Source organism: Uloborus diversus, chromosome 3, assembly GCF_026930045.1.
Source record: "Uloborus diversus isolate 005 chromosome 3, Udiv.v.3.1, whole genome shotgun sequence".
Classification (NCBI taxonomy): Eukaryota; Metazoa; Arthropoda; class Arachnida; order Araneae; family Uloboridae; genus Uloborus; species Uloborus diversus.
The window spans coordinates 119,576,378-119,720,556 of NC_072733.1; the positions used below are offsets into that span (position 1 = coordinate 119,576,378).

Genomic DNA, 144,179 nt, shown 5'->3' on the forward strand with positions numbered 1-144,179 from the left:
GTATGTGCATATGTATCTCGCATGACTCAAAAACGATATGTCCTAGAAAGTTGAAATTTGGTACGTAGACTTCTAGTGGGATCTACTTGTGCACCTCTCCTTTTGGTTGCATTTGGATGTTCCTAAGGGGGTCTTTTACACCTTTTTGGATGGACATCGTTGTTAATGTCAATGCAAACTCAACTGGTGCTATAATTTGGCAAACGCTTGGACATGTTACCAAGCTTTTGGTCGCCAATTTTTTTTGCCAGCTTGGCAACCCAAAATTTTTTTCTAAATTTGTTCTCATTTTGGCCACTATTGGCAATATTTAGAGAGTTAACCATTGAGTCACATTTTAAATGTCCAATATTGAGAAAATAACTTGTATAAATAGTTTTTTTTCTTCAGTTCGCAACAAACTTGGGGCACAAATATTTAAAGTTTCTTTGCTTACTCCAAGGGATCTATAACTAGTTTTAAATAATTGGTGTAAAAGGAAGGCATGTAATGCTCATCAGCTCGTTTTCTTTTCTTTTTTGCTCGTCAGATTTTGACTAACTACAGGCATTTTTATATTTTAGTTTTGTACGTAAAACTTTGTGGTTCAAGATGTCTTTTTATTATGTTGCGATGCTGACTAGAAATTTTTACATTTACTTGGCATATTTTGGTATGACCTAATCCAGATATTTTTTGCTACTATCATTTTGTAATACATTTCACTTTTGGCTTTTATTTGTTTTTAGCTATTCAGTTATTTATTTTTTATTTCTTTTTAGAATACTTATATAAAGGGAAAAGATGCCTAAATGTCATTTTCAAGAGCAGTGGAGCCAAAAATTTCCATGGATACAGCGAGTGCCAGGTCAAACGGATAAAGCCTACTGTAAGCTGTGTTTTATCAGTTTCAGTCTAAGCAACATGGGTCATACTGCTGTAAAAAGCCATATGAATGGGAAAAAGCACATTCAAAAGGAATCAAGTTTATCCATCTCATCAGAATTGGGAAATTTTTTGACATCTGCAAAATCTAATGCAGTTACACCTGATCCTGTACCCAATGCACCTGATCCTGCCCAAGATATTACGTTGGTGTCTGCTACAGCTTCTGTGGTGCAAGGGACTAAAACTCAACCAAGTACCACATTAGATAAGTTTGTGCTGAAGGATAATGTTACCACTTCTGAAATCATGTGGTGCATCCAAACTATTCTCACTCATACATCATTGCGAATTGCTGAAAAAGATGTAAAGTTGTTCTCCAATATGTTTCCTGACAGTGCTATTGCTAAAAGTATGCAACTGTCCAGAGTAAAGATGGCATATATTATAGTACATGGACTTTCTCCTCTATTTGAGAGGAGCCTACTGGATAATGTAACAGTTTTGGATCATGTTGTGATTGGTTTTGACGAGTGTTTGAACAAAATCACCCAAAAGCAGCAAATGGACATAAACGTGAGATTTTGGGACCCTAAGCAAAATCTAGTGAAAACCTCTTATTTAACCTCAGTTTTTTTGGGAAGGAGTTGTGCTTCAGATTTGCTAGAAGCCTTTCTTTCGGCAGTTAAGCCTTTTCATTTGAAAAGTATTGTGCAAATTTCCATGGATGGCCCAAACACAAATTTAAAATTTTTCAAAGAGCTTCAGAGACACATTCTTGAACAAAATCCGGATGATCCTGAGATGCTGTCAATTGGATCATGTGGATTACATGTTTTAAACAATGCCTTTAAAGCAGGTTCAAAGGCCAGTGGTTGGTCTATATTTGAATTTCTGAGATCACTGTACTATGTATTCAAAGACTCTCCTGCAAGGAGGGCGCGGTATTTTGCTTTAACGGAATCTAGTTTATTCCCAAAGAAATTCTGCAATGTCAGGTGGCTAGAGAACTCTCCCGTTGCAGCACGGGCATTAGAAATGCTGCCGCTATTGTGTTATAAAAGAGAGCTTAAAGGACGAGCTATTATCTGCGAAGATATGTTTCTTCAAGATTATTGCAGATGAAGTGGAAGGTTTCCTAAGAGAATATCAGTCGGATAGTCCATTAATTCCGTTCTTGTTTTCGGACTTAACGGCATTGGTCAAAAGTCTAATGGAACGATTCATTTTAAAGAGCACACTTAAAAAAACTGGAGATGTTATGAGCGTTGACATTAACAATCAAGAAAATTACATTGCTGCAAAAAGCATTGACTTAGGCATCTCTACTTTAGCAATAACTAAAAAAGCTAAAGTTTCGGAAACAGAAATTAATAAATTCAGAGGTCAATGTAGAAAATTTCTGATTGCTTGTATTTCTAAAGTGCTTGAACGTTCTCCCTTGAAGTACCCCCTTACAAAAGCTGCTTCTTGTTTCGACCCTTCTGTAGCTTCAAATGAAAGCATATTTTCATCAAGATTGGGAAAGCTTCTTCTCATTCTACTTGAAAAAAAGTGGATCACTCCATTTGAAGCAGAAACTGCAAAAAAGCCGTTGAAAGATATTTGCAGTAGATCAAGTGTAATCAAAGTTTGTAAAAATTACAGACGTTATGGTCCTGAGAAAGAGCGAATAGACACATTTTGGTTCAATGTTTTAAGCGTTGAAGGCTGTCCCAAAGAGTCATTAAAAGTATTAAAATTGGTGATGATATTTTCACATGGAAATGCCAACATTGAAAGAGGTTTCTCTGTGAACAGTGACTGCCTGTGGGAAAATATGAAAGAGGATTCTGTGATTGCAAGAAGGAGAGTATATGACTATGTTACTATGAAAGGTGGATTGTCCGAGATGCAGGTTACCCGTGAAATGTTGCATGCTGCCCGCAATGCAAGAGCCAGATACTCGGAAGCTCAAGAAGCTCAGCGCAAAGAAGAAACAAATCTACAGGCATTGTTAAAAAGGAAGAGAGAGGCCACCAATCTAATAAAAGAACTGGAATCAAAAAAAGCAAAACTGTTGATGCAGGCGGAAAAAGAAAGACTTCAAATCGAAGAAGAAATTTCTGCACTAAAAATTGTTCAAAAGAAATAGCTGTTTTTTTTTTTCTTTTTGTATTATTTCTCATATCCATTAAAAGATTATTTTTTCCATTTTGAAACTGATCAACTATCATATAAAGTCTTGTTATTTTGGTATGTTAAAATCTTGTTTATTTTAAAATTTTGCAAAGTGATATTTGATGAAAATATAAGTAGGTTACTTTAGTGCTGAAAATCTTCTGAATGTGATATTAAAATTTAGAGCACACAATTTACAAAACTTAAAATGAACCTTTTTTCTATCTTTTTAAAAAATAGTTCTGACAGTTCAACTATTAGCTTCAGTCCACTGTTTTTTGTTCACTAACTCAGTTTTCTCATCTAGAGGGGTTGTTTGAAACATTTAGAAGTTCTTTGCAAATGTTATGCATGTTAATGTTGTTTTAACCTTGAAATATGTGTAATAGTCGCGATTGTAAAATCAGGGAAATTTTTGGAGCTCAATCAGGGAATATCAGGGAATTATCAGGGAACTTTTTTTCTAGGTTTTTGTTACCACCATGATATAGTATGTAGCAAGAATAAAATGCAGTACTACAATAGTACTGTACAGTAGACACAGTAATTATATTCTTTGCACTTTTTAGTTGTTCAAGCATATCGACATTTTTTAAATTTCTTTAGTTGTCGGAAACTTCTTATTTTTACTTCCATTTTAAAAATTTAGATAAACAGCCGCTTATGTGGAATTATGTTTCATCAACTTCATATTTAAAATGAAAAAGATGCGGAGTGACGATTTGTAAATTAACAAAGCGATGTTTTGACTAGTACAGTGCGGGGTACTTTTGCTTTCAGTGATGGTCAAGGGAAAGTCCATTTACGAAACTGATATTTAGTACCCAATAAAGAAGGTGATACCTAAGCCTTGCGATTCCCTTCCGAAAACTTTCGTGTTGCGGGATGAGGAATTCGCGTGAGCTCCGAAATTCGTTACTCGAGAAAAGTTCATTATTTATCCATTTCGCGTAAGTCGAATCACATTAGAGCGAGAGTCCACTGCAGTTTAAAATTACACATTGAAGTAAAATAAGCATTCTTAGTTATGTTTCATATTTCGTATATTTATTAATATTTGATTATAAACACTGGTACCATTCGGGATATTTTTCCTATTTCTTTATTTTCTTTTTTACTGATGGAGTGTTGATATATCAGCTAGATAAAAGTGAATTATCAAAAAATATTGTCAGCTTTTGAGGTCATTCGGTAAAATTGAAAACTGCTCTTACTTCATTTCATCAGCAGCATAAGAAAGGAGATGGTGTCCAGGTCCGGATCCCTAGCTTGAAGTTCAAAATCAATTAACTAGTTCCTGCAAAATATAAGCTCCTATAAAATTAACTCCTATAATGAAAATTAATGTTTTTCTCTTTTAAAAGATGTTTTTCATCATCTAAATCAATTTTATGTAAATATAGTATGTATGCCTACATAACATTTTTTAATCAAATTATGACTGCATTTATTTACATTTTCTTTGCACTTCTTGAATGAAATATTCACTGTCAGGAAAGGATTAAAAACTTGAAGGTTGAATTCCTTCAACTTTTTCAATCCTATCTTGCAGCGAATATTTGTAAAAATCGTAGAAAATGTTTGGAATGACAAAGTGGCTCAGTATTGGCTCAATAAAGGAATGAAAGAATAAATAATTCTTTGTTATATTCCATGTTCAAATGAGCCACTTTATTAATCTAAACCACTTTTTGAATTTTTTTGTTCAATCCTCAAACAGTGTATATGTGTATGCTTTTATTTATTTATTTTTTTAAAAGTAGCGAAATAGCGACTACTTTTCAAAAGTAGTTTGTAGCTGCTACATTTTGAAAAAAGTAGTTGTAGTTGAAGTTAACTACATTTGTAATAAAGTAGTTGTAGTTCTCTCTACGAAAAAAAAGTAGTTTTTCCAACCACTGTTCAAACCATGAGTCTACAAACAGGCACACACTTACTATAAGCAAAGCTCTAAATAGAATACAGCTAAGCCTAAGGGAACCTTTAAATGCATTACTAAAGTCAAAATAATGAAGGTTATGCAAATATTTTGCAGTCTAAATTATCTGCTATTATCTGCGTTTATCTGTTTGTGATATTTAAAATATGGAAACATAAAGTAATCATAGTAACATCAAGTACATCGAAATATTACAAACATTTGGATTGCAGCTTTAAATTCTGTGCTGCGCCGCGGAAAGTAAATAAAGATGACGGCCGGTGAGTAACTTCACTTCGTTAGTTGAACTGAAATACGGTGAGATCCGTAATTTCGAGCGGTTGCACCATGATTTCGAGCCATCATCGCTTCTGAAAAATTTTAGTTGAACCTCTTTTTCGCGATATTTGTACAAGTGCACCATAAATTGGTTTAAAATAGTACGGATATTTTTTACAGTGTATTATTACTAAAGGTAGAGATAGTTTTTTGGGGGGGGGGGGGGAGCAATTGCATCTTTAAAACTAATAGAATGAATGAACTAGTAGCCTTAGAACTCGGTATCTAAAAGGCAAATTAAGTAAATGCATGTAAATTTTTATTACAATATCATATCTACATTTATTTTAAATGTAAATTATTATCCAACAAATAGTTGATGAAAATATAAAGAGTGGTGATGCAAAAGAAAATGCATTCAAAAGACACTTGCAGAAAAAAAAATGGATTTTTCTTTTTTTAAAATCGAATCTGCAAAATTTTCCCCAGATGGTTCAAATTTCCCCCGATCCTAGATCGCCGGATCGGACATATTCTGCACCCGTGATGACGTCATTGATATATGAGACGCCTAAGGCACCTCAGGCGGAGAATCTAGCCACCCTAGACCGCTCGTATAATGCTTAAATATTAAAAAGTTACTACTAAAAATAATGCATTGATATTATGAGTGATCAGTGTAAGTACAGTAAACTCCCAATTATCTGCGGAATAGGGTGACATAGTTCAGGGATGAAATTTTTACGCCTTTTTCTGTTGTTTTTTAAAACCTTTCCTCCTTTTCCTCCTTTATTTGCCTCTTTCAAGCCTTATTTTTCTCAGAAATCGGAAAAAAAATACAATTTTTTGAAATTTTTGGTCCCTGATTTCTTATTTGTTCTATTTTTTTCCCTTTGAATCTTCATCCTCCTCGATATCTGCCAAAGACGTACGTTTTGGAATCATGCCAACGACTTCAAACACGTGCTGCGCCGAAAGTTGCATGCCTCGTTTGAGATTTCAATCTTTTTGCATCCTGAAAGTGTTTCAATTATTTTTAATGTTGGGCGGTTTTTTACTATGTACTACCTTATATTTTCTTATTTTATTCATCATTTCAATAATATTTTTATTTCTTTAATTTATTTTAGAAAAAATGCCAAACTCAATCAAAAAATGTGGCTTAGCACCCACAGTCTCGAATTTTTTGTAACTTGGCATGGTTACTTTTTTTGTGTATTTAAGAAAGGGTAAAAAATATTTATGGTGAATCTCAAATGGTTTAGGCTTTACAACCTGTTAAAAGTTTTGAAATTTCATGATTAAATGAGGCAGCTGCAAGTTTTTTTTTATTCCAAAATTGTATTAGAAAGTTTAGAATATTAAGAAATTTTAGATTTTTCTCTCTGTTCCAAATTTTTACTTTACAAACAGATCTAATTTTAAAATTTATGTTCTCTAAACACTCTAAACTCAAATGTTTTTAATGAACAAACGTATTTTTCTCTAAAAAAAAATGAAAAGTTGACACTATTGTGTGATGCAGCCAAGATTGACCTCTGGCTCCCCCAACCCTTTGTTCAAGGTCTCGGGGGTTAGAAATTGTTACCTCTTTTTAAAAATTTAGATTCATTTAGGAATAAACACCCTTGCAAAGAAATGGTACAATGCAGCAAATTGTATAAATTATTACTCATACTTAATTAAATACGTATTACCTTTAAAACTGGAAAATTAGCCATTTTTGGGTTTTTTTTGGAATATCATGGCTTTCAGGGTCTATTTTGGGCTTTCAGGTTTTGGATATCATCCCTTTCACGAATTTTTTTTTTTTAAGATATCATCCCTTTTACGAAATTTTTTTGGATTTCCTCCTTTTTGCTCTCTGACCACTCTCATCCCTGCATAGTAACCACGTATAAGTGAATTTTGCGGATAGTCCGCAAAATAAATTAGAAGCAACAGCTAAAAAAATCAACACTCGCACGTACTTTTAAACTCTGCCAACAATGACCTATTAAATTTTAAAAAGTCACCAAATTTGGAGAAATTTAACAATTTCTCGCCAAATTTGATGCCAAAATAAGTTGCCAAAAGTGATGCCAACTTAGCAATATCTCTTTTATTTCTTGCCAAGTTCATAGCAGCCACTCCATGCAGATGTGATGTCACATCATGTAAGTCGCTGCAGGACCCAAACGTTACTGTCGACCCGAATCTAGTCAGCAGAGCTGCCAGAATAATGCCTAAATATTATAACATTACTGTTAAGTAACCCTTACATGAACAATGTTTAATAGTTTATGTAGGGTGTTCAAAAGTAACTTTCCCTATATATGGAGTCCTAGCGGCGTATTCGCTGAACCAACCAATCCAAAATTTTAGATACGGTTATTTGAAAGAATGCGTTTGAGGCTGATGATTTTAAACAATGCAGTGATCTCATGGCTGCGGTTACAGTGATAGAATCTCAAAACTTTCAAATGACGACTTACTCATTTTCCTCATGTAAATTGATCAGTGTATTGATGAGCCAGAAATGGCATTGGATCAAACGACGTGTGACGAAAATTGTTTGTTCAAAAATTTAAGCACCGACTGAAGAAACACTCTTTCCACTCTGCATTTTAAAGATTTTTTCCTTAAGCTTTGCACATGATGTTTAGTGGTTGGTGCTTCTGCTACTGTCTTACCCTGTGAGTTATGCAAAATGCTTCTCTTTTATATTGTCACTAGGATAAATAACTTTCACCTTTGCAGTTTTTGGCACACGCCACTCGTTACAACGCAATTTGAGGTTTTTCAATACGCGGATCAATTTGCGCAAGCAAAATGTGGGTGTTGCAATTCGAAATTTCCGAAATTAGTTTACTATAACAGAATCTGTTAATACTACGTTGTTTAAAATTTTTGCAATTAGGAGAACATCTGTTCAAATAACAGTATCACAAATTTTGGTTCTATTGGTCAGTGGACAGGCGACTAGTCAGTTACTTGCGAAAATCCTTTTTTCTAAACAAAAGTAGCATTATGTATTATCTTAAGCTAAAAAATGTTTGTAATTACTTTGGTTTTGAGAGAAAAGCTTTAGAACCAACATAAGTTCATAACTTTTTGCCATTAACTAACTTTTGCCATAACTTTTTAAGCCGTTCTGGTCACCTATTGGCATTAATTGCATTTTAGATAGGGCAGTTCTCAAAAGGTGGGAGCAAACAGACCTCAACTTTGAAGCTGTAGCATCAAATAACTTTCATTTTAATTAACTCAAAAATTTTTGAGGTAAATTATAATACTGTATGGAGACAAGAATTGACATAAATTACGGAAAAAATTCTCTTTAAATACCCTTAAAAAAATAATTTCTCAGCTAAAAGGCCCATTTTTGGAAATTAAAAACTTAAACTGAGCAAATGAACCATTAAAAAAAATTTTTTTTTAATTATTTCCATACGTTTAAAAAAAAAGTAAGGATATGAATCTCAAACTGAATAATTTTTTGATAACATTTTCCACAAAAATACGAAAGTAAAGACATATTATTTACTTTGTAAACGATTTTAGAAAAAAAGGAAGTTGGAAGTTTGATGCATGTCCAAAAGTTACGATCTGGACAATGCTATTATTTGAGAACTAAATATATGATTTATATTTTTTAAAGGTATTTTCCAATCCTGAAAATCAATTTTTAATTATCTTAAAGTGTTTTCATATGTTTTTTATGCAGTATCATTGAAGCAAAATCATTTTTCTTAAACATATATGCGAGATGTCCAAATTGCGTTACGATCTAGATGCCGATAATTCTGTCCATTTATTCAATAACATAAATGATCTTCTGTCTTGTAACCTTAATAAAAAAGGCTATTATAATGTTAATTTCTTTAATCCATTGGTATTTTGCACAATTAATACATTATGCATTGAACATTACATAAATAACAGTAGAAACACACGTTTTGATCGTAATGAGCATTTACGTAAACAAAAAGGCGGCAAAAATTGCCAAGAAAACCCCGATTGGCGACAACTCACAGCATACAATAAGCAAAGGGTTACCAGTGAGGAATTACGATTTTCGCCAACAGTGTCGGTTTTGCTGACTTTATCACGTGTGCTGGCAAAATCGATGGTTTTTTATTTTCGGATTCTAATAAACCATAACAAAATTTTATTATTTAAAGACCAGTATACAAGGTGTCCACCCTTAAAGTGGACCAATAGCTAATTCCTAAACCGTTAAAGATAAGCGTATAGTTCCATTTTGAAAAAATCTTTAAATTGCGCAAGGGCTCGAAATTCATGAAATTTTTGTCGAAAATTCAAATTTTGAAAAAGTTACAAAATTTAATTTTTTATACAGTCCCCCAGTCCTAGCAATGATATTGAGTAAAACATTCCGGACACACTAACATTTACAACAAAAAAAATTAATCTTCTACGACCAAAATTGGAGGAGTTATGAAGTTTTGAAAAATCACTATTTTCGATGTCAGCGAGTGAGCTCTTAAGGGCACGTATGCGAATTGACAAAGTGTGTTAATAGGTTTAAATTTATTTTGGTTCTTGACATCATGGGGCAATTTTAACGGTTGAAAAGATAAAGCAAGCGATATTTTTAGCTCAAAGTCTTTATTTTTAAAAGGCACGCCGGGGGAGGGGGGTATCGAAGTGGTTTGTCGGTTTGTTTTAAGAACCTCTAATTTCCGTCCTCCGAACATCATTAAATAAAGAGACTTTCTTTTTTTTTTTTTTTGAGATTCAAAAATCAAATATTTTTAAAAACATTATATTCTTTTCTTTTTGTTTAAAAAAATAGTTTTGTTTAATGTCTGATTTTTTTGGCAATCACGAGTTGCTTATTATACTCATTGAACCAAATTTGATGTTGCTCTGATTTTTCAGATTGCCATGATGACGGTTGTTTTTAATATTTATTTAGGAAGAAAAATTGTTGTCGTCATAGTTACAAATCGTCTGTGGTTTTATTTTATTCTTATTTTTTTCAGGGCATAACTCAAGCAGACTTTATTTTTTAAAAAAAAGAAAGACTTCTGTATGTAAAATTACGTTTTTCAGAAAAAAAAACACCTAACCTAAACTTCATCTTCATACAAAATTTCACGATTACTAGTTCTCATCGTTTAAGATACATGACATCATTCACAAATAAAAATACATGACAGTATACGTTATAAATAATCTTTATGATAAGTGTACTGGTGGATATCGGCCATAAAATCTATCTTTATTACCGCATCCTAATCACAACTTCTTTTTTATGGTGTCACTTCATATTACCTATTCTAGAAAATTAAGTCAATTTTATGACGGATGCAAATTTCTTAGTCATTTCTATTCCATTCCATTTGGGGAGACAAGAAACCCAACAAATAGATTTTCGCAATTCGTGATTGCAAAAAACATAATTTAAATTGAATTTTTTTAATCATCTTGAATGCAAATTATGTTCATTGCAACCATAAATTGCGATAGTACCCTACTTGTTCAGTTTCTTGTTTCTACAAATAGAATGGAAATGAGAAAAAAAAATTGTGCCCGCCAATTAATTTATGAAACACGACAAGCAATCAAATCAGTTTTTCAAAACGAATAATGAAAATAAGACTAGCGAGAATATTTAAGTTTTAAGAGCACCTAAACATTCAGAAAAAGAATTTATGTTGTAACGAAAGATTCAAGCCACCGCTTATATCATGTGCACAACTTTTTTTCTTTCTAGGCCGGAAATGTCTTTTACAACCATTAAATAAAATGCGTAAGAAGAACAAAAAATTTTTTTGCATTACAAAATTATCGACTGCCCTCTGAAATACCATAGCAGAAGTTCTAAATAATTCAAACTTTTACGGTTTTCCCTTTCTTTTAAAAAAAACGCTTTTTTTCCTTCATCAAAAAAAAAAAAAAAACAGTAACTTTAAATGCATCGATAACCTTTTGCACAAATTTGAGATTCAACAACTTTTTTAAAATCAAATTCTCATATAGAAATTAGATATTATTGAAACAAAATGATAAACAAAGATTTAAAAAAAACTTTTAATCATAAATATATCTTTGAACTTATAAACAGTCCTTGAAAAGTCTTTTCAATCATTTATAACGCCTACTAATAAAAAAAATAATTCCTAATGACAAGAATCAAAATAAATTTAAACCAATTAACACACTTTGTCAATTCGCATATGTGCCTTTAAGAGCTCTCTCAATGATGTCATATCTTCAAAAATAGTGATTTTTCAAAACTTCATTACTCGGCCAATTTTGGTCGTAGAAAAGTGATTTTTTTTAGTTGTAAATGTTAGTGTGTCCGGAATGTTTTACTAAATATTATTGCTAGGACTGGGGGACTGTATAAAAAGTTAAATTTTGAAACTTTTTCAAAATTTGAGTTTTTGACAAAAATTTCATGAATTTAGAGTCCTTGTGCAATTTAAAGATTTTTTAAAAATGTAACTATACACTTATCTTTAACGGTTTAGGAATTGGCTATTGGTCAACTAAAGCGTGGACACCCTGTATAAAGTCATTCATATACTTCATAAATCCTCTATTTTTCACTGCAGAATTTAAAAATAGATAAAATTTTCATTGGAAAAGTTCAAAAACTGAAACTTTCATTATGATGATGTCCAAAATCTGTTACCTACTGGACAACTGTATGTCCAAAATCTGTTACCTACAGACCGATCATTAAATTTGCTATTTATTAATTTTTATAAATACCTGCTGTCTTTTTATGTTTGTATATGATGTTCTAGGTGTACATACTTTGCAAAAAAGCAAAACTGATGTCAAATTTCAAAATTTTAAAAATGGCTCAGAGTTAACTTTTTGTTCCCACCTTTTGCGAACTACCCACTAGTAGGTGACCACCTCTCAATCCCAGCATAAATGATTAGTAAATTGATGCATTTTTTTATTTACTTAGTGTAAGCATGGATGATCTGCATATATCAGTAAATGAACCTGAAGAATAAACTTTAACGTCGAGGAATACAATTAATAATTTTATCTCATGATAATTCTCACTAGTAAGAAAAGTGATTTTCTTGAAATTTTTTATCCGTTTTTGTAATTGTACTGTCCTAACCTCCATTCAAAACTTTAGTTGCATCAATAAATTATACACTTCATGGGATGCTATAAATTAGTTCCAGCAGTCAGATTAAAAATACACTTATTTATTCTTGTTTTGTACATATTAGTGCTCAAATGGTCAACACTGGCAAATCATCCTAGTACATAGTGCTGGTTTATGCTTTCAGGTGCAAGTCTGCATGGGTTGCACAGGGTGGCGACAAATCAGGGAGATCAGGGAAAAGTCAGGGAACTCTATTAATCAGGGAAAAGTCAGGGAAATATCAGGGAATTTTGAAAAAATAACAAAAAATCAGGGAAAATTGATTTTTTGAAGATTTTTTTTTTTTTTTGCTTTGCAAAATTAAGTACTCTTAATTCCCTACGCATTTTCCGCCAATTATCTGTTCAAAAAAAAAGTAAAATTAATGAGGTGCGATTATATGCCGCATATTTGTGCATCATTTTTCCTCAACCAGGGTTGCCAGGCGACAGGGTAACCTGAAAAAACCGGGAAAACACAGGGATTTTATTAAAAAAAGTAGCATCTTTTTAAAACATATCTTTAATTCAGCAACTTTACATAACTTAAAACGTTTAAAATACTGCATTTTATACAAACATACAATGGATTTCAAGTAAAGCAAAGAAAGAAAACCATTATCATTGGTAACGTAAACCAGGGAAATTTGGTAAACTTAATCAGGGAAAAGTCAGGGAAATATCAGGGAATTTTGAAAAAATAACAAAAAATCAGGGAAAATTGATTTTTTTTTTTTTTGCTTTACAAAATTAAGTACTCTTAATTCCCTACGCATTTTCCGCCAATTATCTGTTAAAAAAAAAAAGTAAAATTAATGAGGTGCGATTATAATGCCGCATATTTGTGCATCATTTTTCCTCAACCAGGGTTGCCACGCCACAGGGAAACCTGAAGAAACCGGGAAAACACAGGGATTTTATTTAAAAAAGTAGCATCTTTTTAAAACATATCTTTAATTCAACAACTTTACATAACTTAAAACGTTTAAAATACTGCATTTTATACAAACATACAATAGATTTCAAGTAAAGCAAAGAAAGAAAACCATTATCATTGGTAACGTAAACCAGGGAAATTTGGTAAACTTAATCAGGGAAAAATCAGGGAACTTTTTTTCACAGTTCCTGTCGCCACCCTGTTGCAGTTGTTCAAATGATATAAAACTTTTTTTACAATTGTTTTGAGAGGGTGTGCAACTTGAAAAATAGACTAAAGTTTTTTTGGGGGGGACACCCTAACAAGCATGTACGGCAAATGATATAAGTTTAGTGTTATGGTCTCTTTTTAGGGAACCTATGCTCGCTGGAACATGTAATGGATTATTAATCATTCAGGAATTATAATACTAGACTTTACTATTCTAATTGTTACATTTACTATATACATAATACTATATACAAGACAGAGTGTGTCGCCAATACGCACATCTCCGGAGTTCGTTCCGATCTCTTCTGTTCCTGAGAGGATGTTTTTCCTCAGTGACGTCAGTGGCTTCTGACGTCACTGCGATTACGATATAAAAATTTATCAACCCCATAAATGATTTAACTTCATGAACATTTTTTGGTTCCACGGCATTTTTAATTGCTTTAACTTTTTCAGATGTTTGGGATAGTCCTTGAGAGTTTATCTTGTACCCTAAAAATTCTATTTCTTTTTGAAAGAATTTACTTTTTTCTTTGTTAATTTTTAATCCATGAGTGCGGCATCTTTCAAAAAATTCTTTCAATCTTACTAAATGAGTTTCAGCGTCTGGAGCTGCAATTCTAGCATCGTCAAAAAATATTTCAACTCCCTTTAAATCCTGAAAAACACTTTCAATATATTTCTGCCAGATTGCCGGAGCGGCATTTACCCCATACATTAATCTTTTACACAGATAGAGTCCCTTATGTGTATTTATTGTCAACAATTTTTGACTTTCAGGGTGCATTTTCATTTGCAAATATGCCTGAGAGAAATCAACCTTGGAAAACACCTTGCCATCACTCAGTGATGCAAAAATATCTTCCATTCTAGGAAGTGGGTGTTGTTGCACTTTTAAATTCTTATTTAATGTTACAGAGTAATCTGCACACAACCTAACTTTACCATTTGATTTAATCACCGGTACGATCGGTGTTGCCCAATCCGAAATATGTACCTTTTCGATAATATTTTCGCGTTCTAAGCGATCTATTTCCTCGCCAACCCTATTTTTCAGTGCAAAGGGCATGGGTCTAGGTCTGCAGAATACCGGACTAGCGTCAGGTTTTAGCTCTAATTTGCACTCGTAATTTTTAATTTCTCCCAAGTCATCACTAAATAACTCTTTGTATTCGCCTAACAATTTAGAAAGACTAACATTTGTTTCAACTTTGCAATTTTTTATTGAATTCCAATCTAGTTTAATTTTATACAACCATTCGCGACCAAAAATTGTATCTAAATTTTCCTTAACGATATACAAGTTTAATGCGTACGTAACCTCATTATAGGTAACATTTACCGTTACATAACCCATTGGAACAATTCTATCCCCTTTGTAGGTTTTAAAAATTAATTTTGTAGGCTGAATTTTCTTATTTGAAATTTTTCGGAAATTCTTCAGCGACATTATTGAAACGGCTCCACCTGTATCGGCTTCAAAGTTTACCCAATGGCCTTCGATTTGAACTTTTACCATTTTAGGTTTCCTTGGTTCTTGTTCAGGCAGTGTACACTCTTCAGACTGAATTGTGTAAATAGGCACGGAATCAGCACCTTCATCTTCAGGAAAAGCTTCTACATCCACCTGTTTTTGCTTAACAGGTTTATTAACTTTATTTGCTTTGGCAGAAAAACATGCTTTTCCTAAATGACCAATTTTGCCGCATAATTTGCATTTGTAAGTCTTGAACCTACATTCATCTGTAGAATGATTTTTTTCCATTACATCGAGAGCATTTTCTATTATTTTTTTCTTCAGAGCACTTTTTCTTCCGATATTGGCTCTGTTTCATTTCAGCATTATATTTATGAATTCCAGATTGCCTTCCAATTAATTCTGCCGTGGATTTATGAGATTTTTCCATCTCTAAAGCAATCTGTAAGGTTTGATTTAATTCAAGGTCATTTTCCTCAAACAATCTATCTAGTATTGCTCGATCTCTTAATCCGCTAACAAAAACATCTCGAAGCATCATATTTAAGTCATCTGGTTTATACATACAGGGAATTGCTAATGAGCGAAGTTCTGTTCTGCGAACTAGGCGTTAATCTGTTCGTTAATCTGCTCTCGTTAATCTGCTCGTTCTGCTTGCGGTTTAAAAATATTTGACCGCTAGGAATAATTAATGGCTTTGGGTTGAGATGATCTCTTAGTATGTCCTTGAGCGTTTCGAAATCTTTTTCCCCAGGGTTGTCGGGTGACAAAAGATTCTTCAGTAAATTGTATAATTTTGCTGACAAACTTGATATAAGCGTTTTCGCCCTTTTTTCTTTCGGGACATTTTGAATATCTAAGAATGCCTCGAAACGTTCTATAAAAGAATCAAAATTTTCGGACATTTCATCATATTTTTCAAAATTGACCCCTGTCACTTTTGACTCATTTGGGGTATCCACTTTAAGCTTGAGAGCTTGTACAAGGGCTTCATTTTGTTTTATGAGTTCCTGAACCAGGGCCTCCATTATTTTTCAACCCAAAATACAAAAATATATAAACTTCCTACCTTGAGCTGTCTTCGGGTAATTACCCTATCCTTTTTGAAATTCGTAACACACACTCGTCGCCACTGTTATGGTTCCTTTTTAGGGAACCTATGCTCGCTGGAACATGTAATGGATTATTAATCATTCAGGAATTATAATACTAGACTTTACTATTCTAATTGCTACATTTACTATATACATAATACTATATACAAGACAGAGTGTGTCGCCAATGCGCACATCTCCGGAGTTCGTTCCGATCTCTTCTGTTCCTGAGAGGATGTTTTTCCTCAGTGACGTCAGTGGCTTCTGACGTCACTGCGATTACAATAGCGGAGTTCAATTAGTTCGATACACCACATTTAGCTACACTAAAAAATGTAACTTCTTTTCATCATTGTAAAAAATGAAAACAAATGCTATTTAATATTGACCTTGGCTTAGTTCAGAAAAAGAACTTTTCAATTACAGATACCTGTAATGTTTGGATCAATGTAACAAAAGAGGAGAATCTTATGAGTGTTTATAAAAAGGAAACAGCATACAGATTTAAACAGGCAGTTACTGATTATTATGTGCTCAAGAAGGAAGTGCTGGTATTTTACTTGTCAACATTAATTCAGATTTTATACCTAATATCATAGCTTTTTAAAACACTTTGACAGTGTTTCCTGAAATATGTTTTTCCAGTCAAGTTTTATAACCAGCCCAGGCTACTACACAATGTACCAGTTTAACAAAATAAGCAATCAATGCAAGTTTCACAAATCTTGCTTGTTCCTTAAACATATAGCCTATTAGTTCTGCTGGTCCTGAGAGACTTCTCGATTTTTAATGGTGATAATAATGTAAATAAATTGTACTTTGGTTAATACCTTATATTTTGCTTCTAACAGGACTTGAGGTGTAGATGTTAAGATGAGGCATGGGTAGGCATTTGATTGTTTGCCCTGTGCATTATGTATTTTGTGTTGCTAATTACTTTTTACGTTATTTTCTCAGTTTTTGTCGGTCCATTCCCATCCAGAGACTGCAGTTTTGTCCTTGTTTGGACTCATCAGTCTGGAATAGGTAATAACAAAGCTGGAAGAAATTCAGAGTGGCAACAAACTGGTCAACCATGTTTCCTTCACCATGTCTGCGGACTCTTGCTAATGAGATAAATTTACTTTGCCACCAGTTTGTTGGCACTCCCAGCTTCAATGAGATGACATCTGCCTCCAGCTCAGTTATTACCTATTCCATGCTGATGAGTCCAAACAAGGACAAAATGGCAGTCTCTGGATGGGATAACGAGGCTGTGGTTGTATTGCATATAGTTTTGCCTTGGCTTTGGGGCATTGCATTACTGCTTGATGTGAAATTTGTTCATGTTATAAAAGCATTGTTATTCTATTTTAAGACTCTAAATTTAACTTTTTAAAACCTTTCAATGGACTAGCCTTTGTCCCTTTGTGATTTCTTGGGCATCAACATAATGCCATATCAAATTTAGCAAAGATCAAACATAAACTGGATTTGCATAATACACATACAAGTGGACAAACACAGAGCTATGTATATCCATTTTTATATTTTTGGATATATGTGTGATGTTTTGATAAGTATGCATTAATTTCTGAATGAATAAAAGTGTAAAAATTCAAATTTACTTTTCATAGTTGAGTTTTGCCTGAAAGGAGCTGGATTTGGTCAAGTGTCAGAATGGTTAATTGTACTCAGCCAACTAATGAAGTTTCTGCATTGCTTGTTCTTCCCAGTTTCTGGACAAAAATGACTAACTTTAATGTAACATGTACAAATGGATGCTCTGGTCACGGTGACTGTTATGATGGTGTGTGTTTTTGTGAGGTAAGAACTGTATTTCAACTGATTATTGTATTTTGCATTCGGGGCTGTCCATAAATGTCATACTTTTTTTTCAGCAAATTTAGCCCCTCTTTCCCGTTTATCATGGCTTTTGAGCATTATGAATGATATCAGCTGTGTACCAATATCATTATTATCCATGAAAATTAAGAATGATTTCTAAAATTTAAGCACCATTTACATTTTTCAGCAATTCTCTCTTAAAAGTGTTATTCCAACTGTTAAATCTGCTGTTAAGGGCACATTAGTTACTATTGTTGCATATTAAGGCATGGGAGGTTTGGACACATAACAGGCTTCTCTCTCTCTATCTTCAAAATCAGTCTGTGCTCTTAAGTGTCCTTCAAAGAGTCCATAAATGCCCAACCATGTAGCCGATTTATATTTCCTTGGCTATTTTTCTGGACTACACAAGTAAAAAGAAAATCTTATGTACATTTTTATTTTTTACTTAATGAAAGTGAATTCTGGCTGTTATTAGTAGTGTTTCTTATAATACTAAACTGTATGCAATGAAATAAATTTAATGAAAGCTCAACCTAAAAAACTGATACTTTTAAAATTCCAAAACCTCTGTGAATGAGAAATATTTTTAACAATAAATAAATATCCTTGTCATAGTCATGAATTTTTGTATAACTCAGAGATGCTAAATTTTATAGGGTTCTCCATAGTTTCTACAGAAAAGTTTTATCAAAAGTTAAGTCAGCGTAAGAGGCTCAATTTTCTACAAGAAATAAAATAAAGTTTGCAAATTCAACTTTAAACATTTGGCGTGATTACCCTTTGAAAAAAATTTTGCCGAGCTCCAAAACGAGTGATTGCAGATGATCACGGTAGGGTGCAACATCAGTCAGTAGGAGATAAAGTGTCAGGGGAAAGCTTAAATACCTGGTTTTAACCAGAATTTGCAGCAACCCTGTGTTGGTATGAGAGGGAGGTGTTTTTGCATTTGTTTTTGTTGATGTATGTGCAGCGTTTTTTCAAGTTTTTCTCATATTTATATTAAAATTCAACTCAGTTGTAGTCATTAAAAGGTGGCCTATTTGCTGCTTTGCTTGTTGCAGTAAAAAATCCAATACTGAATCATACTGTGCTGCATTTTGGCTGATTCAAATTGGGGTGCTTTTATTAATGAAAAATCTTTTCTCTTTGGGGGACGGGGGATTTTTTATTTTGTTTTAAATACCTATAGTCTTTTTTTTTTTACCAAAAGGGGACTTAAACTTTGTTTTAATTGTAATGTATACTTTAATTAAACTATTTTCTTTCTTCCTTTGCGGAGAAAGGGTGAGTAGGATTTTGTTTTGTTCTACATGTATAATGAGGGTATCATATAAATCATTTTTTCTGTTGGGTGAGATTTTTTTCTTTGGATCTTGTTTTTTCGTATGTTGAATAGATGTTGCCGTTGCATTTTTCAGGTGGCCAGAACAACTGATATGCTTTGAAAACTACTAAAAATTAATAAGATTGAGACTCAAAAATTTTGTATGAGAATGGCATCTCTGATAACTTCAAAGTAGAAAAATTTAGTTATTTCAGAAATCTTTTTCATATAATTCTTCATCTCAAAATTACAGTCCTGCCCGCTTAATGGAATAGCCATTTGCAATAAAACCTGTCAACAACGATACTGTTGGGACCTAAAAAAATGTTATAGACAGGTTTATTGTTATAGGCAGTAGTGTTATACACTGGTTTCACTGTATAATATATATATATATATATATATATATATATATATATATAGTTACGAGTCCAATGCAGCTTCAAACTTTCAATGAGAACACAGTTCTTGAGAAAACACAGGAGATTTATGTACAGGAAATGTAGTTACAGCTGCTAAATCAGTCATCAGCAAATAAGGAAACTAAAAATTGGTACCACCATAAACTCAATGGTCACACAGGTATTTACTTCAAAATATGCAAAAATATAGAGAGGCTAATACATGCAGAGCCAAATACATGCTCTCAGCGCCACGGCTCAGACCAGTCTGACTTTTTATCACACGCGGAGGCTATTTACAAATCCTAGAGAAGTTTCGACAAAATTTGAAATGCTTCTGGATGTTTTCTTTTTATTCCATTCACAAATCTTAGCGTGCAGAAATGGAGGAACCATATACTTCATTCAAATGTAAGGGGGTTGTATATTCATTACAAAAAACTATTTACAGGTTACGTCACTAAGACAATTTTAGATAAAAGATAATTAATGGAATAAATGGCAAATTTAGTTGGATTACAACAAATTAATCACAAAAATAATTACTATTTACAGAATTTGTAACAATATATATATATATATATATATATATATATATATATATATATATATATATATATATATGTATGTATATATATATATATATATGTATGTATATATATATATATTCTAATAAGCAGAAAATTCCATTATCCAGGATCAAAACAACTAATTACTACCTATGGCTTGGTACTTTGAAAATGTAACGGCGGGATATTTCAACCCATATTCTACTAAGCAGGCTCGACTGTATAAGATATAAACTGATGTACCGAACTTTCCTTAAAAGGAAAATAAAAACAGTATCATATTTCTTAATATTTGAATGTAGCTACAAAAGCTTGGTTGCATTTTTCTTTCTCTCTGAAAAGTGCTTGCATTGATTTATTTTTTTTTTCTTCTTCGTCCTTCCATTTCCTTTTATATAGATTTATTTATTTGTCATAATGTTACAGGTTCAATACAGTGGAGGAAGCTGCCGTGATCCAAATTTGAATTACTATATTGCTTTTTCCAGTATATTCTACATTATTTGTGCTGTATCTGTTATCCAATTAGTGAGTATTCTTTTTGTCAGTTTAATTATTTTTATTTTCTTTTTCTAGTAATCTATTCATAATTCTATTTAATTCATTACTAGCAATAATGTAGACTCGTAAATCCAGATCTATATTCAGGAACAGATTTTTGTTAAAAATAAAAATTGGTGAAACCCACGTTATTATTCCACATTGCATAAAGGACATGTACAGTAGTCTGGTTAATGATAACATTTTGTATCCCAATGTATGATTTTGCTAACAAGTGACTGATAACAACAAAAGAATCATTAAATTAGATAAACCAATTGATAACAGCAAAAGAATCATTAAATTAGATAAACCTATTATTGACCACCTATTTAAGCCACACATACTCTGTTTCAAAATAAAATGATAAAACTCGTATTTCTGTACTGTATGTGGGTGAATATCAGGAGTAGTGCTAATTTAAGTCCCAGATGAATTTCTCAAGCACTTCCGATTAAAAACAAAAAAAAATCATCATACAGTAAACTTTGTCGCACATGCCATGACAAGATGTTGAGGTTTTACTTTAAAATTCGAACAGTTTGTGACTTCTTTGGCCTTTGAAAACCCTCTACGTTCCTTTTCAGGTGTTCAAGTACCTCCTATCACGTGTGGTGGAGATCCAATGTAAACTGTATAGGGAACATATTGTCGCTAAAAAGACGAATTTGCGTATCTCAAAAAAATCGAAAAATTAGTTATGATGACCAATAAATAGTAAAGTTACAGAGCCTCACACTGGTGGCGGTTCTCAAGCGATACAGTAAACTAGAAATCTTTAAATCGTTTTTCTGCAAAATGCTTAAAAGTGAGATATGCCCATTCATCTTTTAAGCAACGATATAAACATACATACTTACACACATACATATATATTCTCTGTTTTATATTCTAGATATTTTTTTTATCATTTAAAAATTCTTAGTCCTCATTCACACCTTAATTTTTTCACAAACATTTTAATTGCCTTTATTACATTCTCAAGTGTGAGAGAAAATGTTATTTCATCCATTGTGAACATTTTTCCACATTAATGTGATACATTATGTATGAAGCTAGTTATGGTAATTTTTCCATTATCCCATATCCATTTTGTTAAAATTCTTTGAAAGAAAGAAAATTTTAAGTTAACTTACATATTATTGTGTTACACAGTAAAATGTTGTGGAACATTCAGCTCCGTTATGTAAATTTCTGTCTGTGGAGATATATGCAATTCTGTCCCAATTGGACAAGATACATTGCCGTTTCATTAATTGATCTGAATAAAAAAGGGTAAAAATTTTGCAACAGGCAACTATTTAAGAAGATTGATTGATTTTTCTGCTTTCGGACCATTTTCATTTCTCCAAAATCATAAAAATAATGAAAAGTGCCGTTTCTTCCCCAGTTTTCATAAATTTAAAACAAAATTTTAGCAATTATTAAGGCATGGCAGTGACGTCAATACAATTATAATTCTAGAAAGAACTTGTTAAGAAACTATTGGTTGTTTACAATTTGATTATCCGGCATTTTAACCTTTAAAGCAATGCTGCATTTTTAAAAAAAGTAAGCTTTTGTTACTTTCAAAATTTATGCAAATAAAATGATAAAGGCTTGTTTGTGATGAACGAAAGTTTTCCATGATAGTAAGATACCTTCTTGGAAGTGACCTCTTATTAAACCCCATAAAATTATTTTTCTGATGCAGCATTCTTTTGCAACATTTTTGTCATTCATTGAGGCAAAATTTTGACAAACTCAAAGATTCAGTGAAATTCGACATGTTTAAAGCTTTCAGGCTTGTTACGCAATTGGAAGTTTGGAAGACATTGGGTTTCAAATTTTTAATTTTATTTTTAAGTTTTCGCAAGTAATCAAAACTTTTTTGCGGTATATTGACTCGAAAATGAAAACAAAATGATTTTTTTGCACCATTCTGCTGAGCATTTCAATAATATTTCGGACAGTACTTTTCGATTAAATTTGTGCTGCATGCAGAATGACGATTAAATCATCTAATAAATCATTAGTTCTCACATCAAGAATACAGGGCAAATGTTTTTCAATAGCTTCTAATAATTGCAACTCAGCAAGCTCAAAATAATCCAAACAACAATTGTCCATTTTGTTTGTTTACAAAAGATAATGGGAGGAAAATCTTGGCTTAAACCACCAAAGTCGAGGTCATAAGCCGAGCCTGAAATGCTGTGATGGAGTTTATCGCCAAACCCGAATGGAGAATATGGTGTGTTTTCAAGGTCATGTCTTGAGCCATGATGCGAGTTCAATCGTTCGCTGATACAGAGTGAGGAATAGCGGTGGTTATTGTTTTGTGTGAAATTTTCAGGTTTTTGGCTTAATTGATGAAAAATGTACGTTCATTGTATTGTTTTAGGATAAAACATAATATTTTCACTAAATATAGTTTTTTAGCTAAGTAATCTATAATGAAGGCTTATTTCATCCACTTACTATTTTAAAAGATTGGATTTGAGAAGAAACAGCACTCCACCCTCTTAGGCCTGAATAATTTTTCTCTTCATGGCATACATCTTTCTAGCCTATCTGTGTTGTTCTATCTGTATACCCGTGTAAAGACTTTTTTTGCAACAGACTTTTTTTTTTTTTGCACCTTTTTAAAGTAAAGTTCTAAAGAAATGATTGATCATTGTTTTTTTTTTTTTTTTTTTTTTTTTTTTGCCTAGGTCTTTGGAATTTTATGAGCACTATCTTGGATTTTGAGAAAAATCCCAATGGCAGCCCTGCATATGCATTGAAATTTTCAAGAAATATTATACTAATACATTCCGTTGTCAGTGTGTCTAGTACTAACTTTAATCTAAGCTTTGTTAAGCTAGTTCAGATGCATCAATTTTTTTTCCCTTGAGAGAGGTAGAGAGAGTGTTTCACAGCTGTGTTTCTAACTATTTATTCACTTGCTTTTGTTTTATTAATGAACTTGATTTATAATTTCCAGATACTCTGCATTAAGTCTGAATTCAGTAGGACTAAACCACGTTCAATCATCAAAGCATGTAATGTAACTACTCAGAAGACTCTATACATTTTGACATGTATGGCGACAGCCCTTCGGGGATATTATTTTTCATCACCTGTAAGTATACCATCGTTTAGCTTGACATTAACACCATTCAAGTGCTTTTCAAATTTGCTAGCTATTTTTAAAATTGTTTTTCTACTTCCTGTAAACAGGCTAATATTCTCTTTTTTGGTATCTTCATAAAAATTACAGAGGAAAATCAATACTTAGCAAAAAATAATGATGTAATAAAATTGGCACTTTAACAAAAATAGCTTCGATAAGTGGTACATTAACAAAAATATTTCAAAAAATCTGTACTCTAACAAAAATCGACAAGTAAATTAAACTATCACAATCATTAAAATCTTCACCATCATCATTATCAGCATCAGTTTCAGAATTATACTTTAACATAGAATTAAATTCTAAACCAATAAATTAGTAACAATTTTCACATTAAGATTCCAAATAAGCATTCTATTTGAATAGAAACTGCTTTATGTTTTCAAGACGTTTGATACTGTACATTGGTTTTGCAGTTGATTCAATTTTTATGCCATTCTTGGCAGTGTCTTAGGCATTTTTAAAAAGTTCTGTATGATTTTGTTGCAGACGATATTAGTCTTGCAGAATAATATTTGGACTGCTAAAGATTTACTTTTGTTCAATTCTGTTGGAAATGTTAATTAATGTTGCTCTTATGTGTCCAGGTAATGCAATTTAAGCCTTTTTGTTCTTTTGAAAGTGTTTCGTTAAATATGACTTTTTGCTCATTTAAGCTTAACTTAGCTCTAAGTTCAGTCATAATTGGATGTTTCAAATTCTTTTTGCTTTAAGTCTTCAAACAGTTCAGGACTCAATTTGAATACCAGTCTGTTTTATCAATATCAGAGATCACTACCATTTGAGAGTCTATTCCATTTTTTATGCTGTTAGTTTTATATTTTGCTTCAAAGGTAGAATTCCTTTTTCAGGCCTTCTTTGCCTGTGTACTGCGCAAGATAGCTGATTCAAAAACTGAATTGAATTTTGAAGCACGGATTTTTTAAATTTTTTTAGACCAAATGTTTTTAAAAAATGCTTCAAGGTGCACCATCCAAGAGTTCAAACTATTTACGTACCAAATTTCAAGTTTGTAAGCATTAATAGATATGGCTGGACATTGCACACAGCTGTAAAAAAGTAGAGATATAATTAGTTTTTTAACCACCCATCTAACTAGAAAACTTGTTTCTAGAATTAAGCATTTTCTGTGCTTTGATAGTCGAACTTGGACTGTGGTCTTTCTAATATTTTTTAGTCAACACCTGTATACTTTCATTGTGAAGTCTGTGGTCGCAGTGTGGGGTATTAGTTGTTAATGCTTTGATTGAATGCCTTTTTTTTATTTACGTGATCATTAGCATCCTATTTGTCTTAAAAATCATGTTTTCTCATGCAACTTCATTAGCTCTCACGCAACTTCATACTATTATGAATATCTCAAGTTTGACAGAACCTCTCGCACAAAATTTCTCAAGCACTTCCCTTATGAAACGGCAAACCTGAACACTTGTTTTGTCAACAGATATTTTAAATAAAATTTCTTCACTGAATAAATTACTTTCCCAGTTTTGTTTCCCCAGGTGAAGCTTCTCTCTGCTCCAGGAGGGTTAAGCACATCTGTTTTATGGGTCATTCTCACAGAAAAGGTACAAATAGACCAAAAAAAAATGCTTTTGATGAAACTAAGTAAAAAAAAAATAATTGCATAAGTGTTTTTGTTTATAAATTATGTCCCTGTAGTAGTGGTTAAGTTTTCTATTTTATTTTTAAAAAGATTTCAAATATTTTAAATCCCACCTCGTCCACGGAGGGGATACAATAGTCAACGGAGGATATTTTTTATGTAAAAAAGTGTCAATAAAGGTTGTTATGAAAGTAAACATGCGTTTTAAAGCTATATGAACTATTATGTGACTCTTACTTAACATTAACAAATTAAAATGTGGAGGCTTTTGAAATAAAGACTCCTGACCTCGCTCTTTATGAATATCCTATTTTATTGAAAAAAAGGTACAGATGTGATATACCCCCCCATTTGGCGACATTCGATTTTTTTGCACAAAATTAAAATATTTTTCTCGCCAATGAGGCAATAATTTTTTATGCATGGCATCCCTGGCCAAACTAACCTGTGTTTAGCAACCCGAAGGCAATCTTACAGATCTGTTCAAACTTGTTTACTTGGGTTGTTTGGGTTTCACGCAGGAGAGATACGTGGTGTTTCGTGCAATATACCTTACAGGAATGCTTATTTTGTGTTAGTTTAAATTCAGTAGTTGTGTTTTGAAGTAAAAACATTAGAAAATGCCAGTTTCTTCAAACTTGAAGGTTAATGAAAAGTTAACTCCAACATGGTGTGTATCTGTAACGTGCCATTGTCATATGATGTATTGTTTTAGACTGAGTGTGAATATTTATACCATATAAAAAGGTAAGTTCTTTATTTTAGAATTCAAAAAAAACCCTCTCACTTCCAAAATTCTTTGTTTTTACAAATCCTTGAGGGGTTCTTGTAGTTTTTAACTATATTTTTACTGTATGTAAATTAATTTTACAGAAATAGTACGGTTATTTTGTTCTAAAAGTTAATTCTTATCGATGCCACGAATTATTTAGACATTCTATTAACGTGCCTCCTTTAGGTACTGAATTTTATGTTAACAGTTGAAAGTTCTTTCGGTTGTACTCTTAAAAATGCTGAATTTTATTAATAAATCTGCACAATAATGGTGCATATTTCACACTTAAAACTGTGTCATTATTGTACACTGAACGGAAGGAGCCACCCTTGGGTGTCTCCATGAAAATATACATAACTGTGACCATACTCCGACTGTAATGTATATTAACAGTCGGAGGGATAACGGACCGAGCGGAGCGAGGTTCTGGCGAGCCAGAGGTCTCATAGTACTTTCGTAATGAGACCGAGGCAGGGCCGGCGAGCCGAGGTCTCATTACGAAAGTACTATGAGACCGAGGGCTCGTATCCCGGAGAAATGATGAAAAAAAAATTAATGCATTAATTTCGACTTGTAATTAATACAATAATTTATTTCATTGTATTTTAATATGTTTACAAAAAACCCCGGCCCTGTACATTTTTGAAGCATATATTCGTGATGTTTTTTGTTGTGCTTTTATGTTGTTTTTATATATATTGTGTTCTGAAGTGCTTTGATCATGTTTTTTTATCTGATTTTTTCCTGTTGGCGCTAAAAAAGCATCGCTAAGAACGATGTATGACATATGTCGTCATACATCGTTTTCTTGGCGATGCTTTCTTGGCGCCAACAGGAAAAAGTCGCTAAGGGTGGGGTATATCACATCAGTTCCGGAAAAAAATCCACATTCTAGCATTTGCAACAAAATCAATAAAGTGCAACTTAATTTAGTTGGAAAAGAAAATATCGAAAGTATGTCCTTAGTTTCATTGATGAGTAAAAAAAAAACCTAATAAATCAAAAGATATTTTTTTTAATTTAAAAAAAAAATCATTTTCTTTTTTTGAAGAACTTGCCAAAGGCTGATTTAACAAGCTTCGCAGGCCGCTTCTGGCCCGCAGGTTATAGGTTGTGCATCCCCTCTGTACAACAACATAATCATTGATTTTTGATTTGCTTCTTATCCTTTCTCGATGAATCAATCCCAAATGGTAATGTTTACATTGATCACCACAACTTAAACAGGTGAGGTATCTTGCTTCCATATTTATTTGGTCTTTTTTAAATACAAGTTCATGAATTTTCATTGTTCCTGAAAACGGTAAAATATGCTTTGGAATTTGTTTATCTACATCACTTATAAAACTTTCTTCAACATTTTTTATTATTACATTCTTACAGTTTTTTTGAAGTACCGAAACTAAAATTTAACAGTCTGAGATATGTTTTCTGGGCAACTAAATTGTCAGCTGTTCTTTTTATTGCTGCTCCAACTCCATCTGGAGCACTTTTTCCTTGAGAGCTTTCACTATAGTGCCAGTGAATTTCATCCACAATAAACTGAGAGGATAAATATCCACCTATTAACTGAAACATTGTTTTGTTTTTGTACTGAGCACTGGGACCATCACTGAGAAAATGAATTTTTTTTAAATCAGGAATAAGAGACTTTAAATTATCTTTGAGTGAAAGCAAATGAGCAGTAACAGCTGATGCATCATGCCTATTACATGCACTGATTGTTCCATATGAAATAGGACTTTCTTTTACAACACAAGTATGTATAGTTACCTGTGGCTTTGAACCACGAAAGTGGGCTGATTGAATTTCTCTGTGAAACTTATATATGTAATTTTCGGAAAAATCAATATGCATTAGGATTTCATTCCTTTTCAAATTTGTTTTTATATCTGAAAATATAATTTCACTAATTCTTTTTTTGTACTCTCAATATCCACTTTCATGGTTCTATGGCAAATTTTTGTTTCACCTTTAATCTTCATAGTAACTTTTTTGTTAATCCATTTCGGAAGTAGCACAGGTTCATCTTGAAAGTCATTTATTTTAATTTCTTTTAATTTGCAGGCATCACATTTAAGATTTAGGCAAAGTTCTCTCTGAGGATCACAACATGTTGCTTTAAGAACTTGAGATATATTTTTTTCATTTATAATAACAAGACTATGTAGTTTTACTATTAAAACCTTTATGTTTTCGTGAACTTTGCATAAACATGTCTCCCGATCGGAAACTTTCGGAAATAAGATCCAAAAAGATCAATAACGACAAAAAGTTTGATAACTAAGAGTTCGATGTTGTGGGCATTCTTTTATAAACATTTTATACAAATTATACATAGTATCATTTAAATAACGCTTTTGTTTTTTTTCTTTTCTTCTTGTGTTTCTTTTTTCCCTGGGCACAAGCGACTTGCTTTGTCAGATTTTAGAAATTTCTGAACATTTAGCTGTGTTTCTTCTGTGAAATCTCTTTTTGACACAGTTTTGTAAATTTTATTACCATAATTGCTAAGCATTTTGATTGAGGTTATTTTTTTTACCTTATTGAGTAGTCGATACTTTTTCATAATTTTACCAGACAAAACTTGTAGCATTGTCTTTTTCACTTTGTGAGATTTTTGGCTATTAAAGTTAGTTTGTATTTGTCTGCCAATAGCTTCAGCAAACAATAACTTTCTAAACACATTGGATTTGCTTTTTCTATCTTTACTATTCAATTCTCTTCGAACTTTTTCTCGTGGTGATTCATTTTTCTTTTCTTCACTTTTCTGAGATCTGCTGAATCTTTTTTTATATTTTTCAAGTCTAGTATTTAATTTTTTGTTTTTCTCTTCTAATTTCTCTATTTTCTTCTTTAGTTTATAACGGTTTTTTCTTATTGTTTTTTTCCTCTCAAAATTCCAGAATTCTTGTTTTCCTTGGCACTGTTACTATTATCCAATTGAGAAGAGGTGCTTGGAGGTGTATCTATAATTAATTCTTCAGATCCTTCCAACTTTCTTTGTTTACGATATTTCCTTGCTTTTTCTTTCCAAAGTTTTCTTATTTTTCTTTTTTCACGTTCATTCATTTCTTGAACACATTTAATTTTTCCACTAGCCTTTCTTTGGTAGTAACGTGCTCTCTCTTTTTTCTTACTTTCTTCAAACATAAGAGGATTTTTTTTTTAAATTTCTGTCTAGCACGTCTCATGCTAAGTTTCTTTTGTTCCCTCCTCTTTTGGATTTGAACGTCTGACTTCTTTTTACTTTTTGGTTTTGCCATTTTTTCTACTATTAAAAGAATATATATATATATATATATATATATATATATATATATATAACATTACAGAAATCAATTAACAGAAAAACTGACAAAATGAACTTCTTTAAGAGTCGAATTTAATTTCTTTTCTATAAAAAATACTAAACAAAATTGCTCTATATTTTGTTTAGCAAACTAAAATTTATTATGATTTTTTCTAAGGCTTTGTCTCTTCCGTGGACCACGTCATCTCCTCCGTGGACATGCCACGTCCACGGAGGGGAAGTTCAAGGAGGAGACAAAAGTAAGCTTTAGAATTTTTCAGAGTTTTGATTTTAAAGTTAAAAAAATGGAATGCTTCTTTTTATCAAATATACCACTTTTGCTATCTAAAAATGATGTTTCAAATACAAAACAGTTTTATTTTACCTTTTGTATGATGACCAGGGAGAATACACTACGAACTTTGCCAAACCAGATTTAGGCACAACAATCCAACACGTGTACAAGAGAACTAAAGTTGATCACTAGAAAACAAAATGGCTAAGTATCCTACCATTTACCTTATATGGACTTGACTTTTGCTGCCCTCTATTATGTATTTATTAAGTTATTTTAAGTGTCCACGGAGGGAGACTTCAATCTTAGGGACAAAGTTTATGAGTCATTTTCTTTACAAATACAATTTATTTTTTTTTAAATTTTATTTTAAAAACATCTTAGAACTCTTAGCTGGTTGATACAATCAAAGATATTTAAAACCAATTTAAAGAGTTTGAGACTAATTACAAATTGCTTTGCCTCACAGACTTAGGGACGTCCACGGAGGGGATTTTAAAGCAACATTTATTAAAAAATAAAGCTTAAATATTAAATTTATTTAATTGTCATGCATAAAATTAATTAGTTCAAAACTTAACTAAAACACATGAAAAAAATATTAAGGAATATAGTGAAGTTTTTATTATTTATTACTAAGGGACTGTAAAAGTCACCTTTTTGTGAGAATGACCCTCATGTTCATCTTCGGTTTTACTCTGAGGCAACTGAAACTGCAATTTATGCTGTTGTTCAAATGCAGTAAACTTATATACAATAACTACAGATTCTTTCCCAGATTTATTGACCTCAAGCATTTTTATGTGATTATTTTGGATTAATCATTTTATTTTGCATTCATCTCTTGCATTAGTCCCTAGCTTTCTATCCCGTTTGCTTCAGTTGTTCTTTAGTTGGCCAGTTCTTTGATATTCCCTTAAAATCTTTGAAACAGTAGACAATAAAACATTCATTTGATTTAAAACGAATTATTTTTCTCCAACTTTAAACAATACTATACGCAACTTTGTTGTTTCACAACTATCACGTTGACTACCCATTTTAAACAAAAGAGTAATGTAAGATTTTCTGAGCGCCCAAGCTTTATACTAGTCACAATTTATCAATTAACAAGTGCAAATATTTTTGCTGCTTTTCAAATTAACGTGGAATAAATAGGTTATTTTAATTTTTTGGTCCATATAAAAAAATTAACATTTAATGTACTGATGACCTTTAAATTGTTACATAATATCTGCAAAGTTGTTGATAGTTTCGCGCCCATTCATGAATGACATGCTTCACTCTTTTAAATTGCCTGCATTCACTTTACATGATTTATTGACAAGTTTTGTTGAAAAAATTCTGATATTCTATTATTTTGAATTTGGGTAGTATTTGCAGTTCCTTATTATATGTTCTATAAATTGAATCAATCATTTCAGAAGAGGCATAAGTTCAACTAATGCAACTTTTCAGGAATCGATAAAAAGTGATTATTTCATTCAGAAATGAACTAAATTCTACGAAAATTATTATGACTTATCTAGCCACAAGTAGGATCATTACCTCACCTTAAATTACGTTTCATTTCATCACTGAAATTAATTGTTATTATTTTTTTTTACTTGGGGACTTATGCCCTTTCTGCAATAAATATCCTGAAAGACTAGTTTACAGTGATGAAAATGTAAATCAAGTGAAACAGATTTGTTTCGAACTGATTTATGATAATAAAAAATAATATTACAAAGTGACAAAAATAATTACAGTGAAACCTCCCTTAACGGACACCTCTAATTAACGGACATTTTTGCAAGTCCCAGTCCCTCAATATAGGCCATTCCATGTAATTCACTCTGAATAACGCACACTCCGAATAACGGACAGCTATTTCACAAAAAATTTTCTTGCGATCGTAGCGCTTCCGGTTTTTTTTCTTTTCACATAATATCTTAGTAACTGCTTGCCTTACAAAGCTTTTCATCCTCCACAACTGATATTCCACCCCCGTCATTTCCTTATCACTGTTTCTTGGAATTAAAAGAGTGGCAATGGGCAGAGGCAGCGATTGAGCTTAAAAGTTGGGGGCAGAAAAAAAAAAACTAAAAGGCATGGTACTTTTTGTGGGCAGCAAAAAATGAAAAAGAAAAAAAAATTCATAATTTTGTAACGGCTAGTTTTGAGAGTATTGAAGCAGATAAGTGAAAACTGATGTCAGCCTAACAATTAACGTACATTTTTCTTAAGATTTTAATGAATTTTGTACACGATAAGTATTCAAAAGTTAAGATAAAAAAAAAGAAACTCTGCGCTTTTTTCTAAGTGGGGCTCTCGGGAGATGCAATTGAGCAGACCGGCGCCGGTAGTAGTCGGCTTTATGGCGGCGTGGTTTCGTTGGGTTGTTTAATTTTTAGACATGAAAAAGATCTGCCCATATTTAAGGTCATATTGCCAACTGTCAATCATGCAATAGTGATACTCGAGATAAAATAAATAAATTAACCATAAAAAGTGTGTGGGGGGAGGGGAGTTGCTCCGCCGAATCGCCGCCGTTGGTAATGCAAAAAAGAGATGTCAAACTGTTTTAACTGATTTCTTTAATTAATTAAATGCTTTTTAAGACAAGTGTGTGCTGTCAGAATACCTTTATTAAGAAAAAACAGATTAATTACACTTGACGTAAAATGTAGTAAACCTTTCGCAATTTTTTCGATTATGTTCTACAAAGGGAACAACATCCCATTTTGAAAAAGGTAAATTAAGTAGTTCCTCCTAATAGCGGACACCTCCCAATAACGGACAAAACTTCTAGTCCCTTAACTGTCCGCTATTCGGAGGTTTCACTGTAGTAAGGTCCATATTCATAGTTTCATTTCTTAAGAAAATATATCGTGCATTTTCCTCTTTCTCTCATCTTGTTTTAGTGAAATAGTAAAGTCTGGTGTAAAAAAATAAAAAAAATAAAAAGCAAAAGTTTTACATGTGTATAAAACTATATTTATATTCATCAAATACATCCTTCATGGAAATCTTTTTTTTCTATCCTTTTCTTGTCTAGTTTTGTGTACCAAGTTCAATGTACATATTAGTATGACTATGTTCAAAATTGCACTGAATAATCATCTTGATATTTGTTATTTCTTTCAACAATATGAAAATTTTCCCTTTATACTCAATATTGGCAAAGGTAGTTCAGCCGACAAGTGTTACTTTGCAATATTCTCTTGAAAACTATGTAAAATAGCTAGCCTGAAACCGTTCCTTTGATGTTCTATCAAATATTTAAGCATCATAAATGTTGGTAATTGAATACATTTGTTGCCCAGTAGAATCTTTTTCCAAAATCTCCATTTGGGGGAAAAGTCCTCTTAAGAAATGAAGGGCACCTGTTTTAAGCAGTTACAGATTTCATTGTTTTCAACAGATTTGACGGTGAATCTTGATGTAATTTCAGAATTTCATTTATGAGAGCTTGGATTTCCCATGGTTATAATCTGTCATATCTGTTAAACATTTGCTTTACTCTCCCAAGATCCTGGTCGCAAAGAACAAACAAATGTCCTCTCAGAGGAAAGTCATCAGCAATCTTGTTGAATTTCTTCAGTGTTATTTCTAGAAAAATCTCCTGCAGTGTTGTTCTTATTTTGACCAGCGTACATCTCACTGAAAGCATACAGTTTTTTCACAGTTCCTAGAGTGATCTTAATAAAACCCTTGAGATATTGGCCAATTTCATTCAGATTTCGTGATTTCGTATCCCCCCTAACCGACGAAGCTACCATTACCAAAATTATGCTAGATCAGAGGAGTTATTTGCTTTTACTTCATTATGCCAAAAAATCTAGTTCTTCTAGGATCTTACTATTGCATCTTACTATTTCTTCTTTCACGTTTAGTGCAGAAAGGGCACAAGTCTGGGACTTATGCCCATTTTGCACTTAACAAAAAATGTGACCCCTAAATAAAGTACTTTGTTGTGCAAGAATTGTCTTTCCTGCTACACTAGTCGATGTCTCTACAAACAAGCATGAGAATACCACAACTAACTCAATTTTGAAAAAAATGTGACTTATGCCCTTTCTGTAATAATCAATTTAATTGTCTTTCATGTTTTCTAATTTTCTTTAACCTCTCCATCCCTGGACATTAGGGTGCATCAAACCCCTTTCCAGAAACAAATTGCTTTGTACCTAGTCTGAAAATGTTCCATTACCCTTAAAATTTCTCCATATCAAATATTTTTGTTTTCCTAATCATTTTAGGTGGCCTACTTTGAAATTTCGGATTTTCCACAAAAAACGATTAAAATCAGTATTTTTCCTAGTTAATTTCTTCATATTTTAATTAATCTTATCTTAATATTCAAGAAGTAATTAGGTAAGTGTAAAATGCAAAATGGATCATAAAATCATTTAATTTTAATAAATAATACGGCTTTTGTGCTTTTTAATCTGCCACTCCGCCAATTATACAGCCAAATTAATTTTTGCTATAATTTTTTTGCCACATTTAATAGTGACTACAACTTTAACTCTGTTTACAAAACAGTGCATTATCTGTTTTCGTCAACTTGTAGTTTTCACTTAAAGTCGATTTTTTACTTTTAATTTTGAGCCATTAACTTATATTTTGTTTAATTTTTTCCATTCAAATTTGAAAACACTAGTCTCTATTTTTAAGTATTCTATTTTGCTTATTTCTGCTTTTGGTTTTGATTTGGAAACTCATGCCTTAATTTAAGTTAGGTTTTTTTATCTGATTGCACTATGGACACCAGATTGTCGTTGCATATTTTTGGTCTTGGCAGCAAGATAACCAGCAACGATTCAAAAATAAATGGCTCCAAGCTTCCTACTAATTTGCAAGTTTTAAGATGCATGATGTACTATATCGAAGAATTCATGAAAGCAGAACAAAGAGGGAGTCTTTTAGATTAGTCTTATCACAGGTATAAAACTTTTATGAAAAGCAAGTATTTCTATGATTAGTGAGCTATAAGCCTGTCAAAAAATTATAAAATTTCTTGATGACTATGCTAAGTCAAGGGCTATACCCCTTAATCGAAAATCTGCACCCACTACTATGCAAAAAGTAAAACAAATGGAAGATAACATAGCCTTAACATTTCAGTTGTGGCCTGGGAATGTAGAACTAATTGAAGAACAAAAAAGATATTTTCTTTCTTCAGTCAATGAAAAGTGATCATATTGCAAATTTGGATCATATGATAAAACTCTTGGAGATAAGTTAAAAGATGAGAAACTGGGTTAAACTAGCAGAAAAAGAATAGCAAAGATAAATAATAAAACCAGTTTGGATTTAACATTAAATGACATTCTCACTTCATCTGATTCTGATGGACAAAACATAACAAATGGCATAGAAGACGCTGGTTTTGAAGGACCCTCAACAAGTTCTATAAGCCATCATTGCAATAACAGAACAGGAAGAAGTTTATTCATCCCACATGATGTAGTGAAGAAACCTTATCTTATTTTACTTGCAACACCTTTAAATAAGAACCCAGCACAACAGGCAGCATATACAAAGGCATTAGTTACAGAACTAGACGGTGAGACATCTGCTATAGCGGCAACTACAGATAGATCAAGAAGGGAAGTTACGATGGAAATTTCAGTAACATGTGAGAAGCAGTGGTGCTTTCCTAAACAAGCAACTTTGCATTGGGATTCAAAACCATCAATGACATTGTCCAATAAATATAAAACGGAAGAACGTCTGACCACCGTCATTGGAGATGTCCACCAGCAAAAAATTCTTGGTGTGCCAGCATATCCTCAAGGAACTGTTGATCAAATGTGGTTCAATCATCGCCAATTTAATATATGAACATCTCATTTTTTGGAAATGTACACAAACAGTTGTAAACATGACATTTGATACAACTTCATCCGACACCGGCCATATTACTGCTGCCTGCCACCTACACCACATCAGTTGCAAAGTTACAAACACTAAATTTTATGAATGCAGAGCGTGGGTTCAATCTAAGTAGCGACTTCATTAAGTACTCAAAATGTAAAGAGCACTATGAAACGGACAGGAAAACCTTCCATCGTGCTAAAAGATAGAGCGAAGCCTTGCAGGCGTTGCGTTGCAAGAAGAAAAATAATAACTAACTTTCAATTTAGAATTCCATAAATAGGAATTTAACAAAGATAGCGAAATAAGTTTGGAGTAAAAAAAGGCGCTTGATATTTTGGTGATTGATTGTAAATAAATGTATATATTTATGTTTTTTAATTCTGCGGCTTAATATTTTTATTTATTTAACCTTCTGATTAATTGTTTGAAATTCGATAATAATAATATTCGATACATCAACAAATTGGTGACCCGGATAGAACAAAATTGCTTTCTCAAAACCATTTGCCTGAAATTTCAAATGTGCCAGTATTCAATATCGGTATGCATTATTATTCATTATCACAATTTTATTTGAAATGACTGATTATTTCCTCTAATAACTTTCATTCAGTATTTTGCACTATATTTTTCACTCTGAACTTTGCTCTATTTTTTGAACTTTTGTTCACGTTATAATTCGCAATGAATGATAATACTGAAAATGCATCTGCCGCAGGAAATACAAACAATGGAACTGTTTCTGCCGTAACAATAAAATTGCCTGCATTTTGGCGAGCTAATCCAGAACTTTGGTTTATACAATTACTCACAATTTAAGCTCGCGAATATACAAAACCGCAGAATCTACAAAATTTCACCATGTTGTGTCAGCGCTACAACCAGAAGAATTGGCGGTGGTTGGTGACATAATTTTGCAGTCACCAAGCAGTTCTCCATATACTGTATTGAAAACTAGATTCTGCCAACAATATGCAGAAAGTGAAACGGAACGTTTTAAAAGTTTAATCTCCGGTATGCAGTTGGATGATAAAAAGCCGTCGCGATTGTTACTAGAAATGCGAAGTAAATCCCCTAGTCATGTAAGTGAAGAATTGCTAAAAACTTTATTTTTACAAAGACTTCCAGTAAACGCACAGCAAATTTTAGCTATTTTCAGTGATGATTTGGACAAACTTGCTATGATGGCTGATGGAATTATTGCAACTGATAATAACTGTACAAAGATTACAACTGTTTCATCTGGTCAGCAGTCAGTTAAAGACATGTTGCATGACATTTCTTCCCGTCTTAACCGATTAGAAATGAACTCTTGCTCTCGTGATAAAAGCCCTCATTTTAATCCGAAAAGAAGACGTTCCCAAAGTCGTAATAGAAAACACTTTAATGGCCTGTGTTGGTACCATTATCGTTTCCATGATTAAGCAAATAAATGCATAATGCCCTGTACTTATTTCTCAGAAAACTAACGGGGTCGTCGCTCGGTCCCTCGGGTGACGGCACTCATTCAACTATACATAGACTGTATATTTCGGATAGTTCTTCCGGTATGCAGTTCCTGATTGACACAGGTGCTGATGTTTCTGTGGTTCCTCCTGGATTTACTGAGAGTACATCATTCTCCCAACAAGTTACAACTTTTTGCTGCAAATGAAACTGCCATTCAGACTTATGGCCAACAATTGCTAAAATTAGACCTTGGTTTACGAAGAGTGTTTCACTGGCCCTTTATAATTACTGCCGTGACTAAACCAATTATCGGAGCTGATTTTTTGAAGAACTTTGGATTTTTAGTGGATATCAAACATGAACGCTTGCTTGACCCACTTACAAACCTACAGTCAAAATGCCAATATCTGCTAATGCTGCTCCTACATTAAAATGCGTAAATGGAAAGTCCACATTTCATCGCCTGCTGAGTGAATTTCCTGAACTAACAGAAACTGCATTGAAACTGCTGACAGCGAAGCATGATGTTGAGCACTGTATAGAAACAAAAGGTCGTCCAGTCTTCTCACAACCTAGAAGATTGCCACCTGACAAGTTGAAAGCTGCTAAAGCTGAATTTGAATACCTGGTGTCTGAAGGGATTTGTTGACCCTCTAAGAGCAGTTGGGCAAGTCCACTTCATATGGTTAAAAAGCAAAATGGTGATTGGCGTCCTTGTGGGGACTATAGGAGATTAAACTCGGTCACTGTTCCCGACAGATATCAGGTTCCCCATATCCAAGACTGGTTCCAAGTTTTAGAAGGAAATACAATTTTCTCCACCTTGGACTTGACTAAAGCTTACCACCAAATTCCAGTTCGCGAACAGGACATACCAAAAACAGCAGTCACTACTCCATTCTGTCTGTTTGAATATTTATATATGCCGTTCGGTTTAATCAATAGTGCAGCTACCTTTCAACATTTTGTTCATAATATACTTACGGGACTGAACTTTTGTGTTCCATACTTCGATGACGTCTTAGTTGTTTCTAGGGATGAAGAAGAACATCTTCAACATCTTCGAGAAGTATTTCAAAGATTTTCAAACTATGGCATACGACTCAATGCTTCAAAAAGTGTTTTAGGTGAATCTACTGTATCATTTTTAGGTCATAATATTAGCGCTCATGGAATTACGCCACTACCAGGGCTGGATATAGGGGAGGGCAGGCGGGGCTACTGCCCCGGGGCCTCCACAGCAAAGGGGCCCCCACAATAAAATTTTTACAAAATATCCTAAATTTAACGTGTCAGCCAATTTTACATTTTTTCTCCCAGACTTTTTTTTTTTGTATTTCTACAAAGAATGTATTTCTAAATATCATATGAAAATAACCTTAAAAGTACATGAAAATGAAATGTATGTTTAGATATAAATACGAAACAGTAATTTTAAGTCTATAAATTATAATAATAATATAAAAAAATAAATAGTAGTAACTTCAGGATGTATTTACTATTAAAGTGCTGATCGAAAATATCGGATATACACATATATATCAAAATATTAGGATATATATATCAAAGTATTGGATATTTTCGGAAATATGATGATCTTTTCGAATCCTGATTAGGGGCCTGCACTCCTTCGTTGCCCCGGGGCCTCCACACTTCCAAATCCGGCCCTGGCCACTACCAGACAAAGTATCCGCCATAAAAGATTTTCCTCAACCAAGTGCAATAAAAGAGCTGCGACGTATCTGGTTCTTGGCAACCCCTTGCTTTCTATTCAAAGAAACTATCGCCAGCACAGCAAAAATATAGTGTTTATGATCGAGAACTGTTAGCTGCCTATTTAGCCATAAAATACTTCCGACACATGGTCGAAGGTCGTACATTCATTCTGTTTACTGATCACAAACCCTTAACCTTTGCATTTCAACAGAAGTCTGACAAATGTACTCCCAGACAATTGCGTCATTTGGACTTCATTGGACAGTTCACGACAGATATTCGCCATATTAACGTTCTCGAAAATTCAGTAGCCGATGCACTTTCACGTGTTGAAATTTCACATATCGACTCGTCAGCATCAATCGATTATAAGAAAATGGCTCTTGCACAAAAGAAAGATACTGGTCTTCAGGACATTATTTCGGGAAATTAAACTACATCGTTAGTGCTAAAACCACTCCCTGTAGCTGACTCTTCATATGACATGCAATGCGATGTCTCAACAGGCCGCATTCGTCCTGTAGTACCTGAACATTTTCGCCGACCTATATTTAATGCGTTACACAACCTTTCACATCCTGGTGTTTGAGCAAGTTTGAGATTGATACAAGAGCGATTCGTATAGCCTTCCATGAAAAAAGATGTTACTACCTGGGCTTGATCATACATTCAGTGCCAAAAATCTAAAGTCACTCGACATACACGAAGTGAGTTAGGATGTTTTAAGCCGCCTGATGCAAGATTTGAGCACATTCATATCGATTTATCCCCTTCCGCCATCCAATGGATTCCAGTATTGCCTTACCTGTGTGGACAGATACTCGAAATGGCTCGAAGCTTATCCTTTAAGTGACACCTCTGCTGCTACAGTAGCAGAAACTTTGTATGCTGGCTGGATTGCACGATTTGGCACTCCGCTTCAAATTACAACGGATCAAGGAGCTCAATTTGAATCTTCTCTTTTCACAGCATTAAATGATTTACTAGGTACTGTACGGCATCGTACTACACCATACCACCCCGAATCAAATGGATTAGTGGAACGCTTCCACAGAGATTTAAAAAATGCTATTCGAGCTGATGCCACTCCTCGTTGGACAATGATTTTACCCACTATTCTCATTGGTTTCCATGCAGCTTGGAAGGAAGAATTACGTGTTACAGCATCTAAAATGCTGTATGGAGTTCCTATACGAATTCCGGGAGAATTTCTGTCAAAATATTTGATATTTTTTATTTGTTTTCTTGACTTTCCGGTACTGGGGAAATGATATTAATAATACTTACCTATTTTTATGTGAGGGGACTCTCCATATCTTGACGCCGCACTAATTAAATACAGTCCCAAAACTTTCGTTCTTTCCTGCATGCGTAGTAAGAAAAATGTAAACAAACCGCACGGTGCTTGATTGACGGTTCAGTTAAAAATCGCAGTGAAAAAAATCTTGTCCGTCAATGTAACGGTTTCAACGAAATTAAGTGTTGCCAAAAATAATTTTTTTGAGTTTTCTTAGTGAATTTCATCGAACTTGCAACAAAGAATATGTAAATTGTGTGAACGTCATCGAAGCAGTATTTAAGCGGTGGACATCCGTCCATCGATCTCGCTTTCCCCTGTTTCAACTACCAGGATGTCTCCTCCGGCATAAGTTGTTGTAGTGGGTTACCAGCCCTTGAATCTATCGTCCTGTTGATGATGGAATAGCGTTCCACTTAATCTACATGGCAAATGAATTGGGCCGGCCGGCCTTACGTGGATGTTTCAAGACTTCGTTTGGAATCAACTGGCGGAAGATGATTCCAGATCGCTGGACTGTTTTTCCATTATCAAGATGAACTTTTTTAGGAGCAAGTGTGGTATAACTATTCTATTTATTGTTCATGTTCGCTGCAATATTTTTATTATTGCTGGATAGGATTCTACAAGAATAATATATTTTTAAGAAGCCTTTTTTCTTATTAACATGTTGTATTTTAGTACTAATAAATGTTAATGATTTACTTAAATATGCTTTCTAATTTGACTCTACCAAGACACATTTGTGAGGTCTACCAAGAACTTTAATTAGTTTTTCCTCCTGACATTTTCTTTCTCCGACAAGCTCTCCTCCTGATCCTGCAACATTTATTGGACGATTGAAGGATGACATGCAGAACATGCGCCCTGCGTCACCTAAGTGTCAAAACAAATCGATGTTCGTAAGCAAAGACTTGAAAGCCTGTACTCATGTTATCTTACGAACCGACAGGATAAAGAAAAGTCTTGATCCACCTTATGAAGGACCATATGAAGTTCTTGATCGAAAAGATCAAGTTTTTCAACTTCGCATCAAGAATAGAACAGTTTACGTAAATATTGATAGGCTAAAACCAGCTTACATCAGTCAAAGTGATATTACTCCAACCTCTCGCATTTCTCCAGTCATACCATTATCTCCCAAAAATGTTGAATCCGAAAAAAAGCAACCAAACAAGGACAGCACTGCTTCGGATCCTCCAGTAATAACTACTAGATCTGGAAGAAGAATAAGTTTTAAGCCCTGCTACAAGTAATTTTGTCGCTGTCGCTGGAGGGGGACTACCTCTAACGGACAGGAAAACCTTCCATCGTGCTAAAAGATAGAGCCTTGCAGGCGTTGCGTTGCAAGAAGAAAAATAATAACTTTAACTTTCAATATAGAATTCCATAAATAGGAATTTAACAAAGATAGCGAAATAAGTTTGGAGTAAAAAAAGGCGCTTGATATTTTGGTGATTGATTGTAAATAAATGTATATATTTATGTTTTTTAATTCTGCGGCTTAATATTTTTATTTATTTAACCTTCTGATTGTTTGATATTCGTTAATAATAATATTCGATACATCAACACACTACAAGCATGTTGTGCAAGTTGTTGAAGAAGATCGGCAAAAGTGGAAAAAATTAATAAAATAAATAAATTTAATTGAATCTAAAGTTGAGTGCTCGCAAGAATTAAAATAAAGATAGAAAGCAATTGGTGCATGTACATCTGTTCTTTTGTTGCATCCTAAATCACTCTAATGTTCATATTTTTGTTAGAATAGTTATTTGTTTATTTTTCCTCATTAATACTGTTTTTTTTTTTTTTTTTAAATAAATTTTACATTTTCGGGGGACAGGTGGACCACATAGGTATTATTCAAAGCTCATGAAACTTTATGTACATACTTTTTTTTGGCATTTGGAACAAAAATAACATAGGTACAAACAATTTCTAGAAAATTTTTTGAAACATGGGGAGTTTGATGCACCCTTCTGGACATCTTAATTCATGATTTTATATTAGATACAATTGAGTAGCTCATTGGAAAAATTAGAATATTTTGAAAGATTCAATTATTTAGAAACACATTCTATTAAACTTGTATACTATTCACATTCATCCGTATAAGTAAATTAATCATTAATTATTAAGTAATTCTTTTATGATAAATTTCTTGAATACAGGGTTCGTACGGGTCATGGAAATCCTGGAAAATCATGGGAAAAAAATAACAGAATTTCAGACCTGGAAAAGTCTTGGAAAACTGAAATTTTCATTGAAAGTCATGGAAATTTATTTTAAATCATGGAAAAATTTCCTGGACAAAAAGAAAAGAACAGTAGCTAAAGGAGCATTAGAAATCTTGAGTGATTTAACAGTATAGCACATAAAAGCTATTAAAAGTGGAAAATTGAACGATCCAGAAATCAATTCTGAATTTTGAAATCTCATTCCATCCACTTCTGTCGCAGCCGCTTGCCATTTTTTGGGATGTGATTTTACTGCCTGGACATCACTTATTTTGAATTTTCTGTTATTTTCAACACTTCTTATGTTTCATATTCTGTAGTAGCAAAATTTCACGTTCTTAGTTTTACCCTGTACACTCAAAAAAAAAAAGCAATTTAATTGCATGCGAGTTCGATTCCATCACTCGTAAGGACTTTATTATTAAATTTATCAGAGTTTATCTTAATTTGTTGAAGGTTTTAGAAAATAAAGATCTTTAAGTCAGGCGATAGAATACAGAAAAAGAGGAATTGTAATGCTCTAAAACAGTAGTGCCCAGCATACGGCATGCAAAACTAATTCATGGCGACCCACTGCTACGTTCGATGTCTGGAATTAAACTGGTTCGTTCTGGAATTTCTGAACCTATTAATTTATATGCATTTGAAAATATGCCAATTTGTAAACAAAACAAATATACTTTTGAATCAGAAGATTGATTCATTACTGAATGGTTTTTTCAAAAAAGATCTGGTTTCGAAACATAAAGAACTAAACTATGTGGCTTTACTTCAAAGAACCAAAATTCTGTCAAGTTATGTGGATGATTAAAGGCACTGTTTACTCTAAAAGGTAACTTTTGAAGCAAATCTATTGAAACTTAGTGATGACTCATTCAACCTTTGTCCCATTCAATATTATTCTGCCTGTTTTTAAAGAAATATCAGACATTTAAGCATCATCATATTTGAATAGTTTTTTTTAAGTGTGCACTTATATTTTTTCCATTACAACTAATTGTTTCAATGAGGCTGTGGCATTCATATAGACGTTTTGCTAATGCTCATTTCCAAATATTACCAAGTTTGAGATTAAATAGTGCTATTCTCTTCGTGTCATGAGGTCATGAAAATTTTCATTGAAGTCATGAAAAAGTCTTGGAAAAGTCATGGAATTTTTTCATCCAAAAGGAGTATGAACCCTGTGAATAAAAATATTTTGATTCCAGTTATTCTGATAATAAATTTAAATTAACAGTATACCAATAAAAATGTTTCTGGTTGATAATATTGATGAATGAAATGATGGAGGGGGTTTCTCAACAGAGCCAAGCCATGCGACCAGAGGTCTATTGTACTAAAAAATTGTTGTAACAAAGTAATAGTTCTAATTGTATTATTGGATTGCAAAATAATTGTTAGTTGTTAAACAGACGAATTTGTATCTTTTAGATTGAATATACAAATGGGATTGCTTTTCTTCATTCATATTTCTACTAGTGTTCATCAGTGTTAAACAAATAGATAATAATTGAACTTTCTGTACTCATTTCTATGAAAGGGAAAAAATGTAATCCCTTAAGCATCTGAAATCTATTTTTGTATTATTAAATATTAATTTTACTTCAACAGGATCATGAAGCAATGTTATGGGCTTCAAGCTTAATGAGTGCATACTATCCTGTGTTACTTTCTGGTTTTTCACTTATTGTGTGCTTTTGGGCAGAGGTAAGTGCTTTATCTTTAAAAACTTGATCCCAAAACTCACAGATTTTGAGTTAGTCTTTCATTTCAATAAAATGTATTTAAAAATCTATGTTGTGTGTCTACAGGAAAAATTATGTATTTAGTTTGATGGTAAAAACACACATGTGTTGGAACCCAACTCCAAAATCAGACAATGTTCGGAAAAAAATCTCACTATGTGAATGGATCACTGGCAAATGTGCTAAGTTAAAAATTTTGCATTATTTTGGAGTAAATGCATTTGAGTTTGATCGATTGGCAATCCGTCAAATTGGTAGTGATTCAAGTCTGATTTCTCACCTGGAGGAAATTCTTAAGTTTCGTTATAACATTTCTAATCGCTATTGTTCATGCTGTCTTTTGTAAGTGTTAAAAAAAAAAAAATGGACACTACTGCATGGGTATAATATGGGAATAAGGTATAAATTTTTCTGATATTAACTTAGTTTTTTTAGTAAATTCAGGAGACAACAGTTGTTTTCATGTTCCAAAAATATGAAAAGTTAGTTGCGGGAGTGAAAAGCAGTCTGGAAGAAAGAAAATACTAGCAGCTCCCCTGCTCTAAGTACTAGATAAGGCTAAAAAGGAATGAGGTAGTAACTATTCGACATGTAAAAACACTAATTAAAAGAACAATAGTTGCTGTTCTTGACTGAAATCGTAAGAGCAAAAATTGTTAATAGATAGCCCAGGCATTCAAAGCCAATGCTCCTTTAAGTAATCCAACCAAGATGTTTGCAATATGTTAGCAAGGGCAACACAAATTTTGGGCCCACCACAAATGACTTTTTTGGGGCTAACCAAGAAAGCCAAGTGCTACGCAAGCAAAGCAAAGAGCTGCACAAGAAAAGTTAGTAAACTTTTAAAAACCAACAAACCAGCAAGTTTTTACAAATGTGTTTCTTTTCAGAAAACATGTTATAGAATACTACCCTACAAATAGTTTCAAATTTTTTAATATCTACTCCTTTGGGGCTGTAGATTAGTCACGTGAGGCTCAAAAGAGGGAGGGGAGAAAGGTCCAGAAAAAAATCACGAAACATCACATAGGGGGAGGAAGGGTTATAGTAATATATCATGTGTATTTATTTTTTCGACAAACGCGCAACACTCAACCAAAAAGCGGCTTGTAGTGTACGACTTTGATTCGCCGTCTTTCATTATTAGATGATACTTCTACCTGTATTTTATAAATGTTTAAAAAGAATTATAAGATTGTTCGTAGGTACAAAAAATACATGTCATATAGTAGGGGGGAGTTAGTCTTCAACCTCCCCATGTATCACCAAGGGGAAGGGGGGGGGTGTTACAAAATGCCAAAAAAAAACATCACATGATTAATGGAAGGCCTTCTTATGCTTCATTATTAAGAAATATATCAAGTTAAGAAATGCTTACACATGTGCCAAGGTGTTTACATACAAATCATTACATAAAATGAAAAAAAAAAGTATTTACACTATTACATACTGTTAAAAATTAGTAAAATTTAACTCCAAATAATGCGATTTTATTGCTAAACAATTCTAAAAAAAATATTGATTGAACCAAATTGCTTAATGAAAGAGTAGAAAAAATACCACTGAAGTTGGAGCTATATATTTCTTAATGTTGATACAAAACAGTACTTTAAATCGCTGCCAAGTCTTCATTGAAAGCTTCATACTACCCTTCCTCTATTTCAAGTTTTAAATGGAAGAAAAAGGGGGTGGGGAGAATTTATTTAAGTTTAATACTGCTTTGAAGGCAAAATAGATCACGGTGTTAACACAAATTGAAAATTGGGTAACTCTCAGGGAAAGTTTAATTTCTGAAAAAAAAATCAGGGTGTTTTAAAAAAAATTTCAAAATACTCGAGAAAATTATAATTTTACATTGCCACACCTCTGTAGTTTTCCTTAATAAAATTTTTCTTATTGAGCACAAAACAAAGCTTTTTTTACCCGACTGCACGTGCCCGACGCAAAGGAGGGTAATGTGTTTATAATTCTATGTATGTCTGTCCCTATGTGGCATTCTGTAGGCTGAAGGCCTTGGCCAATTTTGGTAATTCTTACGTCAATCGATTTCTCTTAACCTTGGGAGTGTCACTAAACACATGACAGTAATCAAAATTCACCATATCAACAACCAGTTGCTATATTTTGTCAGTTTGGGGTCGAGTGTTGCACACTGTGTCTCACGCTACCTGCGTGCTACAAATGCCGGTAGTTTTCGCTGCCTGAAATTTTTTGTTTACTAAGTCTACTAATTGGGGTCTCATTGACAGAGTGGTCTAAGCGATTGCTTCTCCTACTTGAGGCGGTGGGTCAAGACACCCTCGCTCCGAATGTACTTTCCCCTCTTTCTGATGTAAATTCTTTCATGTGTTCTTTATATGTATTCTGTACTGTACTAAAAAATATATTATGCATAACGAAGGCAAGAAACTCAGATTGTAGTCTTCATCAAAATAAACCTATGCAATAAGCACCAAAAGAGAGTCTACTAATTCGACTTGCAACTCTAACGTGTTGCATTTGTTTTTGCCTTGATTCAAGGGGCTGAGTTTCCTGACGCGTACTTTCTTGAGAGGCTTTTTTAGTTTTGCGAGAAAGATTTGACTGATGTTTTTGATTTCGCATCGTCATGAGTTATACAGACTCTTTATATATTCAAATTTTGAGCCTCGACTGTTGATCCTTCTATTCTGCTTTTGAATTCATGATTTGTCTTATCTGTGTACGGTTATAAAACTATTTCAACGGTGTAGTTATTCAGTAGTACTTGATAACATTCTAAACTACTGGGCTTATACATTTTTCTTTTTAGTTTTTTGGTTTTAACGCAGTTGGGTTTTTTTGTTTTTTATTTGATAATTTTTTATTTTAAATTAAAATTTGCTTAATATTCTAAAATTATTTTTAAAAACTGCAACAAATCCTTGAGATTGAGCCTGCCAAAAATTATACAAATTTGCAAAAATTACCCCAAATCAGATTATTCTCTTTTCATTGTTTTTTAAAATTTACTCAAAAGACTGACGATCATGTCAGTAATTATTAATACTGTTTAATTTTTTTTTTGTTTCTTACAGCTGATAAAAATATTTTTGCACTTGTGTTTGGAATTTTTTTTTTTTTCATTTTCAAATTAAGCTTTGTTAAAAGGCTTGAAAATAAAATTTGTTTATTTTCCTTAAAAACTTAATTCGCAAATGTTTCATTGAAGTTCTGTGATCATTTTTAGTGTGAGTTTGCAAATGTCATGATTGAAGGTAAATGTTGATTCGAATGAAAGTTAATTTAAAAAGTAGCATAGTCGGTGTATTTTGAATGTAATCTTACTGTTTTTTCTCCTGTTTTTTTACTATAAAATTTACTCTTTTTCTCCTGTTTTTTGAACTAAAATCTACTAGTTTTTCTTGCAAAAGCAGCAGGTATGCTATATTATTACCTATAGTTCTATCTTTTATATCTTAGTGATAATCACGATTATAATATCAGGGAAACTTTTGAAGCTAAATCAGGGAAATCAGCAGAGAACTTTTTTCCTGGGATTTTGTTAACAGCATGTAGATATCAAAAGTTATGAGTTCTAAAAATGCAATTTCAGACTCTTTGGTAATGTCAGAAAAAGGATCAAGGAATCTCCTGCAAACATTTTTCCAAATTCAAGTCTTAAAACATAGCTTTCTTAACTCTATAGTGGTGTTAAGAATTAAAACAGAGGGAACGTGTACGAGATAAGATATTTTCCATGTTTGCATCAAAAATCAATTTTTGGTAATTTTAGAAAATGTACCGTCTTGAATTTTTTCCAAAATTGAAGTCACATTTAGGCCATCTCCAGGAGTGAAAATTTTCAGTCTTTTAACTGATTTTTGTCTATAAAAACAGGAAACAGAGTGATGGAAAAAAAGTGAAAAGGTAATGAATAATCTATGAATATGAGTTGAATCTGAAAAGTGGAGATAACTGTTAATTTGTATTTTGTGACCATATTTAAGAGAAAGCTGCTAATAGTTGCTTAATGATTAAAAAAAAAAAACCTTAAATAAAGGTAAAACATTTTTTTTTATTTGATAAAAAATCATTCTTCAATGTTTTGTTGTCTAATGTTTTAGGATACTTTTTCTAACATTAGGATAATTTCCGTTAAATTTCAGTGGCGAGTAGTTTTTCTCCTTTCACCCCTGACTATCTGAAGGGATATTGGGGGTTTGAGCATGTCCTCGAAATGTTTCTTTGTTGAAGTTAAAACATTCAGTTTTTGACAATTTTGGTGACTTTGAGGAAATACGGAAGTTTGTGGATTTTTCCTGGAAAATTTTTACATAAAGTATAAAAAACACAATTTTAGGCTGTCTTGGAAGAATTTGAGGAAATGGAGAAAATTCGCACTGTATAGCATGATTTATAGAAAAAATTCAAAGAAAGCTTACTTAGGATCTTATCTTTAACCTCTTCCCTCTTGCTCCCGTGAAAATGAGGGGGGGGGGCTGCGGTTTCGACCTCCATTTATCTCGCCCGCAATATTGCCGTGCTGGGGTGTGCAATATTAACTCAACAAAACGATTAAAACCAATTTATTTGTTTTGCTCGGAATGCATTTTATTTCTCTTTTTACACACCAGATAGCAGCACCAGTCCATTTTAAATGTAATTGCAGAGATGCAGGAAGTAAATTCCTTATTACGGACCTGATTGTGACATTGACCTCTACCTCATGCTTTGAAATTTACCACTCAAGAAAAATTTACTAATCTTTACTTATATTACACAAAAAATTAATGAAATTCTCTTTTAATGATTAAAAGACGTATTTCTTAAAATTTTTGCTGCTTACCCTTGCTTGGGCTTGCTTGTTAACTTTTCATTAAATTTTAAAATTTTAAAAAAAAATTAAAATTTTAATCTAAAAAATATTGAAAATTAAATTGAATGCTTACGTTATTCATACCTATTTTTATTTAATTTTATTAAATTAAAAAAAAAAAACACTTTTATGATTGTTTTCTTGAAAATTATTGTGTCACTAAGGGGTTAAACACATTTTACTCAAAACTTGAAAATTTCCACTTACATCTCTTTGTTTCTCACTTTCTCAGATGCGCAATGATTTCATTTGATTTCGTGCAGTAGTTTTTGCACTAGAGTGGCAACAAAAAACTAGTTGCACTCATACATTTTCCAAAAATCTTCAAAATGAGTTCAGCACACCTCAAAACATGAAAATCAGACAAAATTTGAAATTCAAAAATTTTCAAGAACATTCTTCTAGAAGAAATATAGAAGAAAGTAAAAATTAATAATCAATTTTTACTTATTAAATTCGATATTTTTTTAACCTGCATCAATCAAAAAAATATTACAGTACAGTGATTTCTCGTTCTCTGAGAAAAACTGGTAATTGAGAAAGGTGGTTGCTCAGAGAAGAGTCAGCATCAGATTGCTTGGACCAAAATCTTAATTTCAGTAAGTGGAAAAAAAGAAAGAAATAAAACTGTTGTATATTTTATTTCCTGAATTTTGCTTATAAGAACTATGGCACAAATTATAAAGAAACATACTGTAACTCTTAAAGAATGAAAAAATGAGTTTTTTTTTCAGTACCTCTTTTTATTCCTTATTCTTCAATTTAGAAAAAACATCATATATGCTGTCAGAAGTTGACAAAATGGAGCTTATTTATTTAAATGATTTCTATGGGGAGGGGGGAGAAACTGTAATCCAAGTATCTTTCTGTTGAACCAATTCTTCAGACACACTTTCTTCTTGACTGATCAGTGCCTGAATTTCGTACAATATTTTAAAACCCTTATTTGGAGAGAAAAAAATAGTATGTAAAAAGGAAAGTAAAATAATTTTTTCAATAGGTAGGAGAGAACGTTAACAAACACGTGAGTCGCTAGGAGGCAAAAATCTGTGGTTTGAAAAACAAAAATCTGTAATTTGAAAAACTAGTCATTAATGGAGGTTACCATTCATAGAAGTTTCACTGTATTCCTGACTTAAGAAAGAAAAGAAGCCCTTTGAAAAGATTACTATAACAAGGCATACTTAATCAGATGTTGCTATAATAAGGCATACTTAATCAGATGGTTATTTGTTTTTTTTTTTTTTTTTTTCAATTTGTAAAGATTTGTTTAAAAAAAAGTCTTCCTGCTTCTTACATAAGTTTTATTATTATGTTTGTACTTTTAATGTCTATTAAGATGTGGAGTTAACTATGAAAAAAAAAGAGTTAATTGTGTAATATGTTTCATTCCTTATTTAGGTTTTCCACCTTCGGGATCTGACATTTGAGAAACCTGGATTTCTGAGTAAATCTCTGCTAGGCTTTGTCCTTTTCAATATTATTACATACTCTCTATTATTGGCCGAATTGTTACTCCTACAGTTTTCAAATATAGAACCAGTATGTTATGAACTCATTTCATATATCTTTGCTTTAGAGCAACAGTAGGATATGAGGAAAAAGAGAGACTTGGGTTAATCTAGTGTTGCCTTAAACTAAGATGAATGTTAAAACTTCTGCAACACAAAGTCATGTTTTATGTTCAAAAGATATGAATAGCTAAGTGGTCCATTAAATAAAGGCACATTTAGAAAAAGAGCATGACCCAAACTCATTCTCTCTCTCTCTCTCTTTTTTTAGACATCTTACTGTTCCTCTGTGACGACAATATTTTTGAATGTTTTATATTTATAACTCATGTTTGAAAATCATTATAATTAATCCTAAAAAAGTACTGCCAGCTAATCACAAGAACAAAGAATTCAAAATATTTCACAAAAGATATATTTTTTTTTTCAATTTGGATACAAATGTTGCAGTTCTTGTTCATGGGAAAACTAATTATAACATTAAAATAAAATATAACAATGTTTTGTCCCACAGAATTGCAGATTATTATATGCACATGTTTTGAGGTTTCAAAAGCAGTGAGCTTATGAATGAAATGACATCTGACAAAAGCCTTCCTTTAATTGAAAAAGCCATTCCTTGTAATGACGAGACACATATGTTGTAATCTCCAACTTTGTGCGATAAAACCTTGTCATATCTTATTTTAATTTTAAGCACAAAGGTATTCATTCAATTCTTAATTCTAAATTATTAGAACATAAAAATTTCACTTTTTTTAGCTGTGATATTTTCAATAAGGATATATATGTGTGTTTTTTGAAATCGATTAGAATACACTGATTTGGCCAGTTATGGTCCCACTCGCTTAGTTATGATCATACTAAAAACTAGTTATGGTCATCCTAGCTGAATTCAATTATTTTCAGGTAATGCACAAAAAAATTGTGTGTTAAAAGAAAGTCATGCTCTCATAGACTTTTTATGAAAATGTTCACCTACTATGAACAACATTCAAGATTTGTATAAACTGCTACAAGCATTATTTTGAAAATTTGGAAACTTACTTTTTATTGTTCAATGCGCTTGTTATCAGCACTAAAGTGGAGGTACTGTTTATAACACAAAGTTGAGATCATTCTGACTTTCAATGAGAATCAACGCTACTAATGGGGGGGGGGGGAAATACAAATTAGTCTCAAGCTAAGACTTTTTGGAGCTTGATAAACATATTGAAGTAAAGAATAGGCCTTATATACAGTTGGTTCTCTGTTTAACGACGTTCTATTTAACAACTTTCTCTATTTAAAGATGACTTTTCATGTAGTTTTAAAAGCCTTCTATGTAAGGACGCATTCTACTAAAGAAGGATTTTTTGAGGTCTCTTGAAAGTTGTTAAATAGAGAATCAACTGTATACATATATATGTATTGTATACATATATATGCAGTGAAATCCTGTTACAAGGAAACACAATTTCAGCCCTGATTTAATTTCTATTACATTACTGGAATTCCATTACTATAAAACTCCCGTTATGACAAACAAAATTTGGTTCCTTGAAATTTGTTGTAACAGGATTTCACTGTATATAAATTTTAAATACTAGTACAAACCTCCAAGCTCAGTGGTTCCCAGCCTTTTTGAGCCAATCGCCCCACTTCAGAGGTAAACCGACTCCTATCGCCCCACCCCTCCCCTCCTTTTACTTGGGGGAGGGGAAACCATAAGTTGGCACTGGTGAACGTTAATGCTGTTGAAGATATAAATGACTAATTTTAGTTTGAGATAGAATGTATGTAACAAAAAATGAAATTGGCTAATCATGGGTGCAAGACCTTCCGTCTCAGGACGGATTTCCGTCTTGGACAAAATTTGAGACGGAGGTCGAGACGGAAAGAAATTCGATGACTTTGCTTCAGTTTTTACTAAAAAAAAAGAAAATGGAGTGTTTGAAAAATATGCTTTAATATTACTTGACCTTTCCATAAGCACATATTTACATCGACATTCTCTATTTTCCGCCATGGGCTTGTTTTGTTTGCAACATGCTTTTGGAGGAGTGGCTTTTAGACTCAAGCCTTTTGACTTTTTCTTAAGCAGCTCTGTTATTTCCAACTTACTGCATTGCAGACCGAGAAGTTGCTCGCTATTCTAATTTTTCAAAATGATCGCCTTTCGTATTTATTTTTCACTTGCTATTTTTTCGATCATCCTTTCGTTTTTTTTTTGCTAACTTTACATGTGTAAATGAAAAATATGTGCGTTTTTAATTCACCGGTTGAGTGTGATTGCTGACGAGATGAAATCATGGGTGCAAGACCTTCCGTCTCAGGACGGATTTCCGTCTTGGACAAATTTCCGAGACGGAGGTCGGGACGGAAAGAAATTCGATGACTTTCTTTCAGTTTTTACTTAAAAAAGAAAAATTGAGTGTTTGAAAAGTATGCTTTTATTACTGGACCGTTCCATAACCGCGAATTTACATCGACATTCTCTCGGTTTTCCGCCATGGGCTTGTTTTGTTTGCAACGTGCTTTTGGAGTAGTGGCTTTTCTACTCGCGCCGTTTGACTTTTTTTTTAGGTATAGCTCTATTATTTCCAACTCACTGCATTGCCGACCGAGGAGTTGCTCGCTATTCTCCCTGATTTTTCGAAACAATCGGCTCTAATTGAAAATTTAGCCTTATCTCATGCTATTTTCGATCATTCTTTCGTTTTTTTTTTCATTTGCGGTTTTTTTTTTGCAAACTTTACACGCATAAATGAAAATTATAAATGTCTTGGAGTTGAATCTGAATCACCAATTGAGAGTGATTGCTGACAGGATGAAATGTTTTCGCCACAGCAAAGGGCGTCCACATACCAGGTAAAACGGAAACTATCAGGGATTTTGAATATTTCAATAAAATTGGGAATATTGGAAATAATCGAGGGGAAATTTCAAGCTGGTTGGAAACACTGATGGGCAACTGTTCCTGCATTTTTGACAAAGCTTTAGGAGTCACTAAATTCCAATGTCATTGAATCTAACACTCGCTAGAATGGAAATATGGGAGGGGGGGGAGCGAAAGGAAAGGAAAAAAATAACGGCAGCACGAATTTGCGAAAAAAAGCTGCTATTGCAAAGAGGGTAATCAGTTCGCAAATTAACCCACGATACTGAGGTCTTAAAACGTTGATATCTTGGACAATTTAAGAGGGGGGGGGGAGGTGTTACTCAAGGGTTACAGTATAAAATATCGAAAAACTGAATTGAAAGCCATTTTTGAAGCTAGGAGTGGTTTGATATTTCTCCTCTGCAAACTCTTAAAAATTTAAAAGTCAAAGTTTTAGGCTGCCTTTAATGATGTAAAAGGGGGGGAGGGCGAGGTTTTAAAAAAAATCAAAAATTGGAGTCTTAAAATCACTAATTTAGGCAATCTTTGGTGAATTTATGAGAGATGGTTTTGGTGTTTTAACATGAAAATGTTTTGTAGCTGATGTATTAAAAACTATTTGAGGCTATAATTAAATGGACTTGAGTGAAATGGCATTGGAACCCTCTCCCGAAAAGTGTTTGTAATTGAAGACTTAAAACTTTTAGGTGTCATTGGCAATGTCAAGAGAGAGAGAAGGGGCTCTCTTTAGGCGAAATTCCGACAGTGGAGTCTTAAAAGAGCAACTTTAGACCGTCTTGGGGTTCGGGGTTCCCGTTTCCCAAAAAATATTCAATGCTGAAGTATTCAGAACTCAGTTTTAGGTAATCTTTAAAAGACTTAAGAAGAGGGAATTTGAAGGCTTTCTCTCAATAAGTTTTAGAATTTAAATTCTTAAATCTTCAGTGATGAAAAGGGGAAACCGCAAATTTAGTGAACTTAGGGGAAGGAGTTGGGAAGGGGGGGGAGGGTCTCTCTCTCCGGAAATTTCTTCATGCTGAAGTATTGAAATTCTATTTTGGCTATTTTTGAGTGAGTTAAGAGTTAGGGAATTCAGGGGTCTTTCTCGAAACATTTTCGAAATTGTAGTCTTAAAACTTTGGGTTGTCTGGTGATGTGTGGAGGGGAGTTGCTCTCTCAATCGAAAAATAAATCTTAAACAAAAACTTACACAGCGTTTAGTAAACACAATGAGGGGGGGGGGGGTATTCCGCACCCCAGCCCGAAATATTTTCGTTTCTAAAATTTTAAGAGCTTTGTTTTGGGCTCTCCAATTGATGGATGACTTAAGGGGGAAGGGTGTAGGAAGGTTCTTTCAAAAAGTTTCCAAAATTAAAGTATTAAAACTTTTAGGCTGTCATAAGTCATGTTTAGGTAAGAGGGGTATTATTCCTACAAAACAATTTAGAAACTGAAGCCTTAAAAATTGAAATTTAGGACATTTGTGGTGAACTCAGAGAAGGGGTTTCGGGAGTTCTCTTTCGAAAATGTTTTGATGCTGAAAATTTAAAGCGCTACTTTAGGCTATTTGAGTGCCTTAAGAGGGATGTGATTCGGGAGCCCTGCCTGGGGTTAGGATTCAGTTCCCCTATTTCTTTTTTTAATTAATGAGTATTGGAAAGGATACCTTGTTTAAAAAATATATCTACTTCACTGAAGCGATTTTTTATTGCTAATTTCACGACCTGCTATCTTATTAAAGAATTCCTTTTCAAATAAAGACTGGGGGGGGGAATGGTGCCAATTCATTATCATTTTTAGTTGGCCATACCCTTCCCCCACCTTTCTTTCATTTCTGGTTTGTTGGCGCTATCTTATATAGACATTCCGATCCGATCAGAACTGATTTCTGTTGCAAAAGTGAAAACCTAATGTCCTAAGCGATTTCATTGCTACAATAAAAATGTTTACGATCGGCAAAAACTAATGGTGCGGCGCTGCGAAAGCTTTTACCCATAACATCATCCAACATCGTCAAAATTGCGTTTTTGAAATTTCAATTTCGAACAATTGCCGAAGGAGGGTTCCTGAACTCCATCCCTTCCATAGTGCACTCAAAAAGCGTATAAACGTTATGAAAGATGGAGTACAATTTCATTTTTAAAACTTCGATTTCTGGGAGAGCCCAGAGCACCCCCCCCCCTTTTCTCTAATATTTTTGAAGGCTGCCCAATATTGTTATTTTGGGACTATCAGTTTGAAATAATTGATGTAGGAGTCCCTGAGCTCCTCCTTTCCCTGAACTTTACCAAAATGGCCTACCGTAGCGTTTTTTGGACTTCAATTTAAAAAAATTTCTGGGGAGAGTCCCCCAGACCCCCTTCCCTCCACTTATTGCCGGATTTTAGATTTTTTGGACGCTTAAATATTACAAAATTTAAATCAAACACAGATTCCAAAACTGGCATTCTTAAAATCTACAACATTAACACACATAAATATTTCCGTAAGCCTGCATGCAGGCAGGGGGGGGGGGGAGCTGACAATATTTTCCGTCTTGAACACATCACCAAACTTGCACCCATGGATGAAATGTTTACGCCACATCAAAGGGCATCCACATACCAGGTAAAACGCGAACTAGCAGGAATTTTGAAGATTTTAAGAAGAATTTGGAATTTTGGAAAGTATCGGAGGCAAATTTCAAGCTGGTTTGAAACACCGACATGTTTCTGATAAAATATTCTAAGACTTGAAGAATTACTAAATTCCAATGACTTTCAATCTAACACTCGCTAGCATGTAAATAGGGGGGGGGGAGAAAGGAAACGAGAAAAATAATGGCAGCACGAGTTTGCGAATAAAACGCTGCTCTTGCAAAGAGGGTAAGTCCGCAAACTAACCCACGATACTGAAGTCTTAACACATTTATATTTTGGAGAATCTAAGAGGGGCCGGGGGGGGGGGGTCTACTCAAGGGCGCCAGAATAAAAAATCGAAAAACTTAATTTTAAGCCATTTTTGAAGCTAGGAGTGGTTTGGGATATTTCCTCTGCAAACTCTTATAAAAAAAGGTCAAAAACGTTTAATCTGTCTTTAATGATGTAAAAGTGGGAAAGGTGAGGTTTAAAAAAAATCGGAAACGGGAGTCTTAAAAACACTAATCTAGGCAATCTTTGGTGAATTTATGAGAGATGGTTTCGGTGTTCTAACCTCAAAATGTTTTGTAGCTTGATGCATTAATAACTATTTAAGGCTCTACTAAAATGACTTAAAAGAAAGGGTATTTGGGACCCCACTCCCGAAAAATGTTTGTAATTGAAGTCTTAAAACTTTTAGGCTGTCTTTGGCAATGTCGAGGGGGGGTCCCCCTTCCCCCTTTAGGCGAAATTCCAAAACTGGAGTCTTAAAAGCGCAACTTTATACCATCTTTAATGAACATTGAGGGTGGGGTTTGGGGTCCTCCCCCTTCAAAGCTGAAGTATTCAGAACTCTGCTTTAGGTAATCTTTGAGGGACTTAAGAAGAGAGAATTCAAAGGCTAATATTCGAAGGCTCCATAAATTTTAGAAATTAAGTTGCAAAAACTTTGGTAATGAAAAGCGGAACCGCAAATTTAAGTCAAATTTATTAGATTTAGTGGAAAGAGTTTGGGGGTGGGGGTCTCTTCCCCAAAAATTTCTCTATGCTGAAGTATTGAAATGCTATTTTGGCTATTTTTGAGTGAATTAAGAGTTAGGCAATTCAGGGGTCTTTCTCGAAACATTTTCGAAATTGAAGTTTTTGGGACTTGGGGTTGTCTTTGGCGATGTGGGGAGGGGAGTTGCTCTTTGAATAGAAAAATAAATCTTATTCACAAACTTACACTGCCTTTAGTGTGCCTGCTTCACACAAGGAGAAGGGGGTATTCCGCTGCCTAGCCCGAAAATTTTCGTTTTTGAAGTTTTAAGAACTCCTATTTTGGCCTATCTTTGGATGACTTAAGTGGGAAGGGAGTCGGAAGCTTCTGGCAAAAATTTAACCAAAATTAAAGTATTAAAACTTTTAGGCAGTTATAAGTCATGTAAAGGGTGTCCCAAAATTAACGCAAGATTTGAATTTGCCGCCATTTTTGCAATAAATGGTTGGCAACCCTGAAAAAAGAACAATTTGACAGCTGAGAGTTTAGGGTAATCAAAAATGGAGCGTTATATGATACAATAACGCGCTTTCATTATTGAACAATTGTTTCAAAAATAATGAAAGTTGAGGCTGGTCAAGCAGTTACTGTTATTGGCGCTCGGTATCGCAACACGGTAATGCACGGGTGGTTGTGGGCTTGTTGACAAAGACCTTTGAATTCAAATAACCCCATAAGAAGAAATTTAAAAATGTTAAATCACATGATCTAGGGTGCCAATTCTGATGACCGAAATGAGAGAGTACGCGACCAGGAAATGCCTGATGCAATAATTGAAATGTTTCACTCTCTCTAGCTGTATGGTACAATAACACCCCATTTTTACTAACCCTAAACTATCAACTGTCAAATTGTTCTTTTTTCATGGCTGCCAACAATTTATGGAAAAAATGGTGGCAAATTCAAATCTTGCGTTAATTTTGGGACACCCTTTATATAGGTAAAGGGGGTACTGTTGATTGAAAAAAATTTAGAAACTGAAGCCTTAAAATTTCAAATTAAGGACATTTGTGGTGAATTTAAGTGGTTCGGGAGTTCTCTTCCGACAATTTTTCGATGTTGAAATATTTAAAACGCTACTTTAGGCTGTATTTGACAGGGGTCTGTCCAGGATTTTTCGCAGGGTCCGTTTTTTGTGAAAAATCAAATAATTTTGTGAAAAATGAATTAATTTTGTGAAAAAATCAAAAAATTTCGCAAAAAAAAAAAAAAAAAAAAAAATTTTGTTAAAACGAAATTTTAGAACTTAGAGATGGCACAAAACTGCATCAATTAAACTTAAAGTTGAGTGTTTTCCTCTTCTATGTCGAGAAAATCATACTGGATTTTTTTTCTGACATTTGGCGGCGGGGGGGGGGGGGGGGGGGTCATCGCTCTTTCAAGTATCAATATTTATCTAACATTCTACATTATGTTAAATTATACTAGATATATTTCTGTATAGTATTTAAAATAATTGTAACAAAAATATAAATAAATAAAATTCAGAATAGGGTTCTGCATTCAACTTTTTGACCCAAGACACTGTTAAAAAGCACAGAATTTCGTTTAAAGCTTATAAATTCCCTGATTTTAACAAAAATAAAAAGATATTTCAATTGTTTACCTCTTAAAAAGCGTAATAATCATCAAAAATTCGAAAAATCGGAATCCCATATCGGATGCAAAGAGATCGCAATTCTCATAGTGAAGGCATCAAAAGTATAAAAACGGCTTGTAAAAGAAATATTTTTGATAAAATTATTTTAAAATTGCATTTTAGAGTCCTATGATAACCATTTCATTAATATCTGTGGACACAGTTGACCCAAAAAATAAAATAAAACAAACCATCTCAGCATTTTCATTTTTGACTCATAACAGAAAATGGAATTTTGCTTTAAAAACTTGAAATGAGAGTTCTAGCAGAAATAAAGAGACTTTTCATTTATTTGACTCCTAATAAAGCGAAGTTAGCTTGAAAAAAGAACAAAATATGATTCTCATATTGGATGTTAAAAGATTGCATATTTCAAAATGTAGACATCTAAAGAAAAAAAAAACGGTAATTAAAAGAGTTTATTTAAAGTTAATCATCCTTGTTAGCATCGAAAAATCAAAACCCATATAATTTTCTCCCAAAATAACAATTAAACATCGCACTGCACCGTAAAAACGCAAATATTGACAAGCTGGCAAAATGATGAGAATATTTTCTAATCAAGTCATTATAAAGGTTCAACGCCAGACGCTAAGTGGTGATAATTTTGAATTTGGTAACCCTATCTGAAGCGATCATATTTTTTCCTCACCCTTACTATCCCTTTGCAGTTCTAAGTTCATTTCGCAGATACATATTATTATTGTTTGTTAAATCATGAGCGGAGAAAAGTGCTTACCAATGCCTTTTCAGAAAAGTTTACAACACCGCTGCTAATTAGCTGTGATAAAACAAACAACCATTATAAACTACACCGCCAGCTCAGTTATTCCATCCGGAGCTTTAGGGCGGTAACTTACTACAAAACAACCATTATATTTATTTGGCAGTAGCAATTATTTTATCGCTTGCAGGAGAATTGCAAGAGTGCCGATTTTTTTTTTTTTTCAAAATTAGCCGATTTTGTATAAGCTGATCCCTCTAATTTGACTTAAAAAAAGGTTCCAAAAATTATCGATTTATACACAGAAATATGCGTTATTTTGCTTTCAGATTTGCTCTTTCAATAAACAATTTGTGACAGATCCGATCTTGTTTATCAGAATTTTGTGAAGGGTCCGTTTTGTTTGATCGGGATTTTGTGAAAGGTCCGTTTTGGTTGATCGGATTTTTGTGAAGGGTCCGTTAACGGACCCAAATATCCTCTGGCCAGATCCCTGTGAGTGCCTTTTGGGGGACATGATTTGGGGGCCCTTTCTTGGGTGAGGATTCAGTTCCCTTATTGCTTTTTAAATTAATGAATGTTAGATAGTGTTCCTCGTTTAAAAAGCGCATCTACTTCACTGAAGCTGTTTTTTTTAATTGCTAATTTTACCACCTGCTATCATATAAAAGAATTCTTTTACAAATGAAGACTGTGTGTTGGGGGGGGGGGGATGGTGCCAGCTCATTTATCGCCCATACCCTTCAACTACCTTTCCTTCTTTTCTAGTTTGTTCGCACTATCTTGGGTAGACTTTCCGATCAGAGCTAATTTATGTTGCGAAAGTAAAAATCTTATGTCTCGAGCGACTTTATTGCTGCAATAAAAAGGTTTACGATTGGCAAAAAATTAATGGTTTGGAGTCCCGAAAGCTTTTACCCCTAACATCATCCAACATCGTCTAACATTGCGTTTTTTGGGACTTCAATTTCGAAATATTGCCGAAGGAGAGTTCTGAAACTCCATCCCTTCAATAATGCATTCAAAAAGCGTATAAATGTTATGAAAGATGGAGTACAATTTCGTTTTTAAAGATTCAATTTCAAAATCTTCAAAGCTTCAATTTCAGGGAGAGCCAGTGCCCCCCCCCCTCTTTCTATAATATTTTTGAAGATTGCCCAATATTGTGATTTTGGGACTATGAGTTTGACAAAATTGATATAAAAGAGTTCCTGAACCCCTCCTTTCACTGAACTTTACTAAAATGGCCTAGCCTTGCATCTTTTGGATTTCTATTTAAAAAAATTTCTGGAGAGCCCCCCCAGACACCACGTTATTGGTTATTTCTTAATTTTTTGGAACTACAATATTAAAACGCTTAAATATTACAATTTAAACTAGGTCCATGTTGTTAGAAAAGTCAAAAGCGAAAAATTCAAATTAAACACAGATTCCAAAACGGTTATAGTCAAAATCTACAACACTTATGCTCATAAATTTTTCTTTGAGCATGCATGGGGGGGGGGGGAGGCTCAAAATATTTTCCGTCTTGAACATGTCATCAAACTTGCACCCATGTGGCTAATAAACTGTATTTAGAATAAATAGAAATACCTTTTTTATGTTTGTTATTCACCTTTCACAAAACAAACTGAAGGGAAATACTTTACTTAGAGAATCAATGATGTTCTAAAACAGTAGTACATTTTTTATGAAAATTTCATTTTTAAATTAGAATTTGGGGGATTATACAAGCATTGGCACTTAAAATTTTTTAAAAAATGAAATTTGAAAATTCATAAAACTTGGTGATGATTGCTGCAATACTTCCTTTGTGGTTGGACTGAGGAGGAAGAAGCTCCAGACTTTTTCTTTTTTAACTTGATATTCCTTGTGTGAAATCTGAACAATCTGTTTTGTATGCATTTTGAATTTCAATATTTGCAGGCTTTTTATGAAAATTATTTTATCTTTTAAGTACTCATCTCCCCCTATCAACACTTAAAAAGTTGTCATCCCCTTGAAGGACCAAATCCTCTCTTTTGGGGCAATTACCCCCAGGTTGGAAACCACTGTCCTAGATATTCATTGTATACCAATTTTATGATTGTTCTCAATCCATCTGCCCTTTACTTAAAACATCACTGTAGCATTACTTGTGCAGATCCAACCGAAAGATGTGTCATTACTCAAGCTTTATTTCATTACATTTCATCAATAGTTATAATATGAATCCAGGAAGTAAATATTATAATGTTCTAGTTTTTGCTCATTTATTTATTTTTTCACTTTTTTTGTTTTTGCAGAGCCTATTTATTAATATCTTTCATGGATGTTATGCTGTCTTGATGCTGGTTGTAGTCGTCTTTTTCTTAATTTATGGTGTGGAAGTTTATTTCAAGGTAAATGTAACAGAATCTCAGTTTTTTATACCTGCCAACTGGCAAGTTCTGGCGGTAGAGTTTTTTTTTTTTTTTTTTTTTTTGCCCTATTTTACAGTTGCAAGGTAAAGGTATAAAATTGAATGTTGTTTACATATTTTTCATCAATTCAGACATGCTTTAACTGCTAGCTTTCTTTAAAATTCATTGTTACATGCGTTAATACACAAAGGAGACCGTGAACTTTGGCTGCTATATCTTAAACATCTTGTGACGTTATGCCAGCCACTATCACACAGCCTTTGTTTGGTGAACTAGGGTTTTAAGTTGTACCAAAGGAAGTTTCGAGATTGGAAATGTTCACTAAACAATATACTTTTTTGAATTAGTTCAGGAAACTCCGGATACATATTCTTTTAAAAGTCTTGAAAAATGCTCGAAAAAAAGTTTTAACTGTCCGAAAATGTTGAAAAAGTTTGTAAAGCTTATAATTCTTGTACAATGAAACCTTTGTAAGTTGATCACTTGAAGTGCAGCATCTTTGTGGTCAACTTACATTCCTGTTTGAAAAAAATTGCAACACAATGAAGGAAGCATCATAGTTGAATGAAATTTAATACGCAGTTAAGTGCTAATGGTACAAATGAATGCATTTTCAAACCAAACAAATAATAAAAAGAGATGGAAATTAGTATTTTGTGTGGCCACCACGCGTCGCAATAAGAACTGTTACACGACTCGGCATGGAGTGAAAGAAAGTTTGAATATCTGCCTGTGGAAGAGTATTCCATATTGTTTGTATGCGCAACCAAAGTTCATCTGTCGAAGCAACAGGACGAGGATCAGGAGTGAGAGGCCTCCCAACGAAATTCCACACATGTTCAATCGGTGACATATCCGGGGAATATGCAGGCCAAGGAGGAAGCTGTACCTACTGCAAATCAAGATAAAATTTGACAGTCCTGGTGATATGTGGACGGGTATTATCCTGCTGAAATACAGCCCCTGGCAAACCTTGCAGGAAAGAAATAGCTTGGGGCTGTAAAACTTAGTTTATGTATCAGGTACTGTGCAAATTGCCCACAATTCATAGCAATTGTGATCGTCCATGATATGCTATGGCACCCCAGACCATAACTCCGGGTGTTCCTTCACTGTGGCGTTCGATAATGCACTCCGGAATGTGCCGTTCACTGGCATAGCGCCTGAAATGAATTTGGCATCATGGTGCCACAAATTGAATCAGAATTCGTCATAAAAGACGACCTGCTGCCAATTAGCATGCCAGCTCCTATGCACATTGGCCCATTGTAGCCCCAGGCGGCATTGGTTTTGCGTGAGAGGAATTCTGTATAAAGGAATCCGTGCGAGCAGTCCATGCTGCAGCAGACGTCTCCGAATTGATGAAGCACACAATGAAACACCTGTAGCTGTTGACCACTGTGCTGCCAATTGTCTAGAAGAAGCTGTGCGGTTTATCAGCGCCATACGCACCAGGTGTCTGTCATCGCGAGCTGGCATCACATTTCGGCGTCCACTCCCGGATTTCCGAGCTGTCCGACCCTCGTCCGTCCACTGCTTCCAAACACGCATGATTGTGCTGCTGTTACGCTGCACATAAACGGCTACTGCACGATAAGACAATCCAGCTTCACGAAGGCCGAAGATTCTGCCTCGTTCAAACTCCGAAATTTGCTCAAGTTTCGCTTTCTTTCGAGGAAGAGGCATAGTAACGATTCAGTTAACGTTTACTCTAGCATATAACCACCGATAATCATACACGCCTCGCTACAGCCATATATTTATATTCAGTTCGATCCACCGTTCAGAGGGTGCTACTCAGCTTACGCATGCGCTACCTGTCTGCAATTCGAATCATTTGCATATCATGTCCTATTATACATTTCCTGTAATTTTCAGCTCACTCACTTAAGTCTTTCATGGTCTTGCAGTTTTCACAAACAGAATTGTATAAAGGATAATATGTATGATATAAGACTAATTCTGTTCCTGACAAAAGCAGTCAACTTACAAAGGTCGTCAATGCAAAAGGTTTTACTGTACTTAAATTCTTTAGAAGTTCATTGAATTGAGGAAGTGAGAAGCAAAGGGATGTAAGTGGACTTTTAAGTTTTGAGTAAAATGCGCATAACGATGACGTCTTAGGTAGGCTTTCATTGAATTTTTTTCTAAATCATGCTGCACAGCAGCACCTACCAGGGCTACTAGTACTATATCTTGCCCCAAGACAGAGGAGGGGTTCACCTACCATTTGTGTACAGGTTATCTCCAAATTTTTAATTTTGCAACTTGTGCATCCCTTTGTTTCTCACTACCTCAATTGTGCTAAATTGTTTTTAAAAAGCATTTCATCTTGCAGATTGCAACTTTGACTACATACTTCATGAAATACTGGTTCTTGTGTTTGAGGTTGCAATCCTTTTGCATCAAACAAATATTTTGATAATTTCGACAGTTAAAAGTTATTTTTGAATGTGTTAGCTCCCATTAGCATATTTTATTTTCTGTTATAAAAATTAATGATTCATTTTAGCTTATCAAAAGGCAGATATGTTTAACACCTGCTTCGCTGGAAAATTGCTTCTTGTGCTTGATATTTAAATCCTACATCTTGTAAATATAGTGAAATCTGTGTAAGGTGACCAATTGCGGTGCAGTGCTTTTGTGGTGAACTTATAAAGATTCATATGTATTATAAAAGAATAAAATATTAATTCTGTTCCTGTCTAACAAGGTCAACTTAACAGGTTTTACTGTATTTTAGTATTTTTGATGTTAGGTAGTTATTTTAATAGAATGCTGCCTTAGATCAACGTATTGCAATTTTTTAAATTTTCATAGTTAATAGATTAATTTATTTTTGGGGAACTAGTCAACATTTAGCATGTGGTTTGCAAAAAAATTTTTTCCATGTGAGAAATTTCAATCCTTTAATCTTGTTAATATTTTAATATTTTTATAAATTTTAAGGGTTATGTGCATTTGCTACCTTAAGTTAGATAATTTTATTTTTAAATTTAAATAAATCCCCGCCCCTGCCCCCATACATGCTTACATTTAATATGCACCTTAGAGAAAATCGCTTCTTGTATTTGGCATTTCAATCCTTTTATATCTTATAATTATTTTTATATGTTTGATGGTTGGAAGTTATTTTAACATACAGTTGACCCTCGTTTTACTCAGGGGTTACCTTCCTCGGAAATGTCATGTAAATCAAAATCGCGTAAAATAAGACTTAATAAGTGTTTAAATAGGGGTTAGGTTCCGTAGACTTCATTCCAGTGATAGCCGAGCGTAAAATTAGTTTAATGTGTACTTATACTGATTTCTATACGCAACATGAATAAAGGAAACACAGAATAATTAAGTGCTTTTGAAAAGGAACTGGCTATGATAGTCTTTTGACAGTCAAGAATTTTTCTCTGTAGTTCTTTGCTGATCATTAACCCATCCATGATCATTTCTCCATGATAGAATATTCCTATTCTAACAAATCAGAAAGCTCATTTCTACTGTCAAGAAATGGCTCAAAATTTTCGATCTGAAAGTTTTTGGTTCTGTGTCATCAATGTCGGTATCCTCGTTGCTTTTGTCCTTCTTTGTCACTCCTAAAAGTTCTTCTTCCAGTGATTTCTGAACTGTGTGAGTGTAATAATTTTACTTTTGGAAAGAGCTGTGGAACCAATTGCATACAATGTCGCCCAAGCTTGATTATTAGCATGCTAAAAGACATTTATTACTTGTAATCTGAAATCTTTGGGAGTTTGGATTTTGAAAGAGGGGGAAATTTTATCTGTTTGCTTTGCGGCATCCACGTAAAACTGAAACCCATATGCTGTAGCAGATTTTAGAGGGGGGGCCCCCCCAGGGGCACGTGCCCCCCCCCAAAAGGATGAATTAATTTCACTATTTTATTTATAACTTTTTAATTGACCTTTCTTTTGCATTTTTTTATGTAATTAATTAAAAAGAACACAAAACATACAGCATATTTTGAAAAAAAGCATTTTTGTTTGCTAAAGAAGTTTTACTGGAGTCAGAGGCCCAGAGTTGCAGAATACATTTAACTCGCTGGTTTCGAATTCAAGGACCGTATTATTGCGATTCATCCACTAATTTTTTGATGGAATCAATCATTAGCATTTTTTTAAAATGTGTAGGCGCACATAAAAGAGTCATTTTGATCCAGGAGCCTATTTGCGAAATAATAGATTTCTTTTTCAGCTTATAAAAAATGCAAAATGAAAGAAATTATGGTAGTTTCTATGAAAAACCATGATTTTTAATGGAAACGGCATGTAGTACATATATGTTATCTCAGCTGTATCATGGCTTTAAGAACAAATCAGCAACTGTTTTGAAATTCACACAGAAATAGTTTCTGAATTCTTCAGTAAAAATTATATGTTATGAAGTTATGATTTTTTTTATAAATTAATTAAAAAAAACTAAAGTGAGGTATGGGTTTATTTAATAACCTTGCCCTCGTGTTATAATCATCATGACAATGTTCCTAAGTGAAGCCGCTCGTATAGCATCTCGGTGACATTATATTGGGTTTAGTATTTAAATGGCTTGGAACGTTAAAGATGTTTTCCGTCCACATTCAAAGATTTTCGGGCATAATATTCATGTACTTAAAAGTAGACTCATTGACCTAAAGGAATCCTAAAAAAATAATAAAAAAAAAACACGCACATTTAAAAATAGTCATTAAAACTTTGTTATGAAACATCGAAGGTGGCGGGGGGGGGGGGTATATATTCAGTTTCTCGTGCCCCTCCAAAAGATTTTTCTGTATCCACCCCTGCTCATATGCGTAAAATAAAATAAAGGTGTCAAATCTTAAACCGCGTAAACGAGGGTCTACTGTATTGCTGTTTTAGATTATCTTATTGCATTTTTATGATTAATAAATTTATTTTTGGGAAACTAACCAACAGTCCAAGAAAAAATGCTTCCCTCGCTTTAAATTTCAACATATCTGCATCTTGAAAATTTGAAAACATTTTAATATTTTTGCCAATTAGAAATTATTTTAATATATACTGCATTTGACTGTTTTATTTTAGTTGCTCATATTTTTATGTTTTGAAACATATAGCACATAAGAAAGTTACTGCTCCTAAGCCATGGCTAAAGCCAGAACTTCACTGCAATAGCATGACCAGCTGTTGGTATATTGCATTTAACACATACTTCACAGAAAATTACAATAGTGAATTATTTATGTTTTCAATTGAAAATTTAAATTAAGTTTAAAATGTCATTTAAAATTCAAGAAAACCACTCTAAGTGTAGTCATATCAGTAAGCTAATATTTAATGTTTCATTTTCATTTTGAAATATGTTATTGTCTTTGGATGTTTTTGTACGGAAAATTGTATGGCTTTCTAATTAGACATGTCAGCTGGTGTAGTTTTTTTGTGAATTAATTTTTTTCTGAATATAAATGACGTTATTTTAGGTTCGAGGAGAGTTTATTCAAGGTTCATCTTCTGCAACTGATTCATCACAACTTCATCAATCCCGAATCGGACTAGTGTCTCAAGCAGTATTGCTTCTTTTTACTATTGTATTCATATTTTCAGATAGTCTTGGACACTTCTGGAAGGATAAGTAAGAAAAAGTTTAATTTATGAGTACATATTAGTTTACTATTTCGAATTTTAAGAATGCACTTTTTCTTATACCGCTGCAATATTTCTTTATGCATTATTTTTGTTACATGAGGATGTCTTAATTCTTTCTTTTCACAAACACAAATGAGCTTATAGTTATGTTCTCAAGCAGTTTTGTTTCTTTGATTTGACAAATAATTCATTTGCGTAGAAACCTTATTTATGTGTCATATATGCAAAGTCACACTGTTATCTGGTTCATCCTACTGTCATGATCACGCTTTTTTAATTTAATTCATTTAAAATCCAAATTTACTATCTTGAAACTATTAAGCAAAGACTTTTCTGTCCTTTAAAAATAAGTAAGTTGATAAATAAGAGTGGAGATCATTAATAAATTTTTAAAGATTGCTTGATCTCATGATTTGTAGGAATTTCAATAGAAAGAGCACATTAGAGCCCCACTAATCCAAGTCCTGTCTATCTGGCTTTTCTTTATTTGCTAGTCTGGTTTGGGTTTGTCCATTTTGATTTGGAGGAGAATTATAAAAAATACATTTTATTAAAATCTGCGTGCTTATTTAATCTCTCTGTTTTTAGTTGCATATAAAACTGAATTCTGCTTTTTAATTTTACTCTTCAGTCTGCATAATCCGATTTGGTTTCGGTTCCGATCAACATAGATTATCAGAAATTGATTGCATTTCAAAATTGCGCTCCTGTCAGGTGGAGACCTTAGGTTAATCATATGTAGGCTTCCGTGCTGATAATCTTAAAAAATGATATACATATATTTTCCATACTAAATGCCTGAAGAAAAGATCCAAGAGTTATAAAGGCATCCCAGACAGCACAACTTTGTCCTTTGGACGTCCTACTGACGTCATTTCAGGACTAACTCAAAACATTAGGTTATCCTCTGGACGTTTGAATTTCATCCCGTGCTCATCGAGGGACATCCCAGGGACCGTTCAATGTCCGCGAAGTGTTTTTCCCCAGTTCGTCCCTATGATGTCCGGCCTAGCCGAGGACTTAAGCCTTTCATGATCCTCAGGACGTAAAAAAAACTTAATCCCCTGGTTGTCCAAATGATGTCAGTCGATCATTTTTCGGCGATGTCTAGGACCATGCTTTTTGTAGTCGATCCTCTGGACGTTAATCGGACTAATTCAAATGTCCGAAAGATGTCCTACGAACTATAGCCGTTCATATATTGGCCTTCTTCAGGACGTTAAATGGGCTATATCAAATGTCCGAAAGATGTCCTACGAACTATAGCCGTTCATATATTGACCTTTTCCAGGATGTTAATTGGACTATACCAAGTGTTTCACGTACTATATATATATATAAAACTTTAAATGAGCAAGACTTTAATTTTTGTTGAATATATACCAGTTTATAATTTATTGAACTGTAAAATATTCTTGTTTGAAATTGCTATAAAACATCATATTTTTAAATCATTCTCATTTGAAAAAAAAAGTACCAATTTTTTTTTTTTTTAAACTTTAATTTGAAAGGAAAAATTGAAAATTTAAAAAGAATTTTTTTTTTCGTTCTTTTGAACCAATTCTGGTTCTGCCATCAAGCTAAGTGTATGACTTTCAAGCATACATTCAATTTAAGCTACACTTAGTTAAGATGCAGCAGTCTTCATGCAGTTCTAATATTTTCAAATCTTTTACAATCACACTTAAAGCAATTTATTCAAACATTTTGTATTGAATCTACGTTTCTAAAATCAATCTTCATTGTATTTTTAGATCATTACCTTGAAGCTTAATAAGTAGCAATCCCTGTAAAAAAAAAAGCCTACTTGTAAAACAATTACTTACCTTTTTTTTGTGTGTGTGTGTGTAAGTATTTTATATTGTTTGATTAGTTTTCTAATTTTCTCCTAATTTTATGTCTTTACAAAGTTTACTGAGTTAAAATACACAGATTTTTTACTCCTTTTGGAAATACCTGAAAGTAATATCATATATGATACCATTTTTAGTGTACACTATCAATAATGACTGTTATTGCTGCATACAGCAATTTTTAAAAATTTTAAAAATAATAAAATGGTTTATATAAAAATATTGTTTAAATAATAACTGCTAGCTATTTTCTACTTCCAAACTTCACGTATTCTCATCAATTATCTTGAAGCTTAATAAAAAAATCCCAATTATTCATTATCACAAAAATTAATTTATCAAATACTAACTTATTTACTAATTATTATTCATCCTCAATATCAGGATTTAACAATGCACATCAATTTAAGTTAATAATTTGCATTGATTTCTTTTTCTTCTTTCTGAGAACACCTGAAGATTTTTTTTTTATACAACAAACTATCAATTATGAATTTATTTTCACACTGCATTAAGCCGGCAAAGTAAAAAAAAAATATTTGAATATTATAATATTCAAATAATTTATATAAAAAAATTATTTAATAAATTTATATAAATATGATTTTTATTTAAAGCTTTTGTTTCAAGTTTTGCATTCTTATACGCACATAGATTTTATTTTGCAAGCTTAAATGAAACATGTTGAACACATAAGAAAAAGAAACAATCAAAGTAAACACACCAATTTATGTGAGAAAAAATTTATTACTAAAACTTATATTACAGAAAACATATATTACAGTAGAAAAATTTGATCATATTCATGAAGATCCGGAAGTTGCATCACTTAACTTTTCTGTGCCTTTCACCAATCCTAGATAGATAAAAGAAATATATGAAAACAACTAATTATTTGAATGCCTTGATAAAATATAAAGGGGTGGAGAGGGAAAATGAAATAAACTTTTTGAAACTTTCTTTTTTTTCTAGTTTCTTTTCTTCTTTGAGAACTTGTTTATTATTAACATGTATTACATTCTGAACAACATTTGTCTATCTTAAAAGGGAATAAATTTTTGCATTTGCAATAAATATTTCAAAAACTTAGTCAGTGCCCATAGTATCATTACACAATTATTGAAAACTTGGGATGAAGAGACTTCGGTTTCATAAATTTTATTTTAAAATTCTACTTCTATAACTGCTAAATTTAAATGAGAAATTAAGTGTTTCAGTATTTTGATTTTTCAACTAAAATATTATCCAAAAAGATTCTAGGCAGAGATGACCAAGTCTAGCACTGCATCAGCTGCTGCATGAGAAAGGTTATCCCTGAAGTTCAATTTGTCAGGGGGAACAGCCTGATTTCTAAAACTCATGAACTGTGCAAGCGGTATAGGTTTGCAGGACTTCAAGGTGACATGCCATGCATTGAGAACAGAGATTAGGTGTTTTGTGATAAATGAAAAGACTATTTCAGTGTGATAATTGCCCCAGTTTTCTCCCACTCGAGTTCTTGAGGAAGGGGGGGGCAGGATTTTTAATTTCCCTCCCCCCCCCATGTTTTTGTTTGTTTTCTGTGATGCGTAAGGCCATTCTTTACTTTTTTATGTGTCGTTTTCATTACTGTGTGTAATCATGCTGTCCTTTTAAATTGACCTTAAAAGAGAGGGGGCTGGTATTAAGAGAGTAACGCAGTGCTCCCTTTTAAGTGGGATATAGAATATCTCCAGTTTTAGGGGGCCCGGGGGTTACTCCCCCGGAGGAAATTATCTAAAATGGATATAAAATTCTGCATTTTGAAGTCTTATAAGGGTTAATTAGAAACAATAGGCAAATATTATTGTTTTTTAAGTTTTAAGCTTTAAAAGTGCTTTGTGATGCAAGTTAATACTTTAAAAGAAATGGTACACAGATTTAGAGAATAGGTATCAAGAGAGTAACATACTACCCATTTGAACAATTCTTAATTTATACACTTGATAAGAAATAAAATTGCACACTTTGCTTTGGAGTTTCAAAGACTTGTCTAATTATTTTCAAGGTTTGGTTGGTTAGATTGGGTTTTTAGTTCAAGAGCCCTTGTAGGCTATACTGCGCCAATTCTTTTCAGGGATTTTAGAACCTATAAATAATTTGCACTTTCCAGTCTCTGAAATTGAGTAGTAGATTATACACTTGTACAGTATTGTTCAAACTTTGTAAGAAACGGCTATTTTAAGTTTAAAAGAAAAAATAAACTTTAATTTCCTATTCAAAAAAGAAAAAATCATGATTTTTTTTTTTAATTTTTGAAAGATGTGTTGTTACTACATAAAGTCCTCCCAAAACTGGGGGGGGGGGGCATTGCCCCCCCTCTGACCCCCCCTAAATCCGCCCATGCGTGAAGGCACTTTATACTGGTTTAGTAATTCAATATGCAGGCCTGCTGTGCTACATTATTGAGCAGAAGATAATACAACAATAATTGTACTACCATTATGTTGATACTTCATAAGACTGACTTTTGAGATACACAAGGTTTAAGGTAGGTCTAGCAGACTTAGATAAAATGGAAAGCTTTCTTTGAACACAAATACTAACTGAAAAATTTTCTGCAAATAATTATTTTGCCTTACTCACCCTTGAACAAAGGCGCCCATATAAGGGGGCAAGGGAGGATGAAACCCATCCCCCCTAGAAATTAGAACTTCCTTGCTTTTAGTACCTTTTATTTGCAAAAATGTAATAACATTTCTTTTCCAGCCATTAATGAATAATTAATCACAAATGTCAAACTTTAGTAACTCTAATCTGTACTGAAATCAGTGTCTATGGGGAAAATATCCTGTAAACCATGCAGAAAATATCTGAGCCCCACCCCCTTACAATTTTGCATATGGCACCCATGTCTTTGAATAAAGAATTTAATCTATATTCAAATATAAAAGAAGCCAAAAAAAAAAAAAAAAAAGCAAGCTTTAAATCATTTATTTATTTTGCAATAATCAAGTTTGTGCTTATTTTTCAAACTGAAGAAAACTGCCAAAACCATTACTTTTTTCACACATGCACTTTAAAAGGCTTTTTGGAAAAAGACTAACAGAAATATATGTATACACACACACAAATATATATATATTAATGCTAGCAATTTAAAAAAAATTTCTGCAGAGCCAAACATTTTCTGCGAACGCCATTCACACGTTTGTCTATATTATGCAAGACTGGTTTTTAGATTAAGATAATAGCACCAAATTTCAAATTTAAATATTGATAAAGAAAAAAAAAATACTGAAATAACAGCTTTTCAATAATAAGTATTGTTATACAGGAAATTAATATGAAATGGAAAATAATACAGTAACTGGGAATATGGTTCAAAGGTTACAAATGCAAGGAAATAAACAAAAAAGGGTTAAGATTAAAAATTCTAGAATCTACAAAAGTAGATTAAGATACAATCTATATTTTTATGACACAAAATTCTACTCAAATTTGGATAGCAGAGAAAATTCAATAATTTATTTTAATATTGGTAGTTATCAAGCAAATGAATCGTAGAACCTAAATGCAAAACATTGCGTCACATGAAATACATGGTTGGTCTTGCAAGAGTAATTCACTTTTTTTGGCAATTTATTGGGAGTAGATAAAATCTGTTTAACCCAAAATAATCACCATTGCATGGTTCCTTTTAATTTTTTGTAAAAGAGGTTTGGCTGTGTATTTTATAAAAATAGTAAATTATGTTAATTTACTGTATACCTACATGCAATATTTTTAAAGTCATTACTATTGTTTTAATTAAAATAATTATCAGTTTTTTCTATGTTTTCTAAGGAAAATTCAAACACAATAACTGAAAAAAAAACTTCTATATATATATATATATTGCAATTCAAATAAGGGGAAAATAATTGCTAAATTAAAAAAAATATAATTATTAAATACTCCATATCAAAATTAAATTTTATCTAGTAGAAATTGTCCTTAATTTCTTATAATCAGCATGTAAATACAGTGAAGCACTACTTATACTTTTTTGAAGGGACTGTATGAAAAAAGTGTACAAATGTAAAAAACATATAACAGGTATAGGCTAATGTGTATTCGACTTGGCAGGGGCCAATTTAAAAAAATATATAAAAGAGAAACGTATGAACAGTGCTTCACTGTAGTATAAAGTTACTATGATAATAGCACTTTTTATAAATCATTATGACATGCTTATTGACTATTATTGTTGATTTCAAAAGTTACCTAACTTGAAAGTAAAAAGAGATAAACATGAAAATATTGTATTCAGAAATAATAGAATTTTTTAAAAAATACTAAACACTTTTCATAATGCACTCAAAAAGACAAAATCACTTTTCTTGGTCAGAAAGGGCAATTTTAGTATTCTTGTATTTTGTAATTATTCCAAGAAAATAAAACCACAAACGAAGAAAAGTGCAGCTCAAGTCATTTCAAACCAATCTTTCCTACTAAGAAAAATATGCATGTTTCAACATTTAAATTTACGATTGAAAGTTAGATAATGATAAGACATTCTCTGTATGACATGAGTCGCACTTTTCTTTAAAGTGTTTTTCTTGGAATACTTGAAAACTACAGGAATACTTAAATTGTCTTTTCTGGCCCAGAAAAGTTATTTTGCCCTTTTGAGTACATTATGAAAAGTGCTTAGTATTTTTTAAAGAATAGTATTTTATTTTTTTAGTGTAAATGTATTTCTGAAATAGCATGATGTTACCATCAAGAAACTTCACCTTATTTTTTCACATAAGTGTTCCATACTAAAAGGAAAAAAAAACCTTTATACTAGGGTGGGTCGATTTTAACTTTTTTCAAAATCAAAAACGCCTGTGGTGGGAAAAGTTGTGTACTAGCATCAAATACAGGTGTAATTTTTTTTTTTTTTTTTGTAAATTAAAATATTATTAATCCCTTAAAAGTTCCAAATATGCAAAAATTATTGGGTTTTTTTTTTTTGAAATTAAAAAAAAAATTTCTTATGCATTATTTTAAAAATTGTTTGTGGTGGGAAAAGTTGTGTATTGACATATAATGTTTGTTAAAATTTTTTTTGACTAATTAAATACATTGAGACCTCTGCCAGGTCCCTGAAGTTAGACCAAACATGTAAAAATGAACTTCTCAAAAACATTTTTTTTTTCATTTCTTATGTTTTTTTTTTCATCACGTGTAGTGTAAAAAGTTGAATAGTAAGACCTTTTGCTTGTGAAAAAAATACACTGCTCGACATTAAAAATGCAACACCAAGAAGGAGTGGTCAGAAAGTGATGAAATTTGGAAAAAAGACAGAGACAGCAAGGAATAATAAATGATCTTAATTTCAAAATGATAGGCAGAATACAGAGCGAGAACAGCGTCGGCTCAGTAGGATGTAGGACCACCGGGGACAGCGATACACGAAGAAACACATCTACGCATAGAGTCAATAAGGGTGTCCAGAGGAATGGCTCTCCCTTCCCTTTCAACCATTTGCCAAAGTTCGTCTTCTGAACGTGGAAGGGACAGAGTCTGCAAACAGCGTTCAATCACATCCCACACGTTCGATTGGTGACAGGTCAGGAGAGTATGGTGGCTAGAGAAGCATTTGTGTGTTTCAGAGAGCAGGTTGGCAGATGCGAGCACTGTGTGGTCAGGCGTTATCCTGCTAAAAAATTGCAGTAGGTAGCCCTTAAAAGTAAGGGATTGCCACCAGCCGCAGCACATTATCCAAGTATCGTTGGGCCGTCATAGTGCCCTGAATACAAACTAGAGGTGATATGGAATTGTACAATTTCGCCCCAAGCCATTATGCCATATTGTCGTGCAGTGGGACGTTCCAGTTACTGCCGGATTAGATGTCTCAACGTCGACGCCACACACGCATGCAGACTATCACTGCTGTATAAACAGAAGCGGAATTCATCTGAGAATACGACATTTTGCCATTCTGTCATCCACGTACCTCTAGTCCGGCACCATACTAAACGTTGCTGTCTATGTTGTGGGGTCAATGGAAGTCTTCTTAGCGGACGCCGTGATTGCAGACCATGTGCGACCAAACAACAGGAAATGGTTCTGGTTGGCACGGGAGCATTCAGGGTATCTTGCACCTGCTGCAGTATCGAGGAACAAGTGACTTGTGGGTCTGCTACAGCTTGTCGGTGGATGCTTCGATCCACGTGATCTGACGTCACTCTGGCTGCCCCTGCACCCCTCAATCTTGCCACACTTCGTTGTTCCAACCATCTTTTGCACACCATGCATGCATCCATGTGGGTATCAGCTGCAATTTGACGCACGGATCAACCTCCCGTTCTCAGTCTGATCACCATACCCTCGTAAAATCGTCTATTTGCATGAAGTGCCTTCGTTGATGGCGGTCTGGCATTCTCTCGTGTTACATGTACCCTCCAAGACAGAAACAAAAATTTTTCGATTATTCTCCAGTCAGAAATGACACGAATATTGCAAATTCTGCAAGTTCCTTCCCTTATATCTTACTTCACGTGCATCAAAGAGTTGCACATTTCACATCATTTACATAACTCAGTAATATACGTCTACTCCAAAATTTACATAAATTTCTGAACATTCCTTCTTGGTGTTGCATTTTCAATGTCGAGCAGTGTAATATGTTTTTAAAACCATGGCCGTTCCTTTGAAATTTGTGTAATTTGATAGTTTTCTTAGCTTTTTATGCTTAGTTTTGACTGTCAGTGATTGCACCATGGGAGCCCATGTAGGAGGGGGTAAGTGGGGGGTCAAGTCCCCACTTATTAAATTAGAGCTTCTTTTTGTTTTTAGTACTTTTTCCTTTGAAAAAAATATATAAAACAATTCTGATCCAGCCATTAATGAATAAGTTATTAAAAATGTCAAATTTTAATAACTCTAATCTGTACTGAAATCAGTTTTCATGGGAAAAATATCTTGCTAAACCATGGGGGAAATATTGCCCCCGCCCCTCAAAATTTTTCATGTGGGCGTCCATGATATGCACAGCTCAATAAGTATTTTAACAGTCAAGAGTCAATAGACATTCATGATATCATGATGTTTGACATTCTTCAGCATTTTTTATCACCCCACTAAAACTAAACTGTAGCCCCTCAGAAGAATCAACACGAGCCCATTAGAAAAGAATAATGAACATATTTTTTTTAAAACCACGATAGAGTGAAGCAGTAAGGTGTGACTATTTCTTTAGTTTATAGCAGTGGTGCCCAGCCTACGGCCAGCGAAGTTGATACGTGTGGCCTGTTGTTTAGTTCAAAAGCAACAATGCGAAAAGCTAATTCATGACAATATAAAGTTTGGAGTTAAATATTCAGAAATTGATTCCGGAAAAACAGTGCAATAAATAAAAGGAGCATCAAGCATCTCCAACAGCTATGAGTTTTTTAATTTTCATATAATTTCCTATATTATTTTTTATGTTAATAGGAAAAATTTTAAATACTTAAAGTTTTCGTATGTGTTTTTTTATGACAGAATGGGAAGCATTTTAAAAGGAGTGCGGCCTTTGGGTACGAAACAGTTGGGCACCACTGGTTTATCGTAATTGTTAGGTTCTGCTTGTCTGGGAAAAATACACAACAGCCTTAAAAAAGGTATATAAAAAATATTGGAATAAGTTTATACTGAAATAATATCAAACTAAGGCATTGATAAACATATAAAATTTTAAACTTGCCTGATAGAAATTGTCTTAGGTGTACAACTTCTTTTAGGGCATCTTATGCTATGCAGCATGATCAGTCTCTTGAGCCATTCAACACATAGAAAAAGCAAATTGAAATGAATTAATTTATGATTAAAAAAAACTATTAGATATTTCACAAGGCAAAATAATTTTGATATTGATACTAAGAATAAAAAATAGTTTAACCTGGTTACAAAAAGAGCCAGTTAGCTCCTTAACTCCAGGTGTGCTTCATAACTTGAGTTATTCAAATTTTTTTAAGCAAAAATGATTTTACCAAAAGATAATTTAAAGAAAGTCTAAACATTCTTTCAAGTTACAAATAAAAAAAAAATAATATAAACAAAAAAAAAGTATAACTTGGAAATTTTTTTGTAAAATTACAGGAACAGTAGGAGAAAACTATCTGAAAATTTCAACATTTTTTAAGCTACCATTCACCATTCAATTATTAGAAATTATCAATTATTTTCATGAAAATATGGATGGCCTTTCAAGCAATATGTTTCTGAAGAGAAACATTTTTTAAAAAATATGAAAAAATTAAAAAAAGTTTACAATGTTACAATTTATGTTAAAAATATAAGAGTTTTAAATATTTAGTAAACCAATCACAATTCAAGTTCCCTTATTTAACCAGGGTTCTTGCTAAAATCCAAGCTTGCATTTAAATAGAATTTACCGACAGTAAGCGATAGGCCCCTAATGATGCAACACAAAATTTATTTGCGGTTGATAATAATGACAGAACCTTGAAATATTAATAAAAAATAACAAGTTTAATTCAGATCATAATATTCAGAAAGAAACCATATAGTAGATAAACATGTATCTTAACCGATAGATTTGTTTTACATAATAAAAAGATATACTATTTACATAATCTGAGAAATCTTAAATGTAATAAATACTACGTAACATTCAAGGAAATTCAAATAGGAAATTTTAAGACCCCCCCCCCCGCTCCGAAGTCCCCCGTGCCTACCGCGTTTGCAGTTTACCAGTTTTAGATGCCCAAAATGACTCGGACAAATGGGGCTATTGCATTTCATTAAATATTCGTAATATGATAGAAATACAATGCCTGATACAAATATTTTGATACATTAACAATGTGCATATCACATGACATGCACATTATTGTACTTAATTGTAATACTCTAGTTAAAAAGATTACGAGCGAATATAGGGGAACAGTATAATTTGATTGGTAAAAGTATTAAACCAATTAATAATTTTCCCTCAGAATTAAAATCTCTTGATTCTTTTCATATCATCCAAGACATATTAAATAAACAATCTGTTTGTGTACACAGAAAAATCAGGTTGAAATGAAATTCAATAGCGCATTTGTTATGAGAGACTTAATTTTTTTAGTCATTGCGCAACATAGTGAAGTGATAATGTGAAAATTATGAAAATTTAACTAGTTTTCTTTATTTTAGTAAAAGTTAAACATCAGCAATATTAATAAATAAAATTAAAGTAATTAAACTTACCTATATCCTAAATAAGGTAATTCAAGCGGCCACGGCCACGTGCAGCAAAAACTATCATTTCACCTCGAGCTTAAACAAAGCATCACGGTGGCAGTTAACTGCAGACAATCAGGGAGAGAGAAAAAGATGATGGGGAAAAGCCTCAAGTTTTTTTTTTTTCAATTGCCTCGTGTTACTTCCTTTTCTGGCTTCATTCGAATGCTTCATTTTTCAAATATAAAACAAATTCGATTCATTTTTTCCCTTTTTAGTTAAGGTGATCATATTTCTGAACGCCAGTTTTCAGATGTGTCCTAAAATCCAGGAACGATATGGGGATTCTTATAAATATTTTTGGGGACTTAACTGGGACAATTTCTGGTAATTTTCACGAAATGTAAAAACATTTTTTTTCCCTTAACGATTTTGATTTCAATACTTTTTACTGTTGTAAAGTCAAACAACATAATTTTTCTTAAACATTTTCGTTTTTTTAAAATGATTCGTAATAAAAATCAGCGATCATTTCTTATACCTTTGCAGTTACAATTTTTTATTGGTTTTCAGGGATGCCCACCTAGGGGAGGTAAGGCGCAGACTGCACCATTCAAATTTTTAGGGAGGGGGGTGTTTCGGGGAGTATTTTTCTCATTTTGGGGGCCTCTGCTTTCGGAGGGGGTCTCCACGATATAGAAGGGGTGCACCTTTGCCCTTAGGGGGGTTGGTCACCCCTGTTGGTTTTTGACTAAATTCTTAAATGACTAAGAAGAATATTTAGGAATCTTAATAACAGTTCTGAAATATGTCATACAGTTTATAATAACACAGTGAAACCTGGATTTTACGTTTCTCAAGGGACCGGGTTAAAAAAACGCAAAATACGGGAAATACATGGCCCGATTATGGGACCCGATTTTAATGCGGAGAAAACGTGGATCCAGAGAACGTAAAATCGGAGTTTCACTGTATACATATGATATGAGCAAGGATTGCTTATGTACTAATTTTTGGACATTCATAGGCATCGGAACCGGGGGAGCTGAGGGAGCTTGAGCTCCCCCTGGAATATTTCAGACCGGCTTGGCTCCCCCGGAAAATTCTTGCACTGCTGCTTTTTGCCGTACATTGTTTACCTCAATCTGATTTCAAAAATGTGTGCTGCCTTTTTTGGGAATTTCGGAATTTCTACTCAATGAGCAACAAAAGCAGTGAGCAGACGGAGTGGTCAGTGCACTTGAATTCACCTTCACCTTTTTTTTCACTGTTTAAACACTCTTGATTGCCGAAATGCGGGAAAGTGGACTCTACTCCGCGACTTGCGAAAATCAGTACCAGTCAGAGGCGTAGCATAACCAAACATTTTTTTTTGGGGGGGGGGGCACCAGAGCCACCACCAAGAAGGGTTTTGTTACCCCCCCCCCTGCCCAGTTTTTCAGAAATGGCGTCAACAATTTCATATTAGTAATGAAAAAAAAAAGCAGAAAGGAAACCTTTGTGATCTTAAGAACATGTAATAGAAATGATAAGTGAACAAATAGAATAAAAGTGTCAAAAAGAGTTTTTTATGCGAAATTTGAAAGAAAATGCAATCTCTGAATATTATTTAGAAACATCCAAGCAAGGTTATGCATTATGATTTACCTCTGAGGAGCGCTGAAACGAACATTTTTTAACGAAAAGAAAGTATTCAGTGTTTAGTACAAATCTATGACAAGCGTCAGTCAAGTAAAAAATGAATACATAAATAAACGTAACTTCATAGGGGCTGCGGCATTTTTAAATTTCTTTTTTTTCTTTTTCTTTTTTTTTTTGTAAAAATATCATCATGAAAATAGTGATTAAGTAGAGAAAAATATATGTGCCACCAAAATACATTTTAATTAGAGAAAAAGTTGAAACAGAGTAAGGCGAGATTTAAAAATGTCATGACTAGTCACACCACTGCTAGGTGCTAGTTCTAAGTGTTTAAATACAAAAGGCGAAATTAAACAAAAATTTTATAGCGATGTTCTCGAGACATGACATCTAAAACAAAAGAAAGTGTAAAAACTAAGATAAGTCTAAACTACCAAAAAATTCAAAATGTTAAAAGTTTTTTTTTTTTTTAACGGGGGCCGCAAACGCATGTATTTCAAACAAATAAAAATATAAGGCTAGAAATTGAAAATTTCGTTATGGAAAAACATAACCACTCAAATAATTTTGGAAATGAATAGCACCTGAGAGCGAAGACACATTGCTTGGTTGGATAAAGCAGCGTGCTAATGAGGGAAAGGGTGGGAGTTCAAATCTGGGCCGAAAAATATTGTTTTAATGGGTTTTTGTTTTTCAGCAGAATTTTAATCCAAGTTTCCACTAATATGCAAAATTCTAAGCTGTATATCTGTCGTTGTTAAAATCAGGAAACAAAATATTGATTTTAAGAGGGTAAATCGAAGTTTGACTTTGCAGAAGGATAAATTTCAATTTATTTTGCTGCTTTACTACGCATTGCTTTGGTCTATAGCATTTCGAGGTTGCATTGAAATCAGAAAATTCTTCCTTTGAACTCGAATGCTTCGCGTGGGTCAACTATAGTCATCTAAAATTGCGTTTCTGGAATTTCACTGTCGGAAAATTGCTGAAGACGGATCCCGAACCTCTCCTTCCAGTAACATAGCCAACTATCATCTAAAACTGCGTTTTGACTACTAACTTCAAAAATTTTATTAATGAGCTTCAGACCCCCCCCCCCCTCCACCTCCGCCAATATAATTTAAAATAATCTTAAATTTCGTTTAAGGCCTTACCTTTCAAATAATTACTGGGGTAAATCACCCGAAAACTCACCCCTAACATCATTAAAAGTCAAATAAAACTGTTTTTGGAGCTCCAATTTGGAAAATTTTCTAGTCTTCGCAACAATATCAAAGATGGCACACAGCTGCGTTTCTTAGATTGTTCATTTTCGACAAATTTCTGGGAGGGGGGCCCCGGATTTCTCCTCTAACATCTTCGAATAATGTCTAAAACTGCGTTTTCAGAACAACAATTTGGAAAAAATTTCCAGGAAGAACCCTAAAATACCAACCCCCTTAACGTAATTAGAGAAAAAATATAAAATTTTTCAAGTTTCAATTTCGAAAAATGCCGAGGGAAACGCTCCAAGGCCACTTTTCCACCCTAGCATTTACAAAGATCATCTAGAATACATTTTTAAGACCACACAAATTAGAAAAAACATCCTATTTTTGATTTTTGGGCTAATTTCTTTATAATTCTGGAACAAAAGATTACGTGTCTAGCAAGCTGGGGGTGATGAGTCAGTTTGGCATTTAAATATGAATAGCATGGGTGCTCCAGACATAACTAAAAAAGATTGCTAAGGTTGTTTGTACTTGTTCAAATAATTTCAACTTTCCAAAAACTTATCTCATTTTAAGTTATCTAACCCCCTCAGATTATACTTTACGAAGTTACAGTTATTCTTGTTTTTTTGCTTTCTAAATTACGATTTTTTCGTCACTTACAGATATATTTTCATGACAAAATTGTTACTTTTCATCTACTACTGCAGATAAAAACCCCAACAATATTATTATACTAATATTTTATAGTTTCTATCAAAGACTTTTACAAAAACTTATCTGAACAATAAAATACATAACGAACACTTCATTTTAACACCTTTCCAACGTTCTGTTTCTCCGCCCTCCTGTTTCATCTATTCGCCTTTTTCTAGTTCTCAGGAAATAAATTCTTCTAAATGCTATGCTGTCAAAGCCTCCCCTTTCCTCCAAAATTATTACAGAGCACCTCAAATTTTGTTTTCAAGGCTCCGATTCCCTGAAAATTACCCCAGAAGAGAGTCCCTGGATACCTTGCCCTCCAACAACATGGGAGATTATGTAATGTTGCGTTTTTCGGACTTCAATTTAAAAAAATTGCTGGGCCCCCTAACGCCAACAAATATGATCCACAGTCGCGAGTTTTAGAGACTACAATTTCGAAAAAAATTACGAGAAGGAACCTCTAAACCTTTTCTGATAACATCATTGAAAAATGCTCTCTAGTAGGACTTCAAGTTTAAAAGTTTCCAAAGTAGAGCTCTAGTACAGTCTTTTCCACAGACATCATTGAAGGTTGTCTACAATTACGTTTAATACTTCAAAATCGAAATATTGGGCGGGAGATGTAAATCGATTCGAAAAATCGATCGAGGACAATCTTTCGAGTCATATTTTCACTAAAGTCAACAAATATGGTATACAATCACGTTTTTACAACATTAATTTCGAAAAACTTTCAGGGAAGGTGTTCAAACCTTTTCTCCCCTTAACATTACCAAAGATCGCCTAAAAATTCGTTTTTAGAACAAGAATTCTGAAAATTTTCCAGGGGAGGATCCCCGAAACTCCTCTATTTCTACGTGCTCATCACCGAGTACTCACTGACCTTCTTTCAAAACCAGAAGTTTTATCACCTAATTCTTTCCACAAACAATTGATACAAGATAAAAAAGAGATGGAAGCTTCGAAGCAAATTTCATATGTAGAAATTTTTTTTTAAAGTCCCCCCCCCACCAATTATTTCAAGGGGCCACTGCTTCTACCCCTTACATACCAGACACTTCTCATAATGTGTCCCAGCTCCCCCTACTTCTACTAAGTTCCTACGCCTCTGTGGACATTGACCAAAAATTTGACACAAAAGGAATTTCTTCAACAAATATGTTTTCATTCTCCCCGCCCCCCTTTTTTTTCTTTCGACAACATGTTGTTAAAAATAGTAAGTGTATAATTATAGATCCAAAGAGTCCTCAATAGCTTAGCTATGCATATATAACCCAGTCTTGTGGCAGGTGTGCCCACTTGAGGGGGGGAGGGAGGGGGGTCATGGCACAGGACTTCGCCATTAAAAGGGGGGGGTGTTTTGGGGGATATTTTTTCTCTTTTTTAAGGGGGTCTTCGTGATTTTTAGAGGGTGCGTCTTTACTCGAGGGGGGGAGGCACCATTATTGGCTATGGATTTGTATTGCTAATCGACCACATGTTCTCGAATTTCGGGGACAACCCGTATAGAGGTTTTCGACCCCATATTCTCAAAAATAATCTCAGTACTTAGGCGTATTAAAAGTCCCCTAATTTTAAAATGCTACCGAATTTATGATTAGAAGCTCTTTTCTTTCTTTTGCATTTTGTTTTTTTATTTTTTTTTCGGGAGGATTTTATATAAGTCTACAAGAATTATCTTTTATGCAACTATTGTAAACAGATGACTGTTCTGGGCACTGCACCTTCAAAAAGAAAATATGTATTTGAAATGTATGAAATTAGTATAATGCGGCGCATTTGTATCTCGCCTATTTTTCTTTATGAATTAGTTTATGATTTGAAAAAAACAGAGCCAAAGCTCCGAGTCGACTTGCTCGTTATCTCCGGGTGTTCTTAATAACTTGAGTAATTATAAGTTCAAAATTTATTGAATAAAAATGATTTTAGTAAGAGATAATTTTAAGGAAGTCTGATTATTTTAGACATGCTTGTTCCACGCCAATTAAGCCCAATAGTCCCCTTTTTCTTACTTTCAAATCAAAAATGTCCGTTGTTTACAAAATCTGGTCATTCTTTTTAAATTTTCAGTTTTATCGATTCCTCGCCCCCCCCCCCCCCCCCCCAACATAAAATATGTTTTTCATGGCAAAAAATCTTGACCAAAAATAATATTGTAGCTGAATTTTCAGATTTCTCAGTAAGAATTCAAGTTCCTTTTCTCCGTAAGGGCAAATTTAAAATCTGTTGGGAATAATTTATCACACTTCTTGTATTTATAAAAATCTCAACCTTTTCCAGCTTTCTTCTTGGGGTTTCCTGACCACCATTGAAGTTCGCACGTGCAAAGTACAGAATAACAGAAGCCAGAAAAAAGTGTAATAAGTGTCAAAACGATGAAAAAAATACAATTTGCTGATCGAATGCACAATTAACCGCTTACTGCTTCATTTTTGTAGGTCCTGTGGTCGGATAGTCGATAGTGGATTAAATTTGGGATCTTTAGCAACTTTTATTTCAAATTCCAACTAACTTAAGCCAACAAAGTTGCAATATTGAAACTTTGATCATTATACATAACTGAAACACAAACTAAAGCTATATACCAGCAAAACAATATTAATTTAAAGTAAAGCTCTGAAGCAATTTTGGATCCCCATTGAATGGAATTAAGCGCATCAGATATGAGTATTGAACAGCGAAACTACCGATGAGCAAACGCCATCTTTCGCGCTAACTTAAAAAAGAAATACTGAAAGTGTGCGTGATTTAAAACATTTTGCGTCATAAATTTTATTCTTACGATCAGAATTAGAACGAAATTCCCAAAAGAACTTTCAGAAACCTTCTATGTTAAACGCCATTTATTATTATAAGTTACTATCTACTCGAGCAAGACTGGCGTACACCGTAGCGTTTCAGCCCAGTAACCCTATGGGTGCAGGTTCAAACCCCGAGTAGGTGTGCGAAAATTTTTAAAAGATTATAAAATCTCGCGTGCGGAGTTGAAAAATTTGAAAGAAAAATTAAAGTTTTGAATTTTTTTTTTTTTTTAATTATTTATCTTGGGGGGAAAACCCCGAAAATGTTTTTTTTTTTTTTTTTGGAAACGATCAGGAAATATGTTCAAAACAATAAAAAAATTTCACATCAGTGATAAATTTAAAAATAATGATAGTACAATTCAAATGTATAATTTGGTTTAAAAGTATGACAAGTATTTTTTGCCCTGAAGTCTGTCCATTGTTTAAAATTTCGTTAAAGAAAGTTGAGGGTTTATCCGTTCTGTTTGCAATTATGATAATTAGAACAGCAATTTAAATTTTTACATTTCGTTCCTAAAGAGATATAAAATGCATTTGATTGAAGAATTTTAGAAGAAACAAAGTTGGAAGAAATTTATTTTTAACCTTGAAAAAATTGCTTTTTTTTTTTTTTTTTTTTTGTAAAAAATGAAAAAGAATTCGGTGAATGATTTTAAAATGGTAAATTCAAATGTTTCTGCTTAAAACAGAAAACTCTTTTTAAAACCCTGAAATATAACACTTTATCAAGGGAAAAAAAAGTTAGGGAAATTTGGGGGTTCTGTTTGTTTTTATAATAATTTCTAACTACAATTTGAATTTGTGATGTATAAAGGTAAAAAAGTGCAAATAAAATTATATTTTACTTTTTTAAAAATTAATTACCAAAAATAAAAAGAAAAACAGTCATAAACAACCATTACTTGAAAAAAAGCATTAGAGGAATATTATTGTATAATAATATCAAGTTTAATGTAATAATAAATTTATAACAAAATCCAGTTCAAATTTTGATGGTTTAAATTTTAGAGAAGAAAATAACGTTTTTGGCAATATTTTGTTTAATTTTGACTATCGCCAAAATGCAGGAATTTTGAATATCATAAACCGATTTAAAAATGTTATGTCTATTTTATTACATTTCCACATAAAAATTTGCATTTTTACATTTCAACATTTTTTACTGTAAAAATATTCATTTTTTCTTTCGATTAATATGTTTTGAGAAGTGAAATACTTACATGACTTCATTTTTTGACAACAAAGAAGTAACATTATTAATTTTTATTTAAAAGAAATAATCATTTTCTTCTTCTTGAAAACTAATATGTAAATGTAAAAGTACTTACTTTTTCCCTTTAAATAAAGTATATTAGAGGTCAACAAATTTCTTAGATCAATAATACTTTTTTAAAATGCAGCATATAACATTTACTTTCACTCAAAATGTGAAAAATAAGAATTTTTGAAGTTTGACAAGAAAGTCCTACGAACGACTGATTTTTTCTCATACGCAGCACATCCGAAGGCAAAGACCGCAGGATGTCAGAAAAGAAAATCCTTGGTACGTCCTGAAAAGACTAAAGTTAATCCCTGGAACTACCTTGTTGTGATACTCCCGAGGATGTCCTCATGTCATCGAATTTCGCACCGCGATTTAACCTATATTTGAAAAGTATTATGGATAAACAATCGTGTTTTGTATTTATTTGATTTTTTTAAATGAAATCTTTCGCTAATTTGAGCTTCCTATTTCATAATTAATTGTGATTTTAAAAAAACTGTACTTTTCAAAAAACTTCTTTGAAAAAATAAATATAATAATAATAATAAAATATATAAAAATATTAAACTTTAAAAAAAATAATAAATTTTTACGCTTATTTAATTTAAATGTTTTTCTCGTAACTTGTTTAAGTTTTGTAGATCATAGTTCATTAGGATTTTTAGAAAATTGCAGTGAGAAAGCTAATAAAATAAAATTTTCCCTTCAACTTGAGATGAATGTCCTAAAAATGATTGATTTTGTTTAGACTCGGGATATCCTTAAAGATGAGTCCCCAGGACATGTAAAAAAAAAAGTCCGTGGTACGTCCTGAAAAGATAAGGATCACTTTAGGTCATCCTTAGGCCTAAAAAAAAGTTTGTCCCTTGGGACGTCCTGCGAGACGTGCCTAAGGATCGCCCAATTTCATCGATTTTTTACAACGGACGTTCAGGGGATTTGGACGTTCAGGACATAAAATGGACTTTTTGTGCTGTCTGAGTAGTTGAACTTAATTCAGTATGTTATTTTTATTTAACACATGTTCATAAAAATACATTAATTAGGTATACTGTAATTTACATAAACCAAAGATTCTTTCATCATAATGAGGAAGAAGTGAAATACTGGCATAATGTTTCCTCTATCAGATTTTTATCACACTTAATGGAAAAATATTTAGCTTTTTTTATTTTTATTTTGTAGAGCTTTATATAATTTTTAAGTAGTTTATTTACGGCTTTGTTCAAAATTAAATAAAAAATCCAAAAAAATAAAAGTAATCAAATGCAAAATATAAAGTGATTGAATGTTTAAATGAAAATCTATCAAAAACTCCTTGTGCTAAAATAAAACTATTCAAGAAGTAAACTGTTATAACTGCAGAAACATATTGTGAGCGCAACACTTTTTTTGCTTTGTAGAAAGGGTTTTTATATCAAAATATATGTGCTTCACAATATTGTTCCCTCCTAATGAATGAGGTTTAGCATATATCATAAGCATGATTAGTACCCAGTAGTATAAAACTTCTGGACTGGAAGAGCTCGCAAAAGAAATTGAAACAAAGTTAAAATAGTAATGATTAAGACATGTATTAGTTATCACTAATGGAAAAACAAAGAATGCTAAAGCTTGACCACAGAGATGGCGGATGACCTTAAAGTAAAAACAGCATTTGTATTATTTGTAATAGGTATAATCAGCCAGTAAGTGCTGAGTACTAAGAGTAGTTCTTGCTGATCTTATCTACTGCAAAATAATAACAAACAACCAATTACAAATGATGTTTCCACTTGAAAGTCATCCACCATCTCTCCATGGTCAACCTTTATAAATATTTGTGGCATGGTTACAATTTGAAAGAATCACAAATATTCAAAGTGGTGCAGTTATAAAAAATTTCATTATTTTTGGTTATTTTCATGACTTTTCTTCTGGCAATCCTAGGGTGAGATACCACTTGCATAGTACAATTTTCCAACTCAATGAAGCATTAAATTTTTGTATTCATCTTCAAATCTGGACATTAGTCTGGACAAGGTCTTGAAACTTGGTACTGTTTTGACTGAATCCAGACTATTGATAACCTTAATCCTTAATGTTGATTTTGATATAAATATCTTTCAAGTTCTTTAAATTGTGCTGGAAGTTTTTGTAATATTAGATCCTGTGAGTTTATAGTTCTGTTATTTTTTAGAGTGCCTGTGCTAAGCCGCAATTGTTACAATGTTTTGTTCAGAATTGTTGAAATGGGAGTAGCATTGTGGTTTCCATGTGTTCTGTGGAACTGTATACGGTAATTTATACATATAATCAAAATTTTCATTTAATTTGCTTCTTATTTGTCCCTCTCACAAAATTTTTAACTCTTTCAGGCCTGAGCAACTGTGGATACTCAATCCTAGAAAATTACTTAGAAAATTGGACATTCGGAAACCCATTCGATCTGGAGGAGAAGCTGAAGCTCTGGTGGCATCTTCTAAATCCATAACAATATCTAAATGTGGTTAGTTAACTTTAATTGTTGATGCTACATTTCATTTATTAGTTGTTTTCTCCCTTGAACTTAAGTTAAATTACATTATTAAATTGATAAATAAAAACAGTATGTGGCACCAGTTTTAAATTTTGAAGCCAATTGATATATTAATTAAACCTTTAATAGTTGTAGCCTATATTTCAAGTGCTATTGAAACTAAAGCATTCCTAGTTATGGTGTGCAAAGTAAAAAATTAAAACTCATTACTTGAGATGCTATGTTTGATATTAGCGAGAAATTTTGTAACTGGACACAAAACTGAGAGTTTTAGGACACCTGGCAAAAGTGAATCCATTTTTCAAGCTTTTGTAAGGAGTCACTGAACACTATCAAGACTAAAGTATGGCATCCAAATATTAAAGATAAATCGGTTTTTATAACTGGAAATTACCAAAATTTAAAATTCATAAGAATATGAAATTGATTTTCTGCAGTTTTTCAATAGTGCTGAATGCATTTAATCCAGGTCTTTCACAAAGTTTGAAAGACAGGGAAATTGCAGCTAGAGTCAGGGAAGGTCAAGGAAATTGTAATGGATTTATAAATTTAAAGTAAGAACAGTGAAAATTGATTCTGCCTATCTGTCATTGATCCTTTAAATTGTATGTCCATTCTCAGTTATTGCAAAATAGCTACTTGCAAAGGTTTGATTGAATTTTTTTCCCCCTCATGTAATCCCTGATTTTTAGTCCTGAGTTAAGAGACCTACTTAGTACAATTAGCAATTTTAGCAATATGATTCACCTGACTTTATGTGGCAACTTTAAGATTGTATCAAAATCACTGCTATTATTTTTCCAATATGAATCTAGAAATATGTCATAACAAAGAATCAAATTTCAGTACCATCTCAATGTTGTGTCTTAGTTGCTTGGTGATTGAATCTTTAGGATGATAGAATGTAAAAGTGTCATTTAATTTTACAATCTTTGCTTTGTGAGCTATAGAATTACGTAGAACAACTAAATTTTTCACAATTTGCTGCGCAAAGCTCTATAGTCCCCCCCTCTATAATTTTCAGTGCCAGTGAGAGTCTACAAAGAAAAAAAATAATAACTTAGAAAAAATTAAGCCTTTCGAATTTATTCTGGAATGAGATTTCTTCCAACTTGTACACAAGTATCACAAAATGTTTTCATGAACATATCACAGCATGTTTTTTAATGTATGGCAGCTATTTGAATGTTTCAAGACACAGTCTCTCTGATACATAGAAATAGTTTCAAAATGATGGATCGGTTATAAAAAGGCCTAGGCAAGGTGGTGAACGAATGGCAACTGCTTCTGAACATTGGTATCTAGCAATAATTACCCATAGTAACAGGAGTTCTACTGTTGTCAGGTTCAGAGCTTATCCAGAGCTTACAGCTTCCAAAAAAACTGCTATGTGGTGGTGAGCAGTAAATAGAAGGCTGAATAAAAGAGGAATTTATAGCCAGACTGCCAGTGAAACATGTTTCACTATCTCAAAAAACAAAAGAAATCACCATGATTAGGGTAAAGAATATCGGAAATGGAGTGAACACAAAGGTCTCTTTATAAATGAATCAAGGTTTAATTTAACGGGTAATTCTGAACGTCTTTGCACCTTAAGATTCAGGGTCCTGAAATTTTGTGTTGAATACTATGTAATGTAAATGCTTTGTCTTGGAGGTGTGATGGTATGGGGAGAAATAATGATTGATTGACATGTATCTATAGACGATAATGCTTGTTAAAATCGAGCGAAACACAAATTCTTTGAAAGTTAAGATATTGGCTGAATGCTATAGCCAGCAAAGTCCCGCAAGTCTTGTGCCAGAGCTATCTTGAAAGGGCATTTGCATGTAGACCTCCTTCTCCTAGATATCTAAATGCTCTGGAGACTAAATTGCTGGTATAATGAAGCTTAATTCCCTAGACAGTAGTTTACAATGTTATTGACAACATAAAAACATTTTGTGATATATGTGTAGAAGTCAGAAAAAGTCATATTCCAAAATTTAATTCATGAGGCAGAATTTTTTTCTAAGTTAGTCCCACTTTTATGAACAATATGTATCATATGTTGTTCTCTTAAATTATTTCTTTTGCATTGAGTCATAATATCAGGTATTATTCCAGAAAAAATCATAATGTTAGTTCACAGTTTCCAAGGAACCAATTATGCTTATAAATGATTTTGGGTATGAGTGTAAATTATTTGTTACTGTTAAATGTTAAGGAACAGAGATAGGTGACCATGAGGTCATTGTTAAAATTATTGTTATTATTTTATTTATTAGAAGAAAATGTTGAAATTATGCACTTAAAAAAAAAGAAAAAAATCAGATGAAACTTTTTTTTTTTTTTTTCAGTAGTTGGTCAGTGAAAGTTAGGGAAATTCCCAGGAAAGTTGGTGTGGAAACCCTGTAATCCAAAATGAGCTGATAAGGGCTAAAAAGGACCCATAACACTGATCAACATAAAATGCATATTCAAACACTGATTCTTCTAAATAGTTCACTTAAAACTTTAGTTTTTCATTTTAGGTCTTTACTCAATGCATTTCATCATTTTTTAAGTTGAATATTTTACCTACAATGCAGACTACATTAAAATTGCTAGACCATGAAAATAATAAGCAACTGACATTAGATTTCCATTAAAAGAAACCACTCGATTCAAGTGATTAACATTGTAGCACATGAACATAAAACATGTATGAATAAATACCTTGACACTGGAAATCAAAGCTAAGTTTCTAACTATCTTGTTTCATTTCTCATTTGAAAATTGAATTTAAATGTTGTGCCATGTGAAATTCTTATCAGTATATGTCAATCAGCCACAGAAGTATCTGACCTTCAACTTGTTCATCATTCTTTCTGTGCTGCTGCTTGTATTGGTAAAGATCTTGTGTCTGTTAGAGGAATGGGGAATCAGCAAGTGTAGAGAAGGGCCGTTATGCTATGCCCAAAATCTCAATGTTTCCAACTCAAAAATGCCAAACAGAAAAGTTTAGCATTATTTCAGACTTTCTTGACATAGATAAGCACACCTGTAGGAGAGTGACAAATAATGTCACTGGACAGGACATTGCCAGGATACCATGACGGAGATTCATCTGAACCTACAAACCACCCACAGGTTTACATCAGCTCTGGGAACATCATGTATCTGGTTGCACTGTGCAAAATAAATGTTGCGTGATAGAACCTGGAATCATGAGGTATAAAGTGTTACAAAGCAATAGTTCTGGTCATTACTTCTTTGCATTGCCAATAATTTGGACAGCCACTGTTATTATTCTTACATTTTAAGAGCTGTGTGGCTGTGCTCTATCAGTGAGATCTGCATAATGCCAACTTTAAAGACTTTACTGCATAGCTGTGTGTTGTGTGGACTAAAAAGATTCTCTAGATCTGTCGCCTATTCAAAGATCTACTCACTGAGTGACTAGCACATCACTGTTCATGCTAACCAGTATGATTAGTTAGCTTTGACTCGGAGCTAGAAATGATGTACAGTAAAACCTCATTAAGTTGTCACTCAAGGGACCAAAAATTTTTGACCACTTATGCAGAGTGACTACTTATGTGAGTGGGAAATTAAGGAAGAAAAAAAAAGCTTTACAAGTATTCATGAATAGCAGTTGAATTCTGTGAGAAAAACAACAGCTAATGTAATCAATGTTTATAAATTAGTGGAAATTTTAAAACGAGGGAAAAATATGGGGGATAATTGTAGTTACTTTATTTTTATTTTCTCTTACTTAAACATTACTTAATAACAATAACTTATTTTAATGTAGTTATGGTACATTAAAACAATCCTTCAATGTTGACTGATGGAGTTGTTGCTTAACGGAAAATAACTATCTCTTCTAACATACACCAAGCTTTAAATTCTGTGTTTGTTGTTCCTTGAACGGATGTTAAATACTGACTAACTTTCTCCAGGTATTAAATTTTGTCTGCCTTGCTGGAAGGAGTTTTATTCATATTCACGTCACTCGGCAGAGTCACAGCAAGAAGTATGCTTTGAATGACCAGAACCGAGGATTGAAATTTCAAGGAAAAATGACTATCAAACAGCCTTTCAACTAAGTCAGACACTATTTTCTAAGATCCGATAAGGAAAAGGAATTTTAGAGAACAATTTTTGAGTGACTTGTTAACCGGGTAAAATTAAATTTAGTGACCAGTAAAAGAGGATCATTTTACATTACTGTGAATGATACCTTGTCGGGTCCAAAGAAAAATGACCACTTAAACGAGTGACCACTGACCCGTTTGACTTCTTATTGAGGTTCAAAGATCTACTCATTAAGAGACTAGTAGATCACTGTTCATGCCAACCAGTATGATTAGTTAGCTTTGATTGGAGTTGGAAATGAAGTACTTAAATCTGACATCCATCTGTAGTTGTACTTGATGCTTATCTGAATTACAGCCATTATTGCCGCTAGATGGGACAGCTTTGCCATAACTTCCATCTGATGCGTATGCCAAACCACCTGCAAATTTCATGCTTTTTATTCCATTATACTGTCTATCTACTATAACAAAAATTCTGCTTCTTGCACTTCTTCCAGGTTTTTGCAATCTTAATTACCAGTAATATAAGTTTATCTAGCTGTGTAGAGCATTGATATTGCATTTGATTTTCTTTTAAGCAAGAATGTAATCGCTTTCCTTTGCAGGTAAAGTCAGGAATAGGTAACATTTTTTAAGGGGCAAATTAAGAGGTCAGATTTGGCAGTTTTCAACAAAACAGAAAAATTTTAAAATATTTTTGTCCAATTATATGTTTATTTTAAATCTTAAATTGCAAAATTGTTGATGCATTTTATTGTTTTTATTTTGGCTCTCAGTTAATTGACTGGTAATAATTTGGCATAAACTAATGCAAATTATATAGCATCTAACATAAAATATAATTCTTTAGATGCAAGTAAGGCTCTGGATAAACAACCAGAATGTTGGATTTGCTATGATCAAGATAAATTAGACTGTGGTCCTTTAATTCAACCATGCAAATGTAGAGGGGATGTGTCTGTTGTTCACCATGAATGCTTAAAACAATGGTTAATTGAAGTAAGTATTTTTTTTTTTTTTTTTTTTTTTGCAAGAATATGAAGCAAAAGTTATTTAAACTGAACTTAATTCATTCTTATATTCAACATAAATCATAACTTTCTCAATCAAACATTTCACCTGCAAAAACTATCATTGATCATGTTTAGTAGAACTTTATTGTTCAGTTTTTTTACACTTCTTCATGTAATAGCATTCAGTTTTTCTTGCCCATGGTATCCTCACTATGACAATGAATTAAAAAATCAAGTAGTAATTTAAGATTATTAAGATACATGTTAAATTTGTTCATGTTCTGGTATTTAAAGTGCTTACTCACATGCTCAAAAACAGTAGTTATATTTTTTGAAGTTCAAGAGTAGAGTATTTTATTTTATCAGATGTTACATCTAACTATGTGAACAGCACTTCTACTATCGTAGAATGGCATGGGGAATGTTATATAATACTGTGATTAGTTTATCAACAAAACATAAAAAATACAATTCAAAAAATCTAGTTTTATAGCTTTTGATAGAATTTACAATGAAAGTTTTGCTAAGTAAAAAGATGTAAAACTATGCATAAAAGAAATTCTGATCATCAATTTATTTCATAAGAAGATTCTAGAAAATTATTTCAGGAAGGATCTGTTAATTTTTCTTGGTTGAATAATTAGACTTTGAATAGGTAAAAAATGGTCAAGTAGTGAAACGGAAGGGAGAAAATCAAGATCAAGGAAACATTGTACCAGCTAAAACAAAATCAGAATTGATGAAATTTGGCATTTTCAGGAGAAAATTAAAAAAATTATTTAAATCATAATTAAAATCACTTTTAAATCAATTGAATTAACTAATTGACACCCTGTTGCTTTCATGTGTTTCGGTTATTTTATACATTTTGAATTAATCCCATAGTTCTGCCTTGTGTTCCTGTTTCACTAGACAATTATGTAGTTCTTTAATAATACATTTGAATTGAACAGACATTGGATTTTTCAGTAATCTTTACTAAATTCAGTACCTTTTGAGCGAGCAAAATTCTGCAGGCTGAGAAAAGAAAAGGCATTGCAGGCTAAATTCATTATCTGCCAGTTAATTTCATGCATCCAGTTAAAATTGTTGTCCATCAGAGATCAAAACACAACAGTAAACTTGCAAACTTGCCAGTGTAGTACAATATATTAATAGTTGGGGAGACTAGGACTAGTAATGACATTTTCATCATTTCTGAAATTACTGTAAGATTTAAACTGATGTGAAACATTTAGTGCATTATATCATTAGAGTAAATCTTGAGCAATATATGTATAAAACAATTATCAACATTTTAAAGGTTTTTCATGACATAAAATAAAATTTGTAGCCTCGAAGTTTGTCTCAACTTGCCGTGTAGTGGAGCTAGCAGTGACATGCTTGAGACACATTGTGACACACAAAAAACACACACAAATACGTTGTAACATGTACAAATTATGTAAGAAATGCAATTAAATGAGATATTTTAAGTTAAGAATGGAAAAGTTATTCATTTATATTGCTCTTAACACAAAAAAGAACACCATTATGTTTTCAATAACACTTTAAAGAGAATGCAAATAAAATAGTTAAATTATTAACACTTGGAGCTCTTTTTTAAAGACTCATTTAAAAACTGTTAATCAGGAAATATAAAAGGTAGACCAACACTAATTTTTGGCCACATTAATCTTTGACTCGGTAAAATGTGTAGGCCCATATCCTACAGGCCTACTTATTTTTATAATCACTCATTATCATCGCTTGCTGCAACATGTGCTGTTAATGCAAATAAAATAAGGTTCTGTTTTGGTACATTTGACATGAGACCAGTTTTTAAGTGTCGTGCATTGTACCCAGTCATCTACGGATCTAGAAACTTAGTATTGCTCCAAGCAAGTTACACATAATCAATTTATATCATCTTCAGAGCTATCTGGATATTTCTTAAAGTTTTTAAATAATGTTGGTGGAATTTTTTGTGCGTTTTTTTGGTATATTCATACTGTTGAAATTTTGCTTTTTCTTCTTCAATTTGTTTCTATCGTTCTCTTGCTTTTTGTTCTGCTCGAACTTTCTCTAAAGGTTCGATTGCTAGAATGACTTCTTTTAAAACATTTATGAGCAGAGGGCTTGCACTTTTGATTTCAGCTTTGGGTGGCCGTCTTTTTTTTATAAAATGCACCACTGTTACAATGCTAATGCCAAATGTCACAAACTCATCTAATTCAATGAGATTTCTCACTTCTGAAGACTGCTCTGCATTCTTACTGACATTGACTACATTTATCGCTGAAGTGCAGGATTTGATAACTGCTTCATACTTATTATTTTCACCATCATTTGTTCATCAACGCTCTCATCTCTGAGAGATAATGGACCGGGGCAAGTAGTGACACTGTCACAATGTGCCTCATTGACTTTGTCACAACTAGCCCTGTGTTACGCCATTTGAAACTTTTCTCAATAGTTTCCAAAATATTATCATGATCAACAAATGAAATGCATAGAATAACAGCTCAAAACAGAGGTATTTAAATAATATTAAGAAATATTCACACATCAGTATCCTTAGTGACAATGGCAATTCCAACGCAGGCCACAAAACTAACTTTTGTTGTAGAAAACACGATAAATATTTTTATCTTAAACAGTAATGCTATACTTCCAATTTTACGCAGGACACTGAGACCACCAACCTGCTCACTCACATGACGCGACAGGAGTTGAAACCTATTTGACTCAGTCAGGAGGATCGATGGCACTACTAACCCCGGTCTCCCCTACTACATTTGGGTAGAATTTATGTTGGTGTATAGAGTTATTTTGCTACTATTCTATGTCATTGTAGAAAGATGGCTCAAAAGAATCACATCCAGATAATATAAACATGACATTTATTCACAAAACTGTTATTACATACTCGCAGAACAAGTCTGTTTGATGTAGCTTGACTCAAGAATCTCCTATTTTGTACTTCCCCACAAGTGGGCGGGGTTAAACGAAAATGAACTAACAGGTGTGCTAACTACAGATTTGGCAATCCAGGGGGCTTATTACGAGCTCTTCGGCTTCGACTTCGGGAAGCTAGAAATCTCACCTTTCTCATTCCGAACGAAGTCGTTAGGCGTATTACGAACTGCAAGTGAGAAGCATACTCACAGTGGGAAAGACTTGCCGTTCGGGAAAAAAATATGACGTCGTTTTGTAGGCGTGGTGGAAGATGAACCAATAAGAGATTGCAGCGTGAAAATTTGAAATGGTGTTGTTTCTATGCGTTCTCGTTTCATATGGATTTTGTGAATTTTACTAGTGGCTTTGTTTTTTTTTTGTTTTTTTTTTTTTTCACCACATGTTAAAGATTTTTTTTATAACTAATGAAATTTCAAAAATTAGAGATACAAAATTTCCGGAAATTTTGCGGCGGTGGAAAAAAAAACTTTTGAATTAAAATGGAAAAATTGATTTTTTTTAATTTAAAATGTATTAATTAATATATTTTATCAGAAAGCGTTTAAAATTTTCAATATTTGAAGGTGTATGCAATCCATGGTATTTTTTTCTTTCAAAAAGATATATTCATAAAACTTTTGCTATTAAACTAAATTCACCACTAGCTTTCTTTGTTCTAAGTATCAGAGATTTTCCAAATTACAGTGTAACAAAAAAAAATCAAAATGCTTCTGACATAATTCTCGCTGCTTGTAAAATGAGCCCCGGAATTCAAATATGACCACCGTTTTCTCCCTACATGTCCCATTTTTTTAGAAATGGTGCCCCCCCTCTCCCCATTTTTTCCCCGTTTTCGACAGTTTAATAGCCATTATTTTTATTTGGAAGGAAAGGAAGCATAAAAACAACCATTTATACTCTTCTGAAGGTCTAGAGAGGTGCAAGGTTCCAAAGTATGAACATTTAGACTAAGTCAAGAGACTCACAGTGGTACTCCCCCTAAAATATTTTGAAAATCATCAGAACCCATATTTTTTGTATAGGGTTTTTTTTTTTACAATTTTTTCACTTATTTTGCGATCTAAAACTAGAGTGTAGAGCTTTCTCCTGTAAGCTCCATGTCCGAAAAAATTTTTACGAAGTCAAAAAATTAAACAAAAAGAAAAAAAAAAAGAAGCATCGCATTTTTTTCAGAGTCGCATCGAAGATCTTCAGTAAATAACCTTCCTGTATTATTCAACTTGCATTCCCAGATATAAGTATGATTAAAAATGAACTTAGGATATGCTTATAAAGTTGCATTAATGTATAGGGATTTATTTAGTAAAATATCTCTCATGATTTAATTTACTTCGGTGAAAGTTACGGCTTTGTTTTGAAATTTAATGAACAAGACTTTAAATTCATTTCATTTTAAATTTAGCTTACAGTAGTTTTAAAAAATGTCGAAACCACATTGATATCTACACTAAAATGTAATATATTTTGCAGTATGTTTCCGTATTCTGTTTCTGCTCGATGGAATAGCCAGTAATTTTGATGAATTTTCCCTCCCCTCTTGCATACACTGTTTGATTTTTTTTAAAATAAAGATCGCTTGCTGATTTCCCTTTGCTAGGGCTTAATGTTTTCAATTTATTGTCCTTGTGACTGGCAGATAGCTAGTCACGGTGATTTAATATCATTGCGAAAATCAACTATCGGTTCATCGTGTTACTGAACGTAAATAGCGAAATTCGGGACCCCATTCATTAATTTAACTTTTTTTTTGCAGGCGTTAAACCTTTTCGTAGCTTATAAATTATTTTCTTCGTTTTATTTAATTTTTTGACACGATAAATCTATCATTTGTCAGTATTTCTCCTGTAAATAGACTTCTATTATTTTTGTCTTTTGCAAACGTCATTTTCTAATTTGTTTTTCGATGGTTGTTGTCCTTATTCTAATTAAAGTTATTTTTTTTACTTTAGAAACGTTATGCGTTTTTAATTACTTTTATTTTATAGACAAAAACATTTGTGCGTATTTTTATTATGCCTCGAAAGGTTTTTTTTTTTTTTTTTGTATTCCTATCCTATTTCAAATTTGATTACGAAAAATACAGTTTGACTGTCTCTAAATCAAGACTAATTCACGTTATTTATTTATTCCTTTGTTTTCCATTCGGTAAGGAGAGAAGCATCCTTCTAGAGTTGAAGTAGTTTTCTTAAAACAAAATCTATTTTTCAAAAACAAAAAAGAAAAAAAAAAAGAAAGGAAAAAAAGAAAAGAAGGAAAAACATGTTTTGGTCGATATCATGTTTGTGCTCTCTGTTAGGCGTTATGTAATTCAAGCACATTTGTTTTTAATATCGTATGAGGAAGAAAGTCACAGAACTGAATTGCACCAACAATCTTTCCTCACATAGTTAAAAATCATTAGGTTAAAAAAGAAATTTAGTGCAAAATTTATAATTATTTTCAAAGGTTATCTATTGTGAACAAATCGCATTAAAAAAACGAATTCTCAATTCGGAAGAAAATATTTTGTGATCTGATTGTTGATAAAAAGAAAAAGAAAAAAAAACTGTCAACATTAATACTAAAAAATTTTTAAAAAAAACTATTTGAGTTTTTGAAAAACATACCAACGGTGGGATTCGAACCGTCGATCGCGTTAATACAACGCGCGTGCTTATACAACCGTGCCACACAGGAACACAAGCTTGCCGCCCAAATACAAGTTAAACCCTTTGAATCATACGCTACTCCAGCTATCTAAGATGTGTATGCATTAAATGAGCTGTTTAAGTTTACTAAATCATTCAGTTTGCACGTCAGTTGATATTAAGTAAATGTAGAAAGTTATTTCCATTTTTATTGTTATGTTTTTGTGAATTCTTGAAGCTTAAAACTGAGAGCATATATATTCGAATAACGTTGATGATTTTTGGCTGCAGGAATCAGTTGTTTTAGTTCAAGGATTCTAAATGTTTTAAATCTTTTTCTTTCTTTCTTTTTTTTAATCTTTAAGTTACTTTTACGGAAAAGTAGGGTAACATAAAAAGCAAAATTGTATGTAGTTCGACCTGGGGAATCCATTGGTTTAGTTACGTTAATAATGTTAGTTCTATAAACTATTTTCAGAGCACTGTGTTTCATTTTATGTGTATAAAAAAAGTTGCTTTTTTAAAGGGTTCAACACGTAAGACTCTTCAGTTAGATGCAAAACGTTTTAATTGATTGCAATGGCAAAATACAAAAATCGTGCTAACACTAACATGTCCGCCATATTGAAAAAGTTCCATCTCACAGTATTATCTCACCACGATCTCACCACCTCTGAAGCGAATGAGTAAAAAACCCGAAAACGGGTTCTTTTTTCCCGATTCCGTACAGCTCGTAATAAGCCAACAGTGCACGCGTCGGGAAATCGCCTGTTTTTCCCGATCTCACTCCCTTCCAAAGAGCTGGTAATAAGCCCCCTGGAGAAACTGGCCTCGGTGACTAAAAAAAAACGCTTCAATACATGGGGAACAAATTAAATTGCATATTGTATCAATTACAATGAGTACAAAGATAATAAAAAAATATGACTTTAAAATTCATGAGTTATATTTCCTAATGTTAGCTGATTATGTTATGAAACCAGGTTAGGCTATGAGCCTTATTATTACGTAATTTTTCAATGTAATACCAATCTCTTGGCTTCACTTTAGCTATTTTGTATGGTTCCAAAAATCTGTGCTTTGATTTGTTCCTAATTTTGTTTGTTAGATGGCCACTAAGTCTCTTGCTTGGTATGTTGAACCTTTCTTATGAGTCATATCATAAGTTCCCTTGCTTTGAGCCTGAATTTTGTGCGGTATTCTGGTGATTTGCTGGTGTATTTTTTTGTGGTGCAACATGTTTTTTTATGAACTAAGTAATGAGGTGAATAAAAACAGAAGTGACACGTTTATATTATTGAATGTGGGACAATCTCAGGCAATTGGCACTCAAAAGAAAATTGAGAAGGAGCATTCCCTTTTATTCCACATGGTACAATAGTTTTACTTTATCCACAGCTGCAAGTTACTTTAGTAGTTTCCCGGCACGGAAACAAGATCCTAAATTCCGTACACTTGAACTCTCTCAAGCAATTATAATTTAATGTTCGACCACAAACAACTTCACAAGGTGCACTATCGCCAATCCAATACTTTTCATTACAAAACTGTCTTCCACAATCCCATTAGCATTAGATATTGCAGTTATAATTATTTCTTTCAAGCCCCAGACACATCTTGTTTCAATTTCTTGCTTCACTTTGCATTGTTGCGTATGCATGGATCTAACTTGATTTCCCTGTTTTTGAAATTTAATGCCTTTGATGAATTCAAGCAATGCTTGTTCTAAGATAACAAAACCAATGATAGCTTGATAATGTAAATGAGTGGGTACAATGTACCTTGTTAAGGCATATTATTGTTCACCTATTTGGATCTCTTTCTGGAATGATCTTTTAGCTTTTACTAGTGGCATTCTTACTCCGTACAATACAATTGTTTCTTTAGAAAATTTCGGAGGACAGGTACTTAAAGCATCCTGAGGCAAATATTAATATGTTGATTCTTTGTGTTCTGTTCTCCTTGCTTGGCAGTAGAAACTGGTCGTTGAAGTGCTTTTGGTTTTGTCAGAATCATCACACCCTGAAACTGATCTCCCCAAGTTTGTAGAATCTCTGGTAGCGTCGGGGGATATTTTACTATTGTGTTTCCTCATTGTAGAAAGATTGCTAAAAATAATTGCAACTAATTAATGTATACACAGCATTTATTCATAAACAACACAAAACGCATATTACACACTGGTGGAACATGTCCACTCTTGGTAGCTTAAAGCAAGATTTGCCTATTTTGTACTTCCTCGCTAAGGGGCTGGTTTTACCTGAAATGAACTAACACATTGTCAACTATTTTCTACATTTGTTCACACAGCCATGCAATTCAAGTATTTTTCATCCTATTTAGGTGTCTGATTAATCCATTAAATCAAAAATGTGTCTATAATGTAGCTCTTCATTATATCGAGCTAATTTTGTTCAATCTCTTACTCCTACAAGGTAACAATTGATATATTTACAAATGAAAACTTTTAACCAGTAAAAATACTTTCAGAACATTGTTAAAGTTAAATCATTAGCTAAATTATCAATATTATTTCAGTCTTCTGGACAGTCTGATGCTGCTAAATGTAAAGTTTGTAATGAATGGGTAAGTCTGTAATGTTTTTGTTTACTTAAAAAAAATTCCTCGTAAAGGTAAAATTTTCATTTTTTTAAATCAATTTTTTTTTAATTTTAGTATCAACTGAAACAAAGTACAGTCTGGCTTCCTCGAGGCTTAACAACATACCATTGGGTAAAAACAGGAGCCATTATCAGTGTAATGTGCAGTTCTATTGCAACTGCATGTTTTCTGATCAAAATATTTGAAAATGTTGGAATTCGTACTCTTTCTGGAGGATCAGCTCTGCTAGTAGTTTATATTTGTCTCAGGTGAGTTTAGTTGCTTAAACTTAAAAAAAAATATAACAATGACATGATATAAGTAAAATAATTATATGATATCATATGAAAAGCAACAATAACAAAACCATAGTTAAATATCTTGACGAAAAGAGATTTTTTAAGTTCTTTTTGTTCTATCAAACTCCCACTCCAATAACACAGGCCTACATTTTTTTCTTCATGAAAAAGTGTTTCAAGTTTAATAGGTACCCTATAGCAGGGCTTCGCAACCGGTGTGCCGCGGCACACTGGTGCGCCGCGAAAAGGAACCCGGTGTGCCGCGGTATTTTCGTAGTTATATAAAAAGAAAGAGGTTTGATGTATTTTATTTTAAAGTTACTACCGAATAGCGTTTGTATCGTTCTGTAACTTCTCAATTCACCCTGTCGATCTTGTGCAATAAGACATACCCAAGAAGAAGAGAGGCGGGATTTGCTGCCTCGCCTCTTTTTACTTCTTGTGATCCTATTACTTTCAGTTTTTGAAAACGGATTCTAATTTCCACGAAATCAACTAATGAAACAGAATTTTTTTCTAAATCTTTCGCAAACGGGATTATCGCTCCCTCCCCCAGGCAGGGATCGTGCACTCCCGCCCAGAATTTTAGCCACAGCTTTAACTTTTGTTTTCCTCTTTTCCGGTTCCGATACTAATTTCATTTTATCGTAGTTTTTCAAAGCTTGGTTCTGAGATTTAGCAAACTGGAAATTAAAACGATATACAGGGTGTCCCAAAAGGTCGTTTACAAACTTAACATGCTGGTCTGTCATATCATGACTAACAAGATTTACATAGTAACATACGTTCGCAAACACAATGCTGGTCACTACATACACACAAAGTCAGACACTAACGGATGCACACATATCGCATAATTATTACACAAAAATGATTTTACGCAACATTTTAGTTGTCAAGAAAGGCTAATAGCTGTTGTTGAAATTTGTTGCCTTTAACTGCCATACACGCGTCGCAACGACAAAGTACCGACCTTCGTAATAACGGTCTATTCCGACAAGATTTCACCGATAGCTGCGTTGTCGTTGCAACGTGATTATGAGAGCTGGCGGGTCGCAAATTTTAGCAATTGCTTCAAGCTTTCCATAAAAACTAAAATTTTGTGTAAAATCGTCTTTGTGTAAGAGATATGCGACATGTCGTGTATCCGTTATTGTCTGACTTTAGTGCATGTAGTGCGCCAACATTGCGTTTGCAAGCACATGTTCCTATGTAAATCTTGTTCATCATGATATGACAGACTTGCATGTTAAGTTTGTAAACGACCTTTTGGGACACCCTGTATACTGTTTCCACCATCGTGAAGCTCTCATGGCAAAGATCTTACCAGATGAGCTGAAGTCAGTTTTGGCTGAAGTCGTGAAAATCGTGAATTTCATAAAATCGAGGCCGCTTAATTCTCGCCTTTTCTCCGTATACTTTGTGAAGAATTGGGTGCAGATCACCACTCCCTGCTTCTTCATACAAAGATTCGCTGGCTTTTATGTGGTAAGGTACTATCAATAATTTTCGAATTGAGGGACGAGGTGCGACAGTTTTTGATTTTGAAAAACGAAATGCAATAATCCAGTTTGTTACAAGACAAATATTGACTGGGAAAACTGGCGTACATGGCTGACATTTTTGAACACCTTAACAAATTGAATCGGAAAGTACAAGAACAAGGAGAGAATTTGGGTTACATGTATGGACAAGCTAAACGGGTTCAAATCAAAAATTCAGCTGTGGAGAGAAGAGGTAGATCGTGGCTCATTGGACATGTTCAAACGGACATCAACATGGTATGTGAAGGAAATGGCATGGAAGAAAAGCTGCTGAATGTTTTGGCAGAGCATTTAGTCATACTTCAGGACAAGTTTACTATTTCAAGAATACTGACATAGAACAGTATGACTGGATTCGCGATCCATTCTCTTCATCTGTGGATGCATCAGTTAAAGACCTTTTTTGAAGGCACGAGAAGCATTTATGGATCTCAAGAGCGACCGTACTCTTAAACTTGGGTTGAGCGAAGTGTCTCTGGCAAGGGCGCCCATATGCAAAATTGTAAGGGGGGCTCAGATAGGAACCAATTTCAGGACAGATTAGAGTCATTAAAATATTTCATTTTTAATAACTTATTCATTAATGACTGGAGAATAAATGTTTTTACATTTTTGCAAAGAAAAAAGTAACAAAAGCAAAGAAGTTCTAATTTCAAAGGGGGGGGGGGCTCGAGCACCCCCCCCTTGCCCCCTTATATGGGCGCCCTTGGTCTCTGGACGAATTTTGGATGCTGGTTAAGAATGAGTATCCCACCATCTCTTGTCTTGCTATTGATGCGCTGCTACCATTTTCAACTACATATCTTTTTGAACTCAGCTTCTTAGCCCTCGCACTTATAAAAAACAGCAAGAGATCATCTCTAAAGAGCCTGGATCAAGAACTTCGTGTAGCTTTTTCCAGCATAGAGCCGAACATCAAACGTCTTTGCTCCTCAACGTAGGCTCAAGTGTCTCATTAGTGTCAAACGGAAGTTAGGTGCTTGGTTTTAACTTCTTGCTTGCTTCTTTCTTGAGACATTATTTGATAAATCGTTTAACTGCACTGGGCACTTTAATGACATGTTTGCAGAAATGCTTTGAAACATATGAAGCATAATTTTCTGTTAAGTCCGATATAGGTAGTTTTGTTGTTCATTATCAACCTCAATACATTCGAAATATTTCTACACTTTCTAAATAAATTTAAATACACTACGTTAGTTATGATTGTTTTATTCATACGGAAAAAGTCCCCCCCCCCCCAACCGTCTTTTTAACTGTGAATAATAAAAACATTTCTATGTTAGCATTGCGAAATTAAGTTCAGTGTGCCCCGTTGATCTAGAAATTTTTTAAGTGTGCCGCAAAGTAAAAAAGGTTGAGAAGCACTGCCCTATAGTAAATGGAGTGATGGAGTGTGCTGATCAGGAATCTGAGCTTAGTATTTTTCCAGCACGTCAGGTTTTCAAGAAAAGTGTTTGAAATTTTTCATAGAAACTGCCAAAAATACTGAGAGAATATTTATTAAATCTATATTTAATAGAAAATTCCTATGAAATTCAGTTGTTCATTAAAAAAATACAGTTTTATCTACGTTAGCCAGTCGTTGGGAGTTTTTTAAAAATAAAATCGTTTTTTCGCTTTTTCTTTATCTGTTTTGTCTTTTAAACTTTCATGTGATGATTGCTGTTGGATGGTTGGAAAAAGTGGAGGAATGGGAATTCCTGGTCCATGAGGTACTGGCCGTGTAGCAGATGTTAGTTTCGGATACTGAATTATATGGTTATTTTTCGAATTGAAACCTTTGACATCGCAGGAGCAAAAGTAATAGTCGTCTTCATGGTTTTTTTGTTTCCCTATAAGCTACATGTACCTTTTGTCCATTTTCTCAGAAGCTAAACACTCTTTGTGTGGAGCCCAACGTTTGCCCTGATCACCTAGCTTTACCCCGAAGAAAGCGAGATTAGCTTTCTTGATAAATACTGTTATGTTTTGTTGATGCTTTGTTATCCTTAAACCACCACACACGTAATAAATGATATCAGGACTGTTTTTACACTTTCTTGCTGCATTAAGACACACTAAACACTCGGAAAACAAAACACAACTCTATGCTACAAGCAACTGACGCTAACTATGTCGTAAACAACTGCTGATGCCATCAAGTTGACTTTGACAGATTCGAAAATGAAAATGCGTCACCGCTGAAATGAAATGAACATAACGTTATACTAAAATATTTTTAATCAATGTATCAAGGCTTCGTCAGGGGTCAATAGAGATTGAGTAAACCAAAAATCAACTCCAGGGGTCTTCATGGGGCTGAGATACAGAGGGGTGAAAAACCCAACTTGTTCTGTTATGTAAACTGTCCTTAGTCGCTTGTTTATTTTCTTTCTTCTTTCTTAGCGGTGGATATTTGATTTTGTTGGTGGCGGACATTTGGTTTTTTCTTGGTAGTAGGACATTTTAAAGAAATAGCTTCAATTCAATTCAGGAAATTCCAATAAGATTTTTTTCCTTTGGTACAAAATATCTCGTAAGGTTTTTTCATTTTGTGAAAAATCTTGACCTGATGAGCTCAAACCAAATTCAGAATCAGGGTACTCGTTAAGGACACTTATCAAATTCAAAACACCAAAAAACATGTAGGCCTGTGTAATGCATGCTAAAAAATTTATAACAGGATGCTTTAATCCGTAACTAATTTTTTAACTACTACTATCTCGTTTTCCTGATCTTTTTTTATAACTGAAATTTCAGAAATTAATACTGTGCTTAAAGAAAAATATATGTCATGTATTAATTACTACCCAAATATTTCAAACATAATTAATATGAAAAAAAATTGGTGTTGCCTTTAAAACTGGTAAATTAGCCTTTTTTTTTTTTTTTTTTTTTTTGGCTGAATTTTTTGAAAATCAAAGCTTCTGATGGCTGTTTTGATGCAGTTTTGGATTTCCTCCTTTTTGCTCTCATCCCGGAGAGTAGAAAACTGATTTAACTAGCAACCTTGCTAGGAGAGTGCAACATTGAATTTTCTAGTTTTTGTTTGAATTTGCATATACTAAAAAATTTGAAGTGGCTCAAATTTAACCAGAATTGGCTCAGATACCCTGAATGAGTGTACATAAAAAATGTAATGATTTTTGAAAATTCATGTAAAAATTTAGCTATTCAGTACTAGAATATAAATTTAAAGTTCCATTATTTCATATATCTTGAATGTGAAACGTGATAATATGAAGACAAGTGCTTACTTAATTATTAGATACAAGTTGTAGCCTCAGAACAACAGGAGGATATCTTACTGTAGTTTCTCAGATTAGTTGTCTTATGGTTGCTCTGAGGTGATGAAGTATTGAGTTATATGGATATAATTAAATCATTTGAATTGAAATTATGTGCAAACCTTAGAAGTACTTTAAAAAGTTGAAGAAAGCTAAAGTAGCTTTCATTACTATGTTGTTTCCATTATTGAAATTTGGTTTTCTCTGTGCAGGTTATTAGGCTTCAGTGTATTGAAAGGTTATCAGAGAGCTAAATTTTCAGCTGTTAAAATTTTAAATCATAATTTAAGTACTGGGCAAGGTGAAACATTATTGTCAGCACCACAACCTGTCATTCAAGAGTCTGCTTCATATGTTCCTCAGCCAACATGAGAGGTAACTTTATGTTTGAAAATTGTTATGTATTAACTTTTCCAATTTAGACTGTGTGCAATGCTTTATGGAAATAACTAAATCATAATTTTCTGTTTTCTAGGATTTACTCATTTTGAGTTGTGAAATAGCCATGTTGGAAAATTGGTGCAATCTCTTTTTCATTATTTATTTTCATGTGAAAATTACTGTTATGTGACTTGTAACTCATTAACTTTTTAAGTTAAAAGCTATTCAAATATTTTGCTATTTGTTGAAATACTCTAAAAAAAAAATAATGCTAAACTTAGATGATAGCATTTCTCCCCCTATATTTCTATGTGTTTTAAGAATGGGGCACGTTCAACTTGATAATACTGCTGTTCATAATTGTATTTCAAGTATTTTTTTACATAATTATGCTCTCATCATGCAGTATGAATCTGTATTAGTAATATGGTGTTGAAGAGAAATGCTCAGTTAATGTTGAACCTCATTAAGTGTTTCTTTTTTCTTTTTTAATAATGAAGTATAATGTGTGAAAGATTCTGTTCTTGTTTAGTAAATCTTAGACGCTCTTTCGCCCCCCCCCCCTTGAACTGTCTTAGTGTTTCTCCGTAATAAAATTATATTATTTATAAAGAAACATTTTTTGTAACTCAATATGTATGTTGAATATCTTGTTATGTTTCACTTAATTATTTTTAAGTAGTTTTAATTATTATTTAAATGTTTGTTAGCACTTGATGTGACAAAGTCTCTCAGTAAAACCTGTTATTGAATTAGTTATTTGTTTAAAATAAGGGAAAACTAAATTAGAGTTAGTATTTACTTTAGTTTTATTTTAGTTTCATTATCACTCACTAAATAACTGAAATATGTAAAACTACATTTCATATCCAAATGTCTCAAGACATTGTTTTAACATGTGAAGGTTTGCTGTTAAACAATTTTTTTCACTGTTATTATTGAAACTGGAAATAGCTTTTTATTATATCATAAGCACTGAGTTTTGCACCTGTAAATAGTAAAAATCTCAGTTTCGTACTCTAAAATATTTGAAAAGATGATTAAATTCCATTTTGAAATGGGATTTTTAAAACTATTAACTGTAATTATTAGTGCTCATCCAGAAAACAATCGTAAATGTAGCTGTGATAAAGTTATTCTAGTTGTAAGCAGAGAAGTCTTAAACTTGCAATATAATCAAGACATATTATTGATTAAACTATTAAGTAAGCATAGTTCTGTCTTGTGAAAAATCTGATAAATGTTTTATTTCCATCAAGGTTTATGTTACAAAAATTTTTGTATTACTAATATTTTTAATTTTGCTGTTGCAGGATTTAAAATAGTTTTCTTAAATTTCATTTTGCTGGCTTATACATACAAATAATTCCCATTTTGAAACATATTTGCTAGAAAAAATATGAAATGTTAAATTGAGTGTGGTGTTAAACCGTGATTATTAATTTAGAAATAGAAAGTTTTATGTTATCAAAAGATGTTCTCTCTTTACATGATTTTTCAATGCTTCTTGCAATTTACTGATAAAATTTTGTTAGCTTGAATCAGTATTTTTGAATTCATATCATGTATGTGTGTATTTGTACATAAATGTTAGGGATATTTATTATGGGAGTGTAAATGTTATAAATGTAAACATGCATTTAAAAATATTTATTAAATTATTATACCATTAGCTGTGATTTATCATTGTATTTGATTTTTTTTAAACTTATTTACTCAGCATTGGTGAATACTAAAAACTTTTCTTGGTTTATTAGGGTTTTTTTTTTTTTTTCCTTTTGTTCTAAAATTTATTACTTTACATTTAGAGTACACTTTATGTGATTTAATTCAGAAAAGTATAAGAATCCATTCTATGGTTTAGTTTTAAAAATATTTTTTCTTTTCTTTCGGTTTGCTTTATTTCTTAAGTTTTTGGCTTTTATAAGGTCAATTTTTGTCTATTAGTAGGGGAATGTAGGGCAAAGTTAAATAGTTAAGATGAGAGCTTTTTACTGAGCTTTTTCAAAATGAACAAATTTATTTTGAAAATTACAGTACATAAAGAATGAGCATTCTATTTTATAATAAAACTTGCATTTGAAACAGTATTCTTTACTTTTGACAGTAAATTTGCACCTTCAATAAAGTGAAAAATTTTCATTTTTTTTCCCCATGGGGGCAGAGTGAAAAATAAAATATTTTTCTAATGATATAGTTTCTATTTAATTATAGAAAATATTTTTGATTAAATGAATCAGTAAATAAAAGGTTTAATGAATAAATGAAAAGAAACTGAAACAATAAACTGAAAATTCAATTATTTAATTAATAGATGAAGAAAAATAAATGAACATATGTAAAAGTGAATGAATAAGAAAATATGTGAATGAATGAATAAATAAATGAATTACTGAATGGAGGAATGTAAATGAATGAATAAATAAAAAATGAATACATAAGTGATTTAGTAAATGATTTATCGAGTAAACAAAATAAGCTATTTCACTTTGCCACATCCCATTTTGTCCCTCATGTACTTGACTGATTGTAGAAAATATTTAAAATACAAATATGCTTAATATTAACTGAATCAGTATTGGACAAAGTAATAGAAGGTCTCAATTTTTTAAATGTTAACAAGAATTAGAATAATAAAAATAATTTTTGACTTTCAACAAAGTATCACAATATGAGTATCAATTTTTGGAAACTGCCTGTATTATATGCTTTGATCTTCAGTGATACTTTTTTCCGAACTGGAATAGATTACATGTGCTACTATATAGTTAAAATATTACCAGATAGGTGGCACTAAAAACAGAGTAAATATTTTACCATTACACTTTGTCCCACATTCCTCAACTATACTGTAATAAAATTAGTGAACTTTTTCTGCCTTCGTGATTACAATTGGAATCACTGAAACTTAAGGGCTTAATGGTGTATATTTACAGACTCATTTTAATACTTTCTGTGTTTATGCAAACCATAGTAATGGGGAAAAAATCTTGTAGAAAATAAAAACTTTTTTTTTTTTTGAATGAAAAAAAATTATTGTTTGAAATTAAGTTTTGTGAATTGAATGATTCTTGCCAAGTTTTAAAAGTCATTCATATTAGCACTAATCTCATTTCCATTTCTCTTTTAACTATACATATAAGCAAAAGATACCAAATTTTAAAGTAAAAGCCCTGATACATGAATTTTTTATGTAATTTTTATGATTAGAAACACCCAACAAAAATGTGATGCAATCGATTGTGGAAAACTTATGCTCTTAAGTTACTGAACAGCCAATGTAAAAAGTATCTGTAATAAAAGTTTTTTTAATTCTAAAACACTTGTATGTTTTCATTTTATCAATAAATGTTAATTGGAGTGAATTAGTACAGTCGATGCTTGATATAAGGACCATCTTCATCCCAGAGAAAAGTCTTTATAACGAGTGGTTGTTATAAGAGAAAGAATTTGAAAAAATATACACATGCATCGTAGGTTTCGTTGCTAAAATAAAATTGGCACTTTTTCAAAATTCCAGAAAATTGCCTAAATTATTTTTTATCAGGGGATTTTTAAAAATATTAAGGGTGCAAAATATTAAACAGATTTTAAAGTAGAAAATATAGGAAAATACTTACAAATCATTTATTTTCTGAAGATAAAATCAGAAACAGTTGTTTGCCTTTTTAGCTCTGATTAAACACTGAAGACTCCATGCAGCTGTCCGTAAACAATAATCAAGGCCATTTCAAGTTAAATTTTTTATTGGAAGAAACACTAGAAATAGTCTTCACTGAATTTGGTCACTGTATTGAATTAGACGATACAGAACCGGTTATTATATTGAAAGCAAATTAACATCGAGTTCATAAGAACAAAGTTGGGGCTTTTACCACTGGTTGTTTTAATGGAATAGTCTTTATAATGAGCGTTGACTGTACGTGTGAAAATTGATTACAAAAGCCACACGGATCAGCTTTGTGGGCACCACCAGCTAAGAATACTTGATAAAGTTTCCTTTAAAACAATAACGATGGGCCATAAGAGTATACCGGCCGTAAATTCAGTGGCAAATTAACACATTTGGGGCCCCTTTGTCTGCTGTAAATGGTTTTACATGTGCTGGCTGAGGAGTTATCTTTTAATAATTTGGTTCCCTTTAGTCGCCTTTTCGACCTTTCTTTAAATGTTTTAAGAAAATATAAAAGAGTTATTTAAATTCTTGAAAAGTATTGAAGGACAGCTTTAACAATGAAAATAATTTAAAAATAGCATTAAATATGCCCCCTTCCCCTGGAGTTCTTGGCGAGGTAATTGGATGAAGTATTTTGGTAACGGAAGGACATTAAGTCATTGAGTTATTTGTGAAAATTTGTTTGGATTTAAGAAATTCATATGTTTCTGAAGAAAATGATAGGCAAGTGACCAAAAATTCAAAGTGTCATGTTCCTTTTTCCTTGATTTTACCTACTATAACATATACAGTCTTGGATGCAGAATTTTTTGAACTTATGAACATATGTTGGTAGGAAAAAAGGGCGATTCATCCTTAAAAATTTTGTAATTAAGTGAATGATATTGTTTGGTGTTACAGTGAACTGATTTTTTCTTCTCTTTTCTAAGTTAAAAAGGAGAAATTATAAAGCAATTTTTTGACCAAGTTTTAAAATTCGGACTTTGAGGTGTTATGTCCTGCCTTTCAGACTTTAAATTATCTGTTAGTCAAAGTTCATCTCTATATACTATACTACTGTATATTTTTTTGAACATCATACTCACTAAGATGCAAATGCAGCTTTTTATTTATGTACTTTTCTCCAGCTCTCCCCCTTGGAATTTCAATTAAGTACTGATACTATGAATCCTCAGCCTTTCGATAAAGGTTTATTTGTTTTCCCTCCTTCAAGCTTCTTGACTTGCTCTTCTTTTTCCTCAGTATTAAATTTTAGTGTACCATACAGTTGATTCAACTCTATTCTTTTTAGTGCCTTCCTAGCACTCCCCAGCTTGACCAACCCATTGAGCTATAACACTAAGAGGAGAGAGAACTTCCCCTTCTTCTACACTGAGGATCACGGTCTGAATTTCGAGCGAGTTTGGCAAAACCAATTGCATTATAAAACATCTTGTTTAATGGCAAAAGACCGCTTCTTTTGTCATAACGATTTGAACACATTAAGGATCTGAAAATTGCATGGCAAAAGGCTTTACATGATAAAACTTGAGTTTAAATGTTAAAAGTGCGATTCTTTTGCCATACTCGCTTGGGCAAAAAACGGACCGATTAGTTCGCTCTCCTCTTAGTGTTATAGCTCAATGGACCAACCAAACCACCTTATACTACTGCTATACACCATATACATTGCAATGCATTTGCAAAATTCATTTTTATAAATTTGTTGAGAAATAAGAGACCAATATATCTTTCGTCACATAAAATGTCTGATCCAGCTGTTATTTTCTAATAAAAATTATCACCCATGCATTGGGTGAAAATTTTATTTAGTTGCGGGACAAGGTGGTGTTTGATTCTTACCAGGAAACCTTATGATGTAACAACGAAAAAATCTAAATAAATAGCAATCGAAAGAACATAGCAAATCTTGTTTTTAGGCACATAAGTTATTTGCCCTCACATCCCCAGTATGGGAATGTAAGGTCTTGAAGTCTGCCAAAATTTTAAGAAAAGTCACCAAATTTTGCAAGTTTCCTTGAGAAACAGAAGACATGTTTCACCCGCTTTGCAGATGCAGACTGAAGTTGCATGATACTTAAAATTTCTTGCCAAGTCTTTAAAGGTGGCCAAAAACTTTGTACGCTTTAAAGGCCTTATGTCTCAATAAGGGAGGGACAAAAGCAAATAATTAATGCGACAAAAAAAGTCTACATATTCTCTTTCAATTGCTTCCTGTTTCATTTTATTTTTTCATTGTTACACTATTCATGTGGTTCCCTGGTTAGAATAACATAGTTGAAGTCCTGTCCTTGTCCCGTATATACCATTATTGGGATCAGCTGAAATGCCAGATGCTGCCGTGCTACTCTGTGCAAGAATTAGAAATGGCTGATCAAAATTTGTGGTTCTGTCTCAGGGCAGCATGAGATGTTTTTATTAGCTCAGTGCCGGACCATGTTGCGACATGCACTGCAGCAAAAGGGGGTACAGCACACACAAGCTTGAAATAGCACTGTATTTAAATCATTCCTTAGCCGGTAATTGTTTGTCAAAATTTTTTGGGATCAAGTGTATCTCTCACCTGTATTATTCTGTATATTAAAATTTCTCTTCAATCCAATGCTTTCTTTTTGGAGATGCTATTTTCAATGATGTGTTTGAAGTGAATTTTGGAATATTCATGAATCTGAGTGGAAATAATGTATTGTCTGCAAAATTAAAAATTCATAGTGATAAGAAAAGCATAATAAAAATTATCAGTTAACTTTGAAAAAGGAAAAGTTGAAAATTCTTGTCTGCAGTTGTTAAAAAAGTTTTTGCTTCAAAAAAAAGATAAATAGCACAAAAATTTCATACTGAGTTATGTCAAATCAGCCAGAAATATTAAATATTTTTGTAGGGTAAATATTGTTTATTAGCAAAAAATTCATCAATTTTAAATTGTGAGCACATTAGCAGTAAACGTAATAATAAACATACAAATTGAAAACATTTTTTAAAAAAATGTGGCCTAAGCTAAAAGCTGTGTGGGTGAGCAGTATACTTGATTTACGATGCTGGCGTTACAGGCAAAGGGGTCAATACAATTCTGGAATAAGTGTTCAGATTTTACTTTAAACCTGTCAATGAATAGCATTGCAATTTGTTATGATTTCGTTTAAGAAAAAAAAAACTTTATAAAGGGTGTTTTTAGCAATGCAAGCCAATGATAGCCCATGTTTTGTTATGTTGGTCATATACTAAGTATTGGATTTTGTAGTAAGATCAAAGTGTTTATAGTTTCAATATTTTATGTTTCAATTTTAAGTATAATGACATCAGTATTTTACTAAGTAACTAAACAGTATTTACAATGCTTTTATTCATACAAAAATATGATAGTCATGATGAAAGTAAAAATAATGTGAATCACATATTTAATACATTGGTAACATTCTGAACTTTTTAAATACCAAATTAAAAGTAAAATATTTAAAGCCATTATCATGGAAATTAATTGTGACTTCATATCATTTACTCACTTAAATCTCAACTCTTCTGTCACACACTTCAGATACATCATCAATATTAAACAAGAGAACCTAGATATCATGCAGTAATTTTGTTCTACTTTTTTTTATTTTAATTTATCAGACACACTAATCAGTAAAATTTAGAGTGAAAATGAGGATTACAAATATAATAAATATACATGCATTTTTTAAAAAAATAAGAGACTGAAATCAAGAGCATGACATTATACACTAGAGCAGTTATTTGCCATTCAATATTGTTTTTAATCAGTATATTCTATAGTTAAAAATGTATTTTATTTATTATTATCATTTTTTTAAATCTTTTAATCATTCAAGAATTAAATGACTATGATGTAGTCATTTTTAATCTTCCTTAATGTGGTAGGATAATGGGTTCAACTTTTAATATGAACTACCAGTGATTTTTTATGAATTAATGAAACATGTTTTGAAACTTTATAGTGAATACAACTTACATGAAAATACATTTTTAAGAAAATAGTTTAGATACACCATTAAAAACAAAATGATAAGAACACAGGTGATGCTAAAACTTTGAATTTTTTGAAATAAACAAGAAACAATCAACCTCTGAAATATTTTCCTATGGTTCTGCATTCTAAAAGCATGTCAATGTACATTTTCTGCATTGGTTGTATATGCAATAAAAGTATTTACACTCAAAGTATTTTTACATTACATTGTAAAATCAAAAGGTTTGAATGCTTTAATAAACTGCTGTGTCATTGCAGCTTCACTTTCTTTACTTTCAGCATGTTGCTTCCAATCCACACGGCCAGGCACATTTAGAATTTCCGGACTTGCTAACACATCTCTATTTTAAAATAATTCACAAAATAAACAAGAGGCACAAATAAATAACATTTAACAGTCAACTCGTGATAACTCAAGGCCTTATGACTCGAATATTCCATTATTTCAAAGTTTTCATTCGGTCCTAAATTCTTAAGAAAGCTGTGTGAACTCGAAATAATTCAAACTAATAATTCAAAGGCTTTGGCCAATCCCTCGTAACTTAAGAGTTATCAAGAATTCACTGTATATGAATTTGGAGTGAAAATATGAAAGATAAAAATAATGCAGTTAAAAGTAAATAGGATTGTAAATTTGTTACACAAAAAAAAAAATCAGGCCATTTTGGTCAGTTTTTGAGAGTATGCACTGTGCAGTTATACATACCTGCCAACGTCTACTGGGAAAAAAATCCAGTAGATCATTAAAAAATACAGTAGGTGTTTACAACAAGTTTTTCGTTCTTAGTTAGGAAATAAAAGAATTTTTTATTATCCTTCTTAATACAACCAAATGTTCTTTACATCTTATACACAATCAAGAGAAATGATCAAAATCCAGGAATCTCCCGGAAAAACCAGTAGAGTTGGCAGGTATGGTTATATGAACCGAAAGTCATAGCATAAGTAAAAAGCATGTAATAGATATGAAAAAAGTAAACTAAGTGCACAGATTTTTGATGCAAAATATTGCACAAATTCAAGTTATTCTCGGCATTACTCTTCTTCTACAGTTTGATACATTTTTATGCAGTTGTTAAGTATTTATGCTATTTGTTTATTATTATTTTTAATACTGTCTTTGAGTGACAACACTCAGTTGTTTATGAGTTGATAAGAATGTTCGCAATGATGTTGCTACGTTAGGATTTCGGAATTGTTATTTAATTATCGCTATGCTGATATTTTGCAATTGTTCATTGTTAATTAAATGTTTTTATTTAATATATTTATGCCTTCATCATTCTAAACTTTATCATCACCTTATATGTTGGCATAGATAAACGTTAAAATTACCACTTTAAACAGTTTTTGATATTATTCTGTCTTGTATTTTCAAAACTGAACATTTTCACAACATATATCTAAACGATTGTTGTTGTGTAAACACTCAATTCATTTATCACTTCGACTACATCTTTAACTCAATGGAATAAAATGAAGAAGCAAGCCCACCTATGCTCAAATGACACGCTTTGCACACAAGCTAACAAAGCTTACCGAGAGCATCCAAAGCTTGCCCATCTCACAATTTCATCAGTTCCTCAGATGTTACCTCTTTTCCACCACGTATATGGTGATGTGTGTTTCCTGTGTTTTTTTTCATGTTTGATAGTCACAGGGGTATTTAAATCAGATTTCAATGAGTTAAATGTTCTAGGAAGAAATATTATTTTTAATGAAAGCTAAAACATATGTATTGTTAGCAATATAAAAATCTGCATGGTTTCAAAAAGAGCTTGATGATGAAATCTGTACTTATTTAGACTTGTTTTCAAATTTATAACTTTGAACTTTTCTTTGAGCAGTCTTAGAGAGCCTTCAGATAATAAGTGTTTATAGCTTTTCAATTTGCTTTCTTAAATTTTTACAAATTTGCATGTTTTCGTAAAAATAATGTATAAGCAGTGTTTGTTTTCCAAATAAGGTTAGTTTATTCAAAACTAACCATGCAAGCTGTCAATTTAATTGAAACCACATTTAAATCTACATCTCATTCATCAGAAATAGTGCTTAAAAAATATATTTCTATTTTTTTCCACTTTATTAAACAATTCAGCATACTCAGCCAAATTACATGGGATAAAGCAGCTTCAAACTAAGCTAGTATTCACAGGAACTCGTGGTAAAGTGGCCTTTTTTCCCCTTTCTTTCTTTTTTTTTTTTTCTTTTGCTTTCTTCCAATTGAAAATGCTTAAAATCGGCATTTATATCGTCCCTAAAAAGATGAATGGGCGTATCCATGCTGCAGAAAACAGATTTAAAGATTTCCAGTTTATTGTATCGCTTGAGAACCTCCAACACTATGAGGGTCTGTAACTTTTTTACTATTTATTGTAGAGATACGCCCATTAGTCATACCATAAAATCGACTTTGGACATTTCTGTGGTGGTTATAACTCAGTTTTCGATTCTTTTGAGATACGCTCATTCGTCTTTTTAGCGACGATATGAAGCTGAAAATGCATGTTTTTTTAGATCTATTTCAATTGATGCAAAATTTAAGTTTTTGATTTTATGTTGGTATTGGTAACATTTTGGAGTTACAACTAAACTTTACAGAGGAAAACAATAAAACTTAACAATTATTTATATGTATATATCAGTGGTAAATTCATATTTTCTAGCACTGAGAGGCCAAAGAGAAATAATTGAATTTGGAGGCATGAATAATTTTATTCAAAATGAGAATTTATTTTTCCAAGAAAGCAGTACCGGAATGTCATTCCTGCACCAAATCCTCCCTGATATATTCCAGTACATTTCCTGCATTTCAGTTATTTCCGGGATCTATAGATCTCTGAAAAATGAAATCATAAAGCTGTAGATTTAAGGAAAGCTAGAGGGCTCATGAAAAGTATTTTTCAAACAAAATTTTGATTCTTGTCTGAACAGTTCAAGGTTGTAGAGCAAATTTCATTTGATTAACCTTGTTTTTACTTCCTTTTACATAGTAAAGGAAGTATTGTATTCGCAAAAAAAATTCACTCAAAAATCAGCTTTAATTTCCATTTTGCTCGCCCCCAAATGAATATTGAGTTTTTTTCCAACCCAACCACATGTGGATATATGCCGAAGAACATATAGACCCTCGAAATATCCATTTTGACGATCCCCAACTTAATTACAGCGAGTTTTCTGGTAACGTCTGTATGTACGTATGTATGTCGCATAACAGAAGAATGGTATGTCCTAGAAAGTTGAAATTTGGTACGTAGATTCTTAGTGGGGTCTAGTTGTGCACCTCCCTTTTTGGTTGCATTTGGATGTTTCATAGGGGGTCTTTTACCCCTTTTTTGGGGGAAATCATGGTTAATTTCAATGCAAACTCGAGTGATGTTATGATTTGGCAAACACTTGGCAATATATCGCCAATCTTTTGGTCACCAAGTTTTGTTGCCAACTTAGTGACAAATTTGGCATGTTTTCTTTTTTTTTTAATCTGGTTTCATTGTGGCCACTATTGGTGATATTTAGAGTTCACCACTGAATCACATTAAAATTGCCAATATTGAGAAAATTAATTTGCATAAAACTTTTTTTTTTGCTTCGGTTCGCAACAACTTGGGGTCAAAATATTTAAAGTGTTACTTTGCTTGCTCCAAGCCCAAGGCATTATTATCATTAAATTAGCGTAAAATTAAGTCATGTGATTCACACATCAGCTCATTTAAACGTCTTTCGTGGGTACCTATCTGTGCAAAAAAAAAAAAAGAAGAAAGAAAAAAGGTAACTGATGAAAAACAAGATTTCCTCTAACTACAAAAGTTCCCTTAATTACTGTTTGTATCTTTCACGATTAATATACTTTTGTGTGGCTCTTCTATTTTAAACTTTTTAAAATTTACATTAGCAATCATAGAAAATAAAATAGGATCACCTTTAAGAACATTTGGACACATAGAATGAACATATACTAATAAAATTTTAAAAATTTACTGATTTTTTCAAAGTCGGCATTAATGGGTTAAGTAAAATTAATTTTTTAAACAAAGAAATCCATCAAATACAAGTAGTGATACTGAACATGTAAAAAGAAGTAATTTTGTATGAATCAATTCACTTTCATGGTTAATATTTTTTTAAGAAAAGGAACAAAACATACCTTCCAAAGTATAATGGAAACTTGCTTGACTTAGGGATAATATGTATCAATTTACTTTCAACTTTCTTATTCTTTACTATCTCAAAATAGAAGAACTGTTTTTCTTTACCAACAACCTGTAATTAGGTATAAAATAATAAAAGAAAGCACAAAAATTTTCACTTCAAAAAGGAATGTTTCCACACATATTATTTGTATTTATTATCAAAAGAAAGGAACTACAAATTCTTTTGTTAATCTGTGGTGCACTTCTGCATATATTTTTGACTAGAGCCAGTGGCGTAGCTAGGGAGGGGGGGGGAGGGGGCGGTCCGCCCCTGGTGACACTATTTAGGAGGTGGCAATTTTACACTTTTAATGTGAAAAATAATTCAACATATTTTCCCAAAATGATTTTAATGGCATAGAAAAACTGGAGGTGAAAAAATAAAGCGTTAGGTTTGGGTAGACGTAGACTATGATCATAAAATGACTCTACCACTTGTGTGTACTACGACTAATAAACTTTTATTTGGAAATTCGGTACTTCATGTTTATAAAATGCTACCCTATAGTCCCACAAAAACATTTATCGACATATCAGCACTACTGCTGGATTTTCTCTCACTTTGTCCGAAGCTACTAACTGTGGTGGCAGATTGAACTGAAGGAGCCAAGAGTTTTTCCGTTTATTTTATTTTATTTTTTAAAAATTTTTTTTAAAAACCTCTGTAGAGTTTAACTACAGGGGTTTAACCACCCGCCTTATTTGATTTATTCTAAAATATTATATAAAATGAATCCAGCGTAGCTGTTAATGCAGACATGGTCTTGAGAAGTCGGAAGCTCCCTGCACAGCCAATCTAAATTCCAATAGACAACATTTTACAGAGAAGTGAAATGAGCTTCTTGGATTTAAAAATTGTTTCATAAATGAACAAAACTACTTTTTTCACTAAATAAAGAATTTCCAGTATTAAAAACTTAGTTCCTACTTAATAAAAGCTAAAATTAAAAAAAATCCCCATTCCTCTATTTATATTAACAATACGGACTTTTCTTTAATGTATGACCACTTTTCCCCACCAGACCCTATACCTTGTATATATTTCATAGCATAGTATTAATACTCTACATTGACCCTATACATGGAGTTTCAACTTTAACAGCTCAACTGATTTGTCATTACCATGAACACTGGCTACTTTGGTCCACATTTCGGAACTTTTTGCATGTTTCCTCGATATTTTGTATACTACTCCTACATCTAAGCTGTGGAAACTTTTTTACACACCTAGAGTACTCTAAATTTAATTTTTGAATAGTTTTTATTTCAAAGTGTTATTACCTTTCAAATTGTTTTTTCTTTGAGCCAATATTACCTTAGCGTTTGGGCCAAGGTAGTATTCCCTATTTAAAATCATTGTCTAAATATCTAGAGCCAAAGAAAGACTTGTGTTCACAGGCAAATCTATTTATTTGAAAGAAAAATACATTTTATATGAAGTTTGAGTCACACATATTTGTTTTAAGGCAAGTTAAAAAAATTTTAAAACGTGTACATAAGTGAAGTCCTAGTTATCGTCTCACAAACTGCTGACAGAGAACAGTCATTTTTTCATTAGTTTTGGAGGTTGAATAATTTTACCAACAGAAAACCATTAGTGAAAGGAAGGGCACTTAACTGTTGGCCACTTTCAAAACTTGCTGGTGCATTCCATGAACTCATCAACAGCTCCTTCTTCTCTCATATCAACAACTAGCCCTGGAAACCTGAGGTCATTCCATTCTACTACAGCAAAATTCCCTACACTTTGCCAATAAATTTCCAAAAATTTGTAAGAAGTAGATGCAATGGACCTCTTATGATTTCCACACTAGAGATGAGTTCGGGCTCATTTTTGAGAGCCCGGGCCCGCCCGAGCCCGAAAATTTGTAACCGAGCCCGCCCGAGCCCAAACGATATTGTCTCGGACTGAAATCCGAGCCCGCCCGAGCCCGAAGGAAACTTTATTGTATCAAAAACTGAGCCTTCTACAGTCTGACATGATCTCTCTGTTAATGAAAAATGTTACGTCAAATGTTTTTCATTAACAGAAGTTTCTAAATTTCCTTAAAATGCTCCACTTTAAATGCATTACTGTATGACATATTGCAATAGTAATCGCAAAAAAAAAACACTATAAATAAACGTTAATTAATTTTTTTGGGGGGGGGGGATTTGACATTGATTGAACTGATTTAAATGTTCCTTTCATTTTCTCACAGTGGGAAAATGTTTATTTCCTTTGAATTTGTATGGAGATAGGCTATTGAATATCTGTGCTTGAGCCCGAGCCCGCCCGAGTCCGAAACCTATTTTCGATTCTAGAGCCCGAGCCCGCTTCGGGCCCGGGCTCGGGCTGAGCCCGTCTCATCTCTATTCCACACACACAATGCCTCTTTACCTTCCTTAGTAAAGACCTTGTCACTATAGCCTGTTGAATTAAGGCTGTAAACACTCTCTTCGAGTTCCCAGTTTTTCCTTGTGTTTTTCTTGCTTAGAGTTTCACTTTTAGCTTTTCTTTTCGAAATCCTTCTGACACATTTTTTTTTCAAGTTTTTATGCTAAGCCAAAGTAGGTCATAATTTTTAGCTTAGGAGATGCATTGTTATCATGAAATTTTTGATAAAAACTTTAACAAAAATGAGGAGTACAAATATACTACTACATAAAGTATTGAATAATATGCATAACTATATACTTAATAAAGTCTTCGCATTTGTAGAACTGCTTCTATATGTAAAAATTTCAGAGGTTATAAAGACACAACTTAGCACAAGGAACACAAAACCTCCAGCATTGCTCCTTCTAGAGTCTTTATCGAACTGCTTGGTATACCTTACTGAGCGCTTCAGGCTGCTCTCTAATGGATACTGTTGAAATTGATTTGAAAATTGATTACTGAAGGTTAGCAGAAAGCATTGTATATTTTTTTCAGTTTGGGAGAAAGAAGGACCCAAGGGCCAAAGTAGTTTGCGTTAACGTTATGCTACATGTGTTTTATTTTTTTTAGAATAAATCAATATGTGTTATTAGGCTTGCAGTCTTTTTTTCTGCTTTTGCAATACTTTTTGTAAAAAATTTCATGATAAGAATATTTCATTATATGTAAATTTTTAATACTAACAGTCCAATGAAATTACATTCTAGTATTTGCAGAATGTGAAGTCAGTTTTCCTTAATGCATTAACTGCATATAAAACTGAAAATTAAAAAAAAGGTTAAACAATTACTGCTCAAGTAGTAAATGTTTACCTTAGTGTAGAACTAGTTGTGATATAACAATGTTAATGATGCATGAAAACTAAAAAATACTGCTAAACATGTTTCATATTTTCATGGGAAAGTTTTATCGATGCAAAAATTTGAATGTGAGGATATAAACTACACTGCGAATAGTTCAGAACCAGAAGCTCACATCATTTGACCTTGACAAAGAGAATTCTTTTTGCCTTGAAATAAAGAGTGCCATAATGTTCTCTCTCAATAATTTTATTTAGATCCAACTTGAACTAAATCGAAAATGATTATAATATACACAGTGACATTATTGTTATTTTCAAGGAATTTAATGAATAATTGAAATTTTTACAGTGCAGGGCTGCCACTGAGAATAGTTATTGTAGTAGCCTCTTAATTGAAAAATAGTCGACAAACAAGGAAAATAGTATCTAAAATAGTCTTCCATCATTTTTTTAAAAAGTATTAATATTAAATCATGCTAAACATATTGTGATGAGTAGATATTCCTCAGCTACATGGTACATAAGCGGGATCACCTAGACAAACAGAGTTTGCTCTAGTTACACACGAATGTTGTTCCCGACGTGGTTGCATACCAATTTTATTTCAGTGATAAGAATGAGAAAGTTATTCATATATTAGAGATATTTATAAAACAATGAAAATATTAGTCAGTAATTATTTTTTGAAATGCCTCAAAACATAAAAGTTAAAAAACACGAACATTTGTTTGTTGTTTTTCTTTCAAGAACTTATTACCCACTTTTCTGTCTTAAATGAAGTAACTTATCATCCCTACTATTCTTTATACAAATTCATTTTTGTAAGTTCGAAACATTATTACTGTATCTACTAAACAGTAATATTGTAGTGCAGAATTTAATTATTACTACATACTCTATGTACCATACTATTTTATTTTATGTTTCTTCTTCACTGATCACATGTTCTAAATAACTTTTTTTCCAGTGTGTTTAACGATAACTGTATCTCAACAGTTGACACTAACAAGACACAAGCTATTATACAGCTTGAGGATTTTGTATTTTCCAGGGAGGAGGTCTTATTTCATTTGAAAAAGATTAAAGCAACTAAAGCTCCGGGACCAGATAATATTTATCCAAAAATTTTAGTTGAATGTGCAGATGAATTAGTGGATGTTATTTTGATTATTTTCAATGCTTCTTATAACTCGGGGACGGTGCCAGAGGACTGGAAGCTGGCTAACATAACGCCACTCTTCAAGAAGGGGTCTAAAGGTATTGCTGGGAATTATAGACCTGTAAGTTTGACTTCGGTGATTTGTAAGATTTTCGAAACTTTGATCAAAATTAAGATCATGATGTTCTTAGAGACTAATAGTCTGTTGACTAGTTTGCAGTATGGTTTCAGGAAAGGTAAATCCTGTACTACTAATTTATTGCATTTCTACGACAAGGTTACCTCAGCTTTAGATAACAAAAAATGTGTGGATGTTGTTTATATTGATTTTCAAAAAGCTTTTGACAAGGTACCGCATGTTACTCTTCTCAGCAAGTTAGCTGACATAGGAATAGGAGGAAAAACTTTACTTTGGGTTAGAAATTGGCTCACTGGTAGGAAGCAAAGAGTAGTTGTGAGAGGAAATCATTCTAATTGGAGTGATGTTTTAAGTGGGGTTCCTCAGGGATCAGTTTTAGGGCCTCTTTTGTTTATTATATTTATGAATGACATCAATGAAAATATTTCTGGAAGCATGAATTGTTTTGCTGATGATGTAAAAGTTATGGGGATTGTCGAAAATGAAGAACAAGTAAATCAGCTTCAAGAGGATTTAAATCATATTACGAAGTGGGCAGATAAATGGGGTATGGCAGTTAATGTAGGGAAATGTCAAGTGCTACACTTAGGTCATGGAAATAAGCGTATGAGATATCATTTACAGGGTTCAGTCATAAATCAGGCAGAAAATGTTATGGATCTGGGTATCTTAATAAATCAGGACTTCAAGTTTAGTCAACAGTGCAGTATTGCTAGTAACAAAGCCAACAGAATGCTTGGGTTTATCAATAGATCTATTTCAAACAAATCTAAGAAAGTTCTTCTGCCTTTATATAGGAGTTTAGTAAGACCTCATTTGGAGTACGCTGTTCAGTTTTGGTCGCCTTATCTGAAGAAAGATATTTTTGTATTGGAAAGGGTTCAAAGAAGGGTAACTAAATTAGTAAGGGGACTCTCAGATTTAGATTATTATACCAGACTTAATAGGCTTAACATGTATAGCCTGGAGCAAAGGAGAGTCAGAGGGGACATGATTCAGTTATTTAAATTTATCAAAATGAAAGATGTAAATGGATTAAATTTTTGTGGGGAAAGCAGGACAAGGGGTCATTGTTTTAAGCTATTTAAATCTCAGGCTAACTTGGAAATCAGGAAAAACTACTACTTTAGCAGGGTTGTGGGCACTTGGAATAGCTTACCGGAAGAGACGGTAATGAGCAAGGGGGTGGATAGCTTTAAGAGCGCCATTGATCTTCATTGGGGTCTAATTAATTGACTAGGACCAGCCTAGCTGGGCCCAGAGCCTGTTGCTGGTCGTCACATTTGTATTTGTATTTGTATATCATGAATTTTGTGCATCGGAACAGTATTTTATGTTGATGAAAACAGCTATTTAAAACAAAATACAGTAAAAGTTCAGTTCCATATGCAAAAAACAGTAACGTATAGTTAAGGAATGGTTTAAAGCAGCTTCAGGGGTGTTTATGAGCATCTAAAAGAATTGGGTATACTTCTAAAAAAATCGTAAACATATCGTTTTCCATAAAGCGAAATTTCGACTTATGCAAGTGGTTTTGGAACGCATCTCTCGAGTAAGTCGAGATTCGACTGTAAATGTATTTATTTAAAGAGAAAAAAAACTTGAAAGTAAACAGCAATATGAAATGTTGAAATGCTTCCTACTTTCAAGGATACATTCCTATAGCTGCTTAAGTATAAACTACATTTTAAGAAAAGTAACAAAGTAAGGATTTAAATCCTTTGAGTAAAACAGGTTAAACATTATTTGTACCAGAAATTTTGTATTTCCCGAAAAAGGGTTCAAATTTTGATCTCTATTAGTTTTTAAACCTCAAAACTGACCATGTCTCAGAAATTTATGCCATAAAAATTCTGTTGAATGCTATGGTTCCCAGGACTGAAAATTAACTTTGGATTGGAACCCTAACTTCTGATAGCAAAATGCTTCTGTTACAAATGTGTTGTACTACTTCAAGTTCAAAGGGCTAACAAAATATAGAATTTGGTATAACATTTAAATGCACACACTAAAATATAAAAATGAATATACCTTGTGTTTTTCATTCAAACATAGTATCTACTCTTCTCATAATGCCCTATAAAATAGTTCTCATAATGCCTAGTTTCAAAATCTAATGTGGGATACTTTATTTAACACAGACTGTGTTAAACAATAAACCTTGAAAATATAATTTATGCCAAATGACACATTTTGAACAATCAGGCTTACACAAAAGAAAAAAAAGTAAAACTTCTCACCAATGACTGGAAAAGAGCAATTTCATGACTCAATTTAAATTTCGACTTCTTTGGATTTTTTCAGAATTCCAAAAATTCAGCCAGTTATTATCGGAAACTAAACATTATATTTCATTTTCCTAACTCCCCCCCCCCTCTCTATGCAAATTCCTGAGCATCAAAGGACGGTTGTGCCAAAGAAATGAGGTAAACTGAAATTGAATAAGAAATACACACACACACAGATCTATATATTACATATTTGAATATGCTTACTTCTTTCAGCTGAGTAAACTCAGAGAGTTCAGTTAATTCAAATTCATATTGTTCCAATGCTTGATGTGTAAGAACTCTTTTTATTTTATCTGTGTCAAATTTTGGTATAGGAACTACCTAGAAATACAATAAATACATTATTTGAAGGACTTAGCAAAATTAATGAAATACACTCAGGAACATTGAAAATAGCGCCACACGAAAGAAGGAAATGTCAGGAGGAAAAACTAATTAAAGTTTTTGGTGGACCTCACAAATGTGTCTTGGTTGAGTCAAATTAGAAAGCATATTTAAGTAAATCATTAACATTTATTAGTACTAAAATACAACATGTTAACAAGCAAAAAAGGCTTCTTAAAAATATATTATTCTTGTAGAATCCTATCCAGAAATAATAAAAATATTGCAGCGAACATGAACAATAAATATAATAGTTATACCACAGGTGCTCCTAAAAAGTTCATCTTGATAATGGAAAAACAGTCCAGCGATCTCGAATCGTCTTCCGCCAGGTGATTCCGAACGAAGTCTTGAAACATCCACGTAAGGCCGGCCGGCCCAATTCATTTGGCATGTAGATCAAGTGGAACGCGATTCCATCATCAACAGGACGATAGATCCAAGGGCTGGTAGCCCACTACAACAGCTTATGCAGGAGGAGACATCCTGGTAATGGTAGCAGGGAGAGAGAGAGATCGATGGACGGATGTCCACCGCTTAAATACTGCTTCGATGACGTTCCACACAATTTACATATTCTTGGTTGCAAGTTCGATGAAATTCACTAAGAAAACTCAAAAAATATTTTGGCAACACTGAATTTCGTTGAAACCGTTACATTGACACACAAGATTTTTTTTTTCACTGTGATTTTTAACTGAACCGTCAATCAAGCACCGTGCAGTTTGTTTACATTTTTCGTACTACGCATGCAGGAAAGAACGAAAGCTTTGGGACTGTATTTAATTAGTGCAGCGTCAAGACATGGAGAGTCCCCTCACATAAAAATAGGTAAGTATTATTAATATCATTTCCCCAGTACCGGAAAGTCAAGAAAACAAATAAAAAATATCAAATATTTCGACAAGTCCCCCCTTCTTGGCATTCCGGTAACAAGGAAATGCAACATACCCAATAAATCATTTCATAAAAAAATGTATAAACACCATGAAAAAGACCTTTACACTTTGAAACAGTATGATATCAAAAACATTAAAAAATACATTTAATATATTTTTGCAAACATTTTCCAATTCAATCTTACTAAAAGGCTTTGTAAACCAATCTGTGGCATTTAATTTACTGTTTACATATTTTAATTCAAAAATATTATCCAAAACCAAATTCCGTAAAAAGTGATATCTCACGTCAATATGCTTTGTGCGCGAGTTCTCTATCGGTGAATGTGAAAAATCAATAGCTGCCCTATTATCACAAAGGTAATATACATTTAATTAAATTAAATCCAGAGATTTTGGTTTGGGACATTTCATTTAAAAGTCGATTTAACCATACAATCTCCTTGGAAGCCTCACATAAAGCAATGTACTCTGCTTCCATTGAGGATAGGGCAACACATTTTTCCTTAAAGGTACGCCAAATAATAGGTGCTTTATCCAAAAAAAATAACTAGTCCCTTCATTGATATTCTGTCATCACGATTAGCCGCGTAATCAGAATCTGAAAAACCATTTAAGGAAATATTATCAATGTTACTTAAATTTAATTTGTAATGACTAGTATATTTCAAATACCCTATTAACCTTAGTACACATTCCCAATGTCTCATGCCTGGGTTTGCTTGAAATTGAGACAAAATGTTAACTGCGTAGGATATGTCAGGTCTTGTTTTTCCAGCTATATAAGCTAAACACCCAAGAGCATTTCTATACGGGATATCAATCATTTCGTCCTCTTCACTTTTATTTTTTGGACAGTCTTTCTTAGACAAAATGAAACCCTTTGCAACGGGTAGTGTGGACACAGGATAATTATATGCTTTAAATATGTCACACACTTTTGATATGTAGCTCTGCTGGTGGATAAACAGTTCCCTGCCTTCTTATATGAACTCTACGCCTAACAATTTTTTCGTTTTTCCCATTTCTTTGATCATAATGCAATTTCAATTTATTTAAAACATGATTTATATGGTTTTGATCCTTTCCAAAAATTATGTCATCAACATACATTAATAAAACAATTTCACTATTATAGGTATAAACACAATTACAACTAGTCAATTTTTTAAAATTCAGGCCTTCCAAAACACTATCAATTTCAAAAAACCAGTTACGACCTGATTGGTGTAACCCATATAGTGATTTTTCTAGTTTACAGACATAATTTGGATGGTATGGATCAATAAATCCTACAGGCTGGCGCATAAAAATTTGTCCGTTTAAATCAGCGTATAAATATGCATTTTTTACATCAACTTGAAAATGCGACCAACCCAACAAGCATACAAAAATTGCAAAAAATGCTCTGACAAGAGAAAAACTAATAACTGGGCTAAAAACTTGAGAATAGGATTCTGGGTATTCCTGGCGGTTTCCCTGAGCAACAAGTCTAGCCTTATATCTCACCACTTCATTTTTATCGTTTGTTTTAAGGTGCCGCTGGAGAGAGGCTCCGAAGTTTCAAAGTCAATGTTAAGTCTACGGGGAAGTTTCCTCCCGACTGCTAATTCGCATTTAAATATTTTGAGATATTTTTTTCTGCATAACATTCTTCACAGCAGTACAAATAACGCGCCTTTTTTAATTTTTCATTTTCCGTTAAAATTTAATATTAAATGGCTGTTAAATTTATGAGTTGACAAAATAAGAGGTGCTTTCTGTTTAAACGCTTCATAAGTACTCAAGATCTAACATTTGCTCAAATTGAAAAACTACGCGTTACTCTTGAAAGTTTGGGCTTTTCGGGGATACCTTTCTTTTTATCATACTTAAATTAGGATAAGAGTAATTGGGAGGGAAAAACTGGAAAATTTTGCAAAAATTGACGAATTTCCGTGTTAACCACGCCTCCCGCCGGTGACAATAGAGAAAGAGGGGACAGATTCTTTATCCTCTGTTGGGGTGGGGCAAGGAGATCGTCTTCAGGCAGTCTTTTGCTGATGATGTCAAAGTTATGGGGACTGTAGAAAATGAAGAACAAGCAAATCAGCTGCAAGAGGATCTAGATCATATTACAGAGTGGGCTGATAAATGGGGTATGGCTGTTAATGTTGGGAAATGTCAAGTGCTACATTTAGGGCATGGAAATAAGTGTACAAGTTATTATTTGCAAGGTTCAGTCATTAGTCAGGCAGACAAAGTTACTGATCTGCGGGTCCTAATAAGTCAGGATTTAAAGTTTAGCCAACAGTGCAGCATTGCTAGCAACAAAGCCAATAAGATGCTTGGGTTTATCAAAAGATCTATTTCAAATAAATCTAAAGAAGTTCTTCTGCCCTTACATATAAATTTGGTAAGACCCCATTTGGAGTATGCTGTTCAGTTTTGGTCTCCTTATCTTAAGAAAGACATTAATGTATTGGAAAGGGTTCAAAGGCGGGCTACAAGGCTAATAAGTGGACTTTCCCACTTAGATTATGATTCCAGGCTTAGAAGGCTAAAAATGTACAGTCTTGAGCAAAGAAGAGACCGAGGGGACATGATTCAGCTGTTTAAATTTATTAAAACGAAAGATGTTACGGGGCTAAAGTTTAGCACTGAAAACAGGACAAGGGGTCATTGTTTTAAGCTATTTAAATCTCTGGCTAACATGGATATTAGGAAAAATTATTATTTTAGCAGGGTAGTGGAACCTTGGAACAGCTTACCGGAAGAGGTGGTAATGAGCAAAGGAGTAGACAGTTTTAAAAGGGCCATTGATCTTCACTGGGGATTGTAAATTGACTAGGACCAGTCTAGCTGGGCCCAGAGCCTGTTGCTGGTCGTCACTTTTGTATTTGTATTTGTAATAAAAAACATGTGTTTAGGGGGAGGGGATGACAGCAATTAAGGGTTGAATGAGCGAGAGCATTTATTTCCTTCGGGTCTAAACTTGGAGAAGACAATTTTTTGAGCTTCGCTACACAACTTTTTCCTTGTTTACATACAAATTTGGAAATACATATCCTAGCAGGGGGAAACCCCCAAGTAATTTAAATAAATTTGAAACTTTTTTTAGCAAAAATATTATACTATGTAACAATAGGTTTGCATTTTAACTTTGCGTATAATTGCCATATTATCAACTATATTTTAATACAAAACAAAAACTTCCTTTCAGAAAAAATGCATCAGAAGTGTAATATGCAAATAAAATAAAACATGTCATAATTCTATGTCCATTGAAAGTGATTACAATGAACTTTTAAGAAAAGCATCAACAATCGTTTATGCAAATAAACAGTTGCATTAACTAGGATGAAATACTGTGAAAGCACTTATTCTTACGAGCCTAAATTTTAGCAAAATTAAAAAAATCTACGAATTTGTGAGTTGCAAATTTTTTGAATTTTATATAAACAGAATAATTCTATAAAAAATATTGTTTCGCAAGTTTTAAATTTTCGTGATTACGTCGAGCTCTGGAAAATTGCGAAAATGAAAGCCTCATGAAAATAAGTGCTTTTAGAAGAGTACTCAAAGTCATCACATAAATACATTATCCGGAATCACTATTGATCTATAATGAACTAATTTTCACGTGTTGAAAATCTAACTTCATGGTTCGAAAGGAGCCTTATGCTATTTAAAAAGTTCTATTCGGGAATTAATGCATCACTAAGTGCTTATAGTCATACTTTTTTCCCCCCTAGATTGGATCTCTCACTACCGAAATATAGCTAGGGGAGAGGAGACAGCAATTAGGAAACTGAGGTGCCGCCCGCGTGGGAGCACAGAGCGATTTGGAATGAGGTACAATAAGACATTGAGAAGGCTCATAATCAGTTATATTATGACACTATATTATAAATATTGAATACAGGTTAATATATAGTAAATGTTACACAAAACATTACAAGACTAAAAGCTAGTTATAACGATAAATTATTTATAAAATAACGTTTGATGCATCACAAATTGAAAAAAAAAAAAATCCGATAAGACATTAGATGATAAGAAAATGAGAATTATAGAATGTAAGAGACAATCACATCGTCATTGTCGAGAAATTATTCCATCGTTGGCCATCGCAATTGGCCATACCTTTTCAGTATTATTACCAGTAACAAGCTTGAACACGAAATAAGACTTTTTGATAGTGAACCAAAAAACTGTTTGTGCTTGAAAAACTACTTTTTTTAATTTATAAATAATTTGCTTTTAAAATATTTTTTAAAATTTTTTTACATAATTTATTGGTTTTAAAAACATAATGGGGTTGTTTCCTTCAGTCAAAAGTATGTACTACTTTTAGTTACTGAAATTGATAGAATAAGCAAAAAAAAAAAAAAAAAACATGGAGCAAGAAAAAAAAAACTTTCATTACCCAACGTTTAATTTTTAATTATTTATTTTAAATGTACAATTTTAAAAATAAGGCGTGGTCTTTATGGCGTCACAAATGATGTACTTTGGCGCATCTGTCTACCGCGTTTCCATGTTATGATAATCAAGAAGCGAATTAAATATTGAGCTCTATGCTTGCTCTCAACCATATCGTTGCCAGCACACGTGAGTAGAAATGCGAATTAAATATTTCGCTCTGTGAATGGCAACAGTGAATGGCATTTCATCATTTGTGATATCATCGGCAGAAGCGTAAACAATGAAAGGGCGCCGATTAAAATACCTTTTTAAAAATATAAACTTAGTCAAATCATTTAAAAAATGGTCAGATCCCATGTTTTTAAGCTTACAATTTTGGGAAAAAATACTTTTAACATTTTGGAAACGACCCCATTAATATTAATATTTTTAATTTAAATGTAGGAAATTAATATTTTTAATTTAAATGTAGTTTTCATAGTAAGAATGATTGTGTACAATTTTCCTGCTCCATCTTTTTAATACATATTGTTTATTTGTAATTTTGCTGTAAGCTATTCAATTGTTTTCGAGGTACCTATTGCGTTTTAAATTTAAAACTTTCGTAGATTTATTCATTCTGAATGAACCTATTATCTGAATGACGAATGAATCTACATCTGAACGATTTAGTCTGATTAATAATCAGATACAGACAAAGCTTAAACCCATCATGAAGCCTGCAGTTTCAACATAGGCGAATGTAACACTTTTTTTTCTAAAATTAGCAGGTATTCCGGGAGGATATTTTAATGCTCCGTAATTGTTCTAAAGTATATCCTAAAAACTGTACCAATACGTGCGCCATGAAGTGTTAAAAAAGTGCGTTAAAATGTATGCTGAACAAAATACATGTTCCGAAAAGCGTTATCCGAAGTGTTCTCAAAATTATTCAAAAACGTTCTAAAAAGTGGGACAAGAGTCTATGCTTAAAAAGTATTTTGAAAAGTGTTCTCAGGAGGGTTGAAATACCTATTTCAAAAAATGTGTTCTCAAAAAGGGGACAAGTGTCCATGCGCAAAAAGTGTTCAAAAAGAGTTTGATTATTTGTAGTGCACTTAGGAATCAGCAAGTGGTCCAAGGCTAGAAATATTGCTTAGGAGAGCACTTGATTTCTTGCATAAAACTCTGCTAAATTACAGCTCCATAAGGCGAATGGTTCTGCCAATGTCCACAGTTCTGTAAAGGCCTCGTTTTTTTTTATCGCGTCGCGATTGAAATGACAAAATCACCAAGTTTTTGCTTTTTTTGCTTACAACCTGAGATGTTAGCAATGCTGATATTTGGATGCCTCATTTTCCGAATTGATCAACTCCATAAAACAAAAGGTAGGAAATAGTTATGAGGAAGATGGTATTATACATAGGAGTAATTAGGCCCTCATGGTACACTTTCTGCCATCACTCGGTCAGAAATGTACTGAACCAAAACTTTTACATAAATTCACATGCTAAGCATTGATAAAGCACTATTAAAGCAGAAATGAGGATTTTTTTAAAAAATGGAGAGAATCGATTTGGCAATTGAGACATCCATTTGGTGATCCTGATTAACTTTTGGGATGATAGAAGAACCTAGTTGTATAGCAAAATATCTATGCAGGGTAGATTTTTCACAATTTGCTGCCAAAGTAGGTTAAAAATCGCATTTTTACGAATTTTAACCATACATCATCGGCTTGTATCTGCTGAGAGAATAGTTTTCTGAAGTTAATTTTTTCCTCGTTTGTTGCCTGTTGCTATATCCGAAAGGTATGCAAGTGTCATTTTGATAGCTCAAATAATTGCTGTATCATCCTTGCTGAAAAATGAGCCAAAAATCGATTTTGTCAATTTTGTCTCAATTTTAAAAATCAATATCTCAAAAGGGTCCTCTCTAATTTGGTTTTCCTTCACATCATTAAAAAGAGAGCACATTTTTATCAAATAAAAAATGTTCGTTTCATTTTCGAGACAGAATAAAAAAGAATAATGCACGTAGTAAAAAAAAAAAACTTTTAAATATTTTAGACCGTTAGTTTTTGTGTGAGCGTCCCTCCAACAGTCCGAGAAATGGTAAAAAGTGACATTCCGGTTCCTGGAAACGAAGTAAAATATATGACTGTGTTAATTTGAAAGTAGTAACTTCAGGTAAAAAAAAACCTCGATAACAGGACGAAGCCATTTCCTCCAAGCTTTTCCATGGCTTTGCAAATCACATGAGGGGAGGGGGACATGGCCACAGCCCTCTTATCCTGGAAATGAAGTAAATATGTATGACTGGTTCAATTTGAAAGTAATAAATTTTAAGAATAAAAAACCCCCGATTGCAGAAAGAAACTATTTCTTCCAAGCCTTTCCATACCATTGCAGACCACAATTTAATCTGCTTTTAAGTTTTGACCAAATGTGAGAAGGGATTACAGTCTTCTACCAAATATCCCCATTAATACGCTACTGCCAGTGGCGCACACAAGGGAAGGTCTTGCTTTATTTTCCCTTATTGATTACGATTCTATGTATTTTGTACGTAAAATAATTTCGAACAATAATTTCAGCTGTAATAAGTGAAAAAAAAAATCCTCATGTTAAAAGATTTTTAAAAATATTGTGCGCTTTTCCTACAACGGATTGCCTATAACAAGTAGACTGGTGAGTAGTGATTATAAATGAATACACTAAAAATCCATGTTTTTAGTTTTGTAGTTACAGATTACATCAAATGAGATGCTATGTACTTCTATAATCATATGGTGCTTCTGCAACGATGAATTTGCTTTGCTGAATCCATTTTTTACTTATGAGAAAAGTTAATGCGTATATTATTTTGCTTTCTGGTAATTTATTTAAGTTTATTTCGTTAAATAATGCTAATTATTTATTCAATAGTTTACTTTTTACTGTTTTTCGTTCTCAAAAATCGACAAAATCAAGTCAATATGTTTGGCGTATTGGGAGTATGATATGAGAATGAGGCTTTCGATCTTGCACCTTCCCCTTGCAAAATTCCTATGTGCGTTCAGTATCATTTCATTTATTTTCAACCTTTTATTTACTGATTCATTTGATCAAAAATTCAAATATCGACTATCCCCTTATTTTTGATGTAACATAACACTTATCAGCTCAATCGTGACTTCATCCTTATCAAATAGTCTAACTGATGATAAAGCGCTATCAACTAGCAGTTTTTTGTCACCAGGTAACAGTGTAGCGATGGGTATGACAGAAGAGATAAGAACGTGGTTCGCCTTATTAGTATTCCTGTCACCAGGTTTTGGGTGGAGAATATGATCCATTGCTGCATATCCTGCTCATTTGCATGAACTGTGAGCAGGAGCGAAAAAGAGAAAATAACGAATTACACTGTGCGGCCAAATGAATAAATAAATAAGTAGGGGTGATGGGAGAAAACAGCGGTTATATTTGGATCAGAGGGAGGGTCGCGTTTTATATAAGAATCAGAAAGAATGGTGTTCCCCTAATTTTTAAAAAAATAGATCGAAAACGCTGTATTTTTTATACCAGGGTTTGTTTGTTTTTTTTTTTTTTCGAAGTAAAACCAGGGTTTTGGACTCCTGTAAGCCCCGTGTCCAAAAAATGTTTTCTGTTGCAAAAAATGTTTTAAATAGGGCATGAAAACACTACATGTTGCATTCAAGCCGCATCACAGATTTTCAATAAAGGGATACACCGCCCCCATCACTATATCAAGAAGTGTTAGCAGGCGGTGATTATTAGTGACGGCGATCCGTGAGCTATGGAAAAGCAGCAATGTTACATTGCAAAAAAACTTAATTTCATTTTTAATCTTAATTATTTGATTAGAATAATTTGATTAAAACATATTTTTTGAACATTGGGCTCATAGGAGTGAGTCCGATACTCAGGTTTTACACCAAAGAATTACTAAGTGAAAGAATTGTAAAACAAACCTCTAGGAAAAAGATCTTTTTCATGATCGTTTGAATATTTTAGGGGGAATGCCTACGAGACTCTCACCTTGCTCAAAATACGCGTGCTTTTGAACGTTGCACTTCTCTAAACCCTCATGGAAATGTTAATGGTTACTATAATACTCCCTTCTTGTCCAAATAAAAATTATGGCCATGAATCTGTCCAAAACTGAAAGAAAAGGGGAAGGGGGGTGGAGATGGGGCGTTAAAACTAATCCCCCTTCCAAAACCTTACCCTTTTCCAACCTACAATAGTCTAATACCGTACGGAGCTGTAGATTGCGTAGAATGTAAGAATAAAGAAAATGTAAAAATGTATTATACGTGCGTGTGTTACTTTAAAGTAATTCATGTGTGTATGTAGTTTTAATACGTTTTTTCAATTTCAAAAAATCTCCTAACTTTCTCAAAATGTCTTTTAGCAAACTAAATCTTGCATTTAAATGCTTTTTCCTATCGTTCAAAAATGGTTGAAAACAGTAAAGACAAACTCATTGCAAAACTAAAGTTTCTTTTTGTTTCAAATCGTAATTTCTCTCTCTCTCTCTCTCTCTCTGAAAAAAAACTCTTTCCTAACTCAACGAGCCGATTCTGGAAGTCTCCTGTCTTATAGCAAAGCAGAGGGTCTTCCTAAAAGCCCCGGGGTAACCGCAGGCGTAGTAAATAGTAAACAAGTCAAAGCAACAAGGGGAAACCTCAACGCCTGAAGGTTGTCCATTATTGGGATAGCAGCTAATAAATAACATGTGAAGGGATCCTAGATGCAGTGTCAATTTCCTCTCTGATTGGATGCTCGTCTGTCAATCATGTGAGCTTAGCACATGCCTTCTCGCCATGTCGAAAAAGGATCTGAAGTGAAGCGGTGGGCAACTTTCAAATTAGATCTCTATCCCACGGCACCTTAAGGTCATACACCCATCTGTTTCCTAACACCTTTTTATTTTTCTGGGTTGGTACCAATGACCAGACCTTTCTTTGGCGGATTACGTTCATTTCATCAGTCATCGCTTGTTGCCAGTTCTCCCTCTCAGGAGTCCTCAAACTTTGCTTGTAATTATTTGGAATGATAATTTCTGAAATGTTTGCTTCTAAGAGATTTATTGTTTCTTCATCCCCCTATCTGAATTTAAGTTAACACCTGGACCCGATTCATTATTTTTGATGGAAAAATCGAAAACATCTTGATCAAATTCTATATTATGGGAATTGCAGTAATTTTTTACATCATTTTTAGACCTTAATTTGACATCCTCGCCTTCAATCAAATAGTAAATGTCCAAGCGAGTATCATTTTTTCTTTGAACTGCTTTTCTCACCCATGGAATTTCACGACAAGATGTCCAAGATTTTGTGGGGGTAGTTTTAATTTCATCCTCCTCGATATCCATTCCACTTAAAGGTCTTATATAAGTAAAACTGTCTCCCCCTTCCCGGCTAACTTCTTGTTTATTTTTCCCCCATATTTGGGATTCATCAAATCTAACATTGATTGTTTCCTCTACTTCCCGGGTTTCAGGGTTCCAAATCCTATAGCCCTTAGTGTTTATGGCATAACCGATCATTACACCTTGATATGCCCTCATGTCTAATTTTTTCAATTTCTGTTTTGGCCGACCTACGTAGGCTATACATCCGAAAATTCTTAAATGTTTAACCGATGGCTTTCTGCCACAATACAACTCAAAAGGAGTCTTTTCTCTTCCTGTTACAACAGTCCTATTTCGAACGTAATTGAAACATAAGGCCGCTTCGGCCCAAAAACAGTCTGGTAAATTTGATTCCCTGAGGAGAGTCCTTACCCTGTTCATTAAGGTTAAGTTGTATCTCTATGCTATTCCATTCATTTCAGGACTGAAAGTGTTTGTTCTCTGTATGTTAATACCCTGGTTCCTAAGGTAACTTTCAAAACGAGCATTTTTAAATTCTTTACCGTTATCTGAACGGATTTCTTTAATTTTTTTCCCAGTAAACCTTTCAGCCCTTTTCTGGAACCTTACAAAATATTCAAACACTTCATCCTTCGATTTCAGGAAATATACAACAGATTTACGAGAAAAATCATCAATTAAACACAAAATATATTTCGAGCCCCCCAAAGATGGAGTGTTTACAGGCCTCATTAAATCCATATGAATTAGTCCCAATGGGGTACGAGATTGAATCCCCCGAACCGGTTTGAAAGAAACCCTGCGGTTTTTGGCTAATTTACAAGGCTCACAACTTGGAGCATTCTTATTCTTTATAGCCAGTCCATACACATGTTTTTCTGTTTTCACTATATCTTCATTATTTTCATGACAAAACCGCTTATGCCAAACTTCCAGATTCAAGGGACTCAATCTTTCCCCATTGACCTGATTAGAATTTTCAAAAATTTTACAATTTGATACTGAAGGCTTGGGTTCTTTAAAAACATATGAAAAAGGTTTTACATAATACAAATTATCCTTTAAAAATGCATCAAAAGCTTTTCTCCCCCCTTTAAACACTGATAATTTACCATTTGAACAAGAAAAATTGAACCCATGTTTATCTATGCAAGGACCAGACATTAGATTCCGTCTTAAACCAGGAGCATAAAATACATCATTCAAGGTTATCTCATTAATTTTTCCATTTACTTTAACATTAAAAATGACTTTACCAATTCCCTCTATTTGACTCTGTACTCCGCCTACTGCTACTTCCATTTGAACATCTTTTACTTCATTTAGTTCAAAGAACAACTTTTTGTTCCCACAAAAATGAGCAGTGGCCCCAGTATCTACTGCAAAACCCTCATTTTGATCGCTTTTACTGGCTTCTAATACCTCATGGTTTGTTTCAATAGTACAGAAAAAAACAATTTTCTCATTTCTACCATTTTCATGTCCTGAGCTAGCTTTATCATTTTCTTTCCTTGAAAAATTTCTACTTTTATTTTTACTTCTATGCCAACATTGACTTGCCAAATGTCCGGGCTTCTTGCATAGAAAACATGTTTTCTGTTTAAACTTCCCCCCTGAGGATTCTCCATATCTTGAGGTGGCACTCATCACCACTGATTTGCCCTTGCCATTATCCCCATTATTAAGGTACTTAATACGTCCTTCTTCAGCTAACAATTCTGTTAAGACATTTGAAAATGTGAATTTTTTTCTTCCCAACGGTATATATTTTGTACAATTCCCCGAAAATCCTCAGATAAATTTCTAATAAGTTGAAAACTTTGTAACTTTTCATCCATTGCATAATTACTTTCTTGTAACTGTTTTAAAATTATCCTTAATTTTGATGCAAACATCCCAATACTTTCGTTTTCTAGGATTCTACATGAAAATAATTCTTCCCATAAACTAGCAACTCTGGCCAGGGATGAGGGTTCAAAATTTTGTTTGAGAGTTTCCCAAACGACCTGGGGATCTTCAATTTCAAATATTGTTTAAGTTCATCATTTATATTTGAATAAATCAATGCCAAAGCCTGATTGGCTTTCTTTTTGTTTTCGGGCACTTCCCGATCTAATGTTTTTTCTTTTGTTATTTCCCACAGGTCCCTCTCTATAAGAATCATTTTCATATCCCTTGACCATGTTGACCAGTTTTGGTTATTTAACTTTTTAATGCTTCTATAATCTTTTTCCATTTTTAAAATTTAAACTCAAAATACCAAGACACAGAGGTAACCACGCTCTGCTACCAAATGTCAGGAGGAAAAACTAATTAAAATTTTTGGTGGACCTCACAAATGTGTCTCGGTTGAGTCAAATTAGAAAGAATATTTAAGTAAATCATTAACATTTATTAGTACTAAAATACAACATGTTAACAAGCAAAAAAGGCTTCTTAAAAATATATTATTCTTGTAGAATCCTATCCAGCAATAATAAAAATATTGCAGCGAACATGAACAATAAATATAACAGTTATACCACAGGTGCTCCTAAAAAGTTCATCTTGATAATGGAAAAACAGTCCAGCGATCTCGAATCGTCTTCCGCCAGGTGATTACGAAGGAAGTCTTAAAACATCCACGTAAGGCCGGCCGGCCCAATTCATTTGGCATGTAGATCAAGTGGAACACGATTCCATCATCAACAGGACGATAGATCCAAGGGCAGGTAGCCCACTACAACAGCTTATGCAGGAGGAGATATCCTGGTAATGGTAGCAGGGGAGAGAGAGAGATCGATGGACGGATGTCCACCGCTTAAATACTGCTTCGATGACGTTCCACACAATTTACATATTCTTGGCTGCAAGTTCGATGAAATTCACTAAGAAAACTCAAAAAATATTTTGGCAACACTTAATTTCGTTGAAACCGTTACATTGGCGGACAAGATTTTTTTTTTCACTGTGATTTTTAACTGAACCGTCAATCAAGCACCGTGCGGTTTGTTTACATTTTTCTTACTACGCATGCAGGAAAGAACAAAAGCTTTGGGACTGTATTTAATTAGTGCAGCGTCAAGACATGGAGAGTCCCCTCACATAAAAATAGGTAAGTATTATTAATATCATTTCCCCAGTACCGGAAAGTCAAGAAAACAAATAAAAAATATCAAATATTTTGACAGGAAGATACAAACGCGAAATTTTGCATATAAGAAGAGTGACATCAGATATGCAAATGATCCAAGTTTGGTGTCAATGCGCATGACTGTTTACTAGTGATGCGCATAATCGAGTTCTCATAATCGAATCACTCGATTATTCAAGATCATTCGAGAACTCGATTATCACTTCTCGAGTTCTCGAGCGATGAAATTCTCGAGTAATCGATTATCACTTTTCGAGTTCTCGAGCGATGAACTTCTCGAGTTCTCGATTTTCACTTTCCGAGAACTCGAGCGATCAACTGCTCGAGTTCTCGATTGTCACTTTCCGAGTGCTCGAGCGATCAACTGCTCAAGTTCTCGCTTTGAACTTCTCGAGATGTTGAGTTCTCGAGATATTGAGTTCTCGAGATGTCAATCACTCGAACAGTGTATTCTACGATCGATTTGATAATCGAATGAACCTCTCAATATAGTTGACTTCTGACAAGGGTGCCCACCTATGGAGGGGGGGGGGGTCATGGCGCAGACTGTGCTATTGACATTTTTAGGGGGGTGTTTTAAGAGGTATTTTCCTCATTTTTTGGGGGGAGGTCTCTGCGAAATTGAGGGTGGGGGGGGCTTGACCTCAGGGTGGGTGGGCTCCCCTGCTTCTGAAGTGTTTTAGTTGCAGGGGCGGATCCGTCATTTAGGGGGTCAAATGGCTGGCTTTGAAAAGTTAGTGATTTTACTTATGAAGAATGAGCATGGTTTTTTTCTGTTTTCCGAAAAAATTTGCATTGAAACCTTTTAACCCTTCCCCCAGAAAGACGGGCAGCGCTGAGGAGCCCACAGGGGAGGTGGGCTCCTCAGCGCGCCATTGAAATTCCTAATGGACGTTAGTCTTTTTTATTGAGTGTCCTTCTTGAGGGGGAGAGAGGATCCCTAATTTTAAAAAGTGTGCCAGCACACTTGAGGAATAGATACCCTTGCGATCTAAATGGTATTACAATCAAATAATTGCCTTTCGAATGTTTCATTCAAATAGTGTTATAATTGAATGTATACTATTGAATGCTTGATTATCAAATGATTCTTTGGGATGCCTTGGTAGTCTAATGATATGTTTTGAGCGAAAGGTGTTAATGAATGAACACATGGACGGGTCTGTGGGAAACATGTGTTGTGTGTCCCGGTGGTGGAAATAAAGGTTGGAGGCGCTAATAAGGTTCTAACTTGAGAGGCATTAAATTATAGTTCAGGTAAAAAGGGGGAATACTTAAGTTGAAAACCTGAGGGGACGTCTTCCCCCTTACGTTCACCTTTGACTATACTATTGGGTAATGATACAAGTGTAATAGGCAATAACAAACGTTTTAGAGCCCAAATATACAGATCACTGCAGACACGTGTTTCGGGGTTTCAAGGAACCCTTTTTTCAATGCAAAATAGTGAGATTGTGGATGTAAGGACATTACTGGGTGTCTTTACGGACCACTCATCAATTACGTAAGGGTCCCAGGCGCTGAGGCTGGAAAAATGTCTACATACTTTGGGGGGGGGGGGTTCAAACGCATTCTTACACAGTATCTTCCAAGTCGATGTTTCACTTGCGTCTGGAAAATAAAAGCGTATGAGGATGACTGTTTTTTATTTGTTTTACGAAGAATTAATAATGCAAAACATAATAAAAGAATTGCACTATTGTATGTCATGTTTTATTTTTAACTACTATCGCATCATATACAAAAAAATGTCGAAAACACATTCAGTCTAGATTCCAATTTTTAGTAAATATTTCTTCACGCAAAAAGGTTTAATTTAATAATAGTGAATTAAATTTCGATTCCAGTGATATTAGATTAGTTATTTCATTATTTCGAAAAACAAAATGGAATCTTACGTAAGAATAGGGGGAGGGGTTTGAAAAACCTTACGTACCCTTACATGGGGGGAAGGGGTCAAAAATGGTCAAAATCATCCACACGTAACAAAGGAATGGCCCCTTATATGTAAAAGCTTACTATTTTGTTGGAAAAAGGGTACCTTAAGACTCCAAAACACGTTTCTGCATTACTCTGTATATTTGGGATACAAAACGTTTGTGATTTCATGTTACTTCTCGGCACAAAGATACTTAGTTATTTCTTAATAAAACAAGTGGTTAACTTCTCGTGTAATTCATTCCTATGGGTGCAAATAAGAGGGGAGGGAGTGGAGTTTTGACGTTAACTGCGGGATTGTAATTTTTAGGGGATTTTGTCTCTTTTGGGGGTATTGCTCTTGGGGGAAGAGCTTCATAGGTGGTGCCCTTTGCTCTTGGAATGGATAGATTTGGAATGATTTTTAATATCGCATGATTGCTTTTCTCTTGCTTTATTCGAATGGGGTATTAGTTGAATGTTTGGCTTCGAATTTTGGATAATTGAGAGATTCCATAATAACCGAACGACATTTTTAGAACGAAAATTGTTAATTATCATATGAGCGGATATATGGAGGGGCATGTGTTGTGTGAGTGGCGGATACAATGGATGGTCGTGGGGGTCATGACCCCCCCCTAACTCTCGACAATAGTATCCGTACACATTGTGTTCAAATAATTTATGCATAAAATGTAAACGATGACAGTATCTTATATTTTCAATACATCAATTATTTTTCAAAGAAAATATTTGAACTACTACTTTGTTTTATTGCATATGATATTAATTTGCAATGTTTATCCCCAATTATGTGCCTTATTCCTGACCGATTTGGGGCTTTTTATTGACCCCCAAAAAAGTTTCAGAATTTTTTCGTACCTAAAACGGGAATTTCGTTCATGGGGGAGGGCTTTCTTCAGCTTGTTCTCACCCCCCTTCAAATGGTTTTCTGTATCCGGCCTTGGTGTGATCCGGTGGTGAAATCTTGAAACAAAGGATAGAGAAATGCTTTCCATACTGTTTTGAACTTGACTAAGATTAAATACGTACGTATATACAATTTTTATTAAAAAGTGAAGGATAATGATAATATGGGCAGGTCGTTGGGCGACACTAGCAGGTTTAAACTTGAGAGTTGTTAAACTTAAAAATATATTAAACCGGTATCAAGAACTTCCATATAGGGGGGGGGGCAAGTGGGGGCTCAAGCCCCCTCTCCCTTCTTTGAAATTAGTACATCCTTGCTTTTAGTACTTTTTTTTTCTTTGCAAAAATGTAAAATCATTTCTTCTCCAGCAATTAATCAATAAGTTATTAAAAATGTCGAACTTTAATAACTCTTATCTGTACTGAAATCGGTTTCTATGGGGAAAATATCCTAGTAAACCATAGAGAAAATATCTGAGCCCCCCCCCCCCTTAAAATTTTGCATATGGGCGCCCTTGACCGGTATGGTACAAAACGTGTAATTGAAAATTTTAGGTAGTCTTAGACCTTTTTCGGATTATCGTTTCTTGGGGCAGGGGGGATTGTCATAAGAAGCGCGCCATTGCTCACAGGGACGGACGGATACCCCTGTCATTCTGTAAGGTTTCCGAATCAAATAGTTGCTTCTTGAGTGCTTTTTCTCGAATGGGGTTACTCAGAGAGCACACTTCGTTGAGTAAACGTTTTAAAGCGATTGTTAACGCTGTGGCAGCCATGTTAAAATGTTTATGAAAAACGCAAGGTGATTAAACGCAAGGTGTTTATAATGCAGTTGTGCCCCCCCCCCCCCATGGCGATGACACTCATCCCTCAAATGCAACGTTGAACCCCCTAAAATAAATTAAAGCCCGCTTAAGTTACCCTCTCTTCTTCAAAACTTCAATGGCGTGGTCTGCGCCATTTACCCCCTCCCCCGCACTCTCTCTTGTATAATATATTGTTTGTTGTGGAATGCTCGGTTATCGAGCGTCTCGGATGATTTGAAAACCGAATACGTAATCTGCTTTTCAGAGAAACTTGATAATCAATTTCAACCTTTTTGAGGACCAACGCACGGAAAATGAAACGCAGCTACGGAACCTTAAGTTCCGAAATGGACTGTTGCGAGCCTA

General features: G+C 33.2%; 2 protein-coding genes across 2 annotated transcripts in view; one reads left to right on the forward strand and one right to left on the reverse strand.

The window, feature by feature from the left end:
• Nucleotides 1-17,681: 17,681 nt before the first annotated feature.
• On the forward strand, nt 17,682-110,629 carry LOC129218195 (uncharacterized). Its single transcript, XM_054852412.1, has 14 exons — nt 17,682-17,867; nt 20,612-20,713; nt 23,688-23,825; nt 44,026-44,121; nt 50,398-50,538; nt 61,673-61,768; nt 67,239-67,390; nt 88,218-88,316; nt 88,396-88,526; nt 93,468-93,616; nt 101,754-101,801; nt 101,892-102,085; nt 107,141-107,303; nt 107,404-110,629. The coding sequence occupies exons 1-13, from the start codon at nt 17,721-17,723 to the stop codon at nt 107,298-107,300; spliced, it is 1,653 nt and encodes a 550-aa protein (XP_054708387.1). The 5' UTR covers nt 17,682-17,720; the 3' UTR covers nt 107,301-107,303; nt 107,404-110,629.
• A 3,223-nt stretch (nt 110,630-113,852) lies between these two features.
• The window catches only part of LOC129218198 (CWF19-like protein 1), a gene marked incomplete in the record, with an annotated part of 185,432 nt that continues 155,105 nt past the window's right edge, over nt 113,853-144,179 (reverse strand). The window contains 3 exon segments of the mRNA XM_054852413.1: nt 113,853-115,317; nt 119,121-119,236; nt 126,181-126,297. Coding sequence (XP_054708388.1) covers nt 115,179-115,317; nt 119,121-119,236; nt 126,181-126,297 — 372 coding nt within the window.

What these genes read in the sequence shown, in the direction of transcription:
- LOC129218195 (XM_054852412.1), top strand. Translation starts at nt 17,721, where the DNA reads ATGGTTAATTGTACTCAGCCAACTAATGAAGTTTCTGCATTGCTTGTT. An exon ending in CTGTATCTGTTATCCAATTA is followed by an intron (nt 20,714 to 23,687) that starts GTGAGTATTCTT and finishes TATAATTTCCAG; the next exon opens with ATACTCTGCATTAAGTCTGA. An exon ending in GATATTATTTTTCATCACCT is followed by an intron (nt 23,826 to 44,025) that starts GTAAGTATACCA and finishes TTACTTCAACAG; the next exon opens with GATCATGAAGCAATGTTATG.